Below are 121,656 nucleotides of genomic sequence, written 5' to 3'. Positions count from 1 at the left end.
ACTGCACTCCAGTCTGGGCGACCGAGTGAGACTCCAACTCAAAAAAAAAAAAACAAAAACTGTTGGCGAAATGAAGTGTGGACAGGGAGGTTTTCATAAAATAAAGAGAAATAGAAAATAAAGAACATGCTAGAAAGCAAAGTTTTTGTTTTTGTTTTTCAGTTGGAATCTCACTCCGTCGCCCAGGCTGAAGTGCAGTGGCACACTCACGGCCACCCCAGCATTGACCTACTGGGCTCCGGTGATCCTTCTGCCTCAGCCTTCCAAGTAGCTGGAACTACAGGTGTGCGCTACCATGCCTGGCTAACTTTTTGATTTTTATTGTAGAGATGAGGTCTCGCCAAGTTGCCCAGGTGGGTCTGGAACCCACGGGCTCAGGCAATCCACTCACCTCAGCCTCCCAAAGGCACGGAATTATAGCCTGAACCACCGAGCCTGGCTAATTTTTTGATTTTTTATTGTAGAGACAAGTTGCCGGGCTGTTCTCCAGCTGGCGGGCTCAGGCAATCCATTCGCCTCGGCATCCCAAAGTGCTGGGATTATAGGCTGAGCCACCGAGCCCAGCCTAAAGCAAGGTTTTAATTTATTCTTTTTATCTGTTTATCTTCCAGCATGATTGAGGTATCATTGACAAATAAAAATCATGTACGTTCAAGGTATACAATGTGAGGATTTGATAACCATGTGTGTGGTATAATGATTGTCCCAATCAAATTAATCAGCATGTCAGTAAAAGTGTAGTCACATGGCTACCCTTTTACTATGTGTGCGGTGAGGGCACTTAAGATCTTCTCCTTTGGCAAATTTCAAGTCAACAATACCATGTTATTGTTAACTGTAGTCACCATGCTGTGTTTGAGATCCCCAGAACCTGTTCACCTTAGAACTGATACCTTGTACCCTTGAGCAACACCTCCCGGTTCTCCTCATCTGACCAGCCCCTGGTAACCACTGTGCTGCTCTCTGCTTCTAAGAGGTCAACTTTTTAAGATTTTACATATGTGAAGTCATGTAGTAATCATCTTTGGTGGCTTATTTCACTTATTGTAATGACCTCCAGGCTCATCTATGTTGTCAAAAATGACAGGATTTCCTTCTTCTCATGGCTGAATCATTTTCCACTGTGTATATGTACACGCACCACAATTTTTTTATCCGTTCATGGATGGACACTTAAGTTGTCTCTGCAAATTGGCTAATGCTGTGAAGTTGGGCCAAAGAGTGAACATTTACGTTTAGGGAAAGAAATGAGTCTCTTAAGTTATTTCTTTGGGCTGGGCGTGGTAACTCAAGCCTGTAATCCTAGTACTTTGGGAGGCTGAGGCAAGAGGAGTGTAAACTAGTACAACGTCTGTGGAAAACAGTTTGGCGATTCCTAAAAGGTCTAAAAATTGACTTTCCATATGACCCCGCAATTCCCCTACTAGGAATATACCTGAAGGAACTCAAATCACTCTATGAAAAAGATACCTGCACACGCATGTTTATTGCAGCATTGTTCACAACAGTAAACAAAACATGGAACCAACTGTCCATCGAAAGAGAACCGGATACAAAAAATGTGGTACATACACATGATAGAATATTATTCAGCCATAGAGAAGGACAAAATTATGAACTTCATGGCAACTTGGATGGACTTAGAGTCTATATAATACTGAGTGATCTATCACAGAAACAAAGAACTGAGTATCACATGTTCTCACTCATAAGTGGACCTTGAACAATTATCGTAATACTATAAGAAAAGGATTGTCAGTAGTGGGAAATTGACGTGGGTGGGGGTGTGATTGGCCGTAGTGGGATTTTGTGGGGCGTTGGGAGGGGCATATCTCATCCACAAGGGTACCTGCATAATGAACATTTGTATACGTAACCCTGAATGACCCCCCAACATCTTAAAAAAAATTATATAAACTCAAAAAAAACCCTATTTTATTAAATTTTTTAGTCTTACCCACAGAGTTGATAGTTCAGTGGGCCATGGGGTGTACTCTAGGAATCTGGAGTTTTGAAGTGACATGCAGGCTTTTTTATAGCCTCTGACTATACTTTAGAAGTGCTGCATTAGGAAAAGAAGATTGCAACGGGAAAAATAATGGGATTATAAAAAGTACTGAGTCCAAAAACAATCAGAGAAAAAGAGGGCCTGGCATGGGGCTCACACTTGTAATCTCATCACTTTGAGATGCCAAGGCAGGAGGACTACTTGAGCCCAGGAGTTTGAGAGTCCCAGATAGCAAGACCCTATCTGTACAAAAAAATTTTAAAAATGTAGCTGGGCATGGTGGGTGCACACCTGTAGTCTACTCAAGAGGCTGAGGCGGAAGGACCACCTGAACCCTGGAGGTCGAGACTGCAGTAGCTGTGATTGTGCCACTACACTCCAGCCTGGGTGACAGAGTATGACCCTGACTCAAAAACAAAACAAAACAAAACAAAAACAAAGTAAATATTTTGAAAATCAACTGATGTGGAAGGCCCACCTGATTGCTTCTGCTCAGCTGCCAAGGCTGTGGCCTGACCACCTTTGCCCAGGGAGTGGAGGGCCATGAGGCCTGTACATGGTGGTGCAGTGACAGTCACAGGCAGCAGTGCTTAGCATGCTCTCCCGCTTTCCTTGTGGGTAGCATCCTTTCTCCCCCTGGGTACCCCTGCCCTTGCTGCTTTTCTTCTCAGCACTTCATACCTGCTTTGCTTTGTTCACCCTCTCCCCGATACCTAGAACAGTGCCTGGCATTGTTGAAGGAAGAAGGTCTTTGAGAATAGACTTATGCCAAGAACTGTGCTAAGCACTTTATGGCCATCAGCTCATTTTATCTCAACAATTTCTGAGGTGGGTGTGATCCCATTTTACAGATGAGGAAACTAAGGCTGAATGAGATGAAGAAAATTACCCAAGGCCATACAGTCTCCCACTTTATTTATTTATTTATTTTTGAGTTGGAGTCTCACTCTGTCGCCCAGACTGGAGTGCAGTGGCCGCTCCCGGCCACCGCAGCCTCGACCCGCTGGGCTCCGGCGATCCTTCCGCCTCAGCCTTCCGAGTAGCCCGAATTACAGGCACGCGCTACCATGCCCGGCTGATTTTTTGATTTATTGTAGAGATGAGGTCTCGCTGCCCAGGCAGGTCTCGAACCTGCAGGCTCAGGCAAACCACTCACCTCAGCCTCCCAAAGGCGCGGGATTACAGGCTGAGCCACCGAGCCTGGCTTATTTTTCATTTTTTTTGAGTGGGAGTCTCACTTTGTCACCCAGGCTGGAGTGCAGTGGCATGCTGCTTGCTTAGTCTTGACCTCCTTCCACCTTGGCCTTCCAAGTAGCTAGAACTACAGGCATGTGCCGTCTCATCTGGCTAATTTATTTATGTATTTGTTGTAGAGACGAGGTCTTGCCATGTTGCCCAGGCTGCTCTCGAATCCCTGGACTCAGGCAATCCTCTCGCCTGGGCCTCCCAAAGTGCTGGGATTATAGGTGTGAGCCACTGTACCTCGCTACTCCCACTTTACTTTTTAAAAAAATTTTATTTTTAGGTTGGGTGTGGTGGCTCAAGCCTGTAATTTCAGCACTTTGGGAGGCTGAGGTGAGAGGATTGCTTGAGCCCAGGGGTTCGAGACTAGTCTGGGCAACTTGGTGAGACCTCATCTCTACAGTGTATCAAAAAATTAGCTGACCATGGTAGCGCATGCCTGTAGTTCTGGCTTCTTGGAAGGATGAGGCAGAGGGATCGCCTGAGCCCAGCAGGTTGATACTGGGGTAGCCATGAGTGTGCCACTGCACTCCAGCCTGGGTGACAGAGTGAGACTCTGACTCAAAAAAATTTTTTTTTTTTTAGAGACAAGATCTCACTATGTTGCGAAGGCTGGTCCTGAACTCCAGCCTCAACCATCCTGCCTCCCAAAGTGCTGGGATTTACAGTTTGAGACATCTCACCTGGCCAACATATACATTCACTTAGCGGCAGAACTGATGTTTGAATCCTGTCTGCCTGTGGCACCCTTCGCTGCTGATTTTTCCTGACATTTTCTTTCTTCTACAGGATCTGGGGACATGGCCAGAAAGGCTCTAAGGCTTGCCTCGTGGACCAGCATGGCACTGGCAGCCTCTGGTATCTACCTCTACAGTAACAAGTACTTGGACCCCAATGACTTTGGTGCCGTCAGGGTGGGCAGAGCAGTTGCTACGGTAGGTTTTCCCCATTTGAGGGTGACCGAAGAAGCACAGTATTACTTGCAAGTGTTCATATACGGAGCAGATGAGACATACACCTGCGGAGAGACACATGTGCCCTCACCTGTGTCCAGTCTCCATCTACACAGGTGCACAGATATGGATGTGTGCCCTCATATACCTTTATTCCTGTGCACACAACCTCTGTCATCCTCAAGTTAAGCAGAATGGGAGCGTGGCATCTCTGTTCCGAAGCCTTTACACTTGAGGTTCTGTGTCACATTTTAGTGACAGACTCAGGGGGGGAACATGCCTCACAAATGCACGTGGAAGGGGGACATGGCAGCTTTTATCAAATTCTACCATAAAGAAAAAACTTGGTCTCTCTCCCATGAGCCAGTGTGAGTGGTTCCTGATGGAGGACTTGTGCTCAGAATGTCTAGGCCTCAGAGAACTTTGGGGATCCCCTCCAGTCCCCACCTGATGGAGAATTGGAGTTGAATATTTGACAGAGGTTTTCTCTAGGGGCTCAAGGGGAACGTCGTCCTGGGGTGACCCTATCCTCTTAACTCTGCTGAGGATGGTGGCTCCCCCCAGACACTCCCATCTAACCCTCCCATTGGTGGGGAGATGGTCACATGCTTCCTTTCCTCTTTCAACTGCCGTGGGATGAGCTCACACTTCTCCTTGATGGAGATTCACTCTGATGCTCTGTCTGTTTTGGTTGTCATCTCACCATTTTCTTAATACCCATTGTTGTCAGGTGTTCTTCTGAGCACGACTCAGAGCGGGAGACCACTCTGCCTGTCGTCAAGGCTAAGCTGAGTCCTGGAGTTGGATAAACGGGCTGTGGAATAGGAAACAGCTCCCAAGTTTACCTAGTGACTTTTTTGGGCCCAGTGTAGTCTTATATGCATTGATGGGTGGAAACAAACAGTCCCACCTAGACGCAGCTTTGCAGGGCTTCTGGGTGAGGGGTGCACCCATGGGTAGGCCGGAGAACAAGCTGAATCCATGTGCTGTGTCAAGATGAGTGACTGTGGAATATGCTGTTGTGCTCTGGTATACACTGCTGTGTCATGAGGCTGAGTGTCCCAGGGGAAGAGAGTTTGAATGGAGCCAGAGAGATATGAACCTTGGGAAGGAGGGAGGAAGGCATTTGCCAGTGCTTTATAAACCAGCCTCTGGGCTGTCCATTCTTTAATGGACGGGGCTTGGTCTTGGTCAACCTTGAACACTGCTCAGGGATGAGGTATTGCTCGTGCTTGGTGTTTGACAAGCATATAAATGGAGTAAAACTTTGGGGAGTGCAGATAACAGAACATACTCTTGTAACTATCAACTTTCTAAGTTCTTGAACTTCTAGGGTCCCCCACTTGCTCAATTTTATAAAGGAAGTCTTGGACTAGATAATCCCCAAGGCCTCTCTGTGCCTGAGATATCTTGGAGCCTGTGATTTTCTGATTCACCAAGAATAAGGGGACTGCTCCAGTTTTGGCCATGGGACCCAGACCATCAAAACTCATGCTAGGAGGCCAAACATAAATATAAAATAATGTTGATTTGAGATACAGAGAAGAGGAAGTTCATCTAACAGTATTCACTCAGCTAGTATTGATTGAGGCTTTACCCATGTGCCTGGCAGTGTAAAAGGTGCTGGGGTACAACAACGTACAGGAAGGACAAGCTTCTAGAACTTAAAGTCTAGCAAGGGAGAGACCATCCATAAACAAGGAACCAGATGAGCAAGATAATTTTGGATGGTGGTTTGTTATGATACATAATTGAGTGTTCTTAGTAGGGGGTGGGGGGCAACTTTATTTTTTATTTTCATTATTTTTTTGAGTTGGAGTATCACTTTGTTTTCCAGGCTGGAGTGCAGTGGCACGATCATGGCCACTGCAGCTTCCTCCTGCTGGGCTCAGGCGCTCCTTCTGCCTCAGCCTTCCAAGTAGCTGGAACTATAGGTGTGAGCCACCACGCCTGGCTAAAATTGTTTTATTTTTATTTTAGAGATGAGGTCTTTCCAAGATGCCCAGACTGGTCTTGAACTCCTGGGATCAGGCAATCCTCTTGTCTTGACCTCCTAAAGTGCTGAGATTACAGATGTGAGCCACCGTGCCTGACTGGGTTGGGGGAGGCAACTTTAGACTGGGCTTCTCTGCAGAGGGAGCCAGCCAGGCTAAGGTCTAGGGACAGAGCATCTTAGGGGTGGGACTGGCCACTTCCCCAGACATAGCAGCCCCTGTCAGGGGCCTGTAGCCACAGGACGTGGGCAGAAGGGGCATCTTGAAGTCCAGGAACTAAACGTTTCCTTCCTGTGATTCACAGACAGCTGTCATCAGTTATGACTACCTCACCTCCCTGAGGAGTGTTCCCTATGGCTCAGAGGAGTACTTGCAGGTGCGATCGAAGGTAAGGGATGGAGGGGACCCGTCTCAGCTGGGCCAGGGCTGGAGAGTCCCGAAGTGGCTGCACAGCCGGCAAGCTTCTTGTGCGCAAAGTGGGGATTGGGGTTGGGGCTGTTGGGGGTTTGGAAGGAGGGAGGTGAAGACTGTCCCTGCTTTCATGCGGAGATGTTTTAGTACTGATGAGCGGGGCTGTCAGAATAGCTTCAAGCTGCATCCCGTGGTACTGAGGTGATTAATCTGTGAGGTGCTGTTTGGAGGCCGGCTTGTGTTTCTGGGAGTCCAGGTATCTGGGATGACTTAGGAGGGAGATAGACTGTCTCTGAGATAACTCAGCTGCCTTCCAAAATGCTTTGTCAGGCAAAACCCTATTGAAAGAGGTTAATTGCTTTCCCATCCTCTGATGGCTTCTCAGGGCCTCTTGTAGGCCTCTAGAGGGTGCTGTCGGCCCCTAAACTCTCCTCACTTGAAACAAGGTACCAATGGTGATACTGCATTTCAAGATCCAAGAACGCCAGCCTCAAACTCATCGAGCGTGAGGGTGTTTTTGTGGATGTGGGTTGAGTTTGAGGTAAAGTGTCGATACCTTTGGCTCCTCCAGAGGGAGGTTGAGGCAGATTGGCCTGTCTGTGCTCTGACTGCCCCTTCTGTCTGGAGCGCCCTTTACCCCTTAGAAAATTCCTAGTCATCCCCTAGACTCAGCTCAAGCACCACCCCTCTGGGATGCTTTTCTTCTCAGTCATCCTGTGTAGATGGAATCATTGATTCTCACATTTTTATTTAGTATTTTTATGATGGCAATTGCAAAAGAGTGGAGAGAGTAGTGTAAGGAACCCTGGTGGACTCCGTAGCCAGCTTCAGAAACCATCAATATTTCCCCAGCTTGTTAGTCATTCTTTCCCTCCTTTACTTATTCATTCCTTCCTTTATTTTATTTTAGTTTTTTTTTTTTTTTTTTTAGTTGGAGTCTCACTTCGTCACTCAGGCTGGAGTGCAGTGGTACGCTCACGGCCACCTCAGCATTGATCTGCTGGGCTCTGGTGATCCTTCCACCGCAGCCTTCCAAGTAGCCAGAACTATAGGTGTGCGCTACCATGCCTGGCTAATTTTTTGATTTATTGTAGAGTTGAGGTCTTGCCAAGTTGCCCAGGTTGTTCTCAAATTCGTGGCCTCAGGCAATCCCCTCACCTCGGCCTCCCAAAGTGCTGGGATTATAGTTATTTTAGTTTTTTTAGAGACAGAGTCTTGCTCTTTGTCTAGGCTGGAGAGGCACAATCAGCTCACTGCTGCCTCAAACTCCTGGGCTCAAGAAATCCTCCCAACTCAACTTTCTGAGTGGCTGGGATCACAGGTGCATGCCATTATTCCCACTAATTTTTTTATTTTTTGAAGAGGCGATGTCTTAGCTGCCTTGGCCTCCCAAAGTGTTGGGATTACAGGTATGAGCCACTGTACCCGACTAAATTTTTAGGGTGTAAAAATGATTTTTTTTGGTTACATGGATGGATGCGTTGAGTAGTGGTGAAGAAGTCTGGGCTGTAAGTTTACCCATAACCCCCACTATTGCACATTGTACCCAATAGGTGATTTTTCATCTTTCCCTCCTTCCCACCCTCTCCCTCTTTTCCTCCTCCCCCTTCTGAGTCTCCATTGTCCATTATAGTATTCTATATCTTGCTAATTTTTATTTTTTGAAGGGATGGGATCTTGCTATGTTGTGAAGGCTGATCTCAAACTTCTGACTTCAAGTGATCCTCCTACCTCAGCCTTCCAAAGTGCTGGGATTACAAGTGTGAGCCGCTGTTTCTGGCCTCATTTAAAAAATTCATTTGCGGTGGCCGGGAGCGGCCACTGCACTCCAGTCTGGGCGACAGAATGAGACTCCAACTCAAAAAAAAAAAAAAAAAAAAAAAATTTCATTTATTTATTATTACTTTCTGCTGAAATATTTAAATACAAATTGTAGGCATCATATTGTTTCCTCTATAAATACTTTAGTATGTTTCTCAAATAGATAAGGACTTTTAAAAAAACACCTAACAAAATTATCAGTTCCTTAATCATCTCTGATAGCTAGTCCATATTTAAATTTCCCTTGTTGCCACTCAAAATTGTCCTTTTTTTTTTTAAGTTGAACTCTCACTCTGTTGCCCAGGCTGGAGTAGAGTGGCACATTCACAGCGCTGCTCCGGGCCACCGCAGCCTCAACCTGCTGGGCTCCGGCGATCCTTCCGCCTCAGCCTTCCAAGTAGCTGAAACTGCAGGCGCGTGCTATCACGCCCGGCTGATTTTTTGATTTATTGTAGAGATGAGGTCTACGCTGCCCAGGCAGGTCTCGAACCCGCGGGCTCAAGCAATCCATTCACCTCAGCCTCCCAAAGGCGTGAGATTACAGGCTGAGCCACTGAACCCGGCCCAAATTTTCTTTTTACAGTTAGTTTGCTCAAATCTGGATCCACATGAAGTACATATATTACATTTAGTTGACATCTCCTACCTCTTTTAAAATCTATAACAATTCCCCTCTCCTGTTTGTTTTTTTTTTTTTTTTTTTTTTGAGTTACTTCCTTATTGAAAAAATCAGATCATTTATCCTGTAGAATTTTCCACATTCAGGGTTTGGTTGGTTGCATCTTCAAAGTGTTATTTAATGGAAAATACGTCCAAGTAGTACATAATTCAAAATATATCATATTTGAAACATATGAAATGACCCTTCTTCTCTTGTTCCAGGTACACAATTTTCTTGCTTGGAGGCAATTACGGTTTCTTATGTATCTCTCCAGAAGTCTTCCTATTTGAATTTTACTCTTTTTTTGGGGGGGGGGGGAGTGCAGCAGCACTGCAGCCTTGACCTTCTGAGCTCAAACCATCCTCCTGCCTCAGTCTCCCTAGTGGCTGGGACTACAGGTGTGTGCCATCAAGCCAGCTACTTTTTTGATTTTTTTGTGTGTGTAGAGATGGAGGTCTCATTATGTTGCCCAGACTGGTCTTGAACTCTTGGGCTCAAGTGATCCTCCCACCTTGGCCTCCCAAAGTGCTAGGATTATAGGTGTGAGCCACTGTGCCTGGCTCTTTTTCTTCTTGCGACAGGTTGTTGGTTACATGTCTTTCTCTCTCTCTCTCTCTCTTTTTTTTTTGAGTTGGCATCTCACTCCATTGCCCAGGTTGGAGTGCAGTAGCATGCTCACGGCCACCCCAGCATTGACCTACTAGGCTCAGGCAATCCTTTTACCTCAGCCTTCTAAGTAGCCAGAACTGCAGGCGTGTGCTACTGTGCCTGGCTGATCTTTTGATTTATTGTAGAAATGATGTCTCATCAAGTTGCCCCCAGGCTGGTCTTGAACCCCTGGACTCAGGCAGTCCTCTCGCCTCGGCCTCCCAAAGTGCTGGGATTATAGGTTTGAGTGCACCCGGCCCTTTCTCTCTTTTTAAACTTTCAGTTTCTTTAGATCAGGGGTTGGGTCTTTGTTTTTTTGGCTCTTCCACCCTAGCGATGATACCTAGGCTTGCATTGATTTAATGTCACTTTCAGTGCCGGGCTGCTCTCCGCTGCCTCTTTGCCTTTGGAGAGACCCCAGAGATAGCTCAGGGTTTATATGGTAACCAGGAGATCTGAGTTTGTGCTTTAGCTTCGGGAAGTTCATTTAGCCTTCTGGAGATGCCATCCTTCTTGTCTGTAAACTAGAGATGGTTATATTACTTACAGAAGATTATGTATCTGTATCTCAGTTAGTGCCTTGTAAAATATAAAGCAGTATTAAAAACAAGTCAGAGCTGGATACGGTGGCTCAGCTTGTAATACCAGCACTTTGGGAGGCTGAAGTGAGAGGATTGCCTGAGCCTGGGGGTTCAAGACCAGCCTGGGCAACTTGGTGGGATCTCGTCTTTACAATAAATCACAAACATTAGCTGGGTGTGGTGGTGTGCATCTGTAGTTCCAGCTACTTGGAAGACTGAGACTGAAGGATCACCTAAGCCCAGCAGGTAAAGGCTGCCGTGGCTGTGAGTGTACTACTGCACTCCAACCTGGGCGATGAGTGAGACTCCAACTCGAAAACAAAAACCAAAAAAACCCCAAAATATACAACAAACAAAAAACCCCAAAAAATAAATCAGATGTCTCCTGGAAGGTATGTTCTTGGTCTGTGCTGTGAATCTCTATGTGCTGGCATTTATACCAGTAACCAGGATATAATAGGTCCTGACTAAAGGTTTATTGAGTGAATGAAAGAGTGAAATGCTAGTTTTTATGGAGGATCTCAAAGCTCTTGGCTGAGACTTAATGCCCTCCTGCTTTTCCCCATCCCACTTTCTATGGACCTTGGAATCCACCAGAGTGACCTTCTACAGAGAACGTTAGACCAGGTTGCAGGCAAGGCCTCTGCCTTGAGGAGTCTGTGGAGCAGGTGGGCAGTAGGTGTCATGAAGACAGTTGCCCATCATGTGTAAGTCATCTGAAAGACAATGGCGCCACAGCTCCTGGGGAAACTGACAGATTTGGGAGATGCAGGAAGGAAAGTTCAGCATGGTGTTTGACAAGAGGACAGCACGTGGTGACCGCAGCAGATAACAGGATGCAGGCTGGTCTCCGGGAGTCATGCCCGGGAAGAGGGAGCCGGCTGGGAGCATGAGTAAATCCCGCAGGGGTGTTTTCTTCTGTGGGAGTGCTTATCCCTTCTCGTCAGCGTAGCTGATAAAGGAGTGAGCAAAGCTAAAACCTAATTATCTCACCTGTCAAGCTAGCATCTCCCGGCCTCAGAGTGTGCCAGAGCCCGGAGACTCACTGCGCAGTGACTTCGCACAGCCAGGCTGGGATCTCAGTGACTCAGCTCTGCATCCCCAGGGTGGGGCGCCAACGTGATATAGTGTCTTCTGGAGGCATAGCGGCCCTTTGCTAGGCAGCCGAGGGGTGGGGAGGGTTTAGGTGCTTGGGGGAGCCAGACTCCTGGTCCCCAGGATACTTTAAAACTGAGAAGTGTATAAGCAGACCTGTTCACAAAGCAGAAGGGAGATACTGCGGGTGTAGGCATCCAGGCAAAGGGCTGGAGGAGGCAGGACAGAGCTGATTCTGACCAGTGGGTGGGGATTTTAGTGGGTGTTTGTCAGTTTTGCGGTTCCAAAGCCATTCTCGGTTTGGGGAGCAGCATATAAGCTGTCCTTTGGGGCGTCGCGATGTTCATTAGCCAGGCAGCTGGTGGATTCTCTCCTGTTGTCCTTGCAGATTGATTCAGGCTGGGCATCTGAGCCAGTTCTGGCCAGTGAGCCTCAGACCCAGGACTTTTTTGGGAGTAGCAGCTTTCCCTTTTTCTACTGGGTTCGCTGAGAGTGTGAGATGTTGGTTTAGAACTGTTGGTAGCCATCTTGCTACCATGAGGGGAGAGCCCATCTATGAGTGAAGCTAGCATTGCAAAGAGATGTGTCCTTTAAGTCCCTGCATCTAACTGAATCGGGAACTTGACTAACACTGGAATTTTCAGTTATGTCTTCCAGGGAATTATCTTTTTTGCTTGAAGTGGTTTAAGTTTACTGTTACTTGTAACCAAATGAGTCCTGATATACTGGGGATTCTTGGAGAACATGCTGGGTCTTGAGGCATAAATAGAATTTTGGTAGGACACAGACAGTCCCGCAACTCAAGGGATGAAATGAAATTCAGAAATTCTGGTGCCTAAAGGGTGTGAGGAGAGGCTGGGATGGTGCTGGGTGGAATTTGAGCTGTTCTGGACCTGGACTCAGGTATCTGGGCTCCTCAGCCACTGCCAAGTACCTCTGCTTTCCTGCCTGCCACCACTGAGTTGGTAAGAATGGAGGCCAGAAGCTCCATTAGATATCATGGATTATTTAAACAAGGCAGAGTGGAGAGCCAGAGCACTGGGTATGCCATGATAGCTCCTTATCATTTGAATGAATAAGTTCATGATATTTTATTTTCCTCATTTCTTCTAATTTTTTTTGAGTCAGGATCTCAATCTGTTGCTCAGGCTGTAGTACAATGGCATGATCATATTCACTGCAGCTTCACCCTTCTGGGTTCAGGTAATCCTTCCACCTCAGCCTCTTGAGTAGCTGGGACTACAGGGATGTTCTCCCACACCCAGCTAATTTTTTGCTAATTTTGTAAAGACGATGCCTCGCTATGTTCCCCAGGCTGGTCTTGAACTCCTGGGCTCAAAGCAATCCTCTCACCTTGGCCTCTCAGAGAGCTGGGTTTACAGGGCACGAACCTCCACGTCAAGCCCCCACTGAACTTGAGAAGGACACCATGGGCATCAGCCAGCTCAAGCCTCTAATGTCCAGGTGTGGAACTGAGGGTCCAGAGAGGCCATGTGGTTTCTTTAGGCACCCGGTAGGTTTGTGGCAGATGATGGACTTGATCTTGACATCCAGATCTTGCCCAGTCTGATGTTCTTCATGTTTGATATCCAGTTGCCAGCTCCCTGTTTATCTGCTTCCAATCTGGAGAAAAGCACCAATCTGGATTGAAAGTGAAGATAAAGATGCCGGTGCAGCGGCCCTTGTCAACCGACTGCTGTTATGGGAGCTGCCCGTCCCCCACCCCCTCCTCACACCCCCCCCATCTGAGCCTGAGGCTCTGCTGCTGCCCAGGGTGGGTTTGGGAAACACCAGAGGAAGAAGAAGTGACATGGAGTGTCCTCCCTGGAGGTTCCTTTACTCATTTAATCGATCAGCCAAACAGTCTATTCAACACATACCTGGCATTTGCACTCTCTTCGCATGCTCTTGAGCATCCTGGGGGTAGGATGCTTCCTTACAGTAACCAACTGTGCGAAGGGGAATTGCTGTACATTTGCTGTAAGAGCCTTTTGTTTCCATCCGATTGTGCTAACTTTACACCTGACCTTGCTTAGGGACCCCGGCTGTTTGGGACTGGAGCATGGGAAGCCATTTTGGTATTTCTGAAATCTGTGTTTAGAAGGAAGGGGGCTCAGAGGAGATACAGGGTGATAAGACTTGACCTCTGCCCTCAGGGGGCTCCCAGCCGGGTATGAGGGCAGCAGGCTTGAAGTCCCCAGCTGCAGAAGGCCTGGCGGGTCTTTATGATGACTGTGGTGCCAGGCCTGGATTGCTGCTCCTGGCCCCTGACAGTTACTAACCTACAGCCAGGGGACAGGGCTGGAGCCTTGTGTGGTTGGTGGGGTGGGGTGCGTCCTCCTCCGGAGTTCCTCCCCATCTCACGTGCTCCCGTTCCTTTGTATGTACAGCATCTGCTGACCCCGGGAAGGCTTCTCAGTGAGTTTTCACACCGGCGCCTGCAGACCCCCTTTGGCTGCTTTTGCTTGTCATCCGGCCCGTGTGCCTGAGCGCGTTGTGCACAGAGGAGCGAGATTGGATCCCTGCTATCTTGGTGACTGACTTGCTCGGAGTTTGCGATAATTTTTGCAGGAGCTTGAGCTGCATTTCATTTGCTCTGGTTGGGTCATCTGAGAACCGGGTCTGGAATGAGGAAGAGTCTGGGATTGTGTCTGGCGCCTCCTTATAGGCTTCTGTGTACCCAGACCTTTCTGAATACTGCGTGGCGAATCTGCACCATCTTCCTCATGGCCCTGACCCCAAAGCCTTTCTGATTCCTAGAGAGTTCACAGGAATGGGTTATTGGGTCTTGGTGAGGTCTAGGAGGAGACTTGGTGGGGTCCCCTCCCTTTAGGGAGGACTCTGGGGGAAAATGTGGCACGACTGAATGTCCCCTGGGAACTGGGTTTACTATGCGGTGACTTCTCTGTAGGTCCCATGTACCTAAGGAAGTGCCAGTTACCCTCTTAGTCGGTCCAGACTTCTTGTTACCTGTGGACCATGTATTGCTGTATCTACATACTCCTTGCATTTTAAGAAACACATGAAATCTTTAAGACCTAAGGCAAGGCATAAAAAATCATTCAGGGCTGGCACAGTGGCTCACGCCTGTAATCTCAGCACTTTGGGAGGCCAAGGTGGAAGAATTGTTTGAGCCCAGGAGTTCGAGACCAACCTGGACAGCAGAGTGAGACCTTGTCTTTACAAAAAATACAGAAATTTGTCAGGCTTGGTGGCACATGCCTGTAGTCCTAGTTACTCAGGAGGCTAAGGGGGAAGGATCCTTTGAGCTCAGGAGGTCAAGGCTGCAGTGAAGCTGTCTCATAGCTCCCGCCCAATTTCAGAACTAATATGTAACCCCTGGGTACCTTCCTTGATTCCAGGCTGTTTCCCACATAACTGGAATAAACCTGTCTTGAATTCATTTGTTATTCCCATGCATTTCTTTTTTTTTTTGAGTGGGAGTCTTACTCTGTCACCTGGACTAGAGTGCAGTGGCACGCTTATGTCCACTGCAGCCTCGACCTGTTGGGCTCAGACGATCCTTCCACCTCAGCCTTCCAAGTAGCTGGAACTACAGGTACATGCCACCATGCCCAGCTAATTTTTTAATTTACTGTAGAGGTGAGGTCTCACCATGTTGCTCAGGTTGGTCTTGAACCTCTGGGCTCAGGCAATCCAAAGTGCTGGGATTACAGGCATGAGCCACCATGCCCAGTCTTCCAGGCATGTCTTGATAACCAACTATTCAGGTATCTCTATGATGTTTTTCATTCTGTTGTCTCTTTTTCCTTTACTTGGCTTTGTTCTAAGCAAAAATATCTGTGAAATTACAGGTTTGGTTTGTTCCTTCTGTCTATCTAATGCATATGCAAATAGCATTCTGGGTACCGCCTGCAGCTGATTCTGCTGCACCTTTGGCACACTGCTGCTGGTCCAGGTCCTGCTTCCAGAAACAAGGCTGCTGCGGTCCATGGCAGGTGTTGGCCATGCCCAGGCCCGCACCCGCTACCGCCTGGTCTTTCCCCTGCTGTTCCAACTCTTCTCTCTTCCTAGCTCACTCTGTTTGTCCCCTGGGGCTGCTTTGGGCTTGGAGATGCCCAGTGGGCTGGTGTTTGCTGGTGTGGCTCTGGGGCAGTGATCCCGTTTCCAAGGCCACCCCTGGAATGAAACAAAATACGCCTCCAGGTCTCTAGAGGTGGGAGGCCGTGGCTGTGTGCGGGCGTCTCTCTGTTCTCATCTGCGTGCTGTTCCTCGCGTGTGTGAGTCTCAGGCTTCCTTGCCCACAGGTGCCGCCTGGACCCCCGGGACTGACTTCCTGTTGCTGCAGAGCCGCCCTCCACCTGGCCCCCCACCTGCTCTGTGGAATAGGTGGAGGCAGGCAGAGTCGGTGCTGTGTTGAGGGCTTAGCCTGCACCTCACGCAAGGCTGTGGGAGGGAGGGGAGGCTGGCTTTTGCCTGCCTTTTCCCATCTCAGACTCCATCCTGGATTCACCCTGGCAGGGCTAATCTTTCCCCATTGTTCTTCCCACTGAGAACCCTCTGCAGTTTCATGCCCTGCCCTGGACTGGGTGCTTTCACCATGTCTGAGCCATTTCCACCTCTGCCTGGAAGGGTGAGGGGAATGGGATGAAGCTCTGTGATGAGGGATTTGGGGAAGGCACAAGCTAGGACTTCCCTGTGGCTAAGGTAGGTTAGTCCATGCTTGTGAAACCTGTATCCGGGGGCAGCTTTCCAGAAACAGAAGAGAATCTATGTATTGGCACAGAGGTGGGATGGGACAGCTCCCTGGGAGTTCCCAACTTATCAGACAATCAAAGTTACCTGGGTGCCTCATAAAGTGCAGAGTCCCAGGCCCCATACTCTAAAGGTTTATTGTTAGTGATTCTGGGTGAGGCCTGGAAAGCTAGATTTTTAATGCATTTCCAGGTAAGCTTCTGCTGTGGTTTGAATGTGTCTCCCTTAGTTCTTGTGTTGGAAATGTAATCCCCAGTGCAACGGTGTTGGGGGAACCTCAACAGGTGATTAGGTTTTGAGGGCTCTGCCCTCATGAATGGTTTAATGCCTTTATTGTGGGAGTGGGTTAGTTATTATGGGAGTGAGTGGGTAAGTTATTGTGGGAATAGGTTAGTTGTTGTGGGAGCATGTTAGTTTTCATGGGAGTGAGTTAGTTATTGTAGGAGTGGGTTAGTTATCATGGGAGTGGGTTAGTTTTCATGGGAGTGGGTTAGTTATTATGGGAGTAAGTTAGTTACCATGAGAGTGGGTTAGTTACTATGGGAGTGGGTTAATTATCATGGGAGTGGGTTAGTTATTGTGGGAGTGGGTTAATTACCATGAGAGTGGGTTAGTTCCTGTGGGAGTGGGTTGGTTTTCATGGGAGTGAATTAGTTAACATGGAAATGGATTAGTTATGGTGGGAATGGGTTAGTTATCATGGGAGTGGGTTAGTTTTCATGGGAGTGGGTCAGTTATGGTGGGAATAGATTAGTTATGGTAGTGGGTTAGTTATTACTAGAGTGAGTTAGTTATCATGGGAGAGGGTCAGTTACTGTTGAAATGAATCCATTATCATGGAAATAGGTCAGTTACCATAGGAGTGGGTTAGTTATCATGAGAATGGGTTAGTTATGGGAGTGGTTTGTTATCATGGGAGTGGATTAGTTTCTGGGGGAGTGGGTTAGTTTTCATGGGAGCCAGTTAGTTATGGGAGCAGATTAATTATGAGAGTGGGTTAGTTATCATGGGAGTGAGTTAGTTATTGTGGGAGTGGGTTCATTATTATGGGAGTGGGTTAGTTTTCATGGGAGCAGGTTAGTTATGGGAATGGGTTAGGTATTGTGGAAGTGGGCTAGTTATCATGGGAGTGGTTTAATTTTCATGGAAATGGATTAGTCATCATGGGAGTGGGTTAGTTACATGGGAGGGGGTTAGTTATCCTGGGAGTGGGTTCCTGATAAAAGCGTGAGCTGGCCCCTTCCCTGCCCTTCTCCTCCTCTCTCCTTTCTCTCTCCCTCGCATGTGTGCGTACCCTCTGACCCTTCTGCCTTCTGCCATGGGCTGATGCAGCAAGAAGCCCTTGCTGGGCAGGGTCTCTGGGCCTTGGCTTCCCAGCCTCCAGGACTGCAGAAGCACATCTCTGTTCTCTGTAAATTACCCAGACCCAGGTGTTCTTTCAGGATCACTCCAGGGTTCTCCTGGGCCGGAGTCCAGACAGCAGGGATTTCCTTGAATCAGGGAATTGGAGCCATTTGCGAAGCTTGAGAAGCCAGTGCTTCCCTCCACATCCCAGCCCCATAGCCCTCTGCGATTTCTCTGGACACACCTCTGATTGTTCTCTTGGACTCTAACGTTCTCCCACCTTTCTGTGTTCAGGAGGTTAGGCCACAAGGGCAGTGAGGACCAACTCCTATGAGCTTGGACGAGATAAGTGTCTCAAGCCTCAGTGGCCACATCTCCAGAATGGGAATCGCTGGAACAGCAGGGGTGGATGGAAGGCTGCAACGTAACTAATAACGCTGACGGAAGGCACTCCACAGCTGTAAGGGTGATCGAGCTACTTGTTAACGGCAGGAATAATCTAATAGCCTCTCTTGATTTCCCACTTCTCACTGTCTTGGCCCCAAGCAGCTATTTTCTACCAAATTAAAATCCACTCAGCTCTCTTCCTGTCCCTGAATAAAACTATCCTCAAAGCTCTTGCCTGCTACAGCAAGACTTTTTAATAGACTTTTCCTTGTAGAAGCAAGAGACATATGTCCAATTAGCAGAATAACTTCACTTAAATATACAAATAAACTGTTGACTGATGGGGGCAGGACATATGTGAGGCTAATTTAAGGCAAGGTGGTTCGAGAACTGGGGTGCTGTTCCTCCCTCGTCCCAGTCTGTCTCTAGGCCTCTCTTCCTCTCCAATTTTTTGCATATGGGATAGATTTTTAGAAAAAATTTTTTTATCTGTGGTCTCACTCTGTCGCCCAGGGTGGAGTGCAGTAGCACTATCATGGCTCACCACAGCCTCAACCTCCTGGAATCAAGCAGTCCTCCCTCCTCAGCCTCCTGAGTAGCTGGGACTATAGGCATGTGCCACCCCGTCCAGCCTAATTTTTGTAGAGATGAGGTATTGCTATGTTGCCCAGGCTGGCCTCGAACTCCTGGGCTCGAGTGAGCCTCCTGCCACAGCTTCCCAAAGTGTTGGGGTGACAGGCGTAAGCCACCGCGCCCGACCTGGGATAGCTCTTTACCCCCATCCCCATTCTGTGGGATGAGGAGGCATGTCTGTTTGCGTGCTGGGTTACAGTCTAGTTGATTGAAGACACTGTTCATGTGGCCAGTTGTTCCAGCAAATGTTTACGGAACACCTGCTGTGTGCCAGGCACTGTGTGGGATGCTAGGTATGCAGTATTCTGTTCTTGGGGAACGAGAGATCATCGACAAGTGATGGAGCCCAGAAGCACGGTGGCTCTAGGAAGGCTGGGAATGTGGTCTGTGTCACCTGCTCCTGGGTCTGCAGCATTGAGAATAGTGCTCAGCACACAGTGGTCTCAGAAGATACTTTTCAGGGAATCAGTGAAGTATGAAAACAAGATCATTTCAGCTCCTGCGAGTGCCTTAAGGGGTCAGGATGTAGTGGGGTCAGGGGACAAAGAGCAGCTGGGTTGGGAGGTGGCTGGGGACGGGCTTTCTGACTTGGGGTTTCAGTTCAGTCTAATAAGTGACCAAAGACCCAGCCAGGGAAGGGCTGGGGAGACTGTGAGAGGCTGGCAGAGTGATTTCCGGGGCCCAGTGCTACATGGGAATGTGGGGCTCCGGCTAGGGATGGGGAAATCAATCTCCCTTCCTGGGACCCTCCTCCTGCAGCTCCCAAGAGGCTGTAGTCTGTGTGTGTGTGAGAGCTTCCTGCCAGGTAGCATGCTTAACTTGCTGTGGTCATCGTAGTCTAGGATGAGGCTGGGTACCACGTGGCACCTGGATGACCTCAACCCTCCCCCTTCCTGTGCCAAGGCCCCTGCAGGGACGCAGAACAAGGGCAGAACGCAGGCTTCTCCCTATTAGTGTGCTGGTTGGCACCCGTGTGTGTGTGGGGGGATGGGGAATGGTCAGCCAAGACCCCTTTCCCAGAAGGTGGGACTGTGTGGAGCTGAGCCTCCCAGGCTTCATGCTCCTTTGTCCTGTCAGACTTCACTTACGAAACACAAATTCAAAAATAGCATTATGAATTTGAATTTCAAAACAGGCCAGGCACAGTGGCTTGTGCCTATAATCCCAGCATTTTGGGAGACTGAGGCAGGAGGGTTGTTTGGGCCTAGGAGTTTGATAACAGCCTGGGCAACATGGTGAGACCTTGTTTCTACAAAAAAAAAAAAAAAAAAATTAGCCAGGAGTAGTGGCATGCACCTGTAGTTTCAGCTACTCAGGAGGCTGAGGTGAGAGGATCACTTGAGCCCAGGAGGCTGAAACTGCAGCGAGTTGTGATTGTGTGACTGCACTCCAGCCTGGGCTACAGAGTGAGAACCCGACTCAAAAAAAAAAAAAAAAAAAAGAATTTCATGACAGCAAGTATATTCGTTCCTATGGCTGCTGTCACAAATGACCACAAACCTGGTGGCTTCAAACAACACACATTTATTCTCTTGTAAGGAGAGGTCAGAAAGTCTGAAATAGTTCTCACTGGGAGAAAATGAAGGCATCAGCAGGGGGCGGCCTTCCTTATGCAGGCTCCAGGGGAGAATTCCTTTTTTCCAGCTTCCAGAGGCCGCCCTATTCCTTGGTCCACGGCCTCCTTCCTTTGTCTTTAAAGCCTGCAACATCTGGCCAAGTCCTTCTCCCGCTGCTGCCTCTTTGGCTGTCTTCCAACTCTTTCTTCCACTTACAAAAGTCACGTGATGACCCTGGGTCCACCTGGGGCATCCAGGAGCATCTCGCCACCTCAAGGTCAGCAAGTGACACCTTCATGTCTTCTGCAACCTTAGTTCCTTTGCCTTGTTAGGTAATGTAGTCATAGGTTCCAGGGATTAGGACCTGAACCCTGAGGGTGGGGGGTAGGGTGGGGAGGGAGGGGAGGGGCATTATTCTGACCTCCGTGGTGACTGCAGAGCATTGAACCACAAGTGCAGTCCCTTCCAAGTACAGGGCCAGGCCATGTGCCTGTGAAGCCAGCCCTGGGAAGAGTGGACTGCAAACCTAAAAGCCCTGAGGTGGTAGCAGTGAGTGCCTGAAAGGGGGCTCGTGTGACAGAGTGGAGTGAATGAGAACAGTACCAAAGAAGATGAGAGAGGCTGCCCAGGTCGGGAGCACGGGGCTTCCCAGGCCGGGGTGAGGGGGCAGTTTCAGCAGGCTGCGAGCTACTATTGGGTCTTTAAGAATAAACAACCAATTCTGTATGGAAACTTCTGATGTGATGAAGAAGCACAGAGAGTAACATGATGGACCCATATCTGGCACCAGGGTCTAAAGCGTGTTGCCATTATTCTTTTATTACTTTTTTTTTTGGATGAAGAATTATAAATTATAGAAATCATGGCATTTTACCTGCAGTTTCAGTGTGCATCTCTAAAAATGGACTTTTCTCTAATTACAATGTAACTAGAACAGCTAGTGAAATGAACATGAATTGTTTAATTTTGTCTAATTTCTTTTTCTTTTTTTTTTTTGAGTCAGGGTCTCACTCTGTCACCTAGGCTGGAGTGCTGTGCCATGATCACAGCTCTCCACAGCCTCAAGCTCCTGGGCTCAGATGATCCTTTCGCCTCAGCCTCCCGAGTGACTGGGACTAGAGGCAGGCACCACTACACCTGGCTAATTGTTTGATTTTTGGCAGAGATGTCTTGCTGTGTTGTTCAGGCTACTCAAGCAATCCTCCCACCTCAGCCTCCTAAAGTGCTGGGATTACAGGTGTGAACCACTGCACCCAGCCTACTTTTGTCTAATTTCTATTTTTTTTTTTTTTTTGAGTTGGGGTCTCACTCTGTCGCCTAGGCTAGAGTGCAGTGGCACACTCACGGCCACCCTAGCATCAACCTGCTGGGCTCCTGCGATCCTTCCGCCTCAAGCCTTCCAAGTAGCCGGAACTATAGGCATGCGCTACCGTGCCCTGCTAATTTTTGATTTATTGTAGAGACGAGGTCTCATCAAGCTGCCCAGGCTGGTCTTGTACCTGCGGGCTCAGGCAATCCATTTCCCAAAGTGCTGAGATTATAGGCTGAGCCACCGTGCCCAGCCCTTTCGTCTAATTTCTACCTGTCCACTTGTTGCCAAAGTGCCCTGTCTGTGGGCCCTCATGGTGCACCTGAGCTCTGAGACTGTTCTAGCTCTCTCTGAGGTTGGAGTGAGGCCTCCTTCTCTGTGTCTTGCAGGGTTTTGTTTTCTGACCCTTTCCGCCAGCCCCCAAGAGCTCAAAGCTGTGAGGAAATGAATCAGGCTTCTGTCTCCCCTCCAGGCCTGTGGCCTGAGCTGGATGCTGGGTGGGGGAAGGGAAGCAGACTGGCTGGTGCATCATTCTGCTCATGGCCTCACACTTGTTTTTCTGGTCTGTAATCGCCATTCCAGAGATGCCTTCGTTCTTCCAGTCACAGAACAACTGTTGAGAACAAATTAATTATGTATCTTCTCAGTGTGTGTGATTAAGGGGCAGATGGAGGAAGGGTTCTCTTCAGCTTTTCTGGCAACTGGTTCCCAAATGGATGATTTCCAGACCGAAGAGTGCGTGTCCTGGGCTCCTGTGGGCATCTGGGTCTGTCTGCGTGGTGGCAGCCGTGCTCACTGGCAGGCGGAATCACAAGTTGCCAGTAATAATATTATTAATCTCTTAAATTTGCAGCTCATTTGCTGTTTGTTGAGGGCTTGCACAGTCACAGCCACTCACTTGTTGGGATTTCAGGGATGTTGGAACAACTTTCTCTGCTTAATACCTTCCTAAATCATGGTTGATGCTTGTAATTCCACCATTAGAGAGTAATTCCTTTGGCCTGAAACTCTGTTCCTTATTAAAATGCAAGTATCCTTGGCAACTGTGGAGCATGTTTTATTCATCCAGCTTTTTTAGCCACTAGTGACTGTCCTCTCCAAATGTCCCTTTCTGCCCCCTTCCCTTTAGGGTGGGTTTCTCTGAAACAGAACCTAGATTTGGAACCTGTCCCAGTCCATAAAACTCTGCTCTAGGTTAGCTGCTTGACTGGAGAGGGAGGGAACAAAGAAACTCCAGTCCAGGTGTCAATGACTGATAGCAATTTCCTGTGTTATTGCCTCTAGGAAATATTTTCATTGTGACTGGAACCTTCTGGAAAAACAGTGCTTAATGCAAAGGAGCCTGTGCCCCTTCATCCTGTCATGCCGGTGACTTGGCCTTAGCGCTCCCTTCTGTTGGGCCCCCTTGAGAAGCAGCCTGGAGAGGCCCTAGCAGGACCACCCTAGGAGTGGACTCAGTCTGTGGAACTCTGTTGGGGGATGGCCTGGAGTGCGTTCATGGGGCAGGAGGGAAAGGGGAGTTGACCCCACCGAGTGTCATAATGTCCATTTGGTAGGGGGAAGACTGAGGTGGAGAGACGGCAGTCTGCTTGGAGCTGGGGCTAGAATTAAAAGTTTGTCTTTAGAGGCCTAGTAACAGAGTTGTAGGTTTTTAGAGTCAGAGTGTGCTCAGAAAAATCTAGCCCTGGGAAGGCAAAGGTGTTTCAGTTGCGACTCCAGCTGATAAGTGGTGGTTGCGTGCAGGATGGAGAGTGAGCGAGCCTTCAAGGGGCTCAGTCAGCACGTGCAGCCGTTGATTAGTGATGTCTGCTGTGTGCCATGGCATAGTAACAGAGAAAAGGCACATGTGCATACATGTGCTGCTCCTGATTCTGCTCAAACTCTCAAGTCACAGATGAGCCAGTGGAGGTCCAGGAAGCTGAGACGATTTGTTCAGGATTGCATGAGTAGGGGCAGTAACTGGCACAATTGGCCCAGAATCCAGGTCTCTTGAGTCCTGGTTCAGAACTTTTTCTGCTGAAGTGTACAGGTATTCCAAGCAGTGTTTCATAATGGTCTGGGAGTCAGACTGCCTGGGTTCAGATCCCAGCACTGATACTACTTAGCTGTGTGCCTTTGGTCAAAAGATGTCGCCTTTCTGAGCCATTTTCATCTTTAAAATAGGGGATAAAACTGGGCACGGTGGTTCACGCCTGTAATTCCAGCATTTTGAGAGTCCTGGGTGGCAGGGTTGTTGAGGCCAGGAGTTCAAAGCCAGCCTGGGCAATATAGCTAGACCCCATCTCTACAAAAATTTTTTAAAAAATTAGCTGGGCATGGTGGTGTGCTCCTGTAGTCCCAACTACTTGGGAGGCTGAGGTATGAGAATTGCTTGAGCCCAAGAGGTTGAGGCTACAGTGAGCTATGATCGCACCTAGGGTATTATAATTGTGCCTACCATTTAGGGTGGTTTTGGAATTAAATTAAATGATACATGTATAAAGTGTTCAGACTAGGGCCTAGTAAATACTTAATCCATGTTACATTTCTTTTTTTTGAGTTGGAGTCTCACTCTGTCGCCCAGACTGGAGTGCAGTGGCCGCTCCCGGCCACCGCAGCCTCGACCTGCTGGGCTCCGGCGATCCTTCTGCCTCAGCCTTCCAAGTAGCCGGAATTACAGGCATGCGCTACCATGCCTGGCTGATTTTTTGATTTATTGTAGAGATGAGGTCTCGCTGCCCAGGCGGGTCTCGAACCCGCGGGCTCAGGCAATCCACTCACCTCAGCCTCCCAAAGGCGCGGGTTTATAGACTGAGCCACCGAGCCCGGCTTATGGCATTGTCCTTCTAGACCCTTGCTGGACACAGACACAAAACCTTTCCATATGCCCCCCGCCCCGACACTCTCCCCCAGAGTATCTCTTGGAGCTGCCCACTGGAGACATCTGCTTTTCTTTCTTCTATATAGAATGCTCTGGAATCTTTTGGGTTTGCCATACTCCTGGAATTTGGTGATGAAAAGTCCTACTGTCCTAATAACGAAGCATGAATGTTGCTGGATCTGTGAATGCCCGCAGCTCGGGGGCAGCTTTTGCTGTCACAACCCACACTCCGTGGAAGGTTGTTTTGGTCTGGGGCATGTGATGCAGGCCTGGAGACCCGGCTGTGGTTTCCCAAGGACCAGCTGCCAAGGGGCTCTGGTGCCGTTTTGCCTGGTGGCTCCTCTGACCGGAACATCACTATGGCCTCTCCCCAGCCATCCCTGCTCCCCTAAGCCCATATGTCTTCTAGAATGGGCATCAGTACCTGGCTGGTGCCAGCCACCTCCCCTCACACCTGCCTTCCTGTGGGCTTAGAGACAGGGCCCCGTCAGAGCCTAGACCTCCAAAGGTGTGCTGTGGTCCTCTCCCTGTCTTAGTACAGCCGTGAAGGGCTCTGGGTCACGGTTCCCTTTGGGTGACCCTGCAGGGACCCAGGGAGGCCTTGAGAACCAGAGGACATCCATGATGGTCCTGGAAGGCTGGCCTGGAATGACAGGGTTTTGAGCTGGCTCCTGCAGGGTGATGGATCTGCCCCTGTATTCTCCAAAGCAGTGGGCGGGGCAGGGGGGTCCTCTCTGGGTGCCTTGTGATGGGCAGGTGACTCTTGTTGACTGAGGCATCCCTGATTCCATGTCCTGCCTACTTGTGGGGGATGCCCCTACTCCAGATCCCCAAACAGAGGCCTTGTTGGGGTCTACCCATCTGTCCCCTGCTGAGAAAGAAGTGGGAGCTTATTGGAAGGAGGTCTTCACTGTGGGGGACAGTCCTCTCATTGTCCCTAATATTGGAAAGCTCTATGCACTCGGCCTCTTACCCGGGGTCACCATCTGGTCTCTTTGCAACCTGGCTTTGTCCGGGCGGCATCCCTACTTTTCCTCTTCTGGTCCCAGAGCAGAGCTGCTGATCCCAGCCACAGAGCTGCAGCTTGGGCAGGAGTATGGCCTCCTCCAAGGGAAGCTCAGACAAAGGAGGATTTTGAGTCATGCTGGGGATGGAACTCCTGGCTCTACTGTTTGTTCTGGGCTTGTGGGAGCCAGGAGCATTGTTTGGAGAGGGGAGAGGTGAGGAGAGAGAATGGGCCAGGTCAGTACTAGGAAGAGGGGAGAGAGGCAGACCTGGGTGTAGGCTTAGAGGATTTTGAACAGGTGAGGAGAGAGGAATGGGGAGGTTATGGAGATGCTGTGCCAAGGCCCAGGGGCAGGGCGTGAGCAGGAGGGGACCTACCATTGTGGCTGGAGGGTAGAGAATCGGGGAGGGTGAGAGGTAAGGCCACGGGACAGTGGGCTGCATCGTGCCGGACCTGGTAGGAATTTCCACTTCATGCCAGGGCAGTGGGGACCTTTGAAAGGTTGTCATTGAAGACTGTTCCCCCGTTTCCTATGGTGGCCAGGGTACTGCCCTTCCCGGACCTGCCTCGTTGAGCTGCACAGTCCTCTGGCATGGTCTGCTTGCTGTAGCCAGAGACCTTGTGCCACCTGGGCCTACCTCGCCTCCTCCTCTCAACAGTTTCCAATCTCAGTTTGTGCGACTCGTGTTTTCCAGACCCCTGTCTGGAAAAGTGTCATCATGAATTTGTTCCTAATCTCAGCATCATTTGGTGGCTTACGGGAGCAGTCACAGAGAGCCCAGACACAGACTGGGAGAAAATATTTATAAATCGTAATCTGTTAAAGTACTTGCATATAGAATTTATGAAGAACTTCTATAAGTCAATAATAAGAAAACAGCCGGGTGTGGTGGCTCATACCTATAATCCCAGCACTTTGGAGGCGGAGGTGAGAGTATTGCCTGCGCCTGGGGGTTCGAGACCATCCTGGGCAACTTGGCAAGACCTCGTCTCTACAATAAATCAAAAAGTGAGCCAGGCATGGTGGCTCATGCCTGTAGTTCCAGCTACTTGGAAGACTGAGGTGGAAGGATTGCCTGAGCCCAGCAGGTCAAGACTGCAGTGGCCACTCCAGCCTAGGTGACAGAGGGAGACACCAACTCAAAACAACCCCCAAATCTGGCATTGACCCCTTCCTGCTAAGTTTGGGAACTGGGGCCCTGCTCATGGAGGTTTACACTTGAGTAAAGAGTTGCCTTCCTTGAGCCTTGGCTCTGTCCAGCCCAATCAATAACTCATCAACACTGAGTTGATCTTATTAGCTATTCACTGCCCCCCTCCCAAGCCCCAAACCAAGCTGACTAATGACAATGCTTTTAATTAATTTGAGGCAGATTAAAACTCATTTCAGTAAGGTTATTGGTAATGAGATGATCATGAGGCAAGTCATCGAACTGGGAGTGGAGGCAGAGCAGGGGTAGGGAGGGAGAAGGTGCCAGCTGTTCCTGCCACACTCGACAGGGGTGCCAGGGGCTGTGGGGGTTCTGCAGTGAGTTTGGCTGCAGTGACATGCCCCACAGCCAGGGGAGCCAGCTGCCGGCGAAGAAGGTGGGCCTGGGGTCCAAAGTAGTAGCAGAAGGTGTTGGGGGTGGCTTTAGGAAAGAAAACCTCAAGTCTGTATGTTTAGAATCATCCTCTAGCTGTTTGTGTTTCTTACACACTTACGAGCTTAGCACTTTAGATGGCAGAGTATGAAATTAGCTATTGTTTCTATTAGACTGTGGTCTAGACGGGATTGACTGAACCAAGTACTATATGTAGCGTGGATAGGCCTGGAGTGTTTTTTTGTTTTTTGTTTTGAGGCAGGGTCTCTCTTTGTTGCCCAGGCTAGAATGGTACAATCCTAGCTCACTTCAGTTCAAAACTCCTGGGCTCAGGCTATCCTTCTGCCTCAGCCTCCCAAATAGCTCGGACTACAGGTGTGTACTGCCGTGTCCAGCTAATTTTTAAAATATTTTCTGTAGAGACAGGGTCTCACTCTGTTGACCAGGCTGGTTCAAGATTCTGGTCTCCAGCAGTCGTCTCACTTTGGCCTCCCAAAGTGCTGGGATTACAGATGTGAGTCACTGTACCAACATGATTTTTTTCCCTTTCACTGCCTTTTCCCCTGGTTGTATGGTAAACTCCTTTTTATGTATTACTTTATTTAATCATCACAGTGACCAGTATAATTATCTCTTTTTTACTGATGAGGAAACTGAGGTTTCAAAGTTAATTAACTTGTTCAAGGTTATATCACAAGTAAGTAGCAAACCAGGACTTGAACCCAGGTCTTCTGATTCCAAAGTCAGTGCTATTAACCATGATGCTGTATGACCCCTCCTTGCTTTAAGACCAGATAGAGCTTGCATTGGCTTATTAAACTGTATACAATTGACTCTGCTTCCACAGTCAGCCTGGCCATCAGCCTGGTGACTGCTTTGGCACAGGTCACAAGTGGGAGTGTTGGGCGGCCACTTCTCCTGCCTGTGAGTGGTAATTTTGGTCTCATGGGTGTACGTTGGCCTCTTGGTCTACACTGAAAGCACTTTGCACATGGAGACCATGGTTGTACTTCCTCACATCACCCTACAATACCTTGGACAGAGAGAAGTTCAGTTACCGCTGCCCAATATACGGGGCTGGCATCTGAAGATCAAGGTTTGAACACACCATGTTGTCACCGTTTACTGCTTGTGGGGCTTTGGGAATGTCGCTGAACCTCTATGAGATAATTTCTTCACCTTTTTTTTTTTAGTTGGTGTCTCACTCTGTTGCCTAGGCTGGAGTGCAGTGGCACAATCATGGCTTACCGCAGTCTTGACTTCCTGGACTCAGGTGATCCTTCCATCTTAGTCTCCCAAGTAGCTAGGACTGTAGATGTATGCCACCATGCCTTGTGTAGAGTCAAGGTTTTGCTGTGTTGCTGAGGACGAGCCACTGTGCCTGGCCTATTTCTTCATCTTTATTATTTTTATTTTTGAGTTAGGGTATCACTCTGTTGCCCAGACTGGAGTGCAGTGGCATGATCGTGGCTCACCGCAGCCTCGACCTCTGGGCTTAGATGATTGTTCTGCCTCAACCTCTCCAGTAGCTGGAACTACAGGTGCACACCACCACACCCAGCTTTTTTATTTTTTGTAGAGACGAGGTCTCGCTGCGTTGCCTGGGCTAGTCTTGACCTCTTGGGCTAAAGCAACCCTCCCACCTCAGCCTCCCCAAATGCTGGGATATCAGGCATGAGCCACTGCGCCTGGCCGATTTCTTCATCTTTAAAGATCTATAATAAGGACTATCTTGCAGAGATATGGGGGGGGGTTTGCAACTAGTAACCACTGCCACCCTCGATATTTGTGTTTGCCATAGGCCGGGAGTAGTACTTTGAACAGGGCACCAAATAAATGATTATATTTTTATTATAGTTGCTGCTGACTTATAAACTGGAATTACCCAATATTGTGGACACTGTCCACATGTGTAGCTTCTTTGAAATTTAATGATTTAACTGGAAATTCAGTGCCTTAGTCTCACTAGCCATGCTTCAAGTGCTCAGTAGCCATTTGCTACCATGTGACTGGCGGCCCCCGTATTGCACAAAGCAGGTACAGAACATTTCCGTTGCTGTGGAACACTCTCCTGGACACTGCTGTTAAGAACTCACTCATTTACCCACACGTCAGTCACCGTGCTCAAAGACGTGTGTGGTTGGTCTGAAAGATTAGAGTCCTGGGGATGCAGAGGGCAGGAGATGCTGGAAGCTTTGCTTTCTCGTGGGGTGCACTCTATGCAGAGAAGCACCCTGGCAGGAGGACCATGAGGTTCCTGTGTGTCTTCCCTGCTGCCGGTAGGTATGGCCTTGGTGGTCCTGGGTGAAGTGTGTATGTGCTGCACCTAGTCCATCACTTTCTGGAAGTTGGATCCTGAAGGACAGTGACAGCACAGGGACTGGAGCTGAGGGACCCTGGAGCTCAGGGCACCTGCTCTCTTCTTCAGCATGTGTGTCTTTTGGCCTTAAGAAAATATTTTCATTTTGTCTTGAGTGTCAATGACTCTCACAGAGAGAGAGAGAAAGGGAGAGAGGGAGAGAGGGAGGGAGGGGGGAGGGGGAGAGGGAGGAAGAGGGAGGGAGAGAGGTGAGAATCTGGTTAAAGGTGACTTTGGGTTTCCAGAAGAAACTTGGGTGCCATTTGTAGCAGGTGCTGACTCAGTTTCGTGCATGGTGGTTTTGTGAGCTTGTGACCCACAGTCATCATCAGTCTACATTTGTGGCATGTGCATGACTTGCCCTGAGGTATGCAGAAAACGCAAGGGACATGCGTGGCCACTGTCCCCAAGAGCCAGTGTGCCAGGTAACCCTGATTCAGGGTGGATGGGCCTTCCTGTGCTTGTGTGACCAGAGAGACTCCCTGCATTGCCCGACAGCGTCCTGAAAGTGAGCATCACTTTGTGTCAAGGGACACCCACCAGGGGGAGGCGCATGAGAGCCCTGGCGCTGCTCCCCAGCGGGTGAGCCTGGTGCCTTCTGAGGGCTACCAGCAGCAGAGACAAATGCAGATGTGAATCCAGTCTACACGGAGTGGTGGGCTGGTCTACTGGCCTTAAGACACACACAGAGTAATATACATGTGCATTCACACAGAGCAACACACAGAGCAACATACAACATACCCACACATGGCAACACACACACACACACACTCACACATGGCACATGCATGTGTACCTTTGCTACATGGTTCTCTTGGTCTCAAATATCTTCCTTTTTCATCTTACAATATTCAAATGTAATTTCAGGGGTTTAACCCTGCATACCAGCTAGGGTCCAGTCACACAAACAATTTGAACAGGGAAAATTTAATAGAATTATTAACTGGTAGAAGGTGGTTAATTCCTCAAAGGAGCAAGAAAAGGTTCTAAGGTACAGAAGCAGCAGATGCATAAAGCAGCTGTTTCTTCTAGGGTCGAGGAACAGGGAACAAGGATGGAATGAAGGACTTGGCAGGGACCCCCCCCCACCGGCGAGACTGAGGGTCGGGGCTTATGGCACGGGTGGGGCAGCCCTGGGCAGGCTGGTGGCTGGGAGACCGGGAGGGCGGAGCCAGAGCTGGCTCATGGGAGCAGCCTGCTGGGGTCTGAGACACTCATGAGGGTGAGGCCAGAGTCTTTCTGGAGGGACGGCCTGTGGGTGGTCAGAACACCTGCTGGAGGGAGGGGACTGCTGGGTGGTGGAGACATTTGAGGGCGTGGGCACAGTTGGCCTGTGGGACTTCTGAAGAGGGCATGACCAGCCACTGATCTCCTGGCTGTCCTCTCTGGAAATGGTGCCCTGGGATCAGCAAGAGAGACCCTCGGCTTCTGCTGTGGCCTCACAGTGTCCCTGCGGAGCCCCCCATGAACAAAGCTTGATGCCCAGCTACCCATAAGGAGAGAGAACACAGGGCCCGGCACCGGCATTGCAAAGCAGGGCAAAGAAGAGTGGATTTTGCTGGGCACAGTGTTGCACGCCTATAATCCCAGCACTTTGGGAGGCTGGAACTGGAAGATGGTTTGAACCCAGGAGTTTGAGACCAGCCTGGGTAACATAGCAAGACCTCATCTCTACAAAAAAGAAATAAAAAAGTAGCCAGGCATGGTGGCTTATGCCTGTAGTCTCAGCTGCTGAGGAGGTTGAAGCAGGAGGATTGCCTGAGCCTGGGAGGTCAAGGCTGCAGTGAACTATGATCACGCCACTGTACTCCAGCCTGGGAGACTCAAAAAAAAATTGTTTTTGGCATGGACAGGCCATATATTCATAGCCAGCACACCCTCATTCCCCCTCCTGTGAATCAGCTTTCTCCTCCAGTTCTAGCCCTCTTGTTTCTTTCACCTCTGAGTTCCCCCAATACCTAGTCCTGTGCCCCTTTGCTGCCATGGGTCAGTCTGTTACATGAGTGGCTCTGTGGGGTCGCCCCAGATAGTCAAGGGCACAGGACCAGGCCCATAGTAACTCCCCAGGGAATCTGTGGTGGATATCTCTACTGAAGGGGAGGAGCAAGTGGGGTGTGTCCTCATCTCTCCCTCCCGTCCTCTGCTTCCTTTTGGAGGTGATGGTGACAGCTGCCTAGCTGGTCCCTGGCACAGCTCTGAGGTGGCATTTGAGTGGGTGGACCGCTGGGGGCCAGGGCAGCCCTTGTGGGAGGGGTTTGCGGGAGGGGTCTATGCTCTGCCCACACCAGTGCCTAGGACTCATGCCTCCTGGATACCTTTTGGGCTGCCTCTTTTTAAAATTTAGTTCAACTTAATTTAGAGTTGTGGGGCACATGTGAGGATTTACTTCATAAGTAAGTTGCATGCAGGTGTAGTTTGGGCATCTGGTGGGCCCTCTCTCCCTCTGATAGTGGACCTGATACCCAGTGTGGGTTGTGTGCTCCTTCTCCCTCGTCTCTCCCTCCCCTAGCAGAATTCAGCATCTCTTGTTCCCACCCTTGTGCTTGTGTGACCAGCGAGCCAGCCTGTGAGTGAGGACATACAGTATTCACTTTTCTGTTTGTGTGATAGTTCACTTAGTGTGATGGTCTCCAGCTGCATCTGTGTTGCTGCAAAGGACATGATTGTGTTCTTTATGGCTGCATAATACTCCATCATGTACATGTACCACATTTTCTTTATCCTGCCCCCTTTTGGTGGGCAGCAGGGTTGGTTCCATGTTTCCGCTATTGTGAATAGCTGGTTGCTGCTTAGTCTGCTGTCGGCTGTGTGTTTTCTCCTGCTGGGTTAGAGGTGGAGGTCAGTTGCGTGAGCTGCAAAAAGTTGCTGGTGCGTGACGTCCTGAGCCCTAGTACTCACTGCAGGGAAACACCTGGCTCCATGCTTGGCCACGTCTGCCTTACTTCTCACTCGTCGCTTCTTGGCCCTGGCACGGACTCTACTCCACTCTGCGTGACCTTCCATCATCCGACACTAGCCAGCTGAGTCCCCAGTTTTGAGTTCCTAAGAGAATCCCACCTCCCTTGACCCTTTGACTCATCTCAGGATTCTCTCTCTCAGAATTAGTTTCCTTCTTGCTGTACCCTCCTCCCAGGAGAAAAAAGTTCCCATTGGCTCAGCCTGGACCGGGTATCCACATTACCTTGGCGGACTGCCCAGCAAGGTGGAGTCGTGAACATAGAGATCCCTGAGAATAGGTGGAGTGGGAGGTAGAGATGTCCAGCTGAGCCAGAAGTGGATGGGCCCTTGAGGACCTCAGGACAGCTACTAGTGCCTGGAGCTTGGGGCGTCTGCCCTGCTATGGTGGGGGGCAGACTGATGGGCCCCTTGGCTGCCGGGGGAGAGGGTGGTGTTCAGGGCTGCAGCAGTCTCTTCTTTTTTAAAATTCGTGCAAATTTTGGGGGTATGTGAGAAATTATTTTTATGTATGTAATAAGTAGTGATCAAGTTGGGGTATTCAGGGTATCCATCACCCAAGTACAAGCCATTTTTTTTTTTTTTCAGTTGGAGTCTCACTCTGTCGCCCAGACTGGAGTGCAGTGGCCGCTTCTGGCCACCGCAGCCTCGACCTGCTGGGCTCCGGCGATTCTTCCGCCTCAGCCTTCCAAGTAGCCGGAATTACAGCCATTTGCTACCGTGCCCGGCTAATTTTTTTACTTATTGTAGAGATGAGGTCTCGCTACCCAGGCAGATCTCGAACCCGTGGGCTCAGGCAATCCACTCACCTCAGCCTCCCAAAGGCGTGGGATTACAGGCTGAGCCACCGAGCCCGGCTAGCCATTTTTGTTTTGAGTCAGAGTCTCATTCTGTCACTCAGGCTGGAGTGCAGTGGCATGATCACGGCTCTCCACAGCCTCGACCTCCTGTAGCTCAGGCAATCCTTCCACTTCAGCCACCCTAGTCTCTGGGATTACAGACGTGTGCCACCATGCCTGGCTAATTTTTTGATTTTTGTAGAGATGAGGTCTCACTATACTGCCTAGACTGATCTCAAACTCCTGGGCTCAAGCAATCCTCCTGCCTCAGCCTCCCAAAATGCTGGGATTACAGGCATGAGATACTGTGCCTGGTGCCATTTTTAAAAGTGTAGTCACCTTACTCTGCTATCAAACACTGAATTAATTCCTTCTACTTTATTGCATGTTTGTACTCTTAAGCCACTTCTCTTCACACTTCCAGGCCCCTTCCCCATCTCTGTTCTCTGTTTTTTCACTCTCTCCGCCTAGTATTGCACATTCTCTCTTATATGTGAAAGCTAAAAAAATCTCTTCTTAATTTCTAAAGTAGTGTTTTCCTGTGGGGTTCACTTGGCAACTGATTATATAGGGTCTTTGAGCACTTCTTCAGTCTTTGTTGTCAACCAAGTCCTCACATGTTTCATCACCCTTGCTCTGTGTTAATGACGCTGGCTTCCTTTGTGGCACTTGGAGTGTAAGTCCAGCATTGTGCTTCACTCTCTTTTCATTGACTTTGTTGGGGGCTGACAGGAGTCCCAACAGGAATCCTTGCCTTCTGTAGAGGCCCATGGTCCCATCCTGCCTCAAGGCTGTAGCTCCTGAAAGGAAGGGGCCTCCTACTGCCAAGACCCCCAGCTGTGCCAGGGCGGTGACTGTGGGAGCCCAGCCTGGGAGGCAGATGGGACCACCTGCAGGTCTGGAAGGATAGGTGGGTGTTGGGAAGCCAGTGAAGCCTGCTCTGTCCTGGACAACCTGCCCACTGCTGCTCCACGGGCCTCACACCCCCCAGGACCACAATTCCTCTGGTTGACAGGATACCACTGCTGAAGATCACTGCACTGAAAGAGCCTTAGTCTGCAGAGCTTTCTAGACTTTCCTTTGACATTTATTAGCTATTTCTTTGTCTTTTTTTCCCCTAAATCCCTGGGCCTCAGGTTGAATCTTAGCTATTTCTTTATAAACAAAACAACTAGTTTCTCCTCTTTAAAGATACTAACACCTGCCTCCCTGAGCTGCTATGAACATTTATTTATTTAGGGACAGAATCTTGCTCTGTTGCCCTGGCTGGAGTGCAGTGGTGTGATCACTGCTCACTGTAGCCTTGACTTGCTGTGCTCAAGTGATCCTCCTGCCTCAGCCTCCCAAGTAGCTAGGACTTACTACAGGCACACCCCACCATGACTGGTCAGTTTTTAAAATTTTTTGTAGAGACAAGATCTCGCTGTGTTGCCCAGGCTGGTCTCAAACTCCTGGCCTCAAGTGATCCTCCCGCCTTGGCCTCCCAAAGTGATGGGATTACAGACATAAGCTACCATGCCTGGCCAAAAATTAAGGGCTATAAGGCTTTCGACCATGTTTTATAAGTTGTAGAGAGCCATCATAAAGTATCATTAGTATGTCTGAACAGTGGCTGGTGAATATGTTAATACAGTGGACCTTGAATGAGTCATTAGACTTGGTTAAAAGTCTTGAACACAAATTTCTAGGGAGTAGGACACAGACCAGGTAAGTTTTGGTGGAGAGGAGGTGGTCAGAAGCACCCAGCCATGTGTGAAGACTGGCCACCAGATGAGTCTGCAGGAGACTGAAGGAGGGCACCGAGGGAGCAGGCGAAGGGAGATGGTGTGTGTGCTTGCACATACGTGTGTGTGTGTGTGTGTGTGTGCACATCCATCTTGCATGCCAGAGCATGAGTGGAGGTTTTCAAGCAGAGGGGGCGGGAGAGAGGACCCCGGTCCAGGAGCACCTGCATTCACACTCTTGGGCCCTGCCCGTCTCCCTGCAGGTGCACCTTCGCTCTGCCCAGCGTCTCTGTGAGCTCTGCTGTGCCAACCGGGGCACCTTCATCAAGGTGGGCCAGCACCTGGGGGCCCTGGACTACTTGCTGCCCGAGGAGTACACCAGCACGCTGAAGGTGCTGCACAGCCAGGCCCCACAGAGCAGCATGCAAGAGGTCCGCCAGGTCATCCGTGAGGACCTGGGCAAGGAGGTACCGCTGCCGCCTGGGTGTACCTGGGCGTACCTGGGCTTTGGAAGAGGTCCTGACAGAGTTCTTGCCGTGGGGCCTGGGGTGCTAGGGAGCCCGTGGTGGCACAGAACCAAATGTCACAGTGACTGCCAGTGCTGGAATCAAGGAGGCTAGAAGGAACCTCAGTGGCCTTCAGTAAAAAATATTAGTTGAACCATATGAAATGGGCCATACTTGACTGTTTTTGACCTGCAGCCTATATGATTCATATTATAGGCTCACCCTAAAAATATCTATTACTTACGGAGGGTTTAATGCTTTATTGAAGGTTTAAAGCCTTAGCAAAGCTTCCTTTTTTTTTGAGATAGGGTCTCACTCTGTCACCCAGGCTGGAGTGCTGTGGCATGAATGTAGCTCACTGCAGCCTCGAACTCCTGGGTTCAAGGGATCCTCCCATCTCAGCTTCCTAAGTAGCTGAGACTACAGGCACATGCCAACATACCTGGCTAATTTTTAAAAATTTCTGTAGAGACGAGGTCTTGCTATATTTCCCATGCTGGTCTCAAACTCCTGGCCTCAAGTGATACTCCTGCCTCAGCCACCCAAAGTTCTGGGATTATAGACGTGAGCCACCACGCCCAGGGAGCAGGCCTTTCAAGGTCCCACCCATCTGGTTTCAACCCACCACTGTAGCTTTGTGGGGGGTAGTGGCTTTGTTGCTGGAGTTTGGGCTTTGGAGCCAGGAGCTTGGATATTGCACAAATGATTGAGCCTCTGGATAGCTTACCTTCCTCTTCTGTAAAATGAGATAATCATTAGGTTGCTGTGAGGATTAGAAGGGTAGTGAGTAGCAACTACTTAGCATAGTACCTGATGTGGAACAAGTAGTCAACGATATCAGCCTTGGTTGCTCTTCCTGTTGTTACTTGCCTGTGTTCTGATCCCATGTGCTGCTTGTCCCAGGCTCACTGTGCCCTCTTGCTCCTCGGTGCCTGTGTCCAAGGTCTGCCGTCTGCCTGGAATGTCCGTACTCTGTTCTCTGTCCAGTGCTCCAAGTCATTCGTCCATCTGTCCATCTGCCCCGCAAATGCCAGGGAGGGTGCTGGGTGCTGAGTGCTGGGTTTCCCGTCCAGACCCAGTTCTTCTAGAAAGTCTTCTGTGCGTCTCTGTGGGCCAGTCCTCTCCTGTCCCTCCTTTGGGCGCTGAAGATCTTTGTTCCCTGTACTTGGGCACCATGTGGCTGGCCAGTTGTGTCTAGGGGCTCCTCTGTGCGTCGTGAAGTCTTGGAGGATGAAGACCACAATGGTCCTTTGCTCTGCATCTGCAGCAGGGTCCAGGGCTTGTTAAGGAGACAACGATGAACCAGGCACCGCGTCCTCGTGCCACGTGGGGCAGGGCTGAGAGCAGGGGTGGACAAAGACTAGTTGGTCCCATTTTTCCTGATCTGCGTGGAGTTGGCCCGGTCCGTTGGTCCTTAATGTGGAGCTGGTCCCAGGTGCCCAGCATCCATCATAGATGGCTCACTCCTCAGTGATAGCCTGGCTGGGAGGGGCGCAGGTCGCCTGGAGGTGAGGCTGGAAACGCCTGGCCTGTGACTCCTCTGCCGCTCGGGGCATCTCCTCCAAAGGGAGAGACTCTGGGTGGGAGTTAAACCCGACCTGGGCTGGAGTCAGGGAGCAGGCCGCCAGCCAAGAGGAGCAGGGTTGGGAGGAGGGACCCCAGGCAGAGCGGCCAGATTGACATGGTGCTGGCCCACGCCTGGCTTCGCCTCTTGCCAAGACGGCTGGCCTCCGGCTTCCAAAAGCATGAGATTCACCCCCAAATTAAAACTAAATAAATCACTGTAATAACCGTGTGACACGCATCACTGCTGGCGTGTGGCGTCTCCCCTGGGGTGGGTACAAGGGAGGGGGCGGCAGCAGGAGGTTAACCCTTGGAGGCCAGCCAGTCTGGAGAGCAGTGGAGGCGGTGGGGCAGGGGCAGGACGGTGGCTACCTTCAAGCCAGGGTGGAGCGAGATGGGAATTTTGGGGTGCTAGCGGTCCCGGTGGCCCACCCAGCTGGCCGAAGGCTGCTGGGCCCAGGGATGTCGCCTGCAGCCTCAGGTCTCTTCTCCAGCCTCCACCATGGTGGGCATGTGCCTCCTGCCCTGGAGTGCCTCTCCAGCCCCCTGGGAAAGGGAGGCTCAGGTTAAGGTCATGGCTCGGGGGCGGGGGAGGGGTGGTGGGGGTGGGTGTGGCAGAGCACCTTTGGAAAGCTCTGGGTTCTTGCCAGCGCCCTACAGGCAACGACCCAGGTCCTCGCTCCCCCTGCCTTCTCCTCCCTTCTGGGAAGATAGCACTTGTTTCCCGGTGACAGACTCTCCCTGTGTGTGGGTGGAGGGAGGGGAGCGGGGCCATGTGGGAAGCCGGGTAGGTGCGAGTGGGGGGTGTCAGGGCGGAGAAAGTCACTCACTTGACACGTCCCTCCTCCTCCTGCCCCTCCCGGGACACTTCTGGGGAGAAGTCTCGCCCGAGGATGCTGTTTGAGGGGGCCTGATCCTCCTGGGCGTCACACCCACCAGGGCCTTCTGTGGAGAGTTCTGTGTCATCCTGGTTTCAGGAGTGTGCTGAAGGGTGGTCTGTCACATCGCTGTCTTCTCAGGGTCTTCCTTGAGTGGACTGGAGGCTCCTGGCTCTAAGATGGCGCAGTCTCAGCTGCAGAGGGGGCGGGGTGACGAGGCCTTGGGTGGGCGGGATGGTGAGGACTCAGATGGGTGCTCCAGCTCAAGTGGTTGCTTCCGATGCCCCTGAGAACGCTTCCCATCCGCAGCAGCCTAGAGAGTCACCAGTGTCCTCAGGCCTCTTCCTGTCCCAGGCAGGAGGTGCTGGCCCTGTGGGTGTCCCTGGAGGGGATGGGGGATGAGACTGAGGGTGTAGTACCCTAGACCCCACTCACATTCAGTTCCAGATCAGTCAGACTCCCTGGACAGCAGCTGGTCATCAGTGTGGCAGGGAGGGCCGTGCGCTGTCCCAGCACGGGGTTGGCTTAGGCTTGGTGGCTCTACCTGTAATCCCAGCACTTTGGAAGGCCTGAGCCTGCGGGTCCGAGACCAGCGCGGGCAACATCTTCACAATAAATTCAGCGAGACATCTCTACAATAAATAAAAAATTACCTGGGTGTGGTAGTGCACGCCTGTAGTTCCAGCCACTTGGAAGGCTGAGGCAAAGGATCGCCTGAGCCCAGCAGCTGGATACTGGGGTGGCTGTGAGTGTGCTACTGCATTCCAGCCTAGGTGACAGAGACTGAAAAAGAAAAAAGGAAGCAGGTGTGTGTGTGTCTTGGAAGTTTCTCAGCTAGTGTTACCAGAAAGAAATGTACTTTCCCCCCTTTATTTGGAGGCTAGGCTTATGTTCTGAAAAACAGCTTTCAGGAGGCAATCAGGAGCCCATCCTCCAGGCGGTGGGATTATTTCTGCTGCCCCAAGAGCCACTGGGGCCTGGACTGGGTTGGGGATGGTCTCAGCCTTGGGTCCCCTGTCCTTGGGGCTGTGGTTCCAGTGGCAGTGCTAACCTTGGCCAGCAGATGGCGCCTGAGCTTGCACGTCAGGGAGGGGTGTGAGGAACTGGCCTTTCCCTGCAGAGGTGGCCCTGACCAGGTGGACGTCAGGTCCTTTCTTCTCTTGGGCATGGTCCATGTGGTGGAAGGAGCCTGACTGACACCTCTACACCCTGAACAGGGCAGACAGAGGCCTGAGTCATGAGGCTGTTGACTGCTCTGGCCTCAGGAGCCCTTGGCTTCGTGTTGGGGGACCTGGCGTGGTTTCCCACACCCAGCACAAGCCCATCCTCACACCCCCGGCATCTGGGTCAGAGCTCTTGGAGGCTCCAGGCAGGCACTGACAGCCTGTGGTTCAACACCCTTTGCTTCCTTCCTTTATTCTTTCTCTTGCTTGTCTAAGCAGCAGCTTGTATTTGGTGAAAAAGACACAGTGTGGACACTGTGGGTATAGCCAGGAGCCAGCCCCAGCGGTCTCGGGTCATGAGAGGCACCCGTGATGGAGTAACAGCCAGCCACCTGAGTGCCGAGGAGCTTGCTGAAGGGCGAGAGGCTGCGTTAGGGTGGACGAGGCTTTTGGAAGCGGGTGGTGTCTGACCCAGGCCCTCAGAGGTGGGCGGGTCTGGAGGGGCTGGAGCTTGTGGGAGGGAACGACTGCTTACTGGGACAGGCCCAGCCAAAGAGCAGGGACAGGGAAGCTCAAAGCCCAAAAGATGAGTGGTAAAGTCTTGTTGACTAGAAGGTGGTGCTGAGGTTGGCGAACAGTAGCGCTGACGATGCAGTTGAGACCCATTGCCAGGGCCTGGAGTGTTCTCAGAATATGAGCCTGAGGGGGTGGGGGTCCTAGAGAGGGGCCTGGCAAGGGAAGGGTGAAGGACTGAGGTGCGAGAAGCGGGGTGGAGGTGGGGAGGGGCTGCTGAAAGAACTCGCCTACTGGTTTGGTTTCTTAGTGATGTGGGAGAGATGAGGTCATCTTTTTCTTTTTCTTTTTTTTTGAGTCAGGGTCTCACTCTTGCCCAGGCTGGAGTGCAGTGGCATGATCATGGCTCACTGCAGCCTCGACCTCCTGGGCTCAGGCAGTCCTTCCACCTCAGCTTACCAAGTAGCTGGGACTACAGGTGTGTACCACCAGGCCCAGCTAATTTTTTGATTTATTGTAGAGATGATACTCGCCATGTTGCCCAGGCTGGTTTCAAACTGCTAGGCTCAGGCAATCTTCTCACCTTGGCCTCCTCAAGTGCTGGGATTATAGGCATGAGCCATCGCACCTGGCTGAGGTCATCTTTTCAGAGTGGAGGCAGATATGGGTAGGGAGGTTTGAAGTGAATGGAGAACTTGGGATAATGTTATGGTGGGTGTATTAACCTGTTTTGTGTTGCTATAAAGAGACATCTGAGGCTGGGACATTCATGAAGAAAAGAGGTTTATTTGGCTCTCAGTTCTGGGTGGCACTGGCATCTGCTTCTGGCAAGGCCTCGGGAAGCTTACAGTCGTGTGGCAGGTAAAGGGGAAGCAGGCGTGTCACATGGCAAGAGCGGAAGCGAAAGAGAGATGTGGAGGGGCCGGCCTCTGGAGTGAACTGATAGAGTGAGAGTTCACGTATCACCTCGAGAACGGCACCAAGCCATTCCCAAGGGATCCACTGCCACGACCCAGACACCTCTCTCTGGGCCCCCCTCCAACACTGGGAACCATGTTCCAGCATGAGATTTGGAAGGGACAACCCCAAACTGCATCAGTGGGAGCTAAGAGATGACCTGCAGAGTTGTCAGCTGCACTGGTGCCATGGCCTTTGGTCACGGACACACATACACACACACACACACACACACACACACACACACACACACACACACACACACATCTATACCTGCCCTGTACCGCCCAACACATACAGACAAGTCCGTTATAACATACTTCAAGAAATAATCCAGTTTTGTTTGTTGTCCTGGAATCTAGCTGTGTTGGACAACGTTTTTTCCACCTTTGAAATTCTCTGGGAAACCGAAGGAAGTGAGAACAGAAACACCCCTGCTCGGGCAGCCCTTGCGTGGGTGCCCAGTTGGCTTGTGTCTTCATCGTTCTCTTACCCCCTTGACCTCCCCTCCCAGGGGACCTTATCGTATAGCTTCCTACAGAACCATAGCGGGCGATATGTGTCGCATGTGCCCTGCATCCTTGACACGCCATCTGACTGGCGTTCCTGTGAGAATGCAGGAGAGAAGGCGCACGCCCTTGTGCATCAGGGGAGCACACGCCCAGTTGTTTTGTGTGTACCCACGGGTACAGGGGAAGGGCAGCTTTTTTGTCTTGTTTCGCTCAAGGTTTAAGCAAGAGGTAAAGCAGCTCTTTCCCCGCGAATATCAGCTGATGACCCCGCGAGGTGGTGGAGAAGAGAAGGCTTTGCAGGTGCAGAAGCAGCGTGAGCTAAGGCAGAAGCGGGACATGAGGCGGGAGAACCCTGGCCTGGGTGAGGGGCACCCGGCACTGCTGCATCACGCGGAGAACTTGCTAGGAAGTGCGAAAAGGAATCCTCTTGGGCGTCCCTTCCCCGAGGCTGTGGCAGCTCTGCTAGAGGTGGGCTGGGTTTCACTCCTGTGTTAGTCAGGGTTCTCTGGAGAAACAGAACCAACTGGATATGAATAGTGTGTGTGTGTGTGTGTGTGTGTGTGTGTGTGTGTGTGTGTGTGTGTGTGTGTAGAGAGAGAGGTTGATTTTAAGTAACTGGCTGACTGATGTGATTATGGACCTGGAAAGTCCAAAGTCTTCAGAGTGACCCAGCGGGCCGGAGCCCCCAGAAGAGCCGTGATGCAGTTCAAGCCCCAAGGCTGTCTTCTTGCTCAGGGGAGGTCCTTAGGTGTTCTCTTCAGGCCCTCACCTGATTGCACAAGGCCCACCCACATTATGCCGAGCAATCTGCTTTACTCAAAGTCCACTTATCTAACTGTAAACCCATCCAGAAACACCCTCACAGAAACACCCAGAATAATATTTGACCCAGTTTCTGGGCCTCATGGCCCAGCCAGGTTCACACTTAAAATCAAGCATCACAGTCCCCGTGTGTCCCTTGGCCGGGACTGCACATTCGTTCCCTCAGTCCTGCTTGCACAAGTCACTCGGGTTTCCTCCTGAGTCCTTGAGGTGGCGGGAACCAATTGTCTGCTGGTTTATTGTCTTTGTGGCCTTGGACATGTTGCTTACCCTCTCTGTCCTTCAATCTCCTCATCTCTAAAAGCAGAATCATAGTAGTACCTGCCGCAAAGGCTTGCTGTGTGAATGGAATGAGTAAATGGAGTGGAGCATTTAGTGCCAGCCTGGTGCAGGGCAGAGGGTCTGCGGACGCTGGTCATTATCTCTGTGCTGTGCGCTGGATGCTTTATATGAGCAAGAACTTGGGTTCCGAGAGGCTCGTAAATGGTTCTTTAGGTTTTCTGATACCTGGGATGGCTTTCTGCCCCATGCACGGTCGTGCCTTGCGAATGTGGGGATCTGTTCTGAGAAATGTGGTGTTGGGGCTTCTTGCCGTTGTGCGAGCATCCCAGAGTGTGCACTTAACAGACGCATCTGGTGTGGCCTAGTGTTCACCAAGGCCGTGTGGCAGTCGCTTGCTCCGGGCTGTGCATCTGCACAGCATGTGATTGTACTGAATACTGCAGGCAGCTGCAACGCAAGAGTGAGTGTTTGTGTATCTAAACCTGGAAAGGGTAGTGTGTAAATATGGTGTTATGGTCTTATGGGACCACCGTCATGTGTGTAGTCTGCTGTTGACTGAGGTGTTGTTATGCGGCACATGGTTGTACTGTTTTGCTAGAATGATCCTCCTTTCTCCCTCCCTTTCTGACTAGCTTGCTTTCTATCCATCAGCCAGCCTGTTCCCTCCTACTGTTAGAAACACCCCCAGGCTGCTGAGGGAGCAGCCTGGACATCTAGCGCCCCACCCCGACCTTGGGGGGCTACCTGGGGGACCACTCAGCCGGTCAGTGTGAATTGCTGCAGTGTTTCACGGCCCTGCGGCAGCATCTTCTCTGCCTCCACAGAGGAGCGGCTGAAGGTGGGAATCTGGCTACTGCTGTGAAGGAGCTCCCGGTGCCTAGAGTCACGGGATTGGTGGCTGTGCTGTATTCAGGACCCAGCTCTGGCCCTCCTCACTGGGAAGCGACTGGACTCAGCTTCCTTCATAGTGTCGTGGTGGGGCCAGACGTGAGGTGTATGCAGGGGTGAGTGTGCCCTGGGGATGGCTAGGAGCAGGGAAGTGGTTAGAGCTAAAGAGGGTGGGACCCCCTCCCCCTGTGGGGGTGACTCCACCTGCACCTGCGGCCCATGGAGGATCGGTGCCTCCAGGCTCTGTGTTCTTGCAGACTTCTTTCCAACGCAGACCCAGCCCCTCTTGTCCTCTCACTTCCTCACACGCGTCTGTTGAGCTCCTCTTCTGTGCGGGCTGCTGTGGGCATCCCTACCCCCGCGAGCCCTGGCCTTATTCTCCCACACTGACAGGGCCTGGCAGAGATCAGCTCGCCCTTTCCACTCCCAGGCTGCTTCATTGGCCACCTCCAGGAAGACCTCTGGGAAGCCTTCAGCTGTCTGTGGACTTGCTTCTCCTGGGCCTGAGCACAGCTCAGGTGTTTGTTCAGGTGTCTGGTTTCTTTGTCTCCCCAGACTGTCCCAAGAAGGCTGCCAAATGAGAATGCTGGGAATGGAGCAGAAAGATCTGGTGACCACGAAGCCATATATGGGGAGGACAGGGCCAGGGAGAGGGAGTGCCCTCTTGGTGTGGCTGCCTCCTGCCTTCCCAGCAGCTCTAATAAAAAGTACATTTGTATTAAAAACATAGTGAAGAATAAGGAAACATTTTTTCCCTCAATAGTGCTGACATCAAGAGGAGATTTTTGTCAATTATGAGAGGGAAATTTTGGCCATAAAATGGTAATTTAATGAGGGGGAGGTGGATGGCTGGAAGTGATGCTGACAGCCAGGACAGGTGGCCCTCCGCTAGTCATAGGGACAGTGGCCCGCGGATAGTCACATTGGGACGGGTGGCCCCCAGCTGGCCACGGGGGGATGGGTGGCCCTCTGCTAGTCACAGGGGAATGATAGTCTACTGATAGTCATGGGGGACTCCCTCCAGAGAGCCTTGAGTGCCTAGGTTAGGAGCTTGAGTGCCTAGGGTCTGGAGCCAGGCCTGGCTTTTGCCCCTGACTCTGCCTCATGCTCTCTGTGTGATTCAGGCAGGTGACTCAACCTCTCTGGCCTCCGTTTGCTCCTCTGTACAACAGGAATAATAATAATAGTACTTCCCCTCATCGGGTGGGTATGAGGCTTACAGGAGATGGGGTGGGGGGTGCCGCTCCTCCTGGTTAGGTCCCCATGTCAGAGCGGGGGTGAGGTGGGGAGCAGTGCCGGCAGATGATGGGGTAGGAGGGCGCCCTCTTGCTCCCCTGTCAGCGTCTCTGAGCTGGGCTCTTCCCCAGGGAGGCGTCCTCTTCCCTCCGCTGTGCCCAGGCGTCCCGCCCCACCTGCTCCCTACTGCCGCTACCTCCTACCTGCTTCTGCTGCCACCCTGCCGCCAAGGGTGGCAAGCCCTGCACGTCTGACTGGTTTATGTTCCCCGTTGAAACAATAATGTTTAATCTGGAAAGGGCTAATCAAGTTTTTATGCTGATTATGAATAGGCCAGCTGTGCCTGCTTCCTTATTCATGGGCTCCTGGAACAAGCCCGTTTCCCAGGCCGGGCTTCCTGGCGGATTTATGCCACGGGAAGGTTATGACTGTTCCAGGGGAGGCTGTCAGTGGCCTTGCTGGTGCCACTCGGGGGGAAGCCTTGCATCTGCTGGTGCGTGTGTGTGCGTGTGCGTGTGTCTGAGCAGGCAGGGAGCCTGCCCCAGGTGGAGAGCCAGGACTGAGGGTGCCTGGGTGTTGGATGTGTGTGTGGGGCTTGGCTGGGATGGGGCCTGCAGCTGGGGATGCAGGATGGAAGGTGGGAGTTAGAGGATTGGAAATGAGAAAACTAGCAGGGAGGAAGTGCTCCAACACTCCGTTTTACAAGTAAGGAACTAATCAGCTGGGCATGTAGCCCATACTGACAATCCCAGCGCTTCAGGAGGCCGGGGCAGGAGGATTGCTTGAGGCCAGGAGTTTGAGACCAGACTGGACAACACAGTGAGACTCCATATCCACAAAAAAGTAAAATAAGTAAATAAGCCAGTTGAGTGTGGTGGCATGCTCCAGTAGTCCCAGCTACTTGGGAGGCTGAGGTGGGAGGATCGTTTGAACCCAGGAGTTTGAGGCTGCAGTGAGCTATGATCACACCACTCCACTCCAGCCTGGGCAACAGAGTGAGAAGTTGTCTCTAGAAACAAACAACTCTAGAAACAAACAAGTGAGGAACTGAGACCCACAAAAGGCAAGGCAACTTGCCACAGGCGGCAGAGGTGAGACTAGGCTGCTCTCTCCGCCCTCGGACCCCTCCTCAGAGTGCAGGCTTTCCACAGCAGTGCAAGCAGGGCAGGGACTGAGAGGAAGGGACTCGTCACCACAACCCCGCACTTCCTGGGTGCTGGTATCCCAGGTGCAGAAGGAGCTGTAGGAGCTGGATAAGAGATTGAGATGAGAAGAAGAGAACGTTCTCTGAGGTTTTGGGTGCCAGCATTCAGGTGTTCTTGAAACCCACAGCAGGGTGAGGAGAGGGATGAGGAGGGCTTTTTGGGGGAGGCAAGACTTGAGCGGGACTTCCGTATGGTCAAGGGGAATGTGCAGAAGGGCACGGGGAGGGCCTCTGGGCCGGTGCCACGTTCTGTGCTGACTAGCGAGGAGGGGCTGAGGATGTCTTGTCTGGTGGTGTCACCTCAGGGGCTCTGACCCCAGAGCCAGACAGGGAGGCCTGTGCCCCAGGCTGGATGGGGCGGGGGCTGGGCCTGGGCGGCTTGGATGTCCACCCCGCCTACGCCTGCACTCTGCAGCCTCCCTTCCTTCTGGGCCTTCACCTGTGGATTCAGCCAGTGACTCTCAGGTGCTTATGCTTTTATTATTTTTTTGAATCGGGGTCTGTCTGTCGCCCAGGCTGGAGTGCAGTGGCACGGTCACAGCTCACCACAGCCTCAAACTCCTGGGCTCAGGTGATCTTCTGCCTCAGCCTCCTGAGTAACTGGGATTACAGGTGCATGCCTCCACGCCTGACTAATTATAGAGATAGGAGTCTTGCTATGTTGCCCAGGCTGGTTTTGGACTCTTGGCCTCAAGCAGTTCTCCTGTCTCAGCCTCCCAAAGTGCTGGGACTACAGGCATGAGCCACTGTGCCCGGCTCCAGGTTCTTATTGAACTGTGTGATGATCACGGAGGCTGTTGGGTGCACACACTGCTGTTTGGGTGTGCTGGCCTAGTTGTAGGGGAGTGGCAGCTGTTAGACGAGTGACCAGAAGGATAAAGCCTAATGACACCTGTGGTCAGTGCCATGTGAAAGAGCATGGGGTACTCTGAGTGAACGTGGGGCCCAGGGTGTTGAAGCTGAGACCAGGTGACCATCTGGGGGACAGGAGGGCGGGGCAGAGGGAGTGAGAACACAGAGGCCCTGGGGAGGGAGAGCTGGGATCTTACCAAGGACAGGAAGGGGGTGGCAAGGGCAGACGGAGGCCCCGAGGATGAGGCTGGAGAGGTGAGTGGGGTGTGCTGCAGGGAGACAAAGCTGGCATGGGGAGCGGGCGGGGGATGGGCTGGAAGACCAGTGGTGAGGCTCTTGGGGCCGTCCAGGTGCTGGGGGAATGGGGGCTTGGTTGGGGAGCTGGAGAGGAGCGGGGTGGCATGTTCTAGAGACTGAATCCTAGGAGCCAGCTGGGCAGGGGTGGAGGGAGATGGGGTGCCACGGTCAGTCCCCAGGGGTCTGGCCCTGACAGTGGGGACCCCTTCGGGAATGACCACAGCATTGAAGGACAGTCGGGCGATGTAGGGGAGGGATTTCCTGCAGGGATAGGGGGTGTGCATGTTGCTTCCTCTGTCCTCGGGGTGGTGGCTGGGCAGAGGTCTGAAGGCCAGTGGGTAGAACTGAGCAAACATTTGGGTTCAGCGTGGAGAGGCTGAGCAGCCTGAGGCCCCAGGCATCCTCAGACCCCGTGTTGTGAGAGCACTAGGGTGTCTCCCTGTGCCTGGTCTGTGGATGGGGAGGCTGCGACTCTGATGGCCGGAGCTGCAGTTGCCCCGTGGGGTCCCTGTGGGGGACAGTCACCCCTGGGCCGGAGCTGCAGTTGCCCTGTAAGGTTCCCGTGGGGGACAGTCTCCCCTAGCCTGCCGCTCCCTCCCGGGACTTGAGCACCAGTGCCTCTACCTGAGGCCCTGGAGGAAACGAAGCTTCTGGGGAGGAGAGGAAGGCGTCCTGCAGCCGAGCAGGTATTAGCATGTGGCCGGGGGCTGAGGAGGACTGACCTTTGGGAGGCAGCCCTGGGAGCACGTCCCTTCCCCAGAGGGGGGAGACAGGACTGGCTCTGGGTGTCGTTGGCTGGCACGGCAGAGCCAGGAAGCCATGGTACCCCCCTCCTGGTCCCACAGTTTGAGGCTTGCACTTGGCTTGCTTTCCAGCCCCACCATTGCCCTGGGAAACAAAGCAGAAGACCAAAAACCGACTTCTCCTGAGAGTGTGACGCCAGGGTTCCCATCAGGGAACTCCCTTGTCCAGAGTCTCTATTGGGAACCTGTGGCTGCTGTCATGGAAAGTCACAGATTTAGAGTCAGCACTTGGTTATTATCCTTCTGCCCTCTCGCCTCTGTGTCCGCCATCGCGTCCCCTCCTCCACTACTGACCCTCCTTCGTCCCTCTTGCAAGGATTTCTGCAATGGCGTAGGGACCACCTGGGCAGTGTTGGCTCCTCGCACCACCTCAAGACCCCTGACTCCCTCACCCCCACAAAGTCTCTTGCATGGAAGATGGGTTGGGACATGTCTTTGGGGGGTCACTTTCTGCCTGCCACAGGGCCAGAGAACCACCACTTAGATGTTGCCGGCTGTACAGTCTGTCTAGCTGCCTCCCTCTGCTGTTGTAGCAGGAGGGCAGCCGTGGACACGTGGGCATATGTGGGCCTGCCGTGTCCCATCAACACAGCTCCATCTTGCAGATGGGGTTGCTGGCCCCAGAGTTGTTGTTGTCTTTTTTTTTTTTTGAGTCAGCATGCTTAAGCTGGAGTGCAGTGGCATGATTACCGCAGCCTCAACCTCCTCCCACTGCCTCAGTCTCCCGAGTAGCTGGGACTACAGGCATGTACCACCACACCCAACTAATTCTTTTGATTTTTTGTAAAGATGAGATCTCACTATGTTGCCCAGGTGGGTCTCAAACTCTTGACCTCAAGTGACCCTCCCACCTCAGCCTCCCAAAGTGCTAGGATTATAGGTGTGCGCCGCCATGGCTGGCCCAGAGCTGGTTCTTCATCACTGCTGTGCTCTGCTGGGGTGAGCCAGTAGCTTGTGTTTTTCCTCCCAAGTGTGGGCTTGTCTTCCCAGTAGTTCTATGGAGTCTGGGTTTGCCTCCCTTGAAAATTCCCGGCACCGCCGCTGTCACGTGCTGAGTGTGTCTCAGTGGGTGAACCATACTCAGGTGTGTGGGGGACTCTGGTGGCTGATGTCTTGTTTTTGGCTCTGAGGCCTGGGAGCATAGCCGGGCTCATCTGCTCTGTGACATTTTGCTGTCTCCCGAGGCTGAGGCGTCTGTCCTGATAGCAGATGGAGCTGCCATGAGCAAAGGATGCTTGTGCCTTATCTTCCCCTTCCCCGTACTTGAGGGTGTGGGAACATCAGAGTGTTGCTGGAAAAGACCTTTGGGGTCTGGGGAGGATACCCATCAGCGTTCAGGATTTGGGGGCCTCATCAGAAGTGAATGTGAGCCTTTGTGTCCAGGCTTCCCCCCTCTGGGCAGGAACTGTGGTGAGGACCCCTTTTCAAGGGGGCGGCTGGGAGCCTTGTCTGCCCGGAGTCTGGCTTGGGAGTTGCTGGCCTTGGTTTCTGGCTCTTTCTGGTTGCTGTATCTTGCTCCTTTTATTTATGGTTCACATGTGCTGTTCCCTCTGCCTCAGAGGCTTCTCCTTTTCTTCTTCCCCTAGTTAACTGGCTCTTTCTTCTTCAGATCTCAGCTCTTTGTCACCTCCTCAGTGAAGCCCTCCCTGCCCAGGCTCAGGTGATCCTCCCCCTGCTTCAGCCCTCAACACTGGCTCATAGTGTATCTGAGTACCAGCTCTCCCCTGATTGCACTTATCTGAGTTGGCCATGTTACTTTTTTTTTTTTTTTTTTTGAGAGACAGGGGTCTTGCTATGTTGTCCAGGCTGGTCTTGAACTCCTGGCCTCAAGCGATCCTCCTGCCTCAGCCTCCCAAAGTGCTGGGATTAGAGGCATGAGCCATCACGCCCAGCCCATTTTTCTTTTGTTTGTGATTATGTGGTTAATTTCTCTCTCCCTCCCTGGATTTTAAGTTCTGGTAGTTACTCCACAAGGTGGTGGCTGTACCCACATTAGATTCATTCCCATCCAGTGCCCTGCATCCACTAGTCACCCAGTTAACCTGTGTTGGAAGGATAAACCGGTGACCTGTAGTGAATATGTTCTTCTCTGTAAAACAGGGCAACAGAATCTACTCCACTTACCTCAGGAGAGGGTTGACAGTGACATAAGAGCACTTTGCAGGCACCAGGCACTGGCACATGTGAGAACTTCCCATGGCTGGTCTTTCAGCCCTGCAGAGCAAAGGGATTCTGATGCTCCCTCGTACCGATCCAAGCTCAAATTTGAGGAGGCGGTGGTGGGTTCTCACGGGGCAGGTTTGCGTGGAGGCTGCAAACCTCAGCGTGCCTGATGGCAGGCCCTTAACTGACATCAGCTCTCATGCAGCTGTGACGGGTGTGAGCACTGGCCTTGCATGCCATGGCTCTGGGGTGGCTCACGGCCTCTGTGCTCGGATCACCCAGGGGCTACCTGCCGGTCTGGGCCCTGGCTCCGGGGGTCTCCGGCTTCTTACTGCATCTGTCTGGGATCTCTGGTCCCTTTTACCCCAGAGATCTCTGTCACAGGCAGAGACAGACATGTCACCCTGTGAGGCCATAGGAGTTATTAAGATGGGGAACTGCTGAAAGATTAGATTTATGACAGCCAACGGTGGATTATGAAGAATAATTTATCAAATGTCAGTGGCTGCAGCCTACAATTTACAGAAGGTTTGCTAAAACGGAGGCGATCTGATTGGACTGCCCCCTCCCCCACCACTAATGAGTGACAACTCTAATGGATGGCTTCCCAGGCTGGCCAGCCACGCTGGGTGTTTATCTGCCTTTTATTAATCATTATTATCACAATATTTCCACTGAGCCCCTCCACCCACGGCTCCTGATGTGCCCAGCACCAAGAAGGCTCTTTGCCACCGTGACGGAGCCATTGCAGCCACCCTGGGTCGGCTGGAAGGGCCAGAATTCCTTCTCCATGAAGAGGATAGGGAACGTCCAACCTCAGATCCACTCATTTGTTAGGAAATACAGACTGAGCACCCATCATGCGTCAGGCGCTTGGGATGCAGAGCTGGGTGCAAGCAGAGGTCCAAAGTTTAGAAGGGAAGGGAGAGACATAGCAAGCATGGGTGAAGGTGAATGTGCAGCCATGGTGACTGTTTGGTGGGGGTGAGAACTCTGAGAACACTCACAGGGGAGGCTTCCCTGGGGCAGGGATGGTTGTGACTGGAAGAATGAGTGGGGGAAGGGAGACTTCCTGGCAGAGGGAACTGCACGTGCAAAGGCCCTGCAGTGGGTGGGGGAGAGTGTGTTGGTGGCTGGAAGAGCCCATCTCGCTGGAGTGGAGGGAGCACGTGGGGTAGGAGAGGTGGGCAGAGTCAGACCCCATGGGTCGTGCCTGGAATTCTGGCTCCAGGAAGCTGGTGATGTGATTTCGGTAGAGAGAAGCGGCATGGCCAGCTTATGTTTGGAAAACTCACTAGCTACCCACGGAGGCTGTGCTGGAAGGGATAGTGTAGGCTAGTAGGAGGTCACTGCAGTCTCTGGGGAAGGGAGCATGGCAGCCGATGCTCACTGGCAGGACAGGACAGAAAGGCAGGAGTCGCTGGCTGCCCAGCACCACTGTGCCTGCATCACATGGGGAGGCCTCAGCTCAGGCATCCACTCCGGGAATTGGTGGACTACTGCAGGCTCGGTCTAGACCCTTACATGTGTGGCCTCATACAACCCTGAGAGGCTAGTATTCAAATAACCATTTTACAGATAAGGAAACTGAGTCACAGAGGAGTGATGTAACATGCCCAAGCTGGTGCACCCTGGAGCTGGGATTTGAATCCAAGCAGCTGGACCCAGAGCCTGAACCGGAATCACTGTGCCTCATCACCTCCAGGTCCGACTGTCCTGACACTGGGAGCTGGCCCACGGTCGTCCTGGAGTGTGGTTGCTCCTGGTATCTGGCTTTCCTACCTGTCAGCTGCATTCACTGTCCTGTGGGAGGAAAGAAGCTTGGTCTGGTAGAGCCAGGTGGGTGAGGACCTGGTGCCCAGAGGCTCTTGGCTAGCTGGTAATAGTTGGGTTTCACGCCAGCCTCAATGCAGGAATTCAGACGGCAATGCTGCTTTGTGATTTCTGGAGGGTTGACCCTTGTCCATGCGGCCTCAGGTTCTGTGTCTGGTCCTTCGATTTCCTTCCAGCCTGGCTGTAGCCATAGCTAATGGCTTTGCAAAACCGGCAGTTTGATCTTTCAGACCCTCAGAAAGAACACAAACTCCACAGAAGACAAGGTCTGTGTGTCCTCGAGCTGTTACAGCTGTTATTATTGTTACTATAATAAATTGCTCTGAGTGGGAAGCAGAGGGTGAAGGTATTCCCACCTTGAGGCAGGGTGGCTGTGGAGGGGCTGGGGCCCACACTTGGGGTGGGAGGGGAGGGAGACACTTGTTGCCTGTCCGCTCCCCTGACCACCCGGGTTCCACCTTGGAGGTCTCTTCTCCTTACCTGGCAAGATGTTTCCTTTGGGACTGGGGGATGCAGCTGTGTGCCACGGCACTGTCACCAGCAGGCCCTGCTGAAACTCAGGGGTGTTTTTCAGAGGGGCTGTTGCCTTCTAGGGTCTCCTCATGGCCAGAGACGGTGTCCATTTTGTTGGCCCATGTGCCCGCCATGGTTTCTGTCATGTGAGAGGCCTGAGATGACTATATACTGACTGGGTGGCGTAGGCTAAGGGGAAGCAGGTTGTCTTCATTTTGCCTGTTAACTCTGGTCAGTGGGTAGTGGCCGCCTGGAGCCCCACCTTGAAAGAGATTCCAGGGCTTCTGGGCTCAGCAGGCATGGGTGCCATGACGGATGAGTGATGTCTGGCTTGGGTGTGCTTGGATGCATTAGTTGGCTATTGCCACATGACAGACAGCCTCCCTCCCCCAAAAAATTCAGAAATTTAGTGGCTTAAACGACAGTCTGTTGTCTTGCAGTCTCTGTGGTTCAGGGATCTGGGAGTGGCTTATTGGGTGGTCTGGCTGAGAGTCTCATGAGGAGCAGGCAAGATGTCGGCCAGGGCTGTGGTCAGATTCAGGCCTCCCTGGGGTGGGAGGGTTGCTCTGAGACGCCTCACCCTTGCCAGGAAGTCCCAGGTCCTTGCCGTGTGCATGCCTCTGTAGGCTGCTTTGGGTGTCCTCGTGACATGGCAGTTCTGAGGCCTTCCCCAGAGCAAGCAGTCCAAGGGAGAGTGAGGGCCACGTCAGGGCCTTTTATGACTGAGTCATGGAAGTCATATACTGTCACTTCTTCCACATGTCTTTTGTGGGAGTGGGTCATTAATTCCACTCACACTCGCTAGGGGAATAGGTTCCAGCTCTCAAAGGAGAAAGAAGCATTTAAAAATTTGTGAGTATATTTTATTTTGTTTTGTAGAGATGGCATCTCGCTATGTTGTCCAGGTAGTCTTGAATGCCTAGCCCTAAGTGGTCCTCCTGCTTTGCTTCTCCAAGTGTTGGAATTGCAGGTTTGAGCCACCACCCGTACCCAACCTGGGAACATATTTGCAATCCCCTACTAGGGAAGCGAGTGGGCATGGTGCTACTTATTTGCTGTCATCCTCAGGTCACCATGGAAGGTACAGGAATGCCCTTCCTAACCCGGGTCAGACATATTTGGGGGGAAAGGACAGGAATTGCAGCAAGACGGGCGTCAGCAGGTAGGCCTCTGCAAGATGTTGGGGTATCTGGGGCAGATTCCTGGGAAGTGGTGCAGGGCGGGGGCATGGGTCCAAGCAGAGGCATCTGAGAAGTGGTGGTGGGTTTTCAGCTGGTGGCAGATATCAGAGCTCTGCAGAGTCCTTGTTGGCTAGAGCTGTCGTGTCTGCCTTAGGCTGGGGAAGGGTGGGGGAGCCCACTCCAGCCACGTCTGTCAGTGCACAGACTTGTCTCTCTCCCCGCCAGACTCCAGAGGATGGCAGCTGGCACCCAGCCAAGTGTGGGGTGGGCCATCTCGAGGCTGTGAGAGCCAGATGTTGTTTGCTCCCGATGCCATGGTAACCTGCCCTGCACTGGTTCTGGCTCAGGTGCCCTGGGCAGTCTCCCCAGCTCCTGCGTGGGAGTGGCCGGGCCTTGGCATCTGGGCTGGACTTGCCTGTTTTGAGACAGGCTCCCATCTGCATTCATAGCCAGGCAGCGTGGGGCCTGTGAGATGCATCACTGATACGGCGATGTAGTTTCTGAACCTGAAGCTGGCCTGATGTGATCGAGTAAGGAGACGACGGGCTGGAATATTTGAAGATGGGTCATCTTAGAAAAATTCAGGCCATCTCCCACCCATGATTGGTGAGCCAGCCGCCATGAGGGGCTGGGGGCTGGTTGAGCGGCAGCCTCTGGGAAAGTGACTAAGGTACTCCAACCAAATCTCCCCAGATTTGTGACTTCTCCAGAATATTCTGACTTCCTGTCACCTTACTTTGGGCCTAATGAAACCTGCTGAGTGTGGTGCTTTGGAAATACTGCCCCATGACCTGGCTTCGTGGGAACCTGTGGCCAACTTTCTGGAGAATCTTTCACTCTGCCCTTTGACTTGGGTGTGATGTCACTTGATCTCTAGCTGAATCCCAGACCCTAGCTGGAGCCAGACTGCTGAAGACTTAACTGTCCCAGTTTGCCAAGCCCCAAGGGGTGACACATTTCTTCTTACCCCTCTGATGCTTTTCTGCTTGTAAAAAGACACCCCCAAACACACACATGTGTGCATGTACACACACGCATACACAGAAACCAAGCCACACAAAGCTAGAGAAACTTTTTTCCTGATTATTTTTCCTTTTCCAGACAGGGACATCGATATATTTGAATCATGGGCCGACAGTAATTAAAAAGCACATAACTAGTCATATTAAAATGCAGTTGTTTTACTTAATTGATTTTGCCGCCAGACGCAGAGAGGAAAAAGGAACGGGAAAGAAAGCTGTAGAAGGGAGACGAATTTCTGCGAGTGACTGCAGGCAGCTGAGGACCTGGCTTGAACCTAATTGCCGCAAGAGCTGCAGTCTTTCTGGGGACGGCGGTCTGTGAACGGGCTGGGACGAGGCCTGATTGGAGGGGGGTGGCGTTTGTTTCAGCTGCATGGGGGGTCTAATTCTGCTTTCAGGAAAGGGTCTGTTTTGCCTTCCCATCTATCAGCATAAAGGACTTCCATGGAACACTTTGAATCAAGGTTCCATTTAGAGATACTTTATTCACATTTAATTACAAGCTACAGCACCAATCTTTAATTACCTTTTTTATAAGGCAGCGAGGAGCATCCACTAGCAATCAGTTATTTTGTGTGTGTGTGTGTGTATGTGTATGTGTGCGCGTATGTGTGCGCGCACGTGCGTGTGCATGCACTTGCCTGAGCACCGGAGGGTGTGGGCGTGTGACTTGCTTCCTGATGGCGGGGGGCTGGCTGCAAGGGCAACAGGGTGGTGGAGGGGTGGGGCATCTGCTGGATGGTCCAAAACTGTGAGCAGGCATCCTCTTTTCCAGTGCTTTTCTTTGCTTCTGCTGGTAGAATCGGGACTGGGGGCAAGTCCTCACGGCTGGGCTTCACTGGGTTGGCTGCTGGGCTTGGGTGGTGTCTTGGGGCCCTGGTGGGGGTAGGGATCGTGGGAGGCTCTCTCCCTGTCCCCCGGGGTTGTGGCGGACCAGGCTTCCTCCACCCTGGAGATGAGGATCTGCTGGCCTCAGCCCTTTTCCTCCTTCGCCTCGCTGGGGGCTGTTCTTGGCAGCTGTTCTTGCCACATAGCCCTAGCGCGGCCGTGCCACTCTTCAGTTGCAGTGACTCTGCAGTGCCCCTGCAATGACACTGGTTTGAAGACTGGCTGTCCTTCTCAGAGAGTACGCAGATGTTCCCCGGAGCCAGACCGAGGCTCAGGGCAGGGATTGAGGGCAGGTGACCCCTGAGTCCCTCTGCAGCCAGGAGAGTGTCCATTCCATCTGCCTGGGAGGTAAGGGTCTGAGTTCACAGCTCTGGGAAACCCTCTCCTCGGTGCTCCTTCAGGAACTTCCGGAGGGTTCCAGAGGGACTTGGTACTGATCTCACTATGTCATGGCCGAGAGTGCTGCTGAAGCTCTGCCTTCCCTTCCATTCCTGGATCCCAGTCCAGCAAGAGGGTGGAGAGGGGATGGAACTTCCACTTAGAGTCTCTTGGGCTGCCGGGCACCAGGTTTGTGTGTATTTCATTCATCCCAGCTGGGGCCTGAATGCACACTGTATCAGTCAGAACCCCTTCAGTTATGTGGGAGAGAAAACTTAAACTGACTTAAATGAAAAAGGTTATTCATTTTCAAAAGATAGGCATTCAGGCATGGCTAGATCAAGAGGCTCAAATACTGTGACCTGGATTCACTCCCTCTGTTGCTTGGCTCTACTTTCTTCTTTCCCTCAGCAACTCCACTCCAGACTTCTATTTTTATGTTTAACAGACAGAAGTCTTCTCTCCTGTAGTTCAAACAAAAGTAAAATGAGTGAGTCTGTTGGATCAGTGGATTTACGTGTCTGTCTCTGAACCAGTCATGTGGCCAGGGGTATTCAAGGTTCTGCATTCAGGCCAGGGAGTCACTCACCTTGGAATAACAGGTGGAGTCCGCCTAGGTAAGTCCCACGTGTGACACGTGCTTTGATTGTTTTGGAAAGTGATACACTTGAGGTCTTCGGACTGGTAGAAATGTGCGAACAGGAAAGTCTAAGCCATTTCAAAGGGAAGGAAGAGCTGACTCAGTTCTTCTGCAACAAGAGAAGATTGGATTTAGGCATTCGGCAGATAATTGTTTGGTGGTGACTAGTTCCAGCCTGTTCTTGGTGCCGGGAATTCCACAGCAGACAGAGCAGACAAGAATCCCAACCCACTTGGGCTGATGTTCTAATGGGGTTTATAGTGTGGCGGTCCTGGTGTTCTCCCATCCCAAGCCCAGGTCTGTGATAAAAGGTTCTTGTGCCGAGAGACCCAGGGTGATTGGGGTGGGTGACGAGGGAAGACTCTTGCCGTCAGGGAGTCCAGAACTCACAAGGGAGGGGAGCAGATGAGAGCGTTTTGGGGGAGCAGGAGACCTAAGTACTGGAAGGGACACAAATGAAAACGCCGCAAGGAAGAAGGGGGCCAGGGAAGCCCATCCCAGGCCCATCTCTCATGAGGAGCCCATCCCAGGCCCGCCTCTGGTGGAGAAGGCCTTTGGCCTCTGCAGGATGCTGCAAGATGGGGTGGAGTCTAGTGACAGCTGCAAAAGCAACGGTGGGGCTGAAGGGAGTGATTTCTGAGACAAGATTAGCAAAGGCGTGGTGCGGCCTGGCAGATGGGATGGGATGTGGCTGTGGCTTCTGTGACTTCTGCGGTCCAAGAGGCAGGGCAGAATGACCGCTGACGGTGTAGGGACAGAGGGAGGAAGGGGACACAGACTGAAGGGGCCTCAAAGCACAAGCGCCTGGGGGTGGGCCGGGAGGGGTGGCATGTGCCTGATGACTTCTGTATGCGTTTGTACGTGCATGCATGCGTGTGTATGTGTATGCATGTAGAGGTCTGAACTTGCCAGAATTATGAGAATGCACAGGGGCCTAAAGAAATGGAGAGGACTAGGATTTCAGCCTTGGCCAGTCTTGAAAAAGGCCTTTATGCAGCCATGTAAAAGAAACAAGTCATTTCCTTTGCAGCAACATAGATGCAGCTGGAGGCCATTATTCTAAGCGAATTAACACAGAAACAGAAAACTGAATACTGCATGTTTGTACTTACAAGTGGAAACTCAACACTGGGTATAAGGATGGGGACAACGGCATAAGGCATAAGGATGGGGACAACGGATATGGAGACTTCTAAAGAGGGAGGAGGGGAGGGAGGAGACAAGGGTTGAGGAACTATCTATGGGGTACCATGCTCACTATCAGGGTGCCGGTTTTACTATTAGGGTGCCTGGATTCCTTGAGCTCTCCTGAATGGTGGAATTGAGCCGTCTTCCATCTGTGCCCTGTCTTGGGCCGCCCTGGGCCACGTTCTATTGACATTGGCTTGTTCGTATGTGGTCCAGGAGGCATGATGGTGGACACTTCAGTGGCGGCTGCAGCACAGTTCTGAACATTGCAGACAGTGCTCCTTGGCCTCTGGAGGTGCTCAGGACCCCACCCACATGGATGAGGGCACATCCTCCATGTGTGTCTTCTGTCCCCGCTTCTCCCTATGTCTAGTATGAGTCTCCATGGCAGCAAAGGACCCAGGCAACAGCCCTGGGTTGGCACACAGCTGGTGTGGCAGAAAATCTGTCCTGGGGGCACCAGGCAGCCTGATTCTGGCCATCCTCCTGGCCCCCTCCCTGGATGTGTCATCCTCTCAGTGGCTCTGTCCTCTCTCCACTCCCAACAGATCCATGATTTGTTCATGAGCTTCGATGACACTCCTCTGGGAGCAGCCTCCCTGGCCCAGGTCCACAAGGCAGTGCTGCGTGATGGGCGCACGGTGGCTGTGAAGGTCCAGCACCCAAAGGTGCAGGCTCAGAGCTCGAAGGACATTCTCCTGATGGAGGTGAGAGCCCTCCCTTTCTTCTTCCTCCATCTTCCATCTGTGTGTCCCTGGGATCCAGCGGCCTCAGTGGAACTGGCTCGGGCTGCTGGGTGGAGGGTGCCCTTTGAGCAGCAGAGTGGGAAGGGAGAGCTGGGACCATGACAGAGGAGGTGTCACGACAACTCTCTTACCACAGGACCCTGTGGTGGACTGGGGTTGGTCACTTGATTTGCCAGTGAGGGTCTCAGTACATGCTGAGCAGCTACCAGGGCCAAGGGACCCTCAGGGAGGGTGTTCTAGAAATGAGATAAACCAAAGGGTCCTTGGTGGTAGAAAAAGTTACATCTTAATTTGTTTAATTATAACGAAAAGGAGCATGTGGTCAACAGGGATACAGATAAGTCATTCAGATCACATAGAAATACATATGCAGATTCCAGGTTTGCTTCTCTGATATTTGTTTTGAATGAACAAACTTAGTTGCCTGGAAATAGCCCTGGGAAAGGCCCTGGTGGAATTTTCTAGCTCCACACTCAGAGCAAAGGAGGAAGAGGGTGAGCCGGCCACCAAGTGGGGCAGTAGCCAGCGCCCTCACGGGGAGTTCAGCAAGCCGCTTAGCCGGCCAGCCTTTCCCTCCCCATCTTCTCCCTTACCCCTCCCTTTGTTCGTTTCCTACTCTGAGCTCTTAGTTTATTCTTTCAACCCAGTTTGTTATTTATTTATTTGTTTGGAGTTGGAGTCTCACTCTGTCACCCAGGCCGGAGTGCAGTGGCACGATCATAGCTCACTGCAGCCTTGACCTCCTGGGCTCAGGCGATCCTTCTGCCTCAGCCTGAGTAGCTGGGACTACAGGCATGTGCCACCATGCCCAGCTAAATTCTTCTTATTGGTAGAGGCGACGTCTTGCTGTGTTGCCCAGACTGGTCTTGAACTCCTAACCTCAAGTGATCCTCTTGCCGCTATCTCCCAAAGTGCTCGGGTTACAGGTGTGAGCCGCTGTACTCAGCTCAATTCACTTTCACCAAACTTAACACACGCATTGAGAGACCGTGTACTAGGTGGGGGCTGGGGACCCGAGAGTGTGTGACCTCCATCTTCATCCTGGGGACTCTCCACTTAGCAGAGGAGACAGGTGTGACACAGCCACAGTGTGGGGACATGAGCTCTGTCAAAGGGGTGTTGGCACGTGCCGTGCAGCATGATGCCTGGATAGATGGGGAGTCAAGGGGGCTTTCCTGAGGAGGTGACCCTTGAGAGCCCACGGGATAACTGGGCATGGGGAGGACAGCCCAGCATGGGCAAAGGCCTGAGTTCTACAGGTCTGCTCAGAGAACTTCATCTGGTTCACAGGTGTAGCTGGGAGTGGCTGGCCGTGCGGCTGGGAAGGGAGGCAGGACAGAATACAGAGGCCCTGTGTTCCAGGCTGAGGCCTAGAATGGTCTGCATAGTCAACATGCAATTCATATTTGTGGATCTGAGCACATCTGATTTTCTCCTGCAGTCAGTGGGGAACCACTTAAGAATTTTAATCAGGGGACTGTCGTGATCAGATGTGCATTAGAAATAAAAATCTGCTGGCAGTCTGGAGAATGTATCAGAGGCCGAAAGACTGTAGCCAAGAGACAGATTGAGGGGCCGCTGCATGGGTCTGAGGGAGAAACAATGATCTGAAACCCGGCAGTGTCATGGGGGCAGAGGAGGTGGGTGGGCCCAAGGGGCAGGATCATCAGGACTCTGAGGCCTGCTTCACGTGGCGGGGAGGGACAAGGGCTGGTAGGAAGGGGGAGACGGAAGCATCCATACATTCCAAGACCCTCCAGAGGATGCCTGAACCCATGGACAATACCAAATCTTACATACATACATATCTGTGAGAAAGTCTAATTTGCAAATTGGGCACAGGAAGAAATTAATGACAGTAACTAATAATAAAGTAGTTAAATTAATAAAATAAATAGTAGATCATAACAGTACACTATAATAAAAGTTTTGTGAATGTTCTCTCTCTCTCCCTCTCCCTGACCCCCCCACTCAATACCTTATTGTATTGTGCTCACCTATTTCCTGGCTGCAGTTGACCACAGGTCACTGAAACCTTGGAAAGCAAAACCACAGATGAGGAGGGACTACAGTGTATCAGTCAAGATTTAGTCAGGGAATAAAGAGATTTCTCTCGGTATTTCAAACAGAGGGAATTGAAACAGAAAATGGAGTTTATAAGGGATGGCATTGCTGAGAAGCTGACTGGCATGGTGAGGCCATCACACACAGCAGGAAACCACTGCTAGTCTCGAGGGTCCGGGAGCTGGACCATCTGGGGGAAGCTGGGCTCTTGGGAGCCGGATCACAGACACAGGGCCAGTCACCTGGGAGCTGGAGCCCCAGATGCTGTTGGAGGCAAAGTGTTTTCATCTCCTGTCCCCTGTATTCCATCAGTGTTGCCCCTGGGTCGTGCCAAGCCTTGCTGGAAGTGCGTTGGCAAGGAGGTGAGGAAATGTGGGTTCTTAAGAGAGTGAGGCGGTTGGGTGGGTCTGAGAGCAAAGTGACATGGGCGGTAGAGCGATGTGGTAGTTTTGGACAGGCGTCTCCCTGTCAGCTGAAGTCGGGCAAAGGGTCTTGTGATAGTTGAATCTGAGGGAGTAGCTGAGACCACTCAGAGAAGGTCTGTAAAGTTAAAGAAATAGGAGAGAGAGCAGGTAAGACACTATGAGAAGCCTCGTGGTGTGGGGAGTGAGCCTCGAGAAGTGAGGACGGGACCAGGAGGGTGTGGTGGGAGAGCTGGGGAGAGCGGGGCGGAGCCGTGCTGCGACCTCCAGGGAAGAGCCTTCGAGCCTCACTCCGCTCTCTAGTGCTGCATCAGGAGTCTCCTCAGAACTTAGTGGCTTACAACCCCTGTCCTGTGTTTTGCTTGTGAATCCGCAGTTTGGCTTGGCAGAGAAACTCATCTGTTCCGTGCAAGGAGGGTAAGCTTGGCTGGGGCTGGAGGAGCCGTGTCCAAGGTGGCTCATTCCCATGCTGGAGCTCGACTGAGGCTGTGGGCCAGGGACTTCGAGCCTCTCCTCGTCAGCCTCCACACGGTCGTTGGGGCTTCTTCACAGCCTGGCAGCTGAGTTCTAAGAGCAAGTGTCCTGAGAGAGTAAGGCTCAAAGTCCATCACCATTTATGACCCAACCTTGGAAGTCACATAGGACGACTTCTTCCTGACTTTCTCGGATAAAGCAGTCACAGAGGCCCCTTAGTTCAGTTCAGGGAAAATAGACTCTACCTCTGAATGGGAGCGTGGCAAGGTTCTAGAAGCATGGTAGAATGGGATTGGTTGTAGCCATTTTGGAAAATGTCATCTGCTGGAATTACTCAATCAAATCGGAAAAGCCCTGGGGAAGGGCACTTTGGATTCGGTGACTTAGGGTAGTTAGGAAGAACAGCTACACGGCCCGAGGGGGTGGAAGAAAATTGAGACCCAAGGAAGCAGAGACCCCTCATGCAAAAAATACTCTTTTAAAAGGTTTAGCTGTGGAAGGCTGGGGAGGGTTAGGGTAATGGTTAGAGCAGAGCATAGGTTGAGGTGCTGCAGGTGCTTAAGCAGGCTGGGAGCTGATGGGGGGGCGGGGATTCAGCAGAGAGAGGTAATCGCTAGATCCAGTCCATAAGGAGACCCAAGCGATTGGGCCCCTGGACCTCAGGGGGAAGCATGAGCCTCTGGTCAGCCTTTGTTTTGAGCCCAGAGGACCGTGGTGAGGCTGGGACAGATGAGTGTGGGGGCAGAGGGGCGAGGGGGAGTGGAGTGACAGCCCGTGTGGAGTAGCCCGATAGCCTCTATTTTTTCTCTAAAGTGGGAGGCGAGACCATCTGCTGAGAATGAGGGGGAAAAAGGTGGCATGGGAGGCTGGAGAGGGGGTGAGGGTTTGGAATAGCTGCGCTGTGCAGTGGAAGGAGAGCAGGCCCAGGCAAGGGAGGGCTTGCTGAGAGACCCTGGCCATCCACCTGGAAACTCATCTTTTCTGGAGCACCTGTTGGTGGCTGTGGAACAGCTATGGCTTGGAGAGAGCCAGAAGCCTTGGAGGACCCCTGGGTTTCCTGATCCCAGCAGCCACTCCAGAGTCAGCAGGACCTTGCCTCTGAATGGCCATCAGAGCCCACTTGGGCTGGGAGGACAGCTGCCATTTTTCTGCTCAGAGCCTCGCTGGCTTCCTAGGTGATGGCTGCTGTAAGGTCATGGCAATAATCGCAGTCATAACGACTTGGCATCTTCCTCCCCGAGCTAAGCATCCAACACTGTTCTTGGGAAGCAGCTGGCAGGCTGTGTGCCTGGTGCAGAGAGGCTCCTTGGCCGTGGCTGAGGCTGCGCTGGGCCAGTCCCAAGGCACACTTGAGATCCGCACGCGTGGCCACCCGGACCCTCCACGTTAGCCACAGCAGCAATAGTGCTGCCTTCTCAGGGGACTTGGTCTCTGGTGAGAAGAGTCCCACCTAGGTCCTTCTCTGCTGTAATTCCAAGAAGAGCCCATTGGGAAACTTGTTTTGTCTGATATGTGAGATGAATAAATTTTTTTTATAAGTCCAGGCTTAAATGGTGCCTTGGTTTTAGGAATGACAACCCCAAGAAGGTGCTCAGGCATTCCTGGCTGGAGGAGTGTGGTTCCTAGGGGGGCATTAGGGCTTCTTTAGCCACCAGAAACTTAGGGACGGGGTGAGGCCGCTTTTCTCCAGAAAAAGCTGCACCTCCTTTCATGTCTGTCCCAGATGTTGTGTGTCCATGTGTGCCTCATTCCACCGTTCTTCCCCCAGCCCTGTGATGGATCACAGCCTGGTCTAGAGAGGAAGGCAATCTGATTAAAGCAATTCACACTAACGAGAGAGTGGCTGATAGGTTTAACTTCTGCATATTTGCATTTTAAGAGGTGGGCGTGTAAATCCAAACATATATTTGCAGTAATGACAGAGGGGGATAGCATTCTGTAGGGGTGAGACTTTTGAGAGTGAGGAGGTGGTAACTCGTGGTTGTGTCAGTTAGGATGCTTTGGCACTAAGAATTAGAGAATCCACCTGAAAATGGTATAGCTAATAATACTCCATATTTATTAGCTCACATGTGAAAACGCCTGGAAGTTGGGCCAGCTGTTCCAAGGCGGCTAGTCCAGTACCTCCTTGTGACTCATAAGGACCTAGGTCCTTTCCTTCTTTCACTCTGGCTTGTCCTGGCTTCCTGGCTTGTCCCGCTAAGTGAGTGCCTTGTTCTCCAAAGCTCACACCTCCACCTCCTAAGTTTGTGCCTTGATTTCCTGAGCTCGAGCCTCGACCTTTTAAGCTGGCTTCCCTGATGGGCCCAAAACAGCTGCAGCAGTTCCTGGTATTACAAGTAGGAGATTTCCAGATGCCAAAGAGGGCCTGTTTTTTTCTGCCAGGTTTATCAGAAAGGGATTCCCTAATGGAATTCCCTTCATTTCGTATTGGCCAGAAGTAATGCCCATGCCTGAATTTGTCTTGGAGGAGAAGTGAGAACAGCTTGACTGACTTGGGCCAGTCTTGACCTTCTCAGGCCCACTTTCCGTGAGGGACATGGAGGATGCACAGAATTGCAGTTCTGTTAGCCAGGAGGTTGGGGAGATGGTTGTAGGTTGGCACCAACAGCATGTGCCACCCTCATGTTTTGTGTCTCTTGTGAACTGGCACCCCTCTTGGGGAAGGGGGACAGGCCCCTGGGAGGGTCCACTGAAGAATGGCGAGGGGCAGAGGCCAATTCTCAGTAAATGGCGTTTGATGAATCTGATGGTCGATGACTTTGCACAAAAGAGAAAGGCACAGCCGAGGATGTTTTCAGCTTTGTCATTATCACCTGATGTTGTCCCTTTAATAGTTGGGGCAGCTCTACTTCTAGATGCGCGGCCAGTGGCTCTTATTGATTTGAGTGGCTGTCCAGAGCCAGACTAATTGGGCCCAGAGATCGGAACAGTGATTCAGCAGGAGGGGTGAACTGACGAGGCAGAGTCCCCTGTCTGCTGGCAGCTGGCTCTGCAGCAGTTCCTTCCTGCCCACAGCAGTGGGGAGCCTGGCAGGCTGTACCTCATTGTCATTCTTGCTGCCTGAGGGCAGGAGAGGACTGAGCCATCTGTGAGCTGAGACCAGAGTTCCCTGGTACCAGCCATCCCACGTCACTCCCAGTTGTCTCTCAAGCTTCTGAATTGGTGAGGAACACCCATGTGCTCTGTCAGCCGAGGAATTCAACTCGTGGCCGAGTCCTGTACTCTCCAGGCACCACCAGGCCCCAAGGCTCTGCTGTCTTGGGGCGGGGTTGTCTGGCCTGAGCACCAGGACCGGATTCACCTTGATGTCACCTGGCCCATCCCAAGGGTCTCTAAAAATAAAGACCTGTGCCAGTCATGCTTTTGACTCCGAAGCATCTTTAGCACATGCTGTCTGTCATCTTGTTTCTTTACTAACTGTGTTACTCTAACTGTGGGTGGCTATGTAGTGTTTAGGTTGGCACAGAATCCCACTGCGATTTTAATTTTTAAAATATATATTAAAATATATTCGGAGACGTAGACCATCCTATGGAAACTTCTCTTTACCCTGCAATTCTGTTTTCTAAAAAGTGTGTACTTTAATAACTTATTAGAACAAAGATAAACCCTGTGAATGGCAAGCCGTTTACATACCTCTGAATTGATTTTTGATCCTTGTCAAACATTCATTTTTACCAGTTGGGATCGGTAGAGGTGTTCCATTGAGTGTGCTGTTTTTCCATAGAACGTTCTTTTATACTATATAATAGCTTGATAACAGTAACTCAGATTTCAGTTGCATTTTGCAGTTTGCAAAGCTCTCTTTCTTTGCCTTAGCTCAGGCTTCCTATTATGTGGCCCTGTGTTGTATTGCCTGCAGCAGAGCTATAACAAGAAAGAACAAGGAAAAAATGGGTCCTGATCATGCCTTGACAGTTACAGACCGTGTGACTTTGGCCTCCTGGAACCCGTTTCCCGCAAGAAGGAGATCAGATGAGAGTTTGTGTGTGAAAGTGCTCAAAGCACAGTGCCTGACATGTAGAAGGTATTAACTCATGATTAAACCCTGAGAATCCCCCCTTTTTTTTCCACTATTATAAATAACAGTCACTTGTTTTCAAACTTCTGTTTTTTCCCATGATATTTCTGCGTGGCCCACAGTTGATTTTTCCTTCTGTGAGCCAATGACCCTATAGGAAAACAGTTTTATTATTTTACCTTGAAGGAAGTGTTATTTTTTTTTCTTTTTTTTGTTAACTTTTTCATATACTTTGATCGATTCATAAGGTTCCAGATCAAACAGAGTTCTCAGGCATTCTGAAATGATGGTTTCCAAAAATTCAGAGGTTATTGTTTTTCCTACCCCAAACTCAGAAAAGCTCAGTCCCTTTGGAGAACACAAATGTGAATATATAATGATCTCAGAGGAGAAAACAGACTCTTGAGGTATTTATTTGTTCATTCATTTACTCACTTGTTCATTCATATGAGTGTTCAGTAAACATCTGTTGAGTGTTGAGTATGTGGCAGGCACTGGTGGAAACACTGGCGGTTGGAAGAATTTTATGGAGAGGGTACATTTTGGGAGAAAAATCAAAAAGTCAAATTGATAATAGCACCTGTTTTATTTTAGTGGATTGCATCTGTTGTCAAAAAGAAAAATTGAAATGAATCTACTTAAGGTGAACTAAGTGGATTCATTTATGAAGGGAATGGAATGAAGCCAGAAGGGAAGACTGGGGAGCTTTGTTTTACTCTCTTCAGCCAAGAGAAGCCTAAAATGGCAGCAGACCAAACCACTTGGAGCAGATAGACTCTTGACCTGGCTCCCTCCTCACCCAGTGAGTTTCAAGGACTGGATAACCCTTGGGTTACTGCAAAATTTTGTGAATATATACATTTTCTGGGCTTCATGGCTGGCATCAGGCCTTCAAACTGGTGACCTCCCATAAAGGGGATGGTGACCTCTCATGTATCTAAGAACCACTGCCTTTCATTTTAAAAAAACTCCTTAGTTTACAGTAACCAAGGGAGTGACCCACAACCCATAGAATGCTCTAGAAACCAGTTTTTTGAACACTGTAAAAGTTTTTTGGGTTATGAATTAGTTTACTAATTAGTTATTAGCAATTAATATTCATCAATAAAACCTATGACTGCTTTTATGATTAATGACATCAGGTGTTCATAATAACCAATAGTATTAATACTGACTAATTATGTAATTGATTAGTAACAGAAAAATCTTTAAAAGACCTTTCAGTGCTGTTTGGTTATTAATAATAATTTAAAACTTCACAAATAACAATGACCGTGCAGTATATGATGAGGAATGGTTGGCCAGAAGCTTTACCCCCCTGGGTATAGACCTCCCTAGGCTACAGGTAGCTTCCCACATACACTGGTGTCTGGCTTAGGGTAATTGTCTGGAGGGTGATCAGTAAATACTGAGTGAATAAATGAGGGAACGTCATTGTGGCCCCTTTTCTTGCCCTTCCTGTGTGGAACCTAGACTACAGCAAAATGCTACAGAGCTTTTCTTACCTGAACTCAGAACCCAGAGTGTGGAATTCAGGTGACTTAGGTGGCGTGCATGGCCTCAGCCCCAGCCAGGGTGAATCGCTTCTGTTTCCCGTATACGGGCTCTGCCTCCACTTTGGTGGCTGCCAGGGCCATCTGAGGGCACCGTGATGAGACACTATGTCCCGAGGCTGCTGTGCCTGGGCGCCTGGGTCCACTGCGTGCGGTCCATGGCCTCTCCCTTGCCATCTCACCCTTCTAGTTCCGCACAACAGAAACCGAAGCAAAATGTAAACTAAGTGGATTATCATAAGGTCACAGGTCTAGTCCATGAAAGAGCAGACAATGCCGAAAAGAAATTAAACTGCAGCCTAATATAATTAAGGGTTTTGGTAGAAATTGAGTATGAAAACCCTGTGTGATGATTCTTTTAGAATGGCATCAGGTACATTGCCCAGGACATAGGGTTTAAAATCAAAGCTGCAAATGCCTTGAGTTAATAGTCTGGTGTTAGATTTATTTTCTTTGTCTCACACGTGCCTAACACAGTGTTGGGCATGATATCAAGACAAGGGCTTGTAGCTAGTGCTCCATAGGTCCTTGAAGGAAGAATGGAAGGGATTGATACCAAGGGTGCATGGCTTTTTAGTTCTTGCTCATTGCCGTCTGACTGTCGCCTGGGTGAAGACTGAGACCATCAGGCAGTGTTCTCCCCAGGCCTGGCTTGGAAGGCCAATAGGAGAGCTTCTGAGAGAGCCAGGGCGTTCTGTGTCCCTCTTGGGATTCTGTACATCTCCTCTGTCCCTGGTGTCATTCTTGTTCACCCACTGCAGTGCTATCATCTGAGAACTTGCACAGCTGTCTCAAATCCGGGGCCCTGTGGTGGGGCAGCCTCAGAAGGCCGTGTTGTGCTCTGCACAGATTGTGGGCTCTTGTTTAATTTTGCATCATTCAGCTGACACCTGAATGCCGGGTAAGGACTCTCTAGTCCCCTTCCATCAGGTCATCACTCAAGAATTCACAGTGAGCCAAACTGCAAAAAAATCTGAACTTTTCATCCAAGTGGTCAAGTTCTTTATCTCTTCCTCCTTGTGTTTTGTCCAGATTTGTTTTCTTATTCCAGTTTAATTTTTTATCATGAAATATTTTAGAAATACAGAAAGTATAGAAAAATAATATTATGAGTGCTCTAGTACCAACCAGTCAGCTTAAGAAGTTAAAAAAAAAATGGCCAGGCATGGTGGCTCACACTTGTGATCTCAGCAATTTGGGAACCCAAGGTGGGAGGATTGCTTGAACCCTGGTTTTGAGTTTAAGACCAGCCTGGGCAACATAGCAAGACCCCCATCTCTATTTAAAAAAAATTAAAAAACCAAAAAGCGACAGTGACAGTTGAAGCACCCTCTCAGCACTTTGTAAACAGTACCATGTGGAACAGATTTTGGGGCAGCAACAGCATCAGCCGAGCAAAGTGCTTCAGAGCAGGGCTTTGGAGTTGGGTCGACCCTTGTGGAATTCTGACTGTGGGCTTCCCCTGCTGGGCGATTTGGGAAAGCCCTGTAACCTCTCAGAACCTCAACTTGCTCATCCATACAGTGGGATGATAGGCTGTGTACCTGTGTATCTCCCAGAGTTGTTGTGAGAATTGAATGAGGGTAGCGGGTGAAGTGCTTAGCCCAGTGCCGGCTGCGTGGAGAGCCCTCAGCAAAGAGTAGTTGTGGTTACTGCTGCAGCTTTGGGCTGTCATCATCTTGGACTTTGACCTGCCCAGGGTGCAGACCACAGACATTGGCCCAGAGTGTAGACTGCAGACATGGGCCCCCCAGGGCACAGACCACAGAGGTGGTTCCAGGGTATAAACCATAGAGACGGGCCCAGGGTATAGACCACAGAGACAGGCTGAGGGTGTAGACCGCAGAGATGGGCCCAGGGTGCAGACCACAGAGGTGGGTCCCAGGGTGCAGACCACAGAGATGGGTCCAGGTTGCAGATCACAGAGGTCAGCTCCTCCAGGATGTACCACACAGATGGGCCTCCAGGTGTAGCCCATAGAGATGGGTCCCCCAGGGTGTAGACCACAGAGACAGGTCCAGGGTACAGATCATAGAGATGGGTCCCAGGGTGCAGACCACAGAGATGGGTCCTAGGGTATAGACTGCAGAGATGCGTCCTAGGGTGCAGACCGCAGAGATGGGTCCTAGGGTATAGACCACAGAGACAGGTCCAGGGTGCAGACCGCAGAGATGGGTCCAAGGGTGCAGACCACAGAGATGGGTCCTAGGGTACAGACCTCAGAGATGCGTCCCAGGGTGCAGACCACAGAGATGGGTCCTAGGGTATAGACCACAGAGACAGGTCCAGGGTTCAGATCACAGAGATGGGCCGATCACAGAGATGGGCCCCTCACAGTGTGGACCACAGAGATGGGTCCTAGGGTGGAGACCACAGAGACAGGTCCAGAGTGCAGGTTCTTTACCCACCCTTACTCCAGGGAAGACCTGGGCAGGATGGGGGAAAGTGCTCCTCCGTGGGGTTGCTGAGGGCCAGCTGACGGGGTACCTGGTGGGTTTCAGGTGCTTGTCCTGGCCGTGAAGCAGCTCTTCCCAGAGTTCGAGTTCATGTGGCTGGTGGATGAGGCCAAGAAGAACTTGCCCTTGGAGCTGGATTTCCTCAACGAGGGGAGGAATGCTGAGAAGGTGGCCCAGATGCTCAAGCGCTTTGACTTCCTGAAGGTAGGAGGGTGGGGCAGTGGAGACAAGGAGGTCTGGCGGAAGAGGGGGGATGGGTCCTGCCCAGAGCATCCCCTGTTTCGGGACATAACCGGGACATCTCCTTCCTGAGTCTTCTTACTGAGAATGAATGATTTGTCACTGGTGATGCAAATGAAAGCCCTTGAAGGCAATTTGCAAAGAAATGCCAAGGGGGACTGTTGACCTGTCAGTCAGTTAAACAGACGTTTACTGAACAGTTAACAATTTCAAGACACTGAGCACTATCCCAGGGCCTCTATGCTGTGGTCTCTGCTTCTGTGAAGCGTGGGGTGGTGATGACAATGATGATGATGATGATGATAGTGATAGCTAGCATGGCTGTACTCTGGCTGTTCCCACACATGTATGTTACATTTGCTCACTTACTCTATAGTTAGTCCTATAATACAACATGTGTTCCTAGAAATCACAGCATACAACATCAAACAACAGAAACCCAGTGCTTATGGGGAGAATGGGTTAGGAGTACAACAGACAAAAACCTCCTCAATAACACAAAAGGAAAGAAGATAAGAACTAACAAAAGCAGCGGTGTAGTTTTTACACACATGTTAAATGGCTGAGAAGTACTTAAAACCGCAAGGCATATGGTTCTTTGCCTTGAACCCACTTGGGAAAGCGGGCATCAGAAGGTGAGTTTTGTGTAGTGGGGGAAGGGGGGCCATCTGAAATGGGACGGAAAGCCGTAGCCCCGGAGGTGGGCAACTCACCCGCTCGTGATAATGCTGGAGGTGTGTGTGTTTTGTGTGTTCCTGGGTGACATGTTCCCCTGGATGCAGCTTCCTGTGCTTGCATTGTTTCTTGCAGATGGTAGATCACGTGAGAAAATACAAAATTTGCATCACGATCAAACTCTTCTCTAATATATCAATCATGTTGGGACAAATTTATGTTTTCAAAGCAAGCATTACAGCAGAACTGCCCTATGTGGTAAGAGACCCTTAATGAGGGAGACAATATCCTGTGGCACAGAGTCACAGCTGCCAGTGCCCCATGGGAGGTGCTGCCTTCAAGTACCCTGGGGATTCAGAAGAAGGGACGCCATGGCCCCTGGGGTCGAGGCAGGCTCTGCTGAGGGGTCGGCACTGGAGCTTGTTTTTTAGGACCATCCTGATGTCCCCACAGGGCACACAGGGCTGGAACGAGAGAGTTGCCTGTCCACACCACTGTTTTTCCAACACATTTTGTCCTTAGTCAGTTTGTACCCATTTACCCAGAGGGACCCCTTTGTTAGGATGGTGCTGGGGTTGGAGGGCCCCCCTCTGATAGTCTGTACAGAGAGCTTGGCTCTCATCTCTAGGAGAACCTGTCTTTCTCTCTTCAGGAGGCCTAGAGAATGTGGGAAGGGGTCACAGAGCACGCGGGAGCCTGTATGCTGGGTTTAGAACCAGCCAAGCTCTTGGGGAGGGTGGCCTGGAATGCCAGATGCAAGGCTCTGTCATTCTGGACTAAGGTGCTCTTATGGCTTTTGAAGACATCATGAAAAGTGGAGACAGTGTTTCTCCTTCTGTTGTCCAAATGGACTGACAGGGATGGAGTGACTGAGGGTGTATCTACACCAGCCACCTGAGAATTCACGGGAGAACCGTGGCTGTGATGGTCTGTGCAATGTCTGTGGATGGTGTAACCAGTGGAGGAGTCTAACTCTTTGAGAGTGTTGAGGTTCTGATCTGTCTCGGTGCTCCCAATATACTTGACTGGCATTTTTTTAGCCACCATTGTTGACATGGATGTGCAGACCCGCTGGGGCCTGTAAATTCAGAGTGCAGACAAGATCTGGTGGCACTGCCCCAGCCTTGAAGATCAAGCACCAGTTCAGTGAAAATCTGGCCTTCTCGGACAATTAATAGCGTGAACAAATTAGCATGCCGCTGTAGAGTCTCAGACATGCTTCTACCTGCATATCTCATTTCTTTCATTCCTTTATGCCATATTTTCTGGGTCTGTTGCTGTGCTGGGAGCTGGGGGCTAACCCCTGCCTTGGAAAACTTCCCACCTATAAGGGAACAAATACACAAAGGTATTGTCCTAGTGTGGGCTGGGCAGCACTTTGACCAACCCTTCTCTCTGTTTCTGTGGATTCCTCTGAGGAAGGACTCAACTCCATTCAGGATTTGTTACTTAGGAAAGGGTGTTCAAGAAATATGGACTCTACTAAGGGGTTGGTAAGCGTTACTGGGTGTTTCATCTGCATTGAATGCCATGCAGGTTCTGTGACTCTGAATCCTTCCAACGGCCATTTTGCAGATGACAGTTCGAGGGGAGGAGTCAGGCCGACAACCCAGATTTTCTGACTCCTAGTTGGGTGCTCCTCTCAGGGCACTACCTTTTCCCTGGTCGTGGTACTCCTTAGAGCCGGGACTGTGATCCAGACAGAGCCATCTCCTCCACTGTTCCCATGGAAACAGTAACACTGTCCCCTGGCTGGGGCCAACCAGCAACTACCAGACCAAGGCATGTGCTGATAACAGTAACATGTTTTTCACACAAGGATGCCAGGCGGGGGTATCACTAATGCACTGGCTGACTGCTGCGTCCCAGACATGCACACTGTTTCTTGTCGATGGTGGAACAAAGAAGACTCCTGAGTGATTCATTTTGCCTCAACACACAAGTGGGAAGCGAAGTTTACACCGTGGACCCATTTTGGCTCTTGAACTGGAGATGGATGGCTTTAGCACGCTGGTGCCCATTAAAGTATCTGGGCGTGATTCAGCTTCGGTGAAAAGTTTACCTCTCCATGTGTGAGGCATCTTCCGTGGGGTTTCATAACCTCAGGCCTGGGCTGCAAATCTCCGGCCTCAGTGTTGGGGGCCTGGGAGAAGGCGAGAGGCTGCCAGGCTGATCCAGGAAGACCAACCAGGCTTAGGGGATCTGGCAGCAAAGTGCATGTGCTGGGGGGAGGAGACCGGACAAGCACTGAGGCTTGTGGCTAACCTGGGGGGGACAAGGTGGCAGGGAAGAGGCCTTGTAGCCACAGGGTGTGGGACTGGGAGTAATGAGCGTGTGTCTGCTTGTGTGCAGGTGGGGACAGGTGTGCAGGGCCGTTCAGGGCTTCTCAGGGTGAGGGAAGGAGATGTGACCCTCCAGAAATTCTGAACAAGCTTTGAGGGAATGCCTGTGTTTTTGGGGAAGCATCGTAGCTTCCTGAGAATCTCAGATGATTATACTGATGTATAATGATTAATATTAGACAATTTTTACATGTATATGTTGCGGTATACACTTGAAAGTGCATTGCCAGCCTGGGCAACATAGTAAGACCTCTTCTCTACAAAAAAATTTAAAAATTAGCCAGGCATGGTGGCTTGTGCCTGCAGTCTTGGGAGGCTGAGGTGAGAGGATCACTTGAGCCCAGGAGGTCAAGTGAGCCATGATCGTGCCACAATACTGGGAAACAGAATGAGACCCTGTATCCTAAAAAAAAAAAGTGTATTATGTGTATTTATTCTTTAATCCTTGCAGCATTCCCACAGGAGATATCATTATTAGCCCTACATCATCGAGGGGGAAACTGAGGCCCAGTGTCAGACCCCGGGGTTGCACAGCAAGGGGCAGAGGCAGGCTTTGAATGGAGGAAGCCGTGCCCAGCGCTGGCTCATGAAGCCCCTGGGCTGTTCTACCTTGTAATCTATCATGGCGAGAATCTGGGTTGTGGTAAACCATCTGGAGCGGCACCCTGGTGTGTATCAGAACCTCCTGTGAAAGCTGTGTGGCTGTTGTAAGCATGGTAGGTGTCTGTCCAGCCCTTGCAGCATGTGGTGCCATGTCAGGCGCCTGTGAGCTGCTCATACTAGTAGGAAGTGGTGGGTGTTGCTTGCACTATAACCATTATCACCATTTTACTGGTGGGGAAACTGGCATTCAGAGAGGGGTAAAACTTGCCCATGTCACACAGCTTGTAGGTGGCAGAGCCAGGGTTCCAACCTAGCCACCTGACTCCATCTGTACCCTACTCTTCTGGGCTCTGGCTCTGGGAGGGTGGCAGCCCTGGGTGATGGGCGCTGACCCAGACATACCAGGGCCTGTTTCATAGCACATTGACCAAAGCCCCTCAGGGACAGAGCGGAAATGCAGGCTCAGGGCCTGACTGTGAGGCTGAGACTCAGGGTCTCGGGTAGGAACTTTCCATAACCGCTGCCCTCCTTCTTGGGTCAGGATTGGCCTCTGCCTCCGTGTGTGGGTGGGGGGGCAGGTGGTGCCCACAGGAGTGGGTCTTTGCTCTGCAGCCAGGAGGTGGACTCTGGACTCAGAGGTCCTAATGCCAGGCGTGAACCGGACTGCAGGGCCAGCAAGCGCCCTGACCTCGGGCCTCCAGGGCTTCATTTCGTTTTGTTTGGGGATAGAGGTGTTTCTTCTTGGAGTAGCTGGAGTTTCACTCTGTCGCCCAGGCTAGAATGCAGTGGCACACTCATGGCCATCCCAGCGTCGACCTGCTGGGCTCCAGCGATCCTTCTACCTCAGCCTTCCAAATGGCCCTTTTCCCCTTTCTTGATGGATGAGGCAGAGGCTGGAATGGTGGTAGAACATGGCTGTTTACCATCTGCCCGCCTGGTGGCTTAGGGCAAGTCACCTTCCTAGCTGAGCAGGGAGCAGCTTGTTATTTCTGTGTCTTATCCATCGAGGGCCACCTGCTGTCCTCCTTGCACTCCTGTGACAAGCCCCTTTGTTCCCAGGGTTGCTATTTTTGGCATTTCAGATCTCAGCCTGGTTAGATTGGAATGGTGACACTGGGGGACACTGAGGAGCGGGAAACGCCAGCCCACCCAGTACCCTCATGGACAAGCACAGAGACTCCCTGGCCCTTGGTCTTCTGCTCTTCCTGTGACTTTCCTGGCTGTTTCCAAATCATCCTGGCGCTGGAGGTCTGGCTTCCTGTCTCCAGAGCCACAAGGCCTACTGTCAGGCTCAAGCTTCCTAACAGACGGAAGGAAGAACTTAATCCTGGGACAGGTCCTATTCGTTTGGGAGCCCAGAACAGCAGCAGCAGCAGCAACAAGCTCGCACTCATCTTTTTAAAGACGCTTTTTGAAAAATGTCAAGCAAGTCTAAATCTTAAGTTCAAAGTAGCAAGATGTCACAGATTTCTCTGCTGGACCAGATTTTCAAGTGGCAAAAACCACAGGGAAGTGGCAAACCAGAATGGCACCTTGATTTCGGTGGGGTCATCCGTTCCAACCAGAGCGTGGCCCTTGTCTGCACAGCCTGGTCACCCTCAACGCCCCTGCTGAGATGGGGCAGAAGCGGTTCCCCTGCCAGCGAGGAGGACTGAGGGCAGAAGGAGTCAAGACCCATCCAAGTGCAACAGTGATGAGCAGAATCAGGAGCAGGAAGCGGGTCTCCCGACTTGCTAGATGAGTTTGGGGGCTAGTGAAGGAGGATCTTCTTCTCCAAAACATTTGAGTGAGCTGCCCTTGATTCTTTATTTGTTTTTTTGTTTTTTGTTTTTTGTTTTTTGAGTTGGAGTTTCACTCCGTTGCCTAGGCTGGAGTATAGTGGCAGCTCATGGCCACCATAGCGTCGACCTGCTGGGCTCCAGCGATCCTTCTGCCTCAGCCTTCCAAGTAGCCGGAATGACAGGAGCATACTACCATGCCCAGCTAATTTTTGATTTATTGTAGAGACGAGGTCTCACCAAGTTGCCCCGGCTAGTCTTGAACCCACGGGCTCAGGCATTCCACTCGCCTCGGCCTCCCAATGTGCTGGGATTCCAGGCTGAGCCGCTGAGCCCAGCTTGGTTCTTTATTTGTAAGAGGGAATAGACCCATCCAAACTGGGGGTAACCTGGCAGGCAGAAAGCCCAGCAACTCCCCCTCCTAGCTGTGGGGGCACCGATGGGCATCACTCATGTGTGTGACCGTCTGGTGGCCCTGGTGCCCTCCAGTCTCCTGCCTGCTTCTGGAGAGATCTGTGCTCTTTGGCTTTGAGGTGTCTTCAGAGTCACAGGGGGCTGAGAGCATATCAGTCAGTCATGCATTAGTCTGCAGGAAATTGAAAGCCCCGTTTAAAAAATGAAAAGAATTTATTTTCCTTACATGGCAAGAAGGCCTGCAGCAGTTGCTTGCTGATAGTAATTTAGTGGTTTGGCAGCACTGGGGCTGGCATCTCTGTGATTTTCAAAAAATTTTTCCTCATGGTTGCAAGATGGTTGCTGCAAACTCCAGGAATCACATCCACTTTCAAGGCTAGAAGAGAAGTGAGAGAAGAATTGCACCCTGGACACGTGCCTCTTTATCAAGAAAATAACAACCTTCCCAGAGTCTCCTAGCAGGCCTCCACGTATGCCCACAAGCCAGGACATTGTCACATGGCCATACCTACTATAAAGCGGGCAAGGAATGTACTTAACGTTTTTCATCTCTCTGGAAGAGGAGGGTTGGGACTAGATCCAGCATTGTCTGCCACAGGGGGCTTGTAGGAAGCCACAACATTTATCATCTGGTAAAAATTCACTCATTTGCTCAATACCTGCAACACACCCATTACCCGGGTGGGAAAACTGAGGCAAAGGGTTAAGATGGGCCTGCTGGTGGGACGGGAGAGGAAATAGCATTAACACCAACACCAGAGGGATTTCATCCGTTTTCCTTCTGCGTCCCGATTGTAGCATTGACTCTCGGCAGTGTTAGAAGGAGGGTGGGGGAAGCCATTCTCTGGTCCCCAAACAGGAGGGGGGTCTCTCGAGAGGTGGGCTGGGGTCCTGTCTGGTGGGGGCGGAGTAGCCTGCCCCTCTCTCTGTGTCTCCCTCTTGCTGCTCAACCCTCTCTTCACCTTCTCTTCTCCCCCCTGCAGAGACCCCTCTCGGGCCTCTTCTCTCCTGTCCTGGCAGGAGCGCCTGTTGTTGTTGGTCTTGGTCCCTCACTGTGGTCCTTGCCCCACCTCCCAGCCCCCTGGACTGCACTGACCTGGCCTGTCCTGTTCCAGATCCCGCGAATCCACTGGGACCTGTCCACCAAGCGGGTCCTCCTGATGGAATTTGTGGATGGCGGGCAGGTCAATGACAGAGACTACATGGAGAGGAACAAGATAGATGTCGATGAGGTGAGCTCAAGGGCCTGGGCTGCGGCGGGAGGGTCGGGCTGGTCGGAGCCGCCGGGTTGGGGGGGCGGCCCGCTGTCTGAGGAGAGATCAGCTCTCTGAGCAGGAGGCTCTTCCAGGTCGCCCAAGCCAGCCCTCTGCATGCAGCAGGGCGCCGGGCGTGAGGGTCCCTCCCCGCCTCTCCTGCCTGGACTAGCCCTTCCCCCTTCCCTCATGGAGCACCCGAGTCCTGCCCGGCTGGGGCCACACAGACTCAGTCCTTCTGCCCCTGTGGGCCTGTCCACTGTCTCCTCCCTCCCCCACCCTCCCCTCCTGCCCGGATCAGGTGACAAGAGCACAGCAGCAGCCGGCTGCCCCAGCTTCACGGAGCAGGGCCGAAGGGGGCGGGCTGGGTCTCCCACGGTGCATCCCCTTGGTCTTGGGACACTGGCTGGGGGCGGGGCTCGGTCCCCACTTTCTGCTTCTGGGCTGCCACAGGGACCCACAGGAAGGGGTGGAGCTGTGCCTTTTCAACAACATTCAGCATCAGTTTGTTTTTTTTTTTTCAGAGAGGAGGTCCTGCTTTGCCACCCAGGCTGGAGTGCAGCGGTGTGGTCATAACTCACTGCAGCCTCAAACTCCTGGGTTCCAACAATCCTCCCACCTCAGCCTCCCAAGTAGCTGGGGCTGTAGGCACACACAGCACAACCAGTTAATTTTTAACTTTTTTGGGGTTGAGATGGGGTCTTGCTGTGTTGCCCAGGCTGGACTCCTGGGTTTGAGCTATCCTTCCACCTCAGCCTCCTGAGTAGCTGGGACTACAGGTGCGTACCGCCAGACCTGGATAATTAAAACATCTTTTTAGGGACTGTGTCTCACTGTGTTGCCCAGGCTGGTCTTGAACTCCAGGTGTCGCCCTGCCTTGGCGTCCCAAAGTGCTGGAATTGCAGGCATGAGCCACTGCACCCAGCCCAACATTCGTCATTTTACAGTCCCTGCTGTATGCTGGGTGGGGAATTTTATGACAGGACAGACCCAACCCCAGGCCTAGCGTGGGAGTCAGACACACGTCTCACTCGCTGGAGCAGTCTTGGGCAGCAAGAGGGGCGTGAGCAAGACCCCAGGGGCCTGAGAGGAAGAGGCGCTCAGCTCAGCCTTCTGCTTCCCCCGCCACGGGATGAGTAGGGGTCTGCCAGGAAGGGGCTTTGCCGGGAGGGCAGGGCGGCCAGGTCCCCGGGGTGTGTGGGAAGATTTGGCGAAGGGATGGATGGTGAAGTCTGGGGCCCCGGGAGGCCCTGAGCAGGCGCTGCCACCTCTCGGGGAGCACGGCGGCCTGATCGCCATTCTGGCTGGGCGGGAGGAAGCCCTGGAGGGGCCAGACCCAGCCTGGGCGCAAGTCCCTTCCGACTTGGCTGCCTCCAGCCCTCCAGGCAACCCGTGAAGACGAGCATGAGGTCCCGGTGGTGAGGGGGCCCAGGGGAGAAGGCCGCACCTTGGCTCGGCAGATGAGCCAGGCGAGCTGGCCTCCCGGTGGCTTGGTGGCCTCCAGAAACAGGATGAGGACGGTGGTACTGCCCCAAGGGGCCGTGGGGCACACGCACGCTTCGCCCGGGGCCTGGCGCGGGCCCCACTCTCCAGGATGGCCGTGAGGTGGCTAGGGTGGCTTCCTTATTGTGGTCTTTGGGCCGTGTCTTTCCCTCCTCTGTCTCCTCTGACCTTGGCACATCTTAGATGGCTGACTTGTCATGTTAGGCTCTTTTCTCCACAGTAAATGCTAGGCTCTGGGGACTGGGTCTGGTTCCCTCATGAATCCCTCACCCAGGATATAGCAGGGACTGTACCATGATGACTGTTGGACTAGGTGCAATGGCTCAAGCCTATAATCCCAGTCTCCTTTTTGCAGATGGAGTCAGAGTCAGAGACTCAGAGAGGGCGGGTAACTTTTGCCTCAGGCCACACAGCGAGTGGAGCTGGGATTGAAATCCAGGCCTCCCTGACTCCACCATTCCTCTCAGGTTTGCATCCAAGCCTGCAGCTGCCGCCAGGACCACGGCTGGGAAGGGCATGTGGTGGCTGGCTGTGGCCTTTGGGAGAGCCATTGCGCCCTGACTTGGGGAACAGCGCCTCAAGAACCCATTTGGGGACCGCGGGGTGTGGGGGCTATGGGAAGGCTGCGCAGACACAGGGACTGCCTCGTTTCACCCAGGGCGGCTCTGTCATCGCTGGAGCGGCCTGTCGGGCTTTTCTGGAAGAGCTCTGCTGCTGTGAGAAAAAGCAGAATCTGACTCTCCACTTTGCAGATGAGAAAGCTCAGAGACAGCAAGCGTCTTTCCCGAGGTCACGCTGCTGTTGACAGCCAGGGCTTCTGACGCTGCTCCCTCACTGTTGGCTTCTGGGGTGGGTGCAGGGAGGGTGATCAGGCGGATAGTCTTTGGCTCCAGAGGGGAGGGCGTAGGGTGGGAAGGAAGTCCCCCCCTGGCTTTTCCTGAGTAGCCCTGCAGTGGGGCAGGTGTGTCTGCTGCTGGGGAGGGCTTCCAGGGCCTCACCCCGGCTACTGGCATTCCCTCCCCACCAGCTGTGGTGGGTTTTCATTCCCAGGAGCCCAGAGCTGTAAGGACGGCTATTCAGGGGCAACTGGGATTTTCCCAAATGTAGACACAGGAAGACGCTCCTGGCAAGGCTGCTTGTTCGTAGCTAAGCGAGGGGCCTGGGTAGAGGGACGACTGGGCCGGGGTGGGCAGCAGGAGCTGGGCAGCATGTGCCCTCCGAGGCTTGGGCTCATCTGCTCCAACCTCCACCCCTTTCCATACCTTGCAGATGAGGCCAGCAGTCTTTGCAGAGCAGACCCTCAGTAGACATCCTGAAATCACTGCACAGTAAAGAGCCAGCCGCATGCCCCGGTTACAGGGCTGGGAGAGTGTGAGTTGTTTTCTGTGGACATGCAGAATGATGTCAGAGTTATTTGGGAAAAACAATAACAATACTAATTTATAAGCAACTAATATGTCCCTGGCATGCGGCACACCTGATCTCTGCTCCTTGTCATCTCTGTCCTGAGACGTATATGTCATTCACCTCACACACAGTGAGAAAGAGAACACTCAGAGAAGTTAAGCAACTTGCCTGATGGCACACAGCCAGCAGGGGCAGAACTAGGGTTTGAACCCAGGTCTGCATGACCCCCATGTCCCTGCCCCTCTGCCTTCTCCATCTGCCTCCCAGGGGGCCCACCTTGGGCTGCTGGGACCTGGCGCCATCTGTCAGATATGGGCACAGCAGTGATGATGCAGAGGAGTCGGGGTACCCACCAGGAAGCTCTGCCCAGTACCCAAGGCACTGTCTGAACACAGTGCTTCTCTCTCTGGCTTACTCTAAGGGTCGTGTTACTGGTTTTATGGAAATATTTTCTCATCTTGTCGTACCTAACTCTTTGCGACATCGTGAGCTTTGTGAGTTAACCGCAGAGACAGTGCTCAGCACAGCGCCTGGTGTGTGGTGAGTGCCCCAGTGATGGCGAGATGATTGTTTTGGTTTTGAGTCGGGTCTCACTCTGTTTCCCGGGCTGGAGTGCAGTGGTGCAATTACAGCTCACTACAGCCTCCACGTGGGTGATCCTTCTACCTCAGCCTTCTGAGTAGCTGGGGCTAGAGGCATGTGTCACCACGCCCAGCAAATTTTTTTATTTTGTGAGACACAGTCTCGCTATGTTGCCTGGGCTGGTCTCAAACTCCTGGGCTCAAGCAGTCCTCCTCTTTGGCCTTCCAAAATGCTGGGATTACAGGTATGAGTCATGGTGCCGAGCTAATTTTTTATTTTGTAGAGACAAGGTCTCACTGTGTTGCCCAGGCTGGCCTCACACAGTCCTTCCTCCTTGACCTTCCAAAGTACTGGGGTTACAGGCGTGAGCCACTGCGCCTGGCTAAGAATCTGCATTTTGGCAAGCTCTCCAGGTGGTTCAGACACTCATTGAAGTTCAAGACCCCCTTCCTCACTCCACTGAGCCAGGAGACCCCACAACCCAGCCGAGCTGTCAGTGCTGTCCCTACCGACTGCTTCTCTGGGCATGGGCCGGCCCTACCCTGGCGTGCTCACCTGCCGGGAGCCTGGGCCCTGGGAGCTGGCAGCCTGCAGGGCCTTCGTTGGCTTGTCCCTGAGCCCAGAAGCAGATGTTACCGAGGGCCTGACCTGGTGGTCACATTTGCCATCACTGTGAGAGCTGGCGACGATGACTGTCATTGATCTCATTAAAAGGAAAGGTCGAGCAGGGGCCTCGTTCCCGGGCTGGACAGGGCCTCCTCCAGCCACAGAGCGACTAGTGATTGCCGGCCCTTTTCGAAGGTTAATTGGATTTCAGTGAGTGTGTGTTTAAGGTCCTGCCTGGGCTGGGGCTTGATTTAATTTGTGTGAAATTAGCCAAGGGAGAGGCGACAGTTGGGAGCACAGGGGTAGCAGAGGCAGGCGGCTGGAGGTCTTGGGGGCAGACCCGGGTAGAGGCCTGGAGGGGACGCCTGCCTAGCTGTGCCAGAGGCACGGGAGCCAGCTGGGGGAAGAGGGCAGAGACTCCTCCGGGGTCCCTCTGTGGGCTTCCACTCAGTCCGCTGTCCTCAGGTGGCACTCCGGGAATGTGGTGTAGCCACCCAAGCCTGTCTGTACATCTCTCCAGGGAGTCTCCACCTTCTGTTGGGGTTGGGCATCTGGGGGCTTAGCTGGCACTCTGAGTCTTTCAACTAGTTCCTGTTTTTCAGGGCTCCCCACATCCTATTTTACCAGGGTCCTCAGTTCCTGAGCGTCCCTAGGGTCAGAGGTCATAAAGGCCCCCACCTTGCCAGCTTAGGGGTCCCTGCTTTCTAGCTACCAAATTGTTTGTTTCTCAGTCATCATCTGCTCCCCATAGCAAACACAGTTTTGCTTGTCTCATTTGCAAGTATCTCTCCTCTGTCTTGTGGCAAACACGGCCCTGCTAGCCCAGAGAAGGCAGTGGGGTGGACTTCCAGGGTAATTCCACGTGTGTTGAGCCCAGATGCCGGGCTGGGGGCACTGTCCCAAGCTGCTTTATGTTTCAGTCATCAAAGTGACTTGTGTCCCACTTTTAGAAGGAAACTGGGCCTTCAAAAGGGTGAGGAGCTTCCCCGGAGGCCCCCCTTGTTCATCGCAGACCCAGCCCCAGAATCCAGGAAGGCTGACCTTGCAGGGGCGTGGCTGCCCACTCCTGACACCTTTGCTGTGGAAGAAGGAGATTCCCGGGAGCCCTGCTCATGTACCTGGACCACTCTGACATAGCATCCCCTAATCTTTTTGGTGTCAAGGACCTGTTGCATGGAAGACAGTCTCTCCATGGACTAGGGAAGGGAGGGTGGTTTGGGGATGATTTACTTGCACAACATTTATCGTGCACTTTATTTCTACTATCAGTACATCACAGTATATAATGAAATAATTATACAACTTACCAGCAAAAAAGAGGTGCAGATGGAAGGTTAAATACAAGAATGGGAAGGCCATACACAGACTAAGGTAAGTGTCAGATTCCGACTTAAAGCCCGCCACCAGATGTAGCTGTACAACTGAAGTACATAGACTCACTTGCCACTCACTGCAGGTTTTTGATGTGAGTCTGCAAGCAATTGATTTATTATGGTCTCTGCACGGTCAAGCCTCACTGCTCATGTTAATCTGTACTTGCAGCCGCTCCCCAGCTCTAGCATCACCGCCTCAGCTCCACCTCATATCATCAAGACATTAGATTCTCATAAGGAGCCTGCAACCTAGGTCCCTTGCGTGTGCAGTTCACAATAGGGTTCATGCTCCCCTGAGAATCTAATGCCATCACTCCTGATCTGACAGGAGGTGGAGCTCAGGCAGTAATGCAAGCGATGGGGAGCGACTGTAAATGCAGATGAAGCTTTGCTTGCTCACCCACCGCTCACCTGCTACTGTGCGGTCCAGTTCCTGACAGGCCACGGACCATTGTCAGTCTGTGGCCTGCGATTTGGAAATCCCTGCCCTAATATGCCCAGCGTCTAAAGATTTAGTCCAAGAAGTTATGGGGGTTGGACGATGGAAGGAGATGTGTTCTTTCTCATGGGTTCGGTGACACAGGTCTTCAGTCTCCACAGTTGCTCTACCCTGGTCCACCCTGTCTACCTCGAAGTGGTGGTGAGAGGAATGGAGGAAGGTGGCAACTTTGGCATGGCTTATCGAGTGGGAGGACACCACAGGCTTCATCGATGACTATGGCTCAGCCTCCAAGTCTCTGCACTCGCAGAGGACAGGCAGGTGGGCAGGAGGGGAGCAAGAAAGAGCCAAAGATTCTGTGCAGGAAGACAGGGCTCGTGAATTGTAAGTTACACTGTTTTTACAAAACTTCACGGCTTGCAAAATCCATACAATGATCCTACAACACAACAATGTTGTCATTCCAACAAGACTCAAGGGAAATCACTTGCCTAAGGGCACCTGGCCAACACACAGCAAAGCCAGATACAATTTCAGGCACCCTCACTTTTAAAATTTTTTTGGGTGCTGAGGTCTTACTGTGTTGCCAGACTGGTCTTGAACTCCTGGCCTCAAGGGATCCTCCCACCTTGGCCTCCCAGAGCACTGGGGTTACAGGCACGAGTTATTGCATCCAGCCACAGGCACCCCGACTTCACAAACCCCTGCTCGTTCCAGCACAGCTCCCAGCTTCTGTGGAGCCTCACCCAGCCCCATGCTGTCCTGCACTCTGTCCACACCACTACTGGAGCATGTGCTCCTGGTGCCTACGTATAACAGGTGCTCAGTAAAACATTTGCTGAAAAGTGAATTTGTTGTAAAGAGCCATGTGTGACAGATTCTGCTGTACACAGGAGATTTTATAATGGAGGCAAGCCCTTTGACAGTTGCTCAAACTTTATTCAACTTCAGAAAACTTGTATTAGAAACCCTATAGATGCAATAAATGTATAAAAGCATTTGTCCAAAAACTGTACCTTAGAAAACATCAAAGAGTGAGTACTGAAAGATATTTATAGGGACATTAAATGTAAATAAATATTTAACTGGAAATCAAGTCTAAATCAACACCAGATGGTTCACAGTAGAAAGTCATAGGTCAGTAGCCTCTTTAGACATGACTTGAAATCAGTGTTGATTATAAAGAATAATCCAAAGTCAGAATCACTATTTTACTTGTATTGATTTTTAGGAGTATTACAATTATACTCAAGGTATACTTTTTGTACTGAAAGAATTTTAGATTTTTGAAAAGCAAATATTAATATTTGCATTTATTGCATTTGTAGGGTTACTTTGTGGACTTTGCAAGCTGTGAAGTTTTGTAAGAACAATGATACTTATGATTCACGAGGCCTGTTGTCCTGTATAGAGTCTTTGAGACTCTTTCTTGCTCCCCTCCAGCCTGTCCTCTGCAAGTACAGAGACTTGGAGGCTGAGCCATAGTCATCGATGCAGCCTGTGGTGACCTCCCACTCAACAAACCATGCTGAAGTCTCCACCTTCCTCTATTCCTCTCACCACCACCTTGAGGTGGACAGGATGGACCAGGGTAGAGCAACTGTGGAGACTGAAAACCTGTGTCACCAACCCACGAGAAAGAACACAACTCCTTCCATCATCCACTCTCTATAACTTCTTGGACCAAATCTTTAGACACCCAGGCACATTAGAGCAGGGGTCCTCAATCCCCAGGCCACATATGAGTACCGATCTGTGGCTTGTTTTTACAGCCACTCGCAGTCGCTTGCATTACTGTCTGAGCTCCATCACCTGTCAGATCAGTGGTGGCATTAGATTCTCATAGGGCCTGAGCCCACAGGTTTGAGACCCGCCTGGGCAACTTGGCAAGACCTCATCTCTACAATAAATCAAAAATTAGCCGGGCATGGTAGCGCATGCCTGTAGTTCCAGTTACTTGGAAGGCTGAGGCAGAAGGGTTGCCAGAGCCCAGTAGGTCGAGGCTGCAGTGGCTGGGAGCGGCCACTGCACTCCAGTCTGGGTGACAGAGTGAGACTCCAACTCAAAAAAAAAAAAAGATTCTTATAGGAACACAAACCATATTGTGAACTGTGCATGTGCAGGATCTAGGCTGTGTGCTGTTTATGATGATGCCTGATGACCTGAAGTGGAGCTGAGGCAGTGATGCTAGTGCTGGGAGCAGCTACAAATACAGATTAACATTAGCAGTGAGGTGTGATTGCACAGAGACCATAGTAAATCAGTTGCTTGCAGACTCATATCAAAACCCTATCAGTGAGTGGCAAGTGAGTTGATGTACTTCAGTTGTACAGCTGCATCTGGTGACAGGCTCTAAGTCAGAATCCAACACTCATTTTAGTCCATGCATGGCCTGCTCATTATTTTATCTGTCACTTTCGTCTGCGACTCTTCTTTTTTGGTGGTGAGTCGTATAATTGTTTTTATTATATATTACAATGTAATGATAATAGAAACAAAGTGCACAATAAATGTTAGGCACTTGAATCATCCTGAAACCATCCCTTCTACCCAGTCCATGGAAAAATTGTCTTCCATGAAATTGGTCCTTGATCCCAAAAAGGTTGGGGACTGCTGTGCCAGAGGGGTCCAGGTGCATGAGCTGGACTCCTGGGGATCTCTTCCAGAGCAAAGGTGTCAGGAGTGGGCAGCCATGCCCCGTAAGGTTGGCCTTCCTAGATTCTGAGGATGGGTCTACAATGGACAAGTTGGGCTACTGGGAAAGCAGAGATTATTGGAAAATGCTCTAGGACCAGCTCAAGCCTGTAATCCCAGTGCTTTGGGAGACCAAGGTAGGAGGATTGCTTGAGGCCGGGAGTTCAAGACTAGCCTGGACAACATAGCAAGACCCTATCTGTATTTTTAAAATTTAAAAATAACCTGGGTGTGGTGACATACCTGTATCTCCAGCTATTGGGGAGCTGAGACGAGAGGATTTCTTGAACCCTGAAGTTTGAGACTGCAGTGAACTACGATTGCGCTACTGCACTTTAGCCTGAGTGATAGAATCAGACCCTGTATCTATGAAGAAACAAACAGAAAAACAAGCTCTATACAGTGGTTTGACCAGTTCTTTCAAGCTATTATGCCTCAAGAAGGCTGTACAGAAACTGGGGAAAAGGCAAAAGAGTTTGAGTGATTAGCCTCCTTGTACTCAATATCAGCTACTCATGTGGTTATTCATATGCTACGACACCAGCCTCTGGTTTCCTTCAGAGTCTTGGCCTTGCTTTCACGACGCCCTCCAGGAACATGAATAGACTTTCTCTTGGGGGTGGAAATAAATTAATCTATGCAGTTCTAGAACAATTAAAGTACTTTCAGCCAATTCAAGTTTTGAGAAAAATCCAAAAATAACTCCCCAATTTAAATATTATTTACTAAATTAATTCTTAACTCAACCTTTTTATAGATTCCTGGTTTCTCCCCCTCCCTCCAGTTAGAGAATAAAGGCATTGCATAATTACTGAAATTACTTGATGTGAATAGCACATTCTTTTTACATGGAACAATTAAAAGGCTCCTCATTGGCTCTGTACCATGGCTTTAATTAACAGTGTGGTTTTGTTTATTTTTTATTTTTTTAGAGACAAGGTCTCACTCTATGGCCTAGCCTGGAGTACAGTGGCACAATCATAGTTCACCGCAGTCTCGAACTCCTGGGCTCAAGCAGTCCTCCTGCCTCTGCCTCCTGAGTAGCTGGAATTACAGGCACACACCACCATGCCTGGCTAATGCTTTATTTATTTTTTATTTTTTATTTTTTTTGAGTTGGAGTCTCACTCTGTCGCCCAGACTGGAGTGCAGTGGCCGCTCCCGGCCACCACAGCCTCAACCTGCTGGGCTCCAGCGATCCTTCCGCCTCAGCCTTCTGAGTAGCCAGAATTACAGACGTGCGCTACCACGCCCGGCTGATTTTTTGATTTCTTGTAGAGATGAGGTCTCGCTGCCCAGGTGGGTCTTGAACCCACGGGCTCAGGCAATCCACTCACCTCAGCCTCCCAAAGGCACGGGATTACAGGCTGAGCCACCGAGCCCGGCTTATTTTTTATTTTTTAAAGAAATGGGGTCTCACTGTGTTTCCCAGGTTGGTCTTGAACTCTTGACCTCAAGTGAGCCTCCTGCCTCGGCTTCCCAGTGTGCTGGGATTATAGGTGTGAACCGCCATGCCTGGCCTGACAGTATGATTTGGTTTAGCTGACAGTCCTGGATTTCCTGCTAAGACCTTTCTCTAAATGGATCAAACTTTTAGTTACTGGGGTGACCTTCAGAATCTGTGGTACAGCCCCTGCCTCCAGGAAGAGCTTTCCCTGAGGGGATGGCAGGGTGGCCTGGAGATGGAGGCCTGTTCTCTGGAGCCAGTCCCCCTGGGTTTGGACCCCAGCTTCACTAACTGCTGACCAAGTGGCCAAACATCCTTTTTAGTGTCCCACTTTCTTCCCCTGTTTACTGCAGAGGATGGCAGTGAGGGCTGGAGTCCTTAGTGCAAGATGCCTGGCACAGTGCGTGAGCTATTACCATGCTAGAAAGTTGGAACTTGGGGTCATTGCACCCTCTGTGAACAGGGCACAGGGCAACGATAGGGACACAGTTATATGTTCTTAGGCAGGAGACATCAAGTATTGCAGAAGGGGTGGAGAGACGGTCGTGTGCCCAAGCATGGGTGGAGGAGGACTAGCTGCCCTCCCAGGAACACTGTTTAGCACAACTCTAAGAGATGTGAAGACTGATTATCCAAAACTTGGAAATAGGCTGGGCACGGTGACTCACACCTGTAATCCTAGCGCTTTGGGAGACTGAGGCAAGAGGACTGCTTGAGCCTAGGAGCTCCAGACCAGCCTGGGCGACTAGCAAGACTGGTCTCTACAAAAATATTAAAAAATTAGTCGGGTGTGGTGGTGCACACTTGTAGTCCCAGCTACTCAAAAGGCTGAGGCAGAAGGATTACCTGAACCCAGAAGGTTGAGGCTGTAGTGAGCCATGATCGTGCCACTGTACTCCAGCCTGGGTGACAGAGTAAGACTCCAACTGAAAAAAAGAGAGAAAAAGAGAAGGAAGTCTAAGGGCGTCTTGGGCAACTAAGAATAACTAGCCCTCCCCCCATCAGAGGATATTTAATATCCAGGAAAATGCATTTTTGTTTGATTTTGCTATTGGCATTTAATTAAGGGCTTAGACTGAAATTGTATGTCAGCTTGTAGTTCTTACCCAGTAAAGATGCAAATAATTCCTGTCCAGTAGATAAGATAACCCCAAAGATTGTGCTTTTTTTTTTTTACACCCTGTAGGACAACAACCGGTTTTGTATCTAATCTAGGAATCTTAGTCTCTTATTCCTGTTTAAATGCCCATAATTACCCATTTCCTCAAAATTCTCTTTGGACCCATTGAACCATCTTACTTCTTTTTTTTGAGTTGGAGTCTCACTCTGTTGCCCAGGCTAGAATACAGTGGCATGCTCATGGCCACCGCAACCTTAACCTGCTGGGCTCAGGCGATCCTTCTGCCTCAGCCTTCCAAGTAGCTGGAACTGCAGGCATGCACCACCATGCCTGGCTAATTTTTTGATTTATTGTAGAGATAAGGTCTTGCCAAGTTGCCTGTGCTGGTTTCGAACCCATGGGCTCAGGCAATCCTCTCACCTCGGCCTCCCAAAGTGCTGGGATTAACTTCTTATTAATAAGTTAAAAGATCCTTGCCTGGGCTCGGTGGCTCAGCCTGTAATCCCAGCAATAAAAAAAAAATAGCCAGGCGTGGTAGTGTGTGTCTGTAGTTTCAGTTACTTGAAAGGCTGAGGCGGAAGGATCGCTGGAGCCGAGAAGGTCGATGCTGAGGTGACTGTGAGCGTTTGTGCCGCTGCACTCCAGCCTGGGAGGAGTGAGACTCCAACTCAAAAAAATGAAAAAAAAAAGATCCTTGACACATGTTCATTCTATATTTTTATGAGCCATGTTGTAAGTTTTCTGAAAATTATGCTTTGAGGGTGATAATGGTTATGTATTTTTTTCCCAAGTTAAAAATGATAGCTACTGCATTAAAAACAAAAACAAAACAACCCCATGTGTGTATCTTCTAGCATGTAAAGCGCTTTCTTTCTCACCTTTGGTCGTATTTTGACCTGGAATTTCAAGGTTGTTCTGTGAGGAAGTTGAGCTGGTGAGGTTCATGCCACTTAACCACTAAGGGACTCAGACCCAGGCTGAAAAGGGACATGGCCCCCAGGTCACCCACGCCTAAAGCGACAGAACCAAGATGGCGCCAGAGCAGCGCTGTTGTCATGGGCTCCCCCTCCTGTCTCCGCTTTCCACACCTGTTTGTCTTCGTGGAATCTGGTGAAAATGAACACCAAGAGCAGCCCGCAGATGGAAGGATACCCAGGTGGAGGTGGCTGGATGGGGGTGCTGAGTGGGCCCCTTTAGTTTCTCCTGACCCTGCCAACGGCAGTCCCTCCTCATGGGCAAGGGCTTCCCAATCCTGAATCCCCAGACCCCTAGGGGCCCTCTCTCAGTGTAGCACTAGAACCCAGAGCGATTCGCAACATTTCAGAAAGCTTAAGGGAGCTCGTACATCTCACCGTGACAGGCCTGCCGGACTAAATGAAATGTCATTTCTCTCCTTTTTGGCTGGAGTTCTGTCGGTGCAGTCTGGCTGCCCTGCTTATCTTGGGCTGATCAGGAGCCCTGATTGGACCTTCTGTGCGTCCTTGACAAATAAAAATGAGTGATTACTTAATAAATGCAATTGGTTTGGCAGATGCAGCCTTTCAGAGCATGGCTCTGTGGTGCTCAGAAGAGCTTCACAGAAGGGGTTCTCAGGGACACCGGGGTGGGGACTTGCTGGCCCATAAGGACTGGTTCGGCCGGGCCCCTTCCCAAGGAGATAGAAAACAGTGACCCCAGGCCCCCTGGCATCTCAGTCTGGGGCTGAGAACTTGACCTGGGGCAAGGTCCCACTCAATGCCAACAGGTACTGAGTACAGGAGTGTCTGTTTCACCCCAGAAACACGGCGGGGCTGGAGACCTGGTGTGGCAGGAGGGCATGGTGTCTGACACGTCTTCATCCTTAAAGGGATGCAGTGAGCCGGGCACAGTGGCTCAGGTCTGTAATCCCATCACTTTGGGAGGCTGCGGCGAGAGGATTGCCTGAGCCCAGGGGTTCAAGACTAGCCTGTGCAATTTGATGAGACCTTGTCTCTATGGTAAATCAGAAGAACTTAGCCGGGTGTGGTGGTGCGTGTCTGTAATTCTACTACATGGAAGACTGAAGTGGCCTGAGCCCAGCAGGTCAAGGCTGTGGTGGCCATGAACGTGTCACTGCAACTGCACTCCCACTTGGGCGATAGAGTAAGACTCCAACTCAAAAAAAAAAAAGGGTGTAATGAAAGCAAGTCTACTGACCTTCCAGGAGCAGTAGAAGGAGTCAGTAACAATGGGGCACTTATGAGAGGTCACCGGGGCACAGCACTGTGGCATCTCATTTACTTTCTCACTAACCCTCAAAACAGCACTGTTATTATTTCCATTCTGCTGAAGCTGGGCACATAAGCTACTTGTTGGAGGTCACAGAGCTCAACTGAGAAGGGCAGAGGTCAGGTTAGCTGGTGGACAGCGGTGCTTGCCAGAAGGCTGTGGAGTCTCTCAGCCAGTTGAGTCCTGGCTCGACCCTTTTCTAGCCCTGGGTAAGTTAAGTCTTGAGCCAGTTCCTTGTCTGCAAAATGAAGACCACATGTGTCCCTCCCTTCCCTTTGGGGACTGTTAATAAGGATATCAGCTGTTGGGACCAAGGTAGGCTCATTCTTGATGGTTTAATCTGGAGCCAGTTATAATTGATAGGGATTCAAAGTTGCTTAATGGGGTTCGAATGTGCATTGGAAGCATCCCAGAAAAACATGGAGAGATGTGGGTCTCGGTCGTGTTGAATGCAGTTCTTTAGTCGTGTGTTTGGCACCATTACAAGCACTGGCTATGCAGCAGAGCTGGTTTATGATATAGAAATGACACCTCGATAAAGCTGTTTAACACAACAGAGGTCCTAGCTGTCTTGGAATTTTATGATATTGGGCTAGATGGTCACTAATCAAATCATCACACAAATAGAGTGTTGGTACCATGAAGGAAAATCATGGTGTCCTGTGAGGGTGTGGGGAAGAGGAGCCTCATCTAGGAGGTCAGGGAAGGCTTCCCCTGGGAGGTGATGCTGGCCTGGGGTTGCAAGAGAGGGGGTGAGTGAGCCAGGCGAAGGGGAGATGGCAGGAGTGCTCCTGGCAGCGGGAATTGCATGTGCAAAGGTCCTGAGGTGGGGAAGCATGGAGTCCTTGGAGAAGAGAAAGTGAATGTGTCTGGAGTGTCAGTGTGAGATGAGGCCAGAGGGAGGCAGGGCCTGGCCATGTAGCACTTCTTTTGTAGACTGAGGAAAGGAGGTGAGTCTTCATTTAAGATCCTAATCCTGTGGTCCCCATGCCAGGGGCCCTGGCTCCTCCCCAGTGACTGGGATATGTTTGTTAGAGACGTGGGGTCCAGCCAAGGCTGAGAGGAATGCCAAGTGCTGCATGTGTCCAGGGGCTCAGCTCTCTGGGCTGAGCATTTCTTTGTCCCCTGGAAAGCTGCTGACAAACCCTCTGTGGGCCCAGCCTGGCTCTCTTCAGCAGCTGTTCCCTTGCTGGGACGAGGCTTTTAGCTTTAATAAAAAAGGGAGTAGAGATAAGAAGCCTGCCTCGCCAGGGAGGGCAGCAGTGACAGGATGATTTAAATGGCCTCTCTAGTGTCATTGCTTCTGTGCAGACATCATAAATCAGATTAGCATTGGGCTCTGGCGGGTGGGGCCTGGGAAGAGGCGAGAGGGGCCTGGAACCCTCAGGGCCATCCCAGAGGATGACAATTCTCAGCCCCAGCCCTGTTCTCTGGAGAAGGGGTCCCCCGACCCTGCAGCTTTGCAGCCTATTCTCAGCTATGGGGCAAATAGGAAGAAAGATAAGAGAGTAAGGGGTGGGGCGAGAGTGAGGGGCGGGTGTTGGGGGGGATGGAGGGACTGTTAGTAACTCCTCCCTTACCATGCATACCACCACCTTGGAACTTTTTAAAAAAACTCTTGATACCTGGCATCGCCCACCTGGTTTCTGAGTTCTGGGAGATTTTGATCTGTAACTAAAGTTAAGAGGGACCAGATTGGTGTGCTTAGTTTACATTTTTTTTTTTGAGTCAGGGTCTCACTCTGCTATCCAGGCTGGATATCTAGGCTGGAATGTAGTGGCACGATCATGGCTCACCGCAGCCTTGACCTCCAGGGTTCAGGCGATCTTCCCTCCTCAGCTTCATGAGTAGCTGGGACTACAGGCATGCGCCACCATGCCTGGCTAATTTATTTTATTCTCTTGTAGAGACCAGTTCTTGCTATGTTGCCTAGGTAGGTCTCGAACTCCTGGCCTCAAGCAGTCCTCCCACCTTGGCCTCCCAAAGTGCTGGAATTCACAGGCATGAGCCACCACCCCCAACCTTAGCTTCCATTTAAACTCAAGAAGTAGGCCATCGCAAATCATCCCTCTCACCACGACCGCTCAGGCCCATCCAGCCCCTCCAGCCTCTCCATGAAAGCGACCAGATTGAGTGGAAGCCCCTGAGACAGGTGTGTGTGGATGGGAGCTCCCACCCACCCCCTTCTCTTTCAGATCTCACGCCTCCTGGGCAAGATGTACAGTGAGATGATCTTCGTCCACGGCTTCGTGCACTGTGACCCCCACCCCGGCAATGTGCTGGTGCGGATGCGCCCAGGCACGGGCAAGGCAGAGGTCATCCTGCTGGACCATGGGCTTTACCAGGTAGGAGAGGCCTTTCCCACCAGCCCAGAACTGGGAGGTGGAGGGATGGTCGAGGCAGCTGCAGATCGCCCTGCCTGCCCCTCGGGGCTGTCATTTTGTCCCAGTCTCACTGTCACAGGGCTCTCTGAGTTTCCGCTTCCTCCTCAGCGAGCTGAGGTAGGCACCTGCCTCAGAGGCTGTTGTGAGGAGTGGATTAGAATTTGCCTGTAGGTGGCCCTGCCTTCCCAGGGGGCGCAGGCCAGCCCAGACCGGGCAAGTGAGCTGCCATGAGTGTGAGCTGGAACTTCAGGGACAGGGGTCGCTGCACTCCACTCCAGCCAGGATGTGGCCTGTACAACGGGAAGAAGGACGGGCAGCTGGCGGGGCTGGGTGATCTCAGATGCTGCCCTCCCAAAGCAGAGCTGGTTTGAGCGAGCCATGAGCTCTTGCCTGGAAGCTGGGGAGGGCCCTGTCTGTCTGGGACCCGGGGCCTGGCTTGACTCCATGAGGCAGATGGTCCTGGGCGAGGTTTCCCTGACAGGCTTCTGCTTCTTTCTGCAGGGCCCTGATCCCATGTCCTGAAAGCGGGGCCTCCTCTGAAAGGCTCCACGAAGTAGGATGTGGGGCTTAAGGTGGGCTAGCAGCTGTCACGTGTGGCCCCCAAGGGAATGATGGCGCAGACACAATAGAAGCTCACGTGCCAGCTCCCGCATCAGTCCTGGGTGGGAGGGAGAGTCCGCGGACTCTGCTCCCAGGCCTGGCTGGAGGTGGGGGTGCTGTCAGCCAGCAGTGGGGCAAGGGCTCGGAGAGTCACACGTGGGAACAGTTCTGTGGGCTGAGCCTAGAAGTGGAGCTTCTGTCATGGTCTGCGGGCCAGAGCTCAGGCAGGGGGCCACGTCTGACTTCCAGGGAGGCTGGAAGTAACCTGTGCCCAGGAAGAAGAGGAGGGTCTAGGCTTTGGTGGGCAGTTAGCCATCTCTGTCCCTCAAGACCAAGGCTCACCAAACAGCCACTTTGAGCTTGGACCTTCAAGGATGGCTGAGCTTTCAGGGAGAAGCAGACGTTGTAGGAAGGCGTGGTCTCAGTGACCCCTTTGCAGTGGTCAGTGTCAGCTGGAGACCTGGACCTCGGGTGGGGAGAGGAGGCTCAGGTCCCGCCGCTCCCGCCCCCACAGGTACTCACGGAGGAGTTCCGCCTGAACTACTGCCACCTCTGGCAGTCTCTGATCTGGACTGACATGAAGCAGGTGAAGGAGTACAGCCAGCGCCTGGGCGCCGGGGATCTCTACCCACTGTTCGCCTGCATGCTGACAGCCCGCTCATGGGACTCGGTCAACAGGGGCATCAGCCAAGCTCCAGTCACTGCCACTGAGGTAGGGGGCTCTGATGCAGGGGGCAGGGCTGGGGATGGCACGTGGACCCCTTCCAACTAGGGCCTGAGAGTCTAGCCTGGGAGGCTGGAGGGTGAGGAGGGGCAGAACTGGAGCCAGACTGGATGAGATGGAGTGACAGGGGACACAGAACCCTGGGTGGAAGGAGGGAAGGTGAGGGGCTCACTGCGTCCCCTGAGAGTAGGAACGAGGTCACGCTCCCTTGACAAACCAGCCTTCTGCAGCTTGGCGTCAACCAGCTCACACGAGATTCCAGGCATCCACCCTCAGGGACTGCCTCAACGTCTGGCAGCACTTGGCCTGTTGTGCCCTGCCGGCCTGTGGCTCCTGCAAGGCTCCCCTGGGGAGAGCCCTTCACTTCCAGGTGGCACTCAGGCTGGGCTACTCCTCTTGTCTCACAGCCTGTCTTGTCTTTACCTGTGGCTCGTGTCCCCCGGCACCTAGACAAGTGTCCCCAACTCCCCATACCCACCTCTGCACGTGACTGAAGCTTGCAGGGCAAGCTCGTGCTTCCTGGCCCAGGGTGGACTCCCCTCCAGGAGGCTTCTCCAGCCCCCACGGAATTCTCTCGTCTGTCAGTTTGCCAGACCCCCCCAGACTTATCCAAATCCATGTAGGGGATGGACTTGGGCTTCCACTCCACTGAGGCCCCTGCCCACCAAGGGACAGAGTTCTACATGTAGTCAGAGCCCTGGGCGCAGTTCAGCTCCTCCTCCTCCTGCTGTCGTGACCTTGGGTAGTTCTCATTGTCCTCTTTGAGCCTAAGGTAAGCTGCCCTCCCTGTCGGCTGCTGTGTGGTAGGTGGCTTTAGGAATGGCTATATCCAGCTTCTCAAACGATGTCCTCAAAGAGGCCATCTCTCATCATCTCTTGGTTCCACTCTCCTCCAAGTTGATGTCGTTCTCCAGGAAGTTTGGTGGCAAAGATGACCACCAGTTGCTCCGGGCCTCCACGTCTTTGAAGACTGTCATCTCAGAAGAAGATAGTCCCCCCTCCTTTGAAAAATAGGGCTGATGGGAATGGTAATTTCTGCTTTATTTATTTGTTTGAGTCAGGGGTCTCGCTCTGCTACCCAGACTAGAGTGCAGTGCAGTGGCACAATGACGCAGCCTCAACCTCCTGGGCTCAGATGATCCTTCTGTCTCAGCCTCCCGAGTAGCTGGGACTATACCTGCTGTCCACTATTAGCTGTCACCATGCCCAGCTAATTAAAAAAATTTTTTTTTTTTGTAGAGAAGGGTCTCACTATATTGCCTAGACTGGTCTTGAACTCCTGGGCTCAAACAGTCCTCCCACCTGGGCCTCCCAAAGTGCTAGGATTAATTTCTGCTTTATTGATGGTGCATGTAAAGTGCCTCTCATAGTTCTTGAAGTTCATTCACTCAGCAAACATTTGTTTTTGCCAGACTATGAGTTGGGATCTGCGGATACCATGATGAACAGGCAGACATGCCTTTCGTGTAATTTACACTCTGATTAAGGGAGATGAAAGAGTAAACAGGGAACAATCAGGCGAGTGAACTAACTGCAGGCTGAGGGTACCACGGAGGAAACAAGCAGGGTGCCGAGGTGAGGGGCGGCGTTCAGAGAAGACCCCACTGAGGAGTCAGCATTGAAGCTGAGGCCCAAAGGACAAGGAAGGCACCAGCCCCAGGAAGAGCCTGGAAGATGCCTCCTAGGCACGCTGAGGCCCAGGAATGAAAAGAGCTTAATGAAGTCCGGAGTGTGGTAAGGATGGAGGAATGAGAGGAGTTTAGAGCCAGAAGAGCACCGCATACGGCCTCAGCAGCCACGGAAACAAGTTTGGATTAATTCTCAGTGCAGAGTAAAGCCTTGGACAGGCTTTGAGCAGGAGAGGGGGTGCTCAGACTTGTTATATTTGTTTAAGTTGAGGTCTTGCTCTGTTGCCCAGTCCGGAGTTTAGTGGAATGATTGCTGCAGCCTCAACCTCCTGGGCGCAGGTAGTCCTTCCTTCTTAATCCCTTAAGTGGCCGGGACTGCAGGCCCATGCCACCACATCCAGCTAATCTTAAAATTTTTTTTTGTAGACATGGGGTCTCACTATGCTGCTCAGGCTGGGTGACTTGTTATTTTTTGTTTTTATTTTTTGAATTGGAGTCTCACTCTGTTGCCCAGGCTGGAGTGCAGTGGCACGCTCACGGCCATCCCAGTGTTGACCTGCTGGACTCTGGCGATCCTTCCGCCACAGCCTTCCAAGTAGTCGAAACTACTCGCCTGGCTAATTTTTGATTTATTGTAGAGACGAGGTCTTGCCAAGTTGCTTGGGCTGATCTTGAACCCATGGGCTCAGGCAATCCACTCGCCTCGATCTCCCAAAGTGCTGGGATTACAGGCTGAGCTACCGAGCCTGACTGACTTATTATTTTTAAGAGTCTCTCTAGTGGGCTGAAATGGGTGGTAGTGATCCTTGAGGAGGCTCAACCAGGCATCCAGGTTGGGAGACCTGGAGGCTCAGATGACACGGGGGACACCAGAGATGGACGGAAACAGGTGGGGCTGAGGGGAGGGAGATGAGGCTGAGACTGTGTGGAGGAGGCAGGTGGTACTATTCAGGATGCACTATGGGGTGGGGAGGGTGCCATTACCTGTCATAGGGAAGATGAGGAAGGGCACAGAGGTGGGGGTGGTTAGTAGTTGTCTTGAGCAGATAGAGATGTTGTGGGCAGTTAAGACGAGCTCGAAGAAGTCTGGGCTCAAGGTGGAAATCCTGGAGTCTCCACATATGGAGGATGGACGAGGTCACATGGCATGTTGCAGGGTCTCAGTGTATGATACCTGGTTTTACTAACTAGCTAGAACTTGCTTTTGGCATTCTCATTCATTCATAAAGAGCCCCTGCAAATGCCAGTCTTGGCCATAAGTCTCCAGGAAGCCTCTCCTCATCACCATTGCCAAAGTCATCCCTCAGTGTTGTGTTACTCAGGGGACAAGTTCCTCCTAGTCCTTATCTTTCTGCACATCCCAACTCTCACGCAGTGAATGCCTGGAGGGCAGGGACCTGGGCTTGTCCATCTTTTGATAAGGTCCCTGTCATCCTGGGACTTGATCTGGTGGAGGGGCATTTGGTGGCACTGGCTCCACCTGCTCACTTTGGACAACCCAGATGGAGGGTAACCTTAGCCCCTCTAGACCAGCTGCGCTGTGGGATCCACAGGCCCAGCCTTCCTGAGTCCTGCTCTTGATGAGAATTAGGGAACCTCCAACATTGCGTCTCAGAGAATGTTTCCCCCAACTGCAAGTGGCTTAAACAATAAGGAGTCTGTTCTCTGTATAAGTCGAAGCCTAGCGGCAGGTAGGAGGTCTAGGTGGGTCAACTCAGCAGATCAACTCTTGGGATTGTCTAGGCTTTCCATCACGGCTCCGAGATGGCTGTGACAGTACCAAGCTTGACATCTGCATTCAGCGGTGACCAGAGGCAGGAACATCATTTAAGAGCAAGAAAAAACCTTCCCCAGAGGTCCCCAACAGACTCATCCTCCTGTCTTACTGGCCAGATTGGGTCACATGTCCATGCCTAAACCCATCACTTGGCAAGGGGCTGAGAGCTCAGAGCCAGCCTTGGCTGAGATCAATCCAGATTCAGGGAGGGGCTCGGGCTCCAGCAGAGGATGACCCCCAAGGGGCCAAGTGAGCAAAACTGAGTGAAGGAGAATGGAGTGATGGCTGTTGGGTAGGCACACACAGACTCTACCAAGACACTTGCCGTCAGGATGTGTCTAAGCTTGGAGGCTGTCCTGCTCAAAGAGACGTCCTCGGGGCTTGGCCTGGGTAGATGATGGTGCTGAGGGGGACCAGGGCCAGGCCAGTTCCTTCCTTGTGGAGGGGGGTCCCCATGGTGAGGGGACCGGGTCCCACCATAACTCTCAAGCAGGGCGACCTGTGGCTGTGGCAGCAGACGCCTCTTAGTGTCTGGCTATATGTTGCGATGTTCCAGTCTGATAGCTCCTGCCTGAGAGACATTTCGAGCTTTGCAGCGACTTAGTTATCAGCAGAACACGTACTCCTGAAAGGATGGTGAGGTCTGTTTCTGCTGTGGAAAGCAGCTTGGGGAGAAGCCTTTGGCCGCACTCCTGGACCCCTCGTCGCTTTCTGGCACCAAGCGCTTTCCCAAACCTCGTCTCTCATGACCCTTGTGTTGCTGCTGGGAGGTGCGCACAGGGGTTACTGGCATCCCCAGCTTCTGGATGAGGACACTGAGTCGAATAAGATGAAGGGACTCACTCAGGGTCACGCAGCCCGGCTGTGAGGGGGAGAGGCAGTGTCGGCAGGTGGGGAGGGTCCGGGCTCGGGAGGTGGCCTGCCCGGGTTAGCCCCTGACTCACCACTTACTTGCTGTGGACCTTGGGCAGATTACTTAATGCCTCGGTGCTTCAGTTTCCTCATCTGAAATGGGGCTAACACACTCAGCCAGATAGGGTAGTAGGAAGGATTAAATAAGCGAAGACATGTGAGCACTGTCAGTGGTTGGCTCCCTTAGCAAATGGTCAGTGTGTGTTTCCTGTTACCGTCACCGCCATCATCACTGTTGTCATCATTGCCATCCTCACCGTCATCGTCACCATCATCGTCGTCTTCGTCACTTCTGTCACCATCGTCATCGTCGTCATTTTTCCGGAGACTGAAAAGGGCTCAGAGTCACGTTGTCACACTCAGGATTCTGGCTGGGGGCAGTTACCTGCCTAGAGCTGAGCAGAGGACAGGGACCGGGACAGGAGGGAAGGCAGACCCTACACTTACACACCAGGCAGGGCAAGGGCTGTGGAGATGACCAGCGAAGTGCTAGCCCTAGGTACTGCACCGGGGTCCTCGGGACCTTGGGGCCAGGCTGGTGGGTGCTGGATATGGGGCAGGGCTACAGGGCTTTGGCGTCGGATTGGGGTCAGGAAGCCAGGCCTGTGCCCTGAATTAACCTGGGCTTGGCTGGTGGGAGGTGGAGGCATGTGGGGGGCAGGGGCAGTTCTCAGCTGGCACCACTTCCAGGACTCCTCCTGGGCCCAACCTGAAGCTGGTGGTCAGTGGAGAAGCCTTAGAGAGTACCTGCCCCTCTCGATGTGTCCTGTGCTTGTCAGGAATTGGGCCGAGACATCCCCTCCAGGTTCTTCAGGCTACACAGCCCATCGTGCTAGACTTCTCTGCTTGTTTGATTATTCTCTGATGTTTTGTGGAGATGGGATCGTCCTATGTTTCCTAGGCTGGTCTCAAACTCCTGCCCTCAAGTCATCCTCCTGTCTCAGCCTCCCAAAATCCTGGGATTATAGGCGTGAACCAGCATCCCCAGCCCTAGACTCCCCTTTGGGGAGTGCTCCTGGCGATGCCGACAGCTGTGCCTGGAGCTCCCCCCTGGGGCTTCCTTGCAGCCCCTCCGGTCACAGGCTGCTGGACCCCTGGCCCCATGGCCCCACCGCCCACTCTGACCATCCATCGTTTCTCCCCACCGCTGCCTCAGGACTCAGAGATCCGCAACAACGCGGCCAACTACCTCCCTGAGATCAGCCAGCTCCTCAACCACGTGCCACGCCAGATGCTGCTCATCTTCAAAACCAACGACCTGCTGCGGGGCATCGAGGCTGCCCTGGGCACCCGCGCTAGCGCCAGCTCCTTCCTCAACATGTCACGCTGCTGCGTCAGGGCACTGGCTGAGTGAGTGCGGGCTCCCGGACCTGCCCCAGGGTCCCACGTGTGCCTCGGCTTCCCTCACCTGTCCGCAGGACCCTGCCTCAGCTTCCCAACCTCCAGCTCTCCCCGCGGGAAAAGTAAGGGGCAAAAAGCCGCTCCAGTCCCTTCGCCAATGCCTCGGCAGTGTTTTGGGTGGTCCTGGGACTGCCTGTACTTGTCCTGTGGTGGGTTCTGGGACCTCACCCTCCCAGTCCAGCTTTCCGGAGGGGGGGGGTCTTGCCCTCAGGAACGTGCACACTGTTTTCCAAGAGTCTCCGCCCCATCCAAGTGTCTCCTGGGCTTGGGATCAGGAAGCCCCGCTGGGTATTTCTCCTCTAATGGGTCTGGGACTCTGCGGACCAGTGTTCTTTTTCCTGCAGGTGAGACGGACTTAGGAGAGTGTGGCCAGCAGACCCTCTCGGGGTCTGATCTTTTCAGATGCCTCAGCATCTTTGGGTATTCATGAGGGAGAGAAGCGTGCTTCCTCAGGAAAGCATTTCCAGAGGAGTGAGCATTCTAGGTCCTGCAACTGAGGGGTTAACATGTCAGAAGGGCATGCTCTGGCTAAATGCTCTCTTGCCCAAAAGAGGGGGCCTGCACTGTGCTCAACTCCCAGTCCACCCATCCCAGACACGGGATGGGTCCCTCTGGAGAGCTGTCTAGGGGAGGGAGATTTGCCCACATATATCACGTGCCCACTACCAAATATCAAATTAGTTTACAACAAAATATACTGCACACGGAAAGGGATGACATGATTTATTCTTCCTCAGAGGGTTCTGGAAATGCAGTCTTGAATAGGTCATCATCATAAACACCAATTTTCATCATGTCCTTTTGTTGGCGAGGAAGGGATTGAGCTGGGCAGAATCTGTAATGGCCTCAGCCTCCCAGGACCACCTGACCAGGTTTCCAAGTGATTCTTATCCTCAGAAAGTTTGAGAAGACCTTGATTATATTTGAGTTTGGGGATTCTGGATTGCCATGTTTATTATAGTTTTGGGAAAAGAAACATTGGAATGTTCTACCCAGTGGGTGTGTCAGATCTCTGATGCCCTGTAAAACCACTATTTTTGCCTATCCTGTGTATGTGAACACTCCTTTGGAATATCTGAGTTCATCTGGCCCTGGCTTAGCCAGTGGTATGATCATGTAACCAAGAGTGGTCCCCAGGGGTAGACACCGTTGCAGCCATGAGTTCACTGCTTGGTTGGCCAAAGCTTGGTCAAAGAACCCTGAAGTTGTATGGAAGTCGATTTTGTGGGAGGGGAGTGTAGCTCTGAAGGGGCTGGAGAACAGGTTCTCTCTGCCTGCCGTGTCTCTCCCAAAGGAAGTCATGCCTCAGCAAGGTGGCTTGGCCTCTGGGGGCAGACTCTGCTGCCGCCATGAGTTCCCTGCTTGGTTGGCCACAGCCACCGTCTTCAGGGTTTCTACGTGACACAGAGCTAGTGAGTCTTCTTTCTTCTTCCTCCCAGGCACCAGAAGAAGAACACCTGCTCCTTCCTCAGCAGGACCCGGATCTCCCTCAGCGAGGCCTTCCACCTGTGTCAGATTGATCTGTACGAGCTCGTCCTGCGTGTGAAGAGCTTGAGGCTGGCCGGCTGGCTCTCGACTCTGCTTTGCTGGCTCTTTCCTGCTCCCCACTGAGGGGCCTTGCCAGTGCGGCCCTGGGCTGGTGTCTTAGCACTCCTCAGTCCCTCATCCTGTCTTCCCCAGTTGCCCACGTTGCCACATGGGGCCTGCAACCCTGAGGTCATTGTCATGGCACCATCGTCTTCCACTTTTGGAATTCCCACATGTCGCCCTTGTCTTGGGGCCCACAAGCGGGTGTGGAATAGATCTCGCTTCTTCTCCAAGGAGAAGACATGCAGCTTACTCTCCCACTCCTGGTATGATCCGTTAGGTTAGATGTCCCCCACTTCTGGTGACCCTTTCTGTTGTCAGGATGGGTCATGGGTGCCAAAGAGGGCTCCTTGAACTTGTACGGAAGTTGATTTTGTCAGAGGGGAATGTGGCTCTCATGGGACTAGAGAACAGGTTTTCTTCCTGCTTGTCCCTCCCCAGAGGAAGTCACACCCCAGTGAGATGGCTTGGCCTCTGGTGGCAGATTCTGTTGCAGCCGTGAGTTCACTGCCATCACAGTGACCCCTTGCTGTTTTCTGTACTGTGTTGCAATAAAAACCTCTTCAAGGTTGCAGGGTTTGTCCATCCTGACCCATCAGCACCCCCAGCTAACCCCAATCACATGCCCGTCCAGAATGTGCCTGTGGTCCCTACCGAAGGCTGTGGTTCCTCTGGGTTGCTGCTTCCTCAGGGCTGCCAGGGAGACGGAGGAAGCAGAAGGTCAGGGCTTGGCTGGTGGGAGCTGTATTCTAAGTTGGGAGCAACTCCACAGTGGCCATCTGGTAAGACTGAACCTGAACGCCAAGTCCAATGTGACCCTCTGCTTGGCTTTTTGCCTCTGTAATCCTTCCAACCTGCAGGGCCACTTCCCCTGTGGGACCGCTTCCTGCTTCTTGGTGACTCTGAGACCTTGGATGAAGAAGTTAGGAAGCCCAAGACCAAGGACTCAGGCTTAGCTGAAACTCTGGGCTTGGAATTCCCCAGCTCTTGCCTCATTTCCTGTGGCCTGGACACCTACCTGTTTCTACTCATTTTCTCCCAACTTAACCCTTTGGTTCTCACTCAGTGACCTGAGTTTCAGTTCTGGGATTCTACCTGGTCCACCTCGTCCTCTGGGGATATTAGTGCTGAGACCTTGGACACTGTGGCTAGAGTTCCACTCCGAAATCTGTGTCACTCATCTGAACTGTGTTCTACCCCATTGCCTGCTGCCACCACTGCCCTGCCTCCAGCTCGGTTCCCTGCTCCTGTTTCTGGGACATCCCCTGACTCCTGTGTCTGCATGGTCTCCAGCCCCCCAAAAGCCCCGATCCAGCCAGTCTCAACTTTGACTGGACAGATGCTTATTATACCTGAGTCTCCCTGATCTTACTTCCCCCCACTCACAAGAGCAGAAAACCCTGAATTTGAGCCTCATTTTCTGTTCTCCTTATTTGCACCACAAGCACATTTTTCAGTGACCAGAGACGACTCTCTATTCTTTTGTTTCCTAAAGAATTAATTGTTCTTAGTGACCAGTTGGATGCACCCAGGGACCCGAGGGAATAATTTGCCATATCTGTTATTAATCATGAGGGTGCATGCTGCATATTATATTTTATGGTGTCTTTTATAGCCACCAAAGTAAATATCAGTGTCCTTTCTGCTCAAGGTAATGGTTACTTGCTTTTCCATCTGGGTATAATGGTTGGCTTCCTGCTGCCCTGAGATCTAAAATAACAGCAGGGTGCCAATGGGCCCTGCACCCAGAATAGTTATCCAGGGAGAGCAGAGAGGCAGGAAGAGTTGGGCATACAGGGCAGTAAGAAGACAGGAGGGGAAGAGGTGGATGTTTATTGAGGCCATGTCAGGCTCTGGAAATATATCATTGAATTGTCTCATCAGCTCTATGAGGAAGGGGTCATTAGTCTTGTCTTACGGAGGTGGGAACCAAAGCTCAGAGAGGTTTACTAAATTGCCTGTGGTCTCACAGCTACTGAGTGGTGGCCTTTGCTCTGTTTTTTATTCCACCGTGCTGTAGCATTACTCTTGCTCCTTGGGCTATCTCCTGTGCCTAAGTTTGGTCTCAAGTGTCCTGATTTCAAAGGAAATTGGATTTCTAGGAGTGGAGTGGAGTAGGGGGAGGGAGTAGATGAGTAAAGGAGACGAAGAGTCCTGGAAGATGTGGACTGAGGAGTCCAGGTGTTCCCCAAGGCCTAAGACAGGAGGCACCTGGACCCTACTCTAATTCTGCAGTCCAGTTTTGATATGACCACTTGCAGTTAGAGCAGACACTCTGGGCTTAGGGGCATAGTTCCCCATCAGACTGTTCTCACTTCAGATACAAGCTACAGAATTGGGGGTCCCCAGACCACCTGTACTTCTGACCAACTGACTACAAATTTGCCCAGGAATTCAAGACCCCTTCAGGGTCTATAGTTTGCTAGAATGACTGAAAAAACTCAGGAAAGCACATACAAAGGGTGCCAAAAAAAGTATGTACATTTTTAGAAAGGAAAAAACTATTAAAATTGTAATACTCAATATGTACCAATAACAAAAGATGAATACAAGTCACATATGACTTCTACAATTACAAGAAGTGTTCAGAGTGGTTACCACCAGCATCTGGACATTTCTGATTATGGGGAACAAAAGTAATATATAGATAATGTCTCTTAAAATGTGTATACATTTTTGGCACCCCTATACTTGTGATTCAGTTTTATTATAAAGGATACAATTCAGAAACAGCCAAATGAAGAGACGTGGAGGGGCCGTCTGGGAGGTCCTAGATGCAGAGTTTCCATGTCCTCTCCCCATGGGATCAAGGGACATCACTCTTTTGGCATCACCCTTGGTCCAGAGTTTTTGTTGGGGTTTCATCACATGGGTGCGATTGATTGAATCATGACCACATGAATGAACTTTCCCTCCCTGTAGGAGGTTAGGTTGATTTCATCCTATCCAGAGTCATCTAGTTAGTATAAACTCAGGTGTGAGCCAAGAGGCACACCACGAATAATCAAAATTAACCAGTCACTCGGGAAATCCCAGGGATTTGTCAGGATGAAGATCAGACAAGTTGTGACACTGCAACCACTCTGGTGTGTTCTTTTGCTGTGCTTGGGCTGAGGTGTGCTATTATCGACTGGCTGCTGGTCTGGACTTTATGCTCAGGCTAGGACTCCATCATCTCTGGAGTCTGGATCCTCTGGAGAACCCTCTCTCCTGGTCTCTGTGGTTCAGTGATAGCTCAGGTGGGCTCCATCCTGATTCCCTCTCCTGAGGGACTTGCCGTGTGGGCTGGCCTTGATTTGAGTTTGGTGCTTTCCAGTAAAATCCTGCAACGTTTTCCTCCCAATGTCTGTTAGGAAGGCACGGCCAGCTTACTTTGAAGAGCGTTTTCTCTTTTGTATTTTTATTTTTTTTGATTTGTGATTCTCACTCCGTCACCCAGGCTGGAATGCAGTGGCATGCTTATGGCTACCACAGCCTCAACTTGCTGGGCTCAGGCGATCCTTCTGCCTCAGCCTTCCAAGTAACTGGAGCTGCAGGTGCCCGGCTAATTTTTTTTCTTTTAAAAAATTGTATTATAGAGATGAGGTCTCGCCAAGTTGCCCAGGCTGGTCTCAAACCCCTGGGCTCAGCCAATCCTCTCGCCTTGGACTCCCAAAGTGCTGGGGTTATAGGTGTGAGCCACCATGCCTGACCATTTTCTCTTTTAACACATTATTCTTCTTGTTTAATTTAGGTGTTGGCGCCTTGATTTAGGCAACATGGTAATTGCTCCCTCCTACTCTGCTGAGGGGGAGGGGAGAGGAATTCTGCCTTTGTGGTAGAGAGCCTCTCAGGAATGTGGCCAGCACACAGTGAGTGCAGATGTCCTGGCTCACGGTCGAGTGCTCGACGTGTGTGTAGACATTGAGAATCACAGCGTGCTTTGTTGTTTTCAGGGGTGTTGAAACCTATGTATTTAAAAAGCTACACACGCTCCCGCCCCCCATGAGGCACTGCCTTGCTCATCGGGTTAGCTCCTGCAGTGCCCGCCCACTCCCGAGGTCGGAGACGGTCTGTTCCAATATTTCAGGCTGCCTGGGGCCCTCCGGTCATGGGCAGGGCTGCCATAGTGTGCGCGTCTAACGACATCTCAGAAAACAAAAGCGGCTCCCAGGGGCACCCCAGCGAATCCTGGGGACATGGGAGGTTTGGAAGGACCCCTAGTGCAGGCGAATGTGAGAAGAGTCTCATGTGGAGCCATGCAGGTGGCACTTGGGTCCCAAGTGGGCAGGAGAAGAGCAACCCCGAGAAGCCTGGATCTGAGCTGGGCGCTGCTGATGGGCACGACCTGGACAGACGGTGACTGGAGTCACAGAGGGCAGCGTGTCCCTGGCAGCCTGCTCTGCTGGCACGTGCTGTTTCTTGGGCTGGGTCAGGAGGCCCGTATGACCAAGTGCCGCTGCTGCTGGTGACAGGCCAAAGGGCAGGAGGCCCAGCACCCCCAAGTCTTAAGTCTGCACACAGTTTGGTAAAAGAAAGTTTGGTAAAGAGTCATCTGTTCAGAAGGCCTCTCTTCTTTCCCTGCCTCTCACCCTGGCTGTCTCCTTTCCCTTTTATCTCCTTCCTCCCTGCTCCCTTCTCTCTCCTCCACACCTTCTCTCCTAGGAAGAAAATGAGGAGGAAGCATGCACAGGCTGGCTTGGTGCTCTGTCTTTCTCAAGGAAGGGTGGGCTCAGTCCTTGGAAGAGGAAGAACACTGAACTGTAGCTGCTGTATCCTGCTATCTGCCGGCAGTTCAGCCTGGCCTGGTGCCTTGGCTTCTGCAGACGCTGCCTGAGCCCTGCTGTCAGCAGGCCACCCTCCTAGCCAGCTCACCGTGTTCCTGGCTAGCACTGCTGGGCCAGGGAAGGCCCTTTGGGCAGTTCTGCCTTTGGCTTGCTGGTGGCAAAGTTCCTCTGATGTTTCTTTTTATTTTTCTCTCTCCTATGTGTGAGAGGAAAGGCAGGCCGTTTTTCTTCTTCAGAGCCAGGGTCTGGCTCTGTGACCCAGACTAGAGTGCCGTGGTGTGATTGCAGCTCACTGCAGCCACGACCTCCTGGGCTTAAGCGATCCTCCCAAGAATGGGCTCTGAAGATGGATGAGATGAGAGGTATTGGGCGTCCCTGACCCCTCCCACTTCAGCTTCCGAATCCTCATCCCCTCTCCCTGCATGTTCATGCTACAGCAGGGCTTCTCAGGCACCCAAGTATAAACGAAGAACCTGGGATCTTGCGAAAACACAGGTTCTGACTCAGAGGGCCCCTTGGGGTGGGGCCCAAGGTTCCGCTTCCCTAACAAGTTCCTAGCAGCTGCTGGTGCTGCAGGGCCACAGACCACACTTCGAGCTGCAAGGATCTGGTGGTGGTTCTGAAGGCATCCAAGACCAGCCGCACACACATCACCTGGTACTTGTAAATGCAGATTCTCAGGCCCCACTCCAGAATCACTGAATCAGAAACTCTAGGGTGGGGCCTCCACTCTGGGATTTTTTTGTTTTTGAGTTGGAGTCTCACTCTGTCACCCAGGCGGAAGTGCAGTAACACGATCATGGCTCATACGCCTCAACCTCCTGGGCTCAGGGAATCCTTCCACCTCAACCTCCTTGAGTACTGGGATTATAGGCGTGTGTCACCATGCCTGGATAACTTTTTGAATTTTTGTAATGATGAGGGCTTGCTGTGTTGCCCAGGTTGGTCTCGAACTCCTGGACTTAAGCAGTCCTTCCACATAGGCCTCCCAAAGTGCTGGGATGACAGCCATGAGCCACTGTACCTGGTCCCCCACTCTGTCTTAATAAACCCACCAGGGAGCTGGATGCACATACATTTGAAATCACTGGGCTGTGGGTCTCAGTTTCACTTGCACATTGGAATCACCTTTGAGGCTTTCAGTGCTCAAGATTCCGATTTAATTGGTTTGAAAAGGGGCAAGGCATTTTTTTAAATCGTGTTTTGTTTTTAACTTTATTCTGAAATACTTTTTGATTTACTGTAGAGCTACAGACACAGTACAGAGGGTTCCTGCAAACCCTTCACCCATCTTTCCCTGATACTAACAGCTTACATACCCATGGCACTTGGATTAACAGGAAGAAATTAACATTAGTACAATTCTATCGGGTCAACTCCAGGCGTTTAGATTTCACCAGTTTCCTCACCAATGTCCTTCGTGTTCCAGGGTCCCATCCAGGACGCCGCCCTGCATTTAGTTGTCATGTCTCCGTAGTCCTCTCTGGTCTGTAACAGTTTCTCTGACTCTCCCCGCCTCTCATGACCATGACGCTTTTGAAGAATACCACTCAGGCAAGTTGTAGACTGTGTCTCAGTTTGGGTTTCTCTGGTGTTTCCTCATGATCAGCCTCGGGCTGTGGGTTCTGGGACGGACACGATCCAGGTGAAGCGGCTTCTCATCACATCCTATCCAGAGAACATCATGTCAACATGACTTACTATTTTGTTCTTTAAAGCTCCCCAGTCGTGGTTGGGCCCCCAGCTTCAGGCTGACATGCCTCCCAGGTGTCTTCCAGAGAAGGAAGAATTGTGCTCACGACTCCTCCTCATGTGGGCAAGGGCAGAACAGCTTTGAGATTATGAGAAGACTGGCTACTTCCAGGTTAAAAGGCTCTCAGGAGATGAAACACTGCAGATATGCTGAAACAAGGTAATAAAATGGTGGTGTGCTTTTAGTGTTTCACTTACCAAAAGGCCGGGTGCAGTGGTTCATGCCTGTAATCCCAGCCCTGTGGGAGAATTGCCTGAGCTCAGGAGTTCAAGACCAGCCTAGGCAACACAGTCCCTGTCTCTAGAAAACGAGCAAAAAATAGCTGAGTGTGGAGATGCACGCCTACAGTCCCAGATATTTGGGAGGCTGAGGACTGTGTAGTAGGGCTGGGCCCCTTCCCTCCCCTGGCTGCTTTCTCCTTCCCCCACCACAGGGAAGCATCAGAGTACCTACAGACGTCTGCTGACAGTGGCTGTCACCTCTCTGAGATAGGCAGTACAGGGTAGTAATTAAGGCGTATGGGCTCTCAAGTTGGCCCAAGTTCAAACACACTTGGAAAACGAAATCCCTAGTGCTAGACCTGTTCACTTATCATTACACTTGTTTGTTGTTGTTTTGAGTGTGAGTTGGTTGCTTGTTTTGAGACATGCCCAGGCTGGAGTGCAATGGCACAACCACGGCATACTGCAGCCTCAACTTCCTGGGCTCAGGTGATCCTCTTGCCTCAGCCTCCCAGGTAGCTGGGACTATAGGTGTGCACCTCTATGCTCGGCATGGGAGCTGGAGTTGATCTGATTTCAAATCCTGTTGTCCTCAGGCTTATAGGATCTTGGACAAGTAACCCAACCTCTCTGGGTTTCAATTCCTCAACCTGAGTGGAAATAATAGTAACTACATTGTTAGGAGGATCAAATTGGCAATCTATGCAATGTGCTTGGAGAAGTGCTTGGAGAAGATAAGCCATAGTAAGTGCTCAATAAAGCTTGTTTACTTTTATTATGAGCTGCTGTGGAAGACTATCCCAAGTCCCCTCAGCTCTTGCTTCTTTCTATTTCAGAGATTGGAAAAGTGAGATTTTGCTTTCCCAGACTCCCTTGCAGCTCGGGGTGACACATGACATGAGGGAAATCTTACAGAGGGCTTCTGGGAAAGCTTTTCTTTAGACATTGGTAAGAGAATGGTTTGTTAGTGTTGCCCCTTCCTCTTCCCTCCTGTAGGGGAACCTGGTGTGTAGTTTTGGATGTCTGGAACTACAGCAGCCATTTTATGACCTTGAGGCAATAAGCCCAGCATGATTTATCTAGGCACAGTTATGGACTGAATTATGGTCCCCCCAGACTCATCTGTTGATGTCTTAACCCTTAATGTCACTGTATTTTGAGATAGAGCCTTTGAGGAGGTAACTAGTTTAAATGAGGTCATAGGAGTGGGACCCTAGCCAGGCTCGGTGGCTCAGCCTATAATCCTGCGCTTTGGGAGGCTGAGGTGAGTGGATTGCCTGAACCCGCAGGTTCAAGACCTGCCTGGGCAACTTGGCGAGACCTCATCTCTACAATAAATCAAAAAATCAGCCGGGCGTGCTAGCGCGCGCCTATAGTTCCAGCTACTTGGAAGGCTGAGGTGGAAGGATCGCTGGAACCCAGCAGGTCAAGGCTACGGTGGCCGGGAGTGGCCATTGCACTCCAGTCTGGGTGACAGAGTGAGACTCCAACTCAAAAAAAAAAAAAAAAAAGAGTGGGACCCTCATCCACTAGGACTGATGTCATTGTCAGAAGAGGAAGAGACACCAGAACTCTTTCTTTCTCCACACACATACAGAAGAAAGACCATGGGAGGACATGACGAGAAGGCGGCCAGTTGAAGGCTAGGAAGGGGCCTCATCGGAGGCCAACTGGGCTGGCTTGGTGACCTTGGACTTCCAGCCCCCAGCACTGTGAGAAAACACTTCCATTGTGTAAGCCATGCACTCCATGGTGGCCTGAACTCCTACAGGTACCTTGTATCCCTAGCAGAGGGCTGGGTTATCCCCTCCCAGAATGTACGGGTGTCGGGACTCAATGCCACACAGGCATGGATGAAAGTGAGGTGGAATGTTGAACTCGTGTAGTAAACAGTGAGAGGATCCCCCAAGGAGAAGGACTCGGGCTTGGTCTGGAGTGAAACCCGAGAGAGACATGAGGGGTGGCTCTGGGCTTTGCTTGGCTGGGGATTGGGACCCGGGCGAGGGTTCCCCAGGGGTGGCCAGGGTTTACATGGCTTGGACTGCCCCACCCTCGCCAAGGAGGGGCAACCTTGGCTTATGGGTTGGCCGGACAGGGGCAGCGGGGAGAGAGGAAGGGGAAGGGCTTGACCCCTGTCAGTGACACCAGAAATGGGGCCAGACATGGTTACACATGAGAACCCGCAGACTGGGGGAGCCATGAGAAGGGTAGGAGGGGGCTGCGTCTCGCTAGGCTATCAAGCGTGGTCATGGCCATGGGCTATTTGCAAGAGTGGACACAGAACAAAGGTCTGCTGGAGAGATGAGTGTGGATCGTGCTTTTGGAGCACAGAAGCTTCCTTCTAGGGGCTCTTTAATCACATGCTCCCTGCACCCATGGCCTGGAGGTGGCACCCAGGAGACCCTGTCAGGTCACAATGATCCTGACCATTTGTATTATTTGTTATTGCTGCTGTTACAACTCACCACAAACTTAGTGGATGGCTTAAAACAACACAAATGTATTATCTTACAGTTCTGGAGGCCAGAGGTCCAAAATCAAGGTCTTGTCTAGGCCTCTTTCTTTCAGAAAGCTCTAGAGGAGGATCCGTTTCCTTGCCTTTTCTGTTTTTTGTTTTGTTTTATTTTGGGTTGGGGTCTCATTCTGTTGCTCAGGCTGGAGTGCAGCAACACGATCCTGGCGCACTGCAGCCTCAACCTCCTGGGCTCAAGCGATCCTCCCGCTTCAGCCTCCCAAGTAGCTGTGACTACACACCACCACGCCCAGCTAATTTTTGTATGTTTTGTAGAGATGAGGTCTCACTGTGTTGCCCAGGCTGGTCTTGAACTCCTGGACTCAAGCAGTCCTCTCACCTTGGCCTCCCAGCGTGCTCCCAAGGTGCACCTGGCCACCTTTTCTGGCTTTTAGAGGCTGCCTGCAGTCCTTGGCTCTTGGCTGCATCACTCCAACCTCTGCTTCCTTTGTCACGTCCCCTTCTCTGGCTCTAACCCTCCCACCTCCCTCTTATAAACACCCTCATGGGTACGTGGGATTATCCTGGCAAAGCCCCCATCTCAAGATCATTCATCACACCTGTCAAGTCCTTTCTCCATGTAACATTTCCAGGTTTCAGGGACTCGGAAGTGGACGCCTTTGGTGGCATTATCCCACCTTCCTGTGGTGGGCTTGGGAATGCTAAAGGAGAATGTTCCCAGTGGAAGAATTAGCTATGAATAAATGTCAAAATGACAATAATAATACTACGATGATGATAGCTAATACTTGGTAGGTACCGACCACGTGCTAGCCTGTTGGCATCGATTCCATTTCACTTAATCCATGTGACAACTCTTATGAAGTTCACTATTATCCTCTTTGTATGGTGAGTAAGCCGAGGTGCAGAGGGCTGAGGTCGCTTTCCAGAGGCAACACAATGAATGGTGGGGCCAGCCTTTGAACCAACACAGTCTGCAGCTGGAGCTGGAGCTCTCAATCCCTGACTACATGACCCGTCACCTGGAAGAGCCGCTGCTTCCGCCCCACCCAGGCCCACCCAGGTTGCTGGAGGTTGGGCCCCGCCGGGCTCCTGCAGTGGGCACACTGGGCAGTCATCTCTCTGCACGGAGGGCGGGCACCCTGCCCGGCCCAGAGCCCACCTAGCCAGTGGGACCCCAGACACCAGCTTGCAGGGGCCACTCTGGATGCTGGGATTCACCCCTGTCTAGGGAACTTCTTGGAGGTGGAGTTAGTGTCGACAGAAATTCATTTCTGCCCCGTGGCAAATAGGAATATCGAAGTTCTGCCTTTTTCGCTTATCTCCCTCCCGAGTATTTAGGGAGATGTGACAAGATTGTGAGGGCCTTAGGAGAGAAACCAAAAATATTCAGGATGTTTCAATGAGCAGGGAGTCCTCACTTGAAATGGTTTATGTCCAGAATAATCGGATGGCAGGGGTGCCCCAAGCAGGCTCTGACCCTGTCCCCACCTTTGGCCTGGATTAGAGTCTCCGGGCAGGGGCTGGTGTCACCCACACCAGGCCAGGCAGCTGGAGGTCAGGCCCTCTTCCTAGTCCTACTATCACCAGGCAGATTGCTCTGGTCCCTGAGCCTCAGTTTTCCCTGGTATGGAATGGCTGTGGTTGTCTGCAGGTTGCCTTCCTTGGAGGGCGGTGGTGAGTGTGAACAGACAGTGCCAGTGAATGTGATGGGGAAAAGCAACATCCGAAAACTAACAGACACACAGCATGGTCGTGGACGGCTTATCTGTCCAGCATCCCTTGCAGTTTTAACAGGACCTCCCTTTTCCCACAGGAACACCATTCCTGCAAGTATGCCGACCCCTGCGTCTCCCACATGCCATGGGGGTAGACAGATAGCCACCCCTCTGGCCACAGAAGTCGGTTTCTGTAATGGGTTCATGCCCCCAAGCAGAACTTCCTGAATCTTTCAGCAAGAACTATGGAGAATAACTACCTTTCCACTGGTTATTAAGCTCTGGGGGCTCTCTCGCCTCCTTCATGCTTTGAACCCTTGGATCCAGACATTCCTGAAGGTGAGACCCACCCCTGATTTTCCAGTAAGATAAACCAATAACTTTACAATCTTCTCCCCACCTTTTTTTGTGTGTAAGTGACTTTAAATTGGTTATCTGATTTTTAACTGAAAGAGTCCTGATCATTGCAGCTATTATCTAAGGGTCCTGGATCTATCTGGAAGATGTGAGAGCCTAGAAAAGTCCAGAGGAAAATCCTCCCCAGGGATAGAAAATAAGACATCTACAGACTGGACACTCTCCAGAGAGCCGAATGAGAGCAAGCAGAGTTAAATTGCAGTACGTTCTCATTGCCGTTGTTGAGATGCTGAGGATAAGGGCAACTGACTGGTTACTTGACATTTCACTTTCTGGTCAGAAACAGCAGACGGGCCCATGGGACTCTGGCTGGATGCCAGCCATGTAGATATATTTTGTCAACTCATGCCTGTGTTCTAATGACCTATGGGGTTCTTAAAACTGGCGATTTAGCTGAAATAGGCTTAATTTCTCTTATTGATTCTGCTAGTTGCTGTCCACACAGGTCACCCCTAGAGAGTTGGCAGGAGCTATTTCCTTAATCACAGTATTAGTTAGATACAGACGTCCCTGGAAGCATTTAAGATAAGGGCAGTCTCACATGGGTGTCCCCTGTCTGTCCGCCGGCCAGTTCGGAGGACCCATGTGGAGCCAGGAATGAATTCAGAAACTGGGATTCTGTGTGTGAAGCCCGCCTCTCTCTCCCACCCTGTTCCTCCCAATCTCACACGTCTGCCTGAGTAAAATGAGAAGGCCCGTGAGGGTTGTCACCTCTCTCCGACAGCAGAGGTTGTGTCCTTGAACAGGCTGATCGCGATGGCTGACAGACACCAGCTTCACCCACACTCGTGGTTCACTCTCTGCTTTCTACACTGGTGACAGGCCTCGAGTCCCGCCTTCTGGAGGGAACCTCCAAGACCGCTCTGCCCGCACTGACGACTCCTCCTCCTCCTCCCCATTCTCTGGATCCTTCTCTCCACTCCCACCTTTCGCCCTCAACTATCTGTCTTGTGTAGTCCCCGGGGTCTCTCGCGTGCCCTCGCACACCTTGACAGCGGAGGCTGATGTCAGCCTTCATCCGCGGCGTGGCCTTGCACGGATGCCTCGATCCACGCGTGGAGCATGCATCCTTCCACGCCCATTCACTGAGGAGGGGAGCGGAGAGGCAAGATGAGTCCGGCAGGGTGCCTGCCTGCGGAGCTGTGGGCTCCGATGAGAGGGCTGACTGGGCAAGGAGGGGGCTGCTGTAGTGGGGAGCTGGGTGCCTGGGGGGACAGAAGGGATCTAGGCAACTCTTGGGGACCTGTGGTGCCGGTCGGCAGTGTTTCTTTTGGGGGCTGGGATTTCCCAGGAGTTCGTTTTCACCCAGGGAATTCATGGTCTCAGTGGTTGGTGCCACCTGTAGTCGCACCTGGGTCTAAAAGCTAGACGGCAACCGTCCCGCTCTTCAGAGCAGTGCCCCTGCCAGTCCCCTCTCCCAGCGACTCCACCTCCTGGCATCTCCCTCTGCCTCTCTGCTACCAGCTGGCCCGGATCTGGCCTCCTCTCTCGTCTCCTCACCTCCCGTCTGGTGCCCCTGATCCCTTTCCCTGCCTGCCGCCACCAAACTGGCTCTTGTCCAGTTCACCTAAAGCCAACCTGCTCGGAGGCCCCTTGCTGAAAACCAGCTTGCCTAAGGATCAAGTCTCCCCAGAGCCCGTTTATTTAAAATCAAGTATCCTTGTAATTTCATCACTTTGGGAGGTCAAGGTGGATTGCCTGAGGCCGGGAGTTCAAGACCAGCTTGGGCAATAAAGCAAGACCTTATTGCTACACACACACACACACACACACACACACACAAACACACACATTTTTTTTAAAGTCAAGCTTTCTGGGATGTTTTCAGATCCATTTGACCATCCTATATTTCCTGCCTTTGTTTTTTTGTGCATTTTATAGATTGTTTAGACCAGTTCATGCCATAGCACTTGACAATTTTGTATTTCTAATAAATATTTATTAAACATGCAACTTTTTGTGAATGGTTATATGGTGTATTCTTTTGGTTTTTTTTCTAGTTACCTACGTTTATTGACTTTAACAATAACCAATATTTTGTTTAAAGACACTTTCCTCAAAATATAGCTGTCCTCACAATAAATATTCAAGACATTAATTACAATCAATTATGCACGGTGTCATCTTGATCCCTTAACCAAGGGTACGTTAATTTCAGATGGAAAAGTGGTGAGTATTAATGTTGAGTTTTGTGTGGTGCATAATGTTTCATGAATTAGGGGCCTTGAAAATTATTCTTATATGCAATCCCGCTGGTTCGCTAAATCTCCCCACTGCCAATGACGAACATCTGGCTTTTGCTTGACTTCTGTGTCCCGGGGGAATGAGTGAGTGAGGTTCTGAGACGAGGCCCTAGAACTACTATATAGCAAAGCAGTTTATCCCATGACTGAATTGATCACAAAGGTGACATTTGCCTCAGATCTTGTACAGGAAAGTGTTGGAATGAAATAGACTGGCTGGGCTCGGTGGCTCGGCCTGTAATCCCGCGCCTTTGGGAGGCTGAGGTGAGTGGATTGCCTGAGCCCGTGGGTTCGAGACCCGCCTGGGCAGCAAGACCTCATTTCTACAATAAATAAAAAAAAATCAGCTGGGCGTGGTAGCACATGCCTGTAATTCTGGCTACTTGGAAGGCTGAGGTGGAAGGATTGCTGGAGCTCAGCAGGTCAAGGCTGCGGTGGCCGGGAGCGGCCACTGCACTCCAGTCTGGGCGACAGAGTGAGACTCCAACTCAAAAAATAAATAAATAAATAGACTGGCATTGCTCTTGCCCCAAGAAAGTAGATCAGATTTGCTCTAAAACGGATATGGCAAAGACCTGGCGTGGTGCTCCCACCCAAACCATGGCCAGTGTAGACTCTACAAATCGATCATTGATGTATCTTTTCAGGTCGTACCATGGCCAATGCAGACTCTACAAATTGATCACTGAATGCATCTTTTCAGGTTGAGCTGGGATATGGCTCCAGACTCTTCAGCCCAGCACGCCAGTCAACTGCTACTGATTGAGCAGTGTTGGCATGTGATGCTCAGTTGCTGGTTTTGCTTTCTAGACAGGAGCCTTTCTTTACCTGGGGTAGTTTCAGGGCTGTCATAGATGAAGGTAGGAGGATACACTGGTTAACTTCTGCAGGAGGCCAGAACATTCTTAGCTTTCTGGTGATGAGGAAGAGACATCTTGGGCTCCTTTGGGAAGATTAATTTAATGTGATGGCATCCCCTAATGCTTCCACCAACACTTGTATGGCTGTGCTTTCTTTTGCAGGGAGTGTGACTTTCTGGGTTGTGGAGGGCCTCCTGAGTCACTTGCACTGAAATCCAAAGGAATTCTGAGCAGGTGCCCAGTCTCCTCTCACAGTTCTCAGCTCAGGAAGATTCCTTGGAGGGGGCAGTTCAGGACCTGTGGGTGCTGGCCAGCTGGGCACTTAGGCAGCTCTCCCCCTCACCTGGCCTCCAATTCCTCCCCTGTATATAAGGAGATTGGGTTAAATCAGTGGTTCTTAGTGGGGCTCATTCCACCCCCAGAAACTTTCTGAAAATGGTTACCATTAGTTACCACAATGATTGGGGATCGCACGGGTAGGGTTGGGGATGCCAGATGTTTTCCTGCAGGCAACACAGCCTCACTCAACAAAGAATTTTCCTGTGACCTGTGTGATTTCCAGATGCCAGATAGGCATACAGTGAACATTTTGTTTGTAATGAACTAAATCAGCAGCTCAACTCTGTTTACATGTAAAAGCAAAGCATTTCTTGCATGGTTTTAATACCTGTTGAATTTTTCAGGAATGCAGTTACCATGAGAGTTGTGGGATGATTGGTTTCTTTAGAATGATGACCAATACTACATAACTAATGGCAGGAGCTTGTATTTGAATGGCCAGTGCAATCCACTGTATCAGTCATACTTCTAACAATTTTTTGTAGCCAGATGTGGTGGTGCATGCTTGTATTCCCAGCTATTTAAGAGGCTGAGGCAGGAGGATCACTTGAGCCCAGAAGTTTAAGACCAGCCTGGGCAACATAGTGAGACCCTTCTCAATAAAAAGCAAGCAAACAGCTGGGCTCGGTGGCTCAGCCTGTAATCCCGCCTCTTGGGAGGCTGAGGTGAGTGGATTGCTTGAGCCCGCGTGTTCGAGACCCGCCTGGGCAAGCGAGACCTCATCTCTAAAATAAATCAAAAAATTAGCCGGGTGTGGTAGCACACGCCTGTAGTTCCAGCTACATGGAAGGCTGAGGTGGAAGGATCGCCAGAGACCAGCAGGTGGAGGCTGCGGTGGCTGGGAGCGGCCACTGCACTCCAGTCTGGGTGACAGAGTGAGACTCCGACTCAAAAAAAAAAAAAAGAAAAGCAAACAAAAAATTATGTGTGTAAGTAGACTGTAGTTTTTATGAATTTCCTTCAGGATAGTAAGGGGGGGTTACCAAACATTTGTTGTAAAAAGGGTGTGTTTGGTCTGACTGGGTAAAAAAAACCACTGGTCTAAAGAACTCCAAAGACCCTTTTTAGCCCTAATGCCCTCTGAGTCTGTGAGAGTCAAGGCGAGGTTCAAATGGCATGAAGAATGGAAACATTCAGCAGCAGACATGGGTCAAGGCAAGTTAATGTTCCCAAATTATATCCACTGCCGAGAGTGACCACTGCTACATAACCCAGGACCTGCAGTGAAAGCCTCGATTTTGGACTCTGTGTCCAGATGGGATTCAGGGTCATCACTCTCTAGTTTTGTGATCATGGGAATTTTATACTGTGGGTAAGTGTTACAGACTGTTACAGGCCTCCTTATTCATATGTTGAAGCCTAAATCCATAATGGGATGGCACTTGGAGGAGAGGTCTTTGGAAGGTAATTGGGTTATTAGAATGGAGCCCTCATGACTGTAATTGGTGCCCTTAGAAGAAAAGACACGAGAAAGAGAAGTTCTCTTTCAGCCATGTGAGGTTACAACAAGAAGGCAGCTGTCCACAGCTCACCAGACATCAAATCTGCTGGTGCCTTGGTGAACTTCCCGCCTCCAGAAGTGTGAGAAATAAAAAATACGTGTTGTTTCAGCTACCCAGGCTGTGGTATTTTTGTTATCGTAGTCCAAACTGACCCAACCAGCAAGGGATCCAACTCAGATGTGCACCTAGTGTACGGAAGCCTTACTTATAGTTCCTTTCCTTTTATTTGAAATCCTCATGCCCTGTTTTCATGATGTACTTTTCGTGGAATTAAACTTGAACAACTCTGAATTATATAATTAATTACATTCAGCTTCAATTATAATCACTAATTGATCCAAGCCTGCTAGCACAACGCTTTCATTATTTGGCACACAATTATTGAGCGCCTACTTTGTGCTGGGAATGAAGCAGGAAATGGTCAATTTCTCTTGAGGAGGGAGAATGGGGGTGTAGTTGACAAGAAAAGTCTCCTAGGGACAGTTGGCAGAAGTCAAGGACTGGGTGGGGGACGTGACAGGTGAGTCACCTGCTGGCTTTCCAGGTCACCTGTGAATGTTGGCATGCTAAAAACCTCCAGAAGGCCCTACTTAGGGATCGGGGAGGCTGGTTTTGGCACCAGATGTCATTTGTTGTACGTAGGTCGCTCTGGTTTTCTCTTTCATTGACTCGAATAATAACTAGTTAAAAATGAATAGATACAAGGAACACCTGCTGCCCAAGGTGCTCAGTCTCCTAACTGGTCTTCCCACACTTTTCATCCTCTTGGATCCCTTCCCTCCCCGCCACCCTGCAGTCTAAGCCTTGCTTCCCAACCCTGAATATGCATTTGGATCACGGGGCCTTTGATGAAGGGCAGCATTGGAACAGTGGGTGTGTAGCGGGATCTGAGAGTCTGTGAGGCCGCCGGGCTCGGTGGCTCAGCCTGTAATCCCACGCCTTTGGGAGGCTGAGATGAGTGGATTGCCTGAGGCTGCAGGTTCGAGACCCGCCTGGGCAGCAAGACCTCATCTCTACAATAAATCAAAAAATCAGCCGGGTGTGGTAGCGCGCGCCTGTAGTTCCGGCTCCTTGGAAGGCTGAGGTGGAAGGATCTCCAGAGCCCAGCGGGTCAAGGCTGCGGTGGCCGGGAGCAGCCACTGCACTCCAGTCTGGGCGACAGAGTGAGACTCCAGCTCAAAAAAAAAAAAAAAAAAAAAAAGAGATTCTGCAAGGCCTTCAAGCTCCCAGGCGACGCAGATGCTGCCGGTCTGCAGATCACACTTCTGAGTCCAAAGGTGCCGGGACCACTAACTTGCCTCTCCTCAGGAGTTACCATGCCTTGAGAGAGAAGCCAAAGCAAGGTTATTAAATGCTGAGCGTCTCAGTCCATTTGTGCTGCTGTAACAAAATACCATAAACTGGGTGGCTTAGAGACAATAGAAATGTATTTTTCACAGTTCTGGAGGCTGAGAGGCTAGTGGCTTCAGCGTCTAGTGAGGGTCCATTTCTTGGCTCCTAAATGGTGCCTTCTTGCCGTGTCCTCACATGGTGGAAGGGGCAAGCTGGCTTCCTGGGGCCTCTTTTGTAAAGGGACAAATCCCATTCATCTCTGCAAAGGTCCCCACCTCTTAAAGCCATTGTTTTGGAGGTCAGTATTTCAACATATGAATTCTGGGGGGACACAAACATTTGGACCGTATCATTGAGGTTCTGTCTTGCAGCTTGGTGAGGACACTGTCCTGCCATGGTCCTCTAGATGGGACAGTTGGGGTCTGATTGCATGGGGGATCACCTTCTCTACTGTTGCGTGTTCTCTTAGGAGCAGAGCATGTCTTATTTTTCCTGGTAGTAGTTGTACTCAAAGCAGCTTGCCAAGTGAGTTCAGATGTGCCCCAGAGGTTAGATAGCCAGTAATTTATTCAAGTAGGACTTCCTGTCCACCTAGGAGGAGCTGGGCCTTACAACAAAAAGCAAGAGGCAAAAACAAACAAACAAAACCAAGATTAGTCCTGGGTGGGACAGGAGGCACATAAACAAACACATGGGATTTCAACATGACCTGCATGAGCAAACTGTCCCACCCACCTTGTCTGGGGAACGAAGGGACCGGCTATGGCTGGTGTTGGGGTGACTGTGTATCCACTTGACCAGGGATGCAGGCAGGCGGGTTTGCTGGAGAGCGCGAGGCCTTCTGGGAAAGAGCCGGCTGTAAAGGAAAGAGCCTGACCTCTGAGGCTCTTCCTCCTCAGCCTCCTTCCCTACCTGCCTCTGCTCTTCTCCACGTCCTGGGCCCCTCCTCGACTTCCCGTGAGACCCAGGAGTCGAGCTGCTGGGCAATCAAGAAGGAGAGAGGGTGGGCCATTGGGAGGAGGAAGGCCCGCAATCAGCCTATCGTCTGATCAGGACTCATCAGGCTGAGAATCCCAGGAGCAGCAAGACCCTCCTCCCGGCCTCTCCCTGCCTGCTCAGACACCGCAGCACGCATGAGCACTTTTTTTTCACGGGGCGTACATTTCACCTCCCCTGCCTGCCTGGGCTCCCTCCACAGTGCTCTAGAGTCACGTTCTGAATTCCCACAATGGAGCCCAGGGTCAGAGAAGCCACTGGATCTCCTCACATCAGACTCAAGCCCATTCAGCCAGGGAGGTTCGTCATAGTCATCTCTCCCCACTGCTCTCTTGGATGACCGTCTAAGTCCAGAGGGCTTCCATGGAGGGACATCTTACCCTCGATGCTGTTCACGTGGTCCTCGGTCCCTGGGAGCCTCTCTCTTTTAAAACAAAATTTTTAGGGGAGTCAAGTTCTCACTGTTGCCCAGGCTGGAGTGCAGTAGCACAATCACGGCTCACCGCAGACTCAATTTCCTGAACTCTAGCAATCCTCCGGCCCCAGCCTCCCGAGTAGCTGGGACTTCAGGCATGTGCCAACACACTCAGCAAATTTAAAAACGTTTTTTTAGAGACGAGGTAGTGTTGCCCAGGCTGGTGAACCTCTCTTTGGCCCTTCCTGGAGACATCACTCCCCTCTGCTCAACCCCTTCAAGAAGGGTGGCTCCGTCATGACTTCTGTGCTTAGCAGTCATGCTATCTTTCTCTGAACCACGCCGGGGCCTGGGAAGCTCTGAGGTCATGAACCTAGATGTGCCACGTGAACATTTCTTGTCTGGGTCTCGCCTCTAGTCCACAGGCTGCTCGGCCCGGGAAATGGCCACGTGTCCTAGGACCTCACAGTTCTCAGGACTCCTGGGAGTGGGTCAAGAAGAGGGTGTTGAACTCCTTCTCTGGGAGCCAGTGGTGTCCCAGCTTTCACAATTTCCCCCAACTGTCTTTCTCCTCCCAGCCTGGGAAAAACAAAAACAGTTACAGAATCACAAAACGATATATGGTTTTTAGCTGGGGTTGGGCATGGGAGGTGGCAGAGGACGTCGTGGGAGGAGAGAATCTGCTCTGACTCATGTGGTCTCCCAAATCCTTTGCTTACATGATGAGTCAATCCCGGTCACAAGCTTTTTGAAATCAAAAGAGGCTCTGCCCCACCTCCCCATCCCAGGCTTCTGCAGTCTCTCCTCCTTCCCGAGGAGAATGCTGAGAAGAGCTTGGTTGCTGCTGGATGGCAGGGGAGGGGAAGAAGAAGGTGTAGGAGGAAATGGGGGACTCATCAGTGAAGAGTGAAAAAAACCTTAATCTGTCCTAAATATATTGAACCTTTCGTTTGCTAAAGAATCTCCAGCCAGGCGCAATGGCTCATGCCTATAATCCCAGCACTTTGGGAGGCAGGTGGATTGCTTGAGTCCAGGAAGTTGAGACCAGCAAGACATCATCTCTACAAAAAAAAAAAAAAAAGAAAAAGAAAAAGAATGGTTTTAACTGAACACAGAACTCGGACCATTTTTCTCCCTCCATCTACATTTCCAGCTGAGGGCTGAGGAGTCACATTCTCCAAAGACTCATCAGGTGGGTTTTTTTATTAACCCTACACGATGAAGTTTGCTTTCCTACCTGAATCTGGCATAACATCACATAACAGCTAAAAAAGGAAATCAAAGTATTTTATGACCCTGGGAAGCCCTCTCTTGGGGACTCCTGGCACCTTTTAAGACACCACCTGCTCTAAGTCTGCCACCTAAGAGGCTTTTTCTACATATCAAGCAACTTGACTTCCTCACCACCCCTCAAGCCGTCCATTTCCTTCACTGCTTTCAAAATTCCTTAGATAAGATCTTGACTCTTGATACTAATTGCCACTCAGGAAATCTTTGACTCTGCCTATAACCTGCAAGGATGCCCCGCCTTACCAGACCGAGCCAATGTCAATCTCACATGTACTGACTGACAGTTTCTCATAACTTCCGTTTTCCTCAAATGTATACAACCAGGTTGCAAGTCAACCACTATGGACATATATCCTCAGGACCTTCTGGGATGGGTGTCCCGGGCCTAGTGACTCACGTTTGGCTCAGAATAGACCTCTGCAGATATTTTACAAAGTTTAGCATCTTTCGTCCACGAACAATTTTTCCTTTAATTCTCTTTGGTAGTAGCAATAAGTCTCCAGTCTGAGTTTCTGATTTTGGTTAAATTCTCAGTTTACTGCCTTGCACACTATAAGTAGATGCTTAATAAATACTTGTGAAAAACACATTAAAATACTCTACGTTTTTAATTATCATCCCCAAATAGGCTGTTTTCTTTTCTTCTTTTTAATAATCAATATTTTTTATTATGATATTGTGGGGTACAGTAGAGGGTTAGATATACAAATATGCTTCGTTCAGGTACTCTTGTTGATAAGAGGTGTCTCCCCGTCCCCAGACAGATGTTTACTACCATTAATTCCATCTCCCTTCCCCTCCCCCCGATAGTTTCCCACCACTGTCAGTCATTTTCTTATGGTAATACGTTGGATGATCAAGGTCCACTATATGAGTGAGAACATGT

General features: G+C 51.4%; 1 protein-coding gene across 2 annotated transcripts; it reads left to right on the top strand.

Annotated features, from left to right (window-relative positions):
• Positions 1-4,044: 4,044 nt before the first annotated feature.
• On the top strand, positions 4,045-101,019 carry ADCK1 (aarF domain containing kinase 1). 2 transcript variants are annotated; one of them, XM_008063326.2, is made up of 10 exons: positions 4,045-4,185; positions 6,502-6,585; positions 34,952-35,155; positions 57,519-57,677; positions 68,755-68,913; positions 75,877-75,993; positions 91,628-91,777; positions 92,931-93,128; positions 98,614-98,807; positions 100,298-101,019. In XM_008063326.2, exons 1-10 carry the CDS (start codon positions 4,051-4,053, stop codon positions 100,467-100,469), a joined length of 1,572 nt encoding a protein of 523 aa, XP_008061517.1. In that variant the 5' UTR covers positions 4,045-4,050; the 3' UTR covers positions 100,470-101,019. The 2 variants fall into 2 exon arrangements, with proteins under 2 accessions (XP_008061517.1, XP_021570827.1); XM_021715152.1 differs by lacking the exon at positions 34,952-35,155.
• The last annotated feature ends 20,637 nt before the right edge of the window (positions 101,020-121,656 follow it).

The sequence above is a fragment of the Carlito syrichta genome, unplaced genomic scaffold, assembly GCF_000164805.1.
Source record: "Carlito syrichta isolate Samal-C Ts95f unplaced genomic scaffold, Tarsius_syrichta-2.0.1 Scaffold306749, whole genome shotgun sequence".
Lineage (NCBI taxonomy): Eukaryota > Metazoa > Chordata > Mammalia > Primates > Tarsiidae > Carlito > Carlito syrichta.
The sequence above is the reverse complement of the archived record's forward strand: the minus strand, read 5'-3'. Positions and strand labels throughout refer to the sequence as shown.

What these genes read in the sequence shown, in the direction of transcription:
- ADCK1 (XM_008063326.2), top strand. Translation starts at nt 4,051, where the DNA reads ATGGCCAGAAAGGCTCTAAGGCTTGCCTCGTGGACCAGCATGGCACTG. An exon ending in ACAAGATAGATGTCGATGAG is followed by an intron (nt 75,994 to 91,627) that starts GTGAGCTCAAGG and finishes CTTCTCTTTCAG; the next exon opens with ATCTCACGCCTCCTGGGCAA. An exon ending in TGCGTCAGGGCACTGGCTGA is followed by an intron (nt 98,808 to 100,297) that starts GTGAGTGCGGGC and finishes TCTTCCTCCCAG; the next exon opens with GCACCAGAAGAAGAACACCT.